At 40.9% G+C, this 144,179-nt stretch overlaps 1 protein-coding gene across 1 annotated transcript; it reads right to left on the bottom strand.

Annotated features, from left to right (window-relative positions):
* Positions 1-24,519: 24,519 nt before the first annotated feature.
* On the bottom strand, positions 24,520-107,061 carry LOC140197078 (uncharacterized). The gene is made up of 10 exons (XM_072256995.1): positions 106,901-107,061; positions 106,133-106,539; positions 83,758-83,828; positions 49,369-49,431; positions 44,093-44,235; positions 39,478-39,574; positions 32,383-32,535; positions 29,491-29,663; positions 25,955-26,120; positions 24,520-24,717 (listed from the first exon to the last, which is right to left on the bottom strand). The coding sequence occupies exons 1-10, from the start codon at positions 107,059-107,061 to the stop codon at positions 24,520-24,522; spliced, it is 1,632 nt and encodes a 543-aa protein (XP_072113096.1).
* Between the last annotated feature and the right edge of the window lie 37,118 nt (positions 107,062-144,179).

Genomic DNA, 144,179 nt, shown 5'->3' with positions numbered 1-144,179 from the left:
CATAATGCATTGCTGATTATCTCTAAAGGTACATAAGTGGCATAAATCATCTTGCTACAACATGATACGTGTGTACCTCATGTAAAAGTGAGACTCAATTTCCTAGCTTTCTTGTTTTCCTTTCAATTAGTTTTTATGTTTTGGAGTTACAAAACATAACACTAGTTAATTATTATTGCTAATTTTTTTGAGAGGAATGTGGGTCGAGAAGTACTACTTCCTTCCAGAAATCATGCCATGCCATCCATTCTGCATCTGGCTAGGCAAGTAAGAAAGAAAGACTTCATTTCATTTGACATGGCAGAATGTGCTCTGAATGCCGAAAAGTGCCAAATTACATACTTTACTCTTTAATACTGGTTTGACAACACTAACATCCCACAGACTGGGGCTTAAACTTGGTTATGATATTATAATTGCTGAAACAGCCAAGCTAAGACAAAATTAATTTATGAAATCTGGTTAATCAACACAAGGAGTATGATTTTTCTTGAAACACCATGTTCACCCCATCATCCATTATTAAAATAAAACAATTTATTTCTAATTTGTCTTTCCATTTTACTTGGACTTGAATGGATACAATGAGCTGCAAAATCAGTTGATGAAATAATCACCTTATACACAAGAATTCTAGTGTTTTAATATTAATAAATATGCAAAACAGACAGGTAGAAGGGTGTGTAGGTCAAAGCATGGTTGTAGGAGTATGGTGAGAAAGGAGTGTCTGAATTTATTATAATTACTGTTATCTGAATCTGTATTTATGGGGGGGAAAGGAAAAGTCATCCTAAATCAGAGACCTTTTAATTTAGTTTTTAAAAAGTGGACATCAAAACAGTCTTTTACGGTATATGGACTTATACTGATATAAAATATTGTATATTGTTTATTAAAGAAGATGATATATTTTCCCTGAGTTTAGTTGTTCCCTACCAAACATTATTTTATGGCCTTTTAATATATTTGTAAAAACTGACAGCTGCACGTGATTCAAATGGGATTACAAGATTAAAGATTTAAATATTAATTTAAAGAATTCTTACCCCAACTCCAAGGAAGGCAGAATGAATTTAAACGTTTGGTCTAAAGAAAATAAGTAGTCAAGCACCAATATTCACAACCCCAAAGATCCATGCACTTCTGAAAATGAGATGATTACATTATACATCTAAATTCATTGTCACTTCTCTGTTCCTAATTCATCCTAATTTTGAGATCGATTTAGTATACATAAAATATATATTTATAATAGTTTCTATAATGCTTGGCAGCATATCAAGTTCATATTCAAAATAATTTTCATTTAAAGGATTAAACTAGATTATCACAAGTAACCACTTGCTTTTACATTTATTGAGGGAAACTGGTATGAAAATTTCTTTTGAGGGCCCAAATCGCTCTCTGTGCCTATTCTAAGGCACAATAAAAAGTGAAGAGAATGGGACACATGGGACCTCCCGAAATCTCAGACAGAATTTTTTTTAATTGATTGGCCTTCCGTTGGTGGGGTTCGACCGCAAACCATAGCTGTTTACGTGATACACAAGCCAAAGGAATGGCAGAAACCAATACAGTTTGGCACCAGCGGCGTCGTAGGAGATGCCAGTCTGCCTTGAACTCAACATTGGACTGCCCTGGGGAATCCAGCTCCGGATACTTCCTCGGGTTTTACTCCCGAAGCCTTCCCCATGAATGGAAGGCAGCAGAAGTTTGAAATGAGAGTTTTCCGCCTCCTCGATGAGCTGCCAACCACGGCTGACGAGCCCCATCTGCCCGAAGCGACTGGTTTTAAGGCGCCAGTAACCCGCCTTTGCCTCTACTGTCAATAGAAACGGTTCCGCCCAGTTTAGTAGTGTAGCTACACATGAACGCCAGTGGATGGACTTGGTCGTCAGAGCCTATTTGAGACGCACGCCATTGGGAGCATTTAATAGGTAGTGGGATCTTATCCTCACTACGTCCCTCGGCTATGACAACCTTAAGGAACCATTGTTTAACTAGATGCTTTATAAATGATAAGTTGTTCAGACCATAAAAGTCAAAATACCTAAATATCACTTATTAGATATCGCACAGCATGATAAAAATGCCGTGATCGAAATCTAAATTTCTCAAAGCAAATGTTTTAATTGGAGTTATGATGTTTATATCTAAACACAAACACTTTCTTCGAGTAGACGATAACAAATTATGTATCATTTTGTTGACCGTTTTGAGTATAAAATTTATCTCGAAAATATCGAGTGCTATTGAATAAGTATAACGCAGCAAATTTAACATTTCAAATCATTCTTTGTCCGCATCTGGCTATTAATTCTATTTTTATTATACCATCTATTTTGTCATTCCACCCTTGGCTTTATTCTTAGGCAGCTAAATGCCGTTACATTAAATTCTGAGTTGCGCCGGCAGCGAAGCTCACTGCAACAATGCAACACTATTTAAAGAAAACAAGCATATATACCCATTTCGCGAATTTCATCTTCATTGTATGATTACCCCAAATAAGTAGTACATTTTAATAGCTGTTTAAAATCAATAAGCTTCATTAATCCTGTTATAGTCATACTTTGGGAGACGAGTAATATATTTCGGATTATTGCGGAATTTAAAATGCGACCCAAATTGCAGGCTGTCAGTCACATGAAACCCATCAAATAGAGCTATGAGAATTTTAATGAGCTGTAAGGTTTTACTGTCCATGTTTCCATACATATTTTAAGCCTAAGATTTCTGCGCATTTTGAAACATAATAAATTCATAAATCATTTATTTTCTGATCATTATAATGCAACAATGATTCCAAGACTAACGACAAAAATAAATTCACTCCATATCTTTTGCTCAGATGACTTAACATTCCACGAGAAAGCCCAAACAGGTTTAAAACTGCCGTTATAGGCCATCGGGCACTCACCTGTGAACAAGTATACTTTGCAATGAATCCAGCTCATCCAGATTTCTTTTTTCAGGTCGCGTAATGCCGTATTTTCCAACATTAAACATTATTCACTTCAGCTCATGTTCCAGTCGAGCGCATACAACCCGCGGTCATGTCGGACTGTTTATTTTCGCATGCAGCGCAAGCAAAATGCTAGATATGCAAATTAATGAGTTTGTAGCTTTACCTCCTTCTGGGATCCGAGCCTTTATTGCCTCATGTTTCCGAGGACTGCAGTGCTATTATCCCTCCTTCGAAAGGATGTCAAGGAGCATTTCCAGACTGCTTCGCCTATTCGAGCAAATAAAGCTTGCTCTCGTCTGAATGAGGTTAGAATTCAGCTGCCAATCATCGCGGGACAATGCGCCTTTCGATCCTCGCTCTGAAGAATAGAGCCTGATATAGATCTGATCCCTGAAAACAGAGCTTTAAAAAACTCGCCAGACACGGCGGGGTAAAAAAAAATCCCCTAGACTTGTTGCCTCCACCGAAGCAGGTGGGTTCATCAACAACTTTTCAAAACTCGCCATATTCAATCCTCACAGATCCTAATACCCAACTAGCTCCTCCCACCCCCACCGCTACAGCGTTCGTGTGGGATTTGCTGTTGGAAGGAGAGGTATGATCTCTGAACTTTCGCCTTTAACGTAATGACTCTTCTCCTTGCTGCACATTGAAAGCCAATTCCCCCAAAAGATTTGGAAAAAAAAACAATATACGCAATTCGAGAGTTAATCTCCTCAGCATTCACCTCTTTTGTTTAAAAAAAGGACACCATCCAAGATTGCTATGTCATTTCTATCCAGAATTGTGGTTTTGAGTCTGTTAAGAAGACTACATTTCTGTCGTGTAATGAACATTTCAGATGCAAAAATTGTAGAATATATTCACCTAGCATGTTGGAATTTGCAAAATATTGTAAAGCTAATACAAACAAGAAAATTAAACATCAATTTAAACATGAATTAAAATTATTTCTACTTTCATAAACATTACACAAAATTAATTGCAATTTTAAATATAAAGTTAATGTGCTTAACTTTAAGGACAATCTATGTCATTGCCGGTCCATGAAAACCGCATTCCGGTTCACGGGTCGGTCCATCGATCCCTATTCCAGGTTTTCCAGTTTTCCCTTGTTCTGTTGGGTGCTTAGACTGAAGCACATGATTCTCATTTTGGGCTGGCTACATAAATAGCTCCTGGGTTCAGCTTCAGTTGCTGGACTGTTCCCTCCCCTTCCCCTTCCTTCTGAAACCTTGCCTGCTGCCTTCGCCTGTGTCCGCACCTATTCTTGCCATCAAGTTCTACTGCTAGAGCAAGACCAGAGGCTTGCTGTGTCTAGATAAGGAACTGTCTCTGTGTCCATGCCTTCACTAGGTAGGTCTGGCTGTTTGCTGCTACTTAGTGTTGGGAACTGTCTCTGTGTCCGCACCTTTGCTAGGTAAGTCTGGCCGTTTGCCGCTACCTTGTGTTGGGAACCATCTGTGTCCACGCCTTTGCTAGGTAGGTCCGGCCATTTGCTGCTACCTAGTGTTGGGAACCATCTCTGTGTCCATGCCTTCGCTAGGTAGATCTGCCCGTTTTCTGCTACCTTGTGTGGAGATCTGTCTGTCAGTGTACTGTGTATGAGTCCTGGCCCTATATCCTGCTCCCTAAGAGGGGTCCTGACTCTGTGTAGAGTCCTGGTTCCAAGGAGGGGTCCCGGCTCTGTGTTCCTGTCTCCCTCGTCCACCAAGGCTCTGCATTCCTGTCTCCCTCGTCCAAGTTTTGGCTTCGTGTCCTCATTCAGTTCTGGTCTCACGTCCTGCCCAGGGGTCCCGTGTCCTGCCACCACGTCCAGTCCTGTTGCCTTGCCATGTCTTGTCCTCGCCTAGATCCGGAGTCCAAGCCCGAGTCAAGACCCAGGTTCTGGGCCCCTGTCCAGTCTCTGGCTCGGAGTCCTTGTCCAAGTTCCTACTTCCTCGTCCAGGTCTCACTTTCCTCATCTTGTCCTAGCCCAGGGCCTTTATCCTAGCCTCGTGTCTTGTCCAGTGTCGTTTCTTCCCCACTTCCCTTGCTTGCTTAACACACCTAGTCCTGTTCCTGGTACTTCAGTGTCTGTGTCTTGCATTTGGGTCCGCTCCCAGTGCACCCCTCATATGACAATCTAACAGTTAAATTCAGGATGTTTTGTCTCACATTTGAAAAAATACTCTTAATGCTCATCCAGAATACATATGAATTTAATTTAACAGTATCAGCCCTTAGATCATAGAACCCATGCACCTGTAAAATGTATTTCTCAGTGTATCTAATGACAATGGGACTCATTGTGTCAATGCCTTTATTGTACCTTTTTATCCCTAAAAGTTGACATAAAGCATGTATGAATGTTAAAATATTACCTGAATTAACATAAAATTATCAAAACAAATTCAAGTGGCCTGACTTATAACTTTATATTGTACTGAGCATTTGATGGTGAAATTCCCAGCACAGCCAATTTTCTAATAGAGTCATAGAACACTACAGCACAGAAACAGGACCTTCTCCCCATCGAGTCTGTGCTGAACTATTAATCTACCTATTCCCATTGACCTGTGCTCAGACCATTGCCTATCCGCCTATCCATACATCCATTCAAATTTCTCTTAAGTGTTGAAATCAAATCTACCACTTCCACTGGCAGCTCATTCCACACTCTTACCATGTTCTGAGAGAAGTTCCCCCTCCTGTTCCCCTTAAACATTTCACCTTTAACCTATGACCTCTAGTTCTATTCTCACCCAACCTCAGTCGAAAAATCCTTCTTGCATGTACCCTATCTATACATCTCATAATTCTGTATACTGTACCTCTAACAAATCTCCCCTCATTCTCCTACACACAAGGGAATGAAGTCCTACTCTATTCAACTATATCCTATAACTCAGATCCTCAACTCCTGGCAACATCCTTGTAAATTTTCTCTACACTTCTTCAATATTAATGATAACTTTCCTGTAGGTAGGAGACCGGAACGGCACACAATATTCCAAATTAGTTGTCACCAATGTCTTCTATATAACAGGCCCACTCCTGTACTCAATAATTTGGTTTATGAAGGCCAATATAGCTGAAGCTCTCTTTATAATCCTATCTACCTGTGATGCCATTATGGATCTGTACTCCCAGATCCCTCTGTTCTACCACACTCCTCGGTGCTCTACCGCTCACTATCTAAGTCTTACCCCTTTTTGTCCTCCCAAAGTGAAGCACCTCACACTTGTCTGCATTAAATTCCATCTGCCATTTTTCAGCTGATTCATATCCTGCTGCAAGTTTTGATAGCCGTCCTTGCTATCTACTATGCCTCCCCCCCCCCAAGTTTGGTGTCATCTGCAAATTTGCTGATCCAGTTTACTACATGTCATCCATATCATTGATATAGAATCAGAATCAGGTTTATTATCACTGGCATGTGACATGAAATTTGTTAACTTAGCAGCAGCAGTTCAATGCAATACATAATCTAGCAAAGAGAAAAACTAAATTAAATAAACAGGTAAATCAATTACATATATTGAATAGATTTTAAAAAGTGCAAAAACAGAAATACTGTATATTAAAAAAAGTAAGGTAGTGTCCAAAGCTTCAATGTCCATTTAGGAATCGGATGGCAGAGAGGAAGAAGCTGTTCCTGAATTGTTGAGTGTGTGCCTTCAGGCTTCTGTATCTCCTACCTGATGGTAACACTGAAGAAAGGGCATTCCTTGGGTGCTGGAGGTCCTTAATAATGGACTCTGTCTTTCTGAGACACCGCTCCGTAAAGATGTCCTGGTACTTTGTAGGCTAGTACCCAAGATGAAGCTGACTAGATTTACAATCTTCTGTAGCTTCTTTCGGTCCTATGCAGTAGCCCCTCCATACCAGACAGTGATGCAGCCTGTCAGAATGCTCTCCACGGTACAACTATAGAAGTTTTTGAGTGTATTTGTTGACATGCTAAATCTCTTCAAACTCCTAATAAAGTATAGCCGCTGTCTTGCCTTCTTTATAACTAAATCGATATGTTGGGACCAGGTTAGATCCTCAGAGATCTTGACACCCAGGAACTTGAAGCTGCCCACTCTCTCTGTTTGTCATATAGATGACAAACAACAACAGACACAACACTAATCCTTGTGGCACACCACAAGTCACAGACCTCCTGTCACAGAGGCAATGATCTATAACCACTCTTTGGCAAAGCCAATGCCTAATCCAGATTACTTTTTCATCCAAATGCCAAGCAAGTGAACTTTCTTGACGAATCTCCCATGCACGACCTTGTCAAAGGTCTTGCTAAAATCCATGTCCACTGCCTTGCCTTCATTATCTTTCCTGGTAACTTCCTTGAAAAACTCTATAAAATTGGTTAGGCAGAACCAACCACACACAAATCCAATTTGAATATTCCTAATCTGTCCCTGTCTATCCAAATACTGATATATCCAGTCCTTTAGAAGTCTTTGGAGTTGGTGTGTGGAGGCAGTGTGCAGAGTGAGTGATTGTCTTGGACATTTTTCTTGTGATCACAAGACCATGTTGGACATTCATAACGTAGAATACTGTAAGTCCGGTTCACTGGTTCATTGATGAGACTGATGGTGGGGGAGCATAGCCTTGGTTCTAGCCGCCCAGGGGAATGACGTGCTGTGGCACTATGGGAGACAGCAGAGGCATGCAGGCACACCGGAGTCCATGCAGGGTTGGGCGCTGGCCCCTCCCATCGGTGCAGCTCTCCAATGTTTGCTCGGTGGAAGACAAGCTGGATTGTGTTCATCTGAACCTGTAGTAGTGCACAATGATTGGATTGCTGCAGGCTTGTTCTTGACGACATCATCCTACACCATCAATTTATAAGATATGACACTCAGAGACTTAAGCTATATTATATTTTTGTGTGACTGTATGTTTACCGTTATCTTATATGTGCAATGTGTGCTTTGTGCTGTCGATGACTGTTGTAACTGTGTTCTGCCCCCTGACCTTGGATGAATGCTGTTTTGTTGGCTGCTTTCATGGGTTATTCATATAAGATTGAATGACAATTAAGCTTGTACTTCAACTAGTTACATCCCTTTCCAGACTCTTTGGATCCTCCTCACAAGTTGTAACTCAAGTTTGTATCTTCAGCAAATTTGGCTACAATTGTGTATAGCCAAACTATTGGCTAATCCAAATTATTAAAATACATTGTAAGAAGTTAAAATTCTAGCAGTGACACCCCACTGGATACCGATTATCAATTTGAACATACCCATGTATTCTAACACTGCTTTCTTGGTTTTCTTGGGTCTCTATCCACACTACTTATTACCCAGAATCCCCTGTACACTTGCACTGTAATCTTTCTTTGTCATTAGTTACCTTATGAAGTAGCTTCTGAAAATCCAAATATACTACATCTTTATGGTTTCTCCCTTTGCCGTTTGTAACAAAGCCAAAGTGCTCTTACAAACTTGTCAAACACGATTTCCCTTCAATGAAAACATGCTGACTCTGCTTGATTGTCTTATTTTCTAAATGTTCTGCTATTACCTTCTTGATAATGGACTTCAACAATTTCCCAATAGCAATTGTTATGCTATCAGCACAATAGTTTTCTGCTTTCTCTCTCCCTTCATGAATGGATGGCTGTGTTTGATGTTTTTCGATCCTCTAGGGAGTTTGGTAGATTATAAACAGTACATCAACTATCTCTGTACCCACTTCCTTTAAAACCTTAGATGCAGACAATGAAGGGTCTTATTAGCCTTTAGCTCCATTACTTTGCATTTATTTTAATGATAGGGATTGCTTTAAGTTTTTCTTTTCTTATAGACCCCTGATTATCTTTAGTTTTGGGGATTTTTTAGTGATTTCCACAATGACTGATGCAACATAATTGCTTAGGATTTCTGCAGATTTTCTATTCCCCTTGTTAGTTCCCCTATCTCATTCTCGAAGGGATTAATGTTTACGGTAGTCACTATCTACATTGTTCTATACCTGTAGAGTCTCTTATGTTATTTCATAGTCATCTCCCTCTTTCTATTTTTTACACTTATGCTTTGCAAGTTTCTGAAAGAATATTTCAATCCTCCAGCATACTATGAGTGTTCCCAACATTGTAAGCTTTTTCTTCAATTTGATAGAATCTTAATTTTCCTTAATTAACCACGGATATTGTATCGTTATTGCAGAACCTTTTGTTCACATGGGAATATGCCCTTGAGATTTATGAAATATCCCTTTAAATGTTTGCCACTGTGATCTGTTGTTTTGTTTGTTAACCTATTTTTATGGTCCACTTTAATCAACTTGGTGCTGACACCATTGTTGTTGCCATTATTTAAGTTTAGGACACTGGTTTCTCATCCTAGATTGCTGACACTCAAACTGAATTTTAAGTTCTACATGCTATGATCACTCTTCCTGAGAATCTTTTCCTGTGAGATCATTAAATAATTTGTCTTATCACAAAATGCCAGATCTCACTGTATTGATCTACGAAACCATCTATGAATTCTTCCTCAAAAAACAACAGGAATTCTGCAGATGCTGGAAATTCAAGCAACACACATAAAAGTTGCTGGTGAACGCAGCAGGCCAGGCAGCATCTCTAGGAAGAGGTACAGTCGACATTTCAGGCCGAGACCCTTCGTCAGGACTAACTGAAGGAAGAGTGAGTTAGGGATTTGAAAGTTGGAGGGGGAGAGGGAGATCCAAAATGATAGGAGAAGACAGGAGGGGGAGGGATGGAGCCAAGAGCTGGACAGGTGATAGGCAAAAGGGATAAGAGAGGATCATGGGACAGGAGGTCCGGGAAGAAAGACAAGGGGGGGGGGACCCAGAGGATGGGCAAGGGGTATAGTCAGAGGGACAGAGGGAGAAAAAGGAGAGTGAGAAAAAGAATGTGCGTATAAAAATAAGTAACAGCTGGGGTACGAGGGGGAGGTGGGGCATTAGCGGAAGTTAGAGAAGTCGATGTTCATGCCATCAGGTTGGAGGCTACCCAGACGGAATATAAGGTGTTGTTCCTCCAACCTGAGTGTGGCTTCATCTTTACAGTAGAGGAGGCCGTGGGTAGACATGTCAGAATGGGAATGGGATGTGGAATTAAAATGTGTGGCCACTGGGAGATCCTGCTTTCTCTGGCGGACAGAGCGTAGATGTTCAAAGCATGTTCGTAGATGTTCTGAGATGCCAAGAGGCAATAGCAGTGCAAAGCTGAGTCCCAGGTCAGCTGTCAGTTGTGGCAAGGCTTGCATGCTGTAATGGACTACAACTGATCATGAGAGAGAACCTGAAGAAAGTACGTCTGGCTCAGCTGGAGTCCTACTGTACGTCCTGCATGAATCAGCTCGTGGAAGTAGTTGTGGATAGTTTTAACCTCTCCCTTTTCTAATCTGAGGTTCCCACCAGCTTTAAGATCACTGCCACCCTAGTGCCAACAAAAATGGTGACATACCTTCGAGTCCTGACGAAGGGTCTCGGCCTGAAACGTCGACTGCACCTCTTCCTAGAGATGCTGCCTGGCCTGCTGCATTCACCAGCAACTTTTATGTGTGTTGCATGATTTCTTCCTGATGACTTCCTTTGTCAATTGATTTGTCCAATCTATTTGATTAAAATCATTCAGAATATGATTAGAACTTAGTGGAAGCACACAGATAGGACAGAAAATAGAAGCTAGAAAAATATTGATGGTGATATTATATGGAGCTGAGAATCAGAGCTGAAAAGCAGATGATATTTTGTTAATAGTAGCTAAAATACTTAAATGGTTAAATATTACAGTGTAATCTTAATTAAAAGGCCAATAAATGAATTAATACAGCACCACAAACAATGTAGAAACTTGTGAAAATGTGTTTGTAAAATATGCTGGAACATTAAAACATACAGAGTATATTATTGAACTAATGGAATACAGGGATTGAAGAACGTGCGAGGAAATAAGGGAGCAGGCTGTTAGGCTGGCAGTTGACTGAAAGAGCCGTCATTTACTTTGGTCATCTGGGTCATTGTGCCTGAGTTGTGCTGGAAGTTTTGATGTACAATATAAATGAAACCCCTCTTTACTGGGCATGTCTGGGAATGCGGTTTGTTAGCCCCTCGCTAACGGCTATTGGACTCTGCAGCGAGGAACCCACCTTTCTCGGGCTCCGTATGTCTTGACTGTATTTGACTTTGGTCCTGCCAAACCTGTGAGGTTGGGATGTCTTGCCCACCCAAACCCCAGTTTGTGTGAATGCTGTGTGACTTACTGCCCCTGCAAATGCCCACTGGGAAGAAATAACAAATCGTACACTGCATATAATTATAAAGAAAGTATATGTAAGAATGCTAACTTAACCTTTTCTTATAGAAAAGAAAGGGAAAAAACAAAAGGGCTCATCATAACTAAACAGTCAAATGTGCACTTCAAGTTACGTCATTATGAAGTTTTCTTTAATTCACGCGTAGGACTCTCGGTCTGCATGAAAGCACACACCAACTTCTGAAAGTCACTTAGAATCCATCTCAAACAAATGGGCTCTCCCACGGAGTATTGGTCCTTCCTCCTTGAAGCCATTCATCTGCACAAAGCACGTTGTCCAACAGGGGCGGCATCCTCAGCCATCTTCCTTCCTTTCTTCTCCAGCTCCTGCCAACAAGACCTCAACCCACACCAGTGTCCCTCACAAAAACTTCTTTACCCAGCATTCTCTACACCTCCCAATTCCAGCACCCTGACTGGCTGACACCACATTCTTAAATTGAACAACAAAGCCCCCTATCTCAGATCAAACCCAAATAGGCTGAAAACAGAACAGACTGCTCTTATAGAATGGCTAAAATGAAATATCTATACCATAGAAGTAAAAATCTTAACTAGGTTGTTATATAAAGATATTGTAAGGCTCTAATGCAGAGGTTCCCAACCTGATGCCCAAGGAACCATCAGTTAATGGTAGGGGTCCATGGCATAAATAAGGTTGGGAACTCTTGCCCTAATGGGAAAGTATTTGAGTACTAAGGTTGAAAAAAAAATTGACAGGATATTTTGCTTGCAATATGCATTAGTGCATCTGAAACTATGTTGTATTTCAGATAATGAAAAGTTGTTATTTTCTTATAATGAATCATATTTTCATCATGCTCCAGAATAGTTGGATACTCTGAACGAGATGCTTTTCTGTCTTTGCACTTTATTACTTTTCCATGGTCTATTATGTGGAGAGCCTGCTGATGCACAATGTGCAATGGAGCCTCAGGTTATGCATTGGAAACAGGAGTGGAAGAATGTCTCATGTCCACTTATCCCTTTTCCCAAGTGTTCAGGGAGCCATGCTCTTATCTTCAGCTGTCTTACACAGAGACTAAGATATTCCCATTTCATGGGGACAGAGATCAGAGAACTCCACGAGTGAAGTTCCAGCCGTACACCTAAGACTGCATTGTTAGAAAAATTAATGATTTTTAATTTAAGAAAAAAGTTATATATGTTCAATGTAATGTGAGCAACTATTCTGTCTTACTTGTCCGATTGCTTTGACTCTGAACACAACTGAAACTATTTTGCCTACTGATCACCAGGAAGAAGGAATGAAATCTAGGTAGTTTTCTTTGACTGAGGAGCTTTAATAATTTCCTTCATGCAAAAGTGGAGAGAAAAATGAATATAAAGTTAGGCCAATCAACAATGGGTTTAATTTTCCTTTATTCCCGCAGCAAGTATCTTCAGCTCTAACAAGGGAAGTGTCAGACCAAGAATGTTCATTGTTACATCTACAAAGGCACCTTAACTGTTTCCAGGTTTATAATCCATGCCCTAATATAAGGCAATGAAGGTGCCTTCTTGAATTGTAGACCCCATTTCATATGTTGATTTTGCTGAGATTCATGTTGAAGAATTGCTCAGTAAACATCTAGGATGGATATTGCGCCCCCCCTTTCCCTATTCCTTACAAGCTCTGCATGCTCACAATTCATTTCTATTACAAAGAAATGGTTACCAACAAGCCATGTTTTGAGCAACTGATTTAAACAAAGGTATTTGTTAGCAAAATGTCCTTTAGTGCTTGCCATATCACACTAATCTGTAAGAAGTGATAATTCCTTTAAATAGTACAAGTATGGGTCCTACCTTACTGCTTAATGAATGTTCTGATGTGTAAGGTTAAGAAGTACTAGTTGAAGTGTAGAGCTGCACAACATGTAGAGAGTCTAAAGAGATTTCCAGTATTAGAAACATAGAAAACCTACAGCACAATACAGACCTTTTGGCCCATAATGCTGCTGAACATATACACAACAGGTTAACAATTTGAACTTCGCACTTAGGAAGTGTACAGGGACAGAATGCATATATTAAATGGAAGGATTTTGAAAAATGGAAAATGCTAATTTTCTTCTGCTGGCAGTGTTGCAAAACCTAATAATAGGCTATTTAATGTATTGTTTACCTTGCAGAGGCTCTATTGATAATAGATGCACATTTCTATCCAGCACAAATATATGATTTCTGGCATTTTAATGGATTGGAGACTCTAGGTTATTGTAACTATAAAGTACTGCCCTAGTTTTGAACTGATTTAAGCTTGGACCCAACTGCATTGTTTTGTAGTAATATTTTTGCATACAAGATGGTTTTCTTTTTAATTCTAAATGTAGTTTAGAACTTATGAAATTTCTTTAGAACATCTACTTACAGGAATAAAGTCTATATTAATTCCTCAGTTCACCCTAAATGATTTTTGATTATTTTAATTGTATCTTTGCTATCTAGCTTGCTATTAAGGGCTGCCAACTTACTTATTTTACTAATTTACTTAAGCTATTTTAAATATTTCTAAGGTGCAGAGATGTGATGATCTTGCTTTCCTGTTCTTTCCTATTTGTACATTTGCAGTTTCTGAGTTTTAGTCTAAAATCAAGCGAGTATTTCCAGCATATGAAAGTCATCTGTTGAGTGTAGCAGATATCTTGATGGATTCATCTGGAGTGGGTTTGGGAATTATGTAATCAGAAACAGAGATACTGAAGCCCTTAATGCCATTTATGTGGGTAAATACTGTCAGTTGTAGAATCTCCTGCAAAGTACAGATGGAATGTCTTTGATCAGAAGCATTAACTCTGTTTCTCTTTCCATAATTGCTGCCTGACCTGCTGAACTTGTGTCCAGAACTTTTTGCTTTTATTTCTCAAATCCAGGCCATTCTGATTGTAGATGTTCTTAATTTCAGTCCTTCTATGTCTCCTTACCTCCACATTTCTTCTGTAATTGCATTTAAGATAAAGTGTGAAAGCTTCCAACTTCATGCCAGTGCCATGCCTAAACCAATGTCTGGATTTCCCCTCGTTTTTCACAGTAAAACCCAGCTTCCAAAAAGATATGGACCTTAGGTAGCACAGTAGCCTATCTAAGCATCAGCGGCAGCCGAGAACCACCAAACATGGTGACACGAGGAATTCTGCAGATGCTGGAAATTCAAGCAACACACATCAAAGTTGTAGTGATGGCATGAACATTGATTTCTCTAACTTCCGCTAATGCCCCACCTCCCCCTCATACCCCATCGGTTATTTATTTATATACACATATTCTTTCTCTCTCTCCCCCTTTTCTCCCTCTGTCCCTCTGACTATACCCCTTTTCCATCCTCTGGGGTTTTCCCCCCTCCCCCTTTTCCTTCTCCCTGGGCCTCCTGTCCCATGATCCTCTCATATCCCTTTTACCAATCACCTGTCCAGCTCTTGGCTCCATTCCTCGGCCTCCTGTCTACTCCTATCATTTTGGATCTCCCCCTCCCCCTCCCACTTTCAAATCTCTTACTAGCTCTTCCTTCAGTTAGTCCTGACAAAGGGTCTCGGCCCGAAACATCGACTGTACCTCTTCCTAGAGAGGCTGCCTGGCCTGCTGCGTTCACCAGCAACTTTGATGTGTGTTGACCAAACACGGTGAGTTCTTTCTCCTTGCATAGGGGTTTTTCTTATTTTTTAAGCCATAAAAGAGAGACAGGGTCTAGTGGAGCGGCCACCGTTAGGATGGGGGTTGGAGCCAGAGTGGGAACTTAAAGGCTTCGATGAGAAGAGGCTGAAGCCAAAGAAACAGGTAAGAAGGGTGAGTTTTTCCTTTTGTTATTGCTGACTTGGTCTTGGTTGTACGTAGTACAGTGCAGGCAGGATGGCAGATATGGTAGTGGAATGCTCCTTCTGTAGGATGTGAGAATTTATAGAACCTAATGGGCTCCCTGATGACTTCACCGCCAGGAAATGCAGCCAAATCCAGCTCCTGAAAGACTGCATTCAGGAATTGGAGCTGGAGTTGGATGAACTAAGGTTCATCTGGGAAGCAGCGCAATTGATAGATAAGACTCTTGAGCAGGTGGTTAAACACAGAGTGCAGAATTCAGGGAGTAGATGGGTGAACACCGAGATAAAGAAGTCAGTGCAGGATCCCCTGTGACCATTTCCCTTTGGATATTACTGATGTCATGGTCCGGTCCGTGAAGTCCGTGTTCCAGTTCACGGTCCAGTCCGCGGTCTACAGACTCCGGGTCTTCCAGCTGTCCCTTGTTTCAGTTGGGCTTAATCATAGGCACCTGATGCTTATCTTGGGGCTGGGAATATAAGTGGCCCTCGGTTTGAGTGTGGTTGCTGGTTTGTCTTGTCAGTGTCCTGTCCTTGCCTTTGTGGGGTAAGTCAGGCTGTCTTTGCTGTTACCCTGTGGTTGGATCTGTCCCTTCCTGTCCTTGCCTCTGTTGGGTAAGCCAGGCTGTACTTGCTGTTACCCTGAGGCTGGACTGTTCCCTTCCCTTCCCCTTCCTTCTGGAGCCTTGCCCTGCAGCCCGTGTCTGGAGCCATCACTGGAGTGAGACCAGAGCCTTGCCCTGTCAAGATAAGGAACTGTCTATTGTTGAGTTGGAACTGTCTCTGTGTCCATGCCTTTGCTAGGTAGGTCTGGCTGTTTGCTGCTACCTTGTGTTGGGAACTGTCTCATCAGGTTCAGCTTTCTGTGTACTTGTGTTGGGAACTGTCTCATCAGGTTCAGCTTTCTGTGTAGAGCCCTGGCCCCAAGTCCTGTTCCCAAGGAGGGGTCCTGGCTCTGTGTTCCATGTCCCTGTGTTCCTGTCTCTCAAGTCCAAGGTTCTGTGTTCCTGTGCTCTAGACCAAGGCTCTGTGTTCCTGTCCTCCCCAAGACCAAGGCTCCATTCTGCGTTCCTGTCGTCCCAAGTCCAAGGTTCCGAGGTTGTCCTGTCCACGGCTTGGCTGTTCCTGAGTACCAAGTCTAGGCTTCGTGTTCTTGTACTATGCTGGAGTTCCCTCGTCCTGCCCAGGAGTCTCTCGTTCTGTCCTGTAGCCTCGCCTAGTCCTGTCTCCCAAGACCATGTATGTCTTCGCCTAGTTCTGGAGTCTGAGCCCGAGTCAAGACCCAGGTTCTGGGTCCTTGTCCAGTCTCTGGCTCGGAGTCCGAGCCCAAGCCTCGTCATGTCCTTGCCTTGAAGAGCCCAAGCCTCGTCATGTCCTCGCCTCGAAGAGCCCAAGCCATGTCCAGTGCTGTAGCCACGTCATGTCCTCGCCTCGTTCTGGAGTCCGAACCAGAGTCAAGACCCAGATTCTGGGTGTTTGTCCAGTCTCTGGCTCGGAGTCCAAGCCCAAGCTCCTAGTTCCCAGTTCCTTGTCCTGGTCCCGCTTGCCTAGCCCAAGTCTGTGTTCTTGTCCCAACTCTCTAGTCAAGTTCTGTTCCTGGTACTTCAGTGTCTGTGTCTTGCATTTGGGTCCGCTCCCAGGGCCCCCCTTATGACAGCTGAGGGGGATGACCTATCAGGGGAAAGCAGCAGCAACCAGACCAATAGCACTGTGGTCAGCTCTGAGCCTCAGGTGAAGTCAGGTGGATCAATGGTGATAGGGACTCAATAGTTAGGGAGACAGATAGGCGACTCTGCAGCAGCAAAAGAGACGCTGGATAGTGTGTTGCATCCAGAATGCTAGGGTCCAAGATGTCTCTGAGCGTTTGCAGAATATTCTTGAAGCGGAGGGTGAGCAGCCAGAGGTCTTGGTATATATTGGTACCAATAACATAGGCAGGAGGGGGCAGAGATCCTGCACAGTAAGTTTAGGGAGTTAGAAGGGAGGCTGAAGAGCAGGACCTTCAAGGTGGTAATCTCCAGATTACTCCTGGTGCAACGAACTACGGAAGGTCAGAAGGGGAATGAGTGGCTGAGGAGATGGTGTAGGGGGCAGTGTTTCAAGATGTTGGATCATTAGAACCTTTTCTGGGGAAGGGGTGAACTGACCAAGTGGGATGGGTTGTACCTGAACTGGAGGTGATCCAATATCCTGGGAGAGAGGTTTGCTAATGCTTTTGGGGAGGGTTTAAATTAGATTTGCAGTGGGGAGGCAACCAAAGTGAACAGGCAAGGGATGATTTTAACTTTCCCAATATTGACTGGCATCTCCTTAGAGCAAGGGTTTGGATGGGTTGGAGTTTGTTAGGTGTGTTCAGGAAGATAAGCCAACTGGAGGAGAGGCTGTACTTGATCTGGTGTTGGGAAATGAACCTGGTCAGGTGTCAGATCTTTCGGTGGGAGAACACTTTGGAGATAGTGATCACAACTCTATCTCCTTTAGCGTAGCACTGGAGAGGGATAGGAGCAGACAATTTGGAAAAACATTTGACTGATGTAGGGGAAAATATGATGCTATTAGACAGAAACTTGTGAGCATTATTGGGGATCAGATGTTCTTGGGGAAGTGCATGGCAGAAATGTGGCAAATATTCAGGGAACATTTGCATCGCGTTTTGCGTAGATATGTTCCATTGAGACAGGGATAGGATAGTAGGGTAAAAGAACCATGGTGTGCAAAGGATGTAGAAAATCTAGTTAAGAAGAAAAGAAAAACTTACGAAAGGTTCAAGAAACTAGGTACTGTTAGAGCTCTAGAAAATTATAAGGTTTGCAGGAAGGAGCTTAAGAATGTCATATGGCGGTGGATGGGAACGGACCCAAGTGCAAGACACAGACACTGAAGTACTAGGGACAGGACTAGGATACAGGGCGATGGCAAGGACATGGACACGAAAACCAGGAACCCGGAACAGGACTGGACAAGAGAGCTAGGAGCCCGGGCTTGGACTCCGAGCCAGAGACTGGACAAGGACCCAGAACCTGAGTCTTGCCTCTGGCTCGGACCCCAGAACCAGGCAAGGATGTGACTTGGCTGGCAGGCAGGGCGAGGTTGGAGACCAGAGACTTGAGGCGAGGCTGGAGACTAGAGGCTCGAGGCTTGGGGTCTTGAAGCTTGGCTTGAGGCTTGGCTCAGCTCGGCTAGAGGCTTGAGGCGAGGCTTGGCTAGAGGCTTGGGGTCTTGAAGCTCCTCCTGGGCAGGGCGTAGTACTCCTAGGCGGGGCGCAGATCTCCACCCAACGGAGGCAAGGGACAGGAAGGGACAGAACCCACTGCAGGTTAACGACAATATGGCCTGGTTTACCCGATGGAGGCAAGGGACAGGAAGGGACAGAACCAACCGTAGGTAATGGCAAGACAGTCAGGCTTACCCGACGGAGGCAAGGGACAGGAAGGGACAGAACCAACGCAGGGTAATGGCAAGAAGGCCTGACTTACCCGGCGGAGGCAAGGGACAGGAAGGGAGCTAGGTACAGGGTGGCTCCAAGACAAGACCTCAGGTAAGAGTTACCAGCAAGACAAGGCAAGGCTTCAGGCAATGCAAGGCGAGACAAGAACTTCAGGCGAGGCGAGAGTTACCGGCAAGACAAGACAAGACAAGGCAAGGCTTCAGGCAAGGAAACAGAAGGCAGGGGAAGGGATACAAGGAATAAGGACAAGAACAATCCAGCAGCCATGCCCTGGTCTGGAGGTATTTATGCAGCCAGCCCCAATGAGAATCAGCTGCCTCAATTTGTGCTCAACAGGAACAGAAACAGGGTAGACAGGAAAACCTGGAGCAAGGGTCGATGGACCGGACCGTGAACCAGAATGTGGACTTCACAGACCGGACCATGACAAAGAATGAATTTAGAAGTGCCAGAAGGGGCCATGAGAAGGCCTTGGCAAGCAGGATTAAGGAAAACCCAAGGCATTCTACAAGTATGTGAAGAGTAAGAGGATGTGCTGTGTGAGAATAGCTCCAATCAGGAGCGATAGTGGAAACGTGTGCATGGAGTCAGAGGAGCCAGTGGAGGTACTTAAAGAATACTTTGCTTTAGTATTCACCAGGGTAAGGGACCTTGGCAATTGTGGGGATGGCTTACAGGGGACTGAAACACATGAGCATATAGACGTTAAGAAAAAGTATGTTCTGGAGCTTTTGAAAGGCATTAAGTTAGATAAATTGGTGGGACCGGATGAGATATACCCCAGGATACTGTGGGAAGTGAGGGAGGAGATTGCTGAGCCTCTGGCAATGATCTTTGCATCATCAATAGGGATGGGAGAAGTACCAGAGGATTGGAGGGTTGCAAATGTTGTTCCCTTGTTCAGAAAAGGGAGTACAGATAACCCATGCTCAAGAAAGGGAGTAGAGATAACCCATTATAGACCAGTGAGTCTTACCAGTAGTGGGTTAGTTATTGGAGAAGATCCTGAGAGACAGGATTTATGAGCATTTGGAGAGATATAATCTGATTAGGGGTAGTCAGCATGGATTTGTCAAGGGCGGGTCATGCCTTACAAGCTTGTTTGAATCCTTTAAGGATGTAACAAAACAGTGATGAAGGTAGAGCAGTGGGTATAGTGTATATGGATTTCAGTAAGGCATTTGATTAGGTTCCCCATGTCAAGCTCATTCAGAAAGTAAGGAGGCACGGGATCCAAACAGACCTTGCTTTGTGGATCCAGAATTGGCTTGCCCACAGAAGCCAAAGTGTGGTTGTAGATGGTTCATAATCTGCATGGAGGTCAGGGACCAGTGTGTGCCTGAGAGATTTGTTCTGGGATCCTTCCTCTTTGTCATTTTTTTAAATAAATGATCTGGATGAGGAAGTAGAAGGGTGGGTTAGTAAATTTGCTGATGACACAAAAGTTGGGGACAGTATGGATAGTCTGGAGGGTTGTTGGAGGTTACAGCCTGACATTGATAGGATGCAGAACTGGGTTGAGAAGTAGTGGATGGTGTTCAACCCAGATAAGTGTGAAGTGGTTCATTTTCGTAGGTCAAATTTGAAGACAGATTATAATATTAATGGTAAGACTCTTGGCAGTGTGAAGGATCAGAGAGATCTTGAGGTCTGTGTCCATAGGACACTCAAAGGTGCTGTGCAGGTTGATAGTGTTGTTAAGAAGTGTATGGTGCGTTGGCCTTCATCAACTGTGGGATTGAGTTCAAGAGCCGTGAGGTAACGTTACAGGTATATAAGACCTTAGTTAGACCCCACTTGGAGTACTGTGTTCAGTTCTGGTCACCTCACTATAGGAAGGATGTGGATACTATAGAGAGTGCAGAGGAGATTTACAAGGATGTTGCCTGGATTGGAGAGTGTGTCTTGTGAGAATAGGTTTAGTGAACTTGGCCTTTTCTCCTTGGAGTGATAGAGGATGAGAGATGTCCTGATAGAGGTATATAAGATGATGAGAGGCATTGATTATGTGGATAGTCAGGGGCTTTTACTCGGTGCTGGAAATAGCTAACACAAAGGGGCATAGTTTTAAGGTGCTTGGAAATGGGTACTGAGGGGATGTCAGGGGTAAGTTTTTCAGAGCGGTAGGTGCATGAAATGCACTGCCAGCGACGGTGGTAAAGGCAGATACAATAGGGTCTTTTAAGAGCTTTTTAGTTATGTACATGGAGCTTAGAAAAATAGAGGGCTGTGTGCTAGGGAAATTCTAGGGAGTTTCTGGAGCAGGTTACATGGTCGGCACAACATTGTGGGCCGAAGGGCCTGTAATGTGCAGTAGATTTCTATGTTCTATGTTCTATACACTATCCACTATGCCAGAACTAATTGTGCCTGTCCCTGTGCTGCACTGATAGACTCCTCGTGAGGTCTGACAGGCAGGAAGACCCAGCTGCTGAGCCTGTGACGGGATAACCACGGGGCAAGCACTGCATGAAAAGGGAACATCGGCTACTAGGTGAAATGTGGGTAGTATACAGTATTTTTGATTGTCACCTGAGTTCTGCATTCAAGTGAAAAAGGGGGATTCTTGTCCTGGTTTCACTAACTTCATTTTCCCTTGGTAAATGACTCTTAACACTGGAGCAGTTCTCCAGTAGAATAGAATTGTTTTCCTTTTACTGTGGAGTAGTGGGGGTGGGACTGTGTATTGAGGTTTGGTGGGGTGATGGGTGGTAGGGAGTTGTTGCTAGTGGACTTACATGGGAAGGTAGGGTGGAGGAAGGAGTATAAAGTAAACAATTATCTAAATTGTTAAGAAAAAATCCATATTATTTATTGGATCCTTTTCAACTCCCCAAATGGACATCAGAGGGAAGGAAAGGCGTCGTCTAGTTCAGGAGGAGGTGAGAGCAGTAGCGGAGGAGATGAGAGCCTGCAAGGCAGTGGGAATGAAGCAACATGGAGCTTGGACAAGATGGGAGAATGCGGTTGAGAGGAAAGTGACCTGGGCTGATCTTTGGAAAGCCGAACCACACTGCATCCAATTTCTCATCCAGGCAGTGTACGATGTGCTTCCAAGCCCATCAAACCTGCACACATGGGGCAAGGCAGAGTCATCTGCATGCCCACTGTGCTCCAAGCGAGGAACCCTGGAGCACATCCTCAGCGGCTGTGCAAGGGCACTTGGTGAGGGACGGTACAGGTGGAGGCATGATCAGGTCCTGAAGACCATCGCTGAAGCCGTCAGCGCAGGAGTTGAGTGGGCGAAGCGATCTAGACCCTCCAAGCAGACCATTGCCTTTGTCAGAGCTGGGGAGCAGCCAATACCTGCCAAAAGAACATCTGCAGGCATTCTGACCTCTGCAAAGGACTGGCAGCTGTTGGTGGACCTCGAAGGGCAGCTGAAGTTCCCCAACCATATTGCAGCCACCACCCTGCGACCGGACATTGTCCTAGTGTCTGAGTCTACTAAGCAAGTGGTGCTGCTGGAGCTGACAGTCCCATGGGAAGATAGCTTGGAGGAGGCCTTCGAAAAGAAGCTCTTTAAGTACGCAGGACTGGTCAGCAACTGTCAGCAGGCTGGATGGAGAGCGAGGTGTCTCCCAGTGGAGGTTGGTTGTAGGGGATTCATAGCCCGTTCTTTAGTTAGAGCCTTCAGCATTTTAGGGCATCGAGGGAGAGAGGAAGAGGAGAGCCATCCGCAGTACCACTGATGCGGCAGAGAGGGCCTTAATATGGCTGTGGCTCAAAAGAGGGGAGCCATGGAGTCATAAGTAGCCATCTGGACACAAGCTGGGGTCTGATCAGCCCCGGCTGGGTCACCTGGAGGAGGTTGTATGATGTTGAAAGACCCGAAACACCCAATGATTCCAGGAACATCACTGAAGATGTGTCCAGAAGCATCAATAGATGTATGTACACAATGTGTGTGTGTATGTATATGTGTGTGTGTATATATATATTTAATTACACAGATAGAAGGTGAATGCACATCAAATGCTATAGTGGAACAGCCAGGGAAATAGATGCTGCTATCCAGACAAATACCTAAAGCCAATGTAATTCATGTAGGCTTTAAAATCTTCTAATTGGCACACACATCCTTGAAAGTCTGCATAAACGCTTTCTAAAAATCAGAATGGTTGATCGAAAATCCAAAGGCAAAAGCATACATATAAAATGTAATCTTTAATATTTTGTGAATAAAATCTACTGCAGTTATTTTGCATAGTGGTAATTTTGATATAAAACTACTGAACATTGCATAATTGTTTAATAAATGTCAGAACAATATCATTTCCAGTAGCACTGTATAATACATAAATTTTGTAAAATGAAGCTGCTTATGAAATTTTATGGATTATGTTACAAATGGAACTACTTATTAAATTACACATTCTGTTTATGATATAATCACAGTAAGATTTACAATTAATAATAAAGATAATTTTATCAGCTATGTGCTTTTGTAAAACTGAAGTAATTTATTGGGCATTTTCTCCTTTATTATGCATATAGATTGTAAAAATCACTAAGGCACAAGTCATATTAAGAATTTGTGAAACATTTATATTAATACTGCAGTATGACATGATATAGCCTTTAGGCCTGAAGTTTTGATAGCAGGTCTACTTGATATGGGGCTTGTGGAAAGTTAATGCTCCAATGTCTTTGCCATCAGTTTGGTAATCATTCTGGGCTACAATGCCAATATGCTCATGAGTGGGTTTAATGCTCATGAGTGAAACCTACAAAACTGATCTGATGATAATCTAAATCAATACAAAGTTCTTGTGTTTTGTTTGCTTCACCATGAAGGAATGAGTATTATATGCAGTTGATAGGATATGTGACTAGTGAAGGTGGAGCCTAACTCACGTACAGTACATTGATAAATTACATATTCAATAAACACCTTCATAAATTCAGTTTCAGACATTTACAAGCTGAAAACAGTTCAAAAATATTTAAACAAAAATTAGCAATTTGCAATAACATACAGTGATTACAGTGATCAAGGTTATTAGATCTTATAAAGAAGGGAAAAATAACTTCAGCCCGTCAATAAAAGAAAACATCAATGGTTTTGCGGAATAAATTGAAAACGTGTTCAGAACCACATAACATTATGGCTTGCCCTAATATTCCGTCTGTAATCTAGAAAATGTTAAGTTTTTCCATATGCAACTGTTCATCCTTGAACTCTGTCAAATATTTGAAGCAGATTTGAAAAAAGTAAGCACAATTTCCATTTGGATATACGTTTTTAAGTCAAGTTTTCCAGATAACAAAAATAGCTCCTAGGGAAAAAGTACATAATAGTTCAGTCAAATAACTCCCTGAGTAATCAGAATTTTACCAACCCGTCTTCATAGTTGAAGCCACTTCCGCTCTCTGTTTTGTCGTGGATATCCTTAGCCCTTTACTTCTACATCTGGCTATTTGGAACAAGCAATAGGCACAGTCTGATTTTAATTACATAATTTTGCAAGACTGTTTGCTCTGGAATCATTCTTGGATAACCTATTTTCTCTGAGTAATTTAACCAAATATCACTTGCTCTGAATAACAGGGTAATACTTTCATCTGGAGTGCACTAAAATAAGTAATTTCAATGATAATAACTTGAATATTTACAGGCATATACTGTTGGCAACATCTTGTGTGATAAAATATATGCAAGAATGTCTTGCATTGAATATCATAAACTTTCAACTTTTTTAACATTTGCATTCTTGATTCCTGAATATAGCAGCAAATGCATCATAGTCCCAAAATCAACAATATTGAGAAATATACGCATTTGTGTAGTTTGATTGATGAACTTTACTTGACCCCTTAATCTTTTATGCATTAAAAGTAAAATTCTCCTTTCTTTGATACATAATTAGCTGTTTTTATCTTATGTAGTACATCTTCACATTCCTTCTCAAAACAGAAGTTTATAAGGATGCATAAAGAAAAATGCTTGTGCTGTAATTTTGAGTGAAGAGAGTCATATATGTTGTCATGGTTTTTACATTGTTCAAATGATGTGCAACCCATCCACTGTATTGAACACTTCCTCCCTCTGTGGATCGATTAGGTGAAAGAATTCCATTAGGTTCAGTCTAATGCCTCTGTTGAATGGGTTATGAAAGTGTCCATCCTTGGTATGAAGATAACTGTATCTCTTCTGATTCATATGTTCATTTATTGTTAAATTAAGTGCAGCCATATAGAACTGTAAATGACAGAAAAAAATTCATCAGCAGTATTTCAAATGCAAAAAAAACTTGTTAAATTTACAAAGTTTTAATCTTTAGACTGTTGGTCATAAATCATAGTTAGAATTCATTTTCTACTTCAGCAAGTAATTCTTTTAAAATTAAAATGTTCATATTATTAAAGCCATAATTTGAACCACTGTAGTCCTTGTATAAATAGTGCATCATTGTATGATTATGTTGTTCAGTATCCAGTGATAAGCAAGCTGACATTTGCAATATGTATCCCAGAGTCATATTTATTGTAATCAGATGCACTCAAGTTATCCACTGAACTGCAGAGTCTCAAACAATATGGCAGCATTTTATTGTTGTGCTTTTCCTTTATAACCTTTAAAGTATGAGATTAATACAGAGGCAGAATTGGCAAGAAGCAAACAACAAGAGTAAAAGGAAAACAGCAAGAGTTAAGCAGAATGAAAGGAAATGTTGAAAAAGTAAATAGAAGAGTTTAACTGTGGTAGAAGTAGCATGTTGTCCTTTACTTCCATTGAGATTCCCAACTTGGGGTCCATGGACACCTTGCTTAATGGTGTTGGTCCATGGCATAAATCAGATTGGGAACCCCCGAAATCTTAGAAGGAGAGTACAATGCGATGCAGCTACCATCTGCAGCACTATTGACAACTGATGAATTTCTTGGTCCAAGTAACTCTTTTGGAACAAATTAATGCTTGATGTAGAAATAACATATAAATCTCCTCATATCTAGTACATATTGTATCTGGTGTGGAGCAAACACTATTTAAAGCTATCTTTGTGGTACATATAATTGAATTGAGAGTATAAATGTAAAAAAAATGCATTGGAGGTAGACCTAAACAGGCATATCACTTAAACCTGAAAATTTTGAATTTGCCCTAGTGCTAGTTGCTTAAACCAAAGGAAAACACTAGAGGGCAACAAAGTCAGCATAAAATGAAAATAGTTATTTATCTTGTGTTTGTTACAACTCATAATTTAATTATCTTGACTCAAGCAAAATGTTTACTTTGTGAAGAATATAGAGCAGATACAGTATTTTTTTTTAATCCTGTGATCCCTCTGGAAGCTGCTTAAGGAGGGTGAATGAGGGCCCAATTCAGCTCAGATATTTTACATGGAATGATCTGCCAGAGAAAGTGGGGAAGCACAAGAATGAAAAGGAACTGGTGAAATAAAAACTGCAATGTTAAAGACCAGAATATCACTTACATATATGCCAGTCATTATTGCTGATGTGACTGCAATAACAGACAGGAATATGAAGCCGATTCCAATGACAATGCTGCGTCCCATCTCATTAAACCAATCCCAAGCAAGATAGATTCCCATCACACTATTAAGGCACATTGTTGCTAGGAAACCCAAAAAATAATTCCTGTAAAATATACAAAAAGTTTATAAAGAATATTTAGTAGTGGTAAGTAATACATGTATTCCTTTCGTAGATTGTATTTTATTGCGCACAGTTCCAGCTCACATGGTACTGAGCTTGTGTATCCCAGAATCTGAAATTCCTGACTGAGCCTATCTTGGATCAAAGCAGTGAGGCCCTGCATGTGTGCTTCAAAAAGTGCCTAAACTACACATCTTGACATTTAAAACTTGTTATCTTTTTAAATGCAGGTACAACATTGGCATCTTCCATAAGAGAGTAGAAACTTTTCAGTCCACAGTAGGCAAGACAAATCCAATCCTGTCAATTACAATCATATGAATCAGCTCTCAATCATCAGCAAGGTTACTGACAATGTGATCAAACAGCACCTACTCTCCAATATTCTGATCCCTGATACTAATCTTCAGCACTTTGAAGAAACTAGGCTCTAGAATTCAATCAAACATTGGTCCAAGCCTATTCAGTCCAATCAAGCATTGGTCCAAACCTACTTAATACGACTATCCAAGTTTTTGGACCATTTGTCTTTCAACTGGTTTAGTCACTACATCAACATAAAATAGATCATTCTACAACCACAACTTGCCCTCTTGTATTAATACCAGATTTCTTCAGAATTCAGAATGCTCAGGTAAATGCCATGAACTGTGCATCCTCTGAATACAAGGATTTTAACATTTGGGGTTAGCTAGCAGAAAGTATCAACTGACTGTTTAATGCAAATGACAGACAGAATGTGGGATTCCTGGCAAAATCAACACTTATCACTCAGTTCTAATTGGCCATGACAAGGGAATAATGAACTGCTACTCCATGAAATAATTACTCTGAGATTGCAGTAAGGAGCGAGATTCCACATAAGACATAGGAGCAAATTAGTCCATTTGGCCACTGAGTCTGCTTTGTCATTCAATCATGGCTGATTTATTTTTCCTCTCAACCCCATTCTCCTGCCCTCATAACCTTTCCCACATAAGCTGGATGAGAACTTGCATATGGTGACAATCCCATGTCTCAGCTCCTTTTCTTTTTGGTAGAGGCAGCATCAAAGAGGTTTGGTGAGCATTCTATTCTTCATATATTTGCACCAACAGTGCACCTCGATCGATAAAATAAATGTTTAAGGTATCTAAGTACCTTTCTCAATTCATTAATCTGAATGACATTGAACTTCTGGACTTGTTGGAAATGCACCTTATGCAAGGTCAGAGTATTTCACCATTTTTCTGTCTTCTACTTTGTAAATGGAAGGTGAGCTTTGGGAAATTAGGAAGTGACTCCAGTATGCTATATGCCTCAGTATTTCTACTCTTGTACCAATGAAGTTTCTGGTCAAAAGTCAAGTCAAGTTTATTGCCATTTAACTATATACATGTATATAACATATATAATCATATAATCTGTATAGAAATGAGATAATGTTTCTCTGAACCAGGGTGTAAAGCACAGTAGTATACATCACACAGAAAACACACAATAACTTATGAAGGTAAGAATAAAATCTACAGATGAACCACATATTAATAACAAATTAAAGTGCATAATTAAATATTGTAAGGTATGGAACAAGTTAACTGGTGACACTTAAAATGCGATGCAGCAGGGAGCTCTGAAGCCTCATGGTCTGAGGGTAGAAACTGTTTCCCATCCTGATCGTTCTTATCTTAATGAATCAGAGTCTCCTGCCTGATGGGAGAAAGTCAGAGGACACTGGATGGGTGGATGGGATCCATAATAATACTAGGGGCCCTGCGAATGCAGCACTCCTGATAAATAACCCTAACGCATTTCCAGTGATGAAATAAATGATAATACTAACATTGGATTTCAGGGTCTGGTCATCAGTTGTTTTCCTATCGGAAACAATCATTTCCAGATATGTGTAATATGTCGATTTTTAGTTCCAGCCTAACTGTTGTCATGTCTCACCACCAGAAACAGTACAGACTATTTCATTACCTGAGAAGTTGCAAAGAGAACTGAATACATTGCAATCAGCAGTGGCCATCTCCACTTCTGACCTTTGACTGACAAAGTATCACGACAGAAGCAGTTGAAGATAGTTAGACCTTAGACTGTGCTTTCTTGCAGCATTATTAGTTGAGCTGTCAAGTCGTTGGTGTTAACGTACTTGATTAAGGCAATTGTGATACTACTTTTAACATATTAATTACTCTGCTCAGGGAAAGGTTGCTCCAGAGTCTCAAAATAAAATGTGTTGGATAGCACCTTTACAAGGTCACTGATAACCTGACATTTTGTCTCTGACATTCCCTTCCAACAGACAAGAGGCTGAACCTATAATTACACCTTCAATGTTACGCTCCGGCTTGTAATGCTTGCACAGCCTGTACTGATCAAAGCAACTGGACTGAATGGAGAAACTAAATCAAAATGACCCTAAAGGGATCTAGGACTTGACTCTCTCCAGATGCTGGGCAGCAGGAGCATTTAGAGACAGAGGGAAATGGTTGGGATGAGTAAGCACTAAGAAGAGGGGAGAGACAAGGATGTGGTGGTGTGATGGTGGACAGAAAGATAGATGGGAGAGAGAGAGAGAGAGAGAGAGAAAGGCAAAGGAAGAGTGGTGAGAGAGTGAGAAGGAGAATCAGGAAGAAAGAGGGGAATGTATTGAGGGGCAGGGGGATACCAGAAAGTCTCAACCTTTCTCATGCATGAAATCCAAGCCTGCCTGAATTGAGAAACACTTGGGCTCAGTTTGATTCATTGCCTACTCTCCGACTGTTGGCTCAGAACTGCAGTCCCTCCACCTTCCTCTTATTCTCTCCCTCTTTCCGATCTTTTTCTTTTCCACCAATCCACATCCATCACCACCCCTTTCTTCCTGCTCCACTCCCTCCTTCCTCTATCATCACTCCATCACTTACCCTCATTTCTCTCCTACGTGAGTTCTCCTTGTTGTACAATGCAAAAATATTGCTATTCCAGTACTGTTTACGATGGGATTAGGAGCATAGTTAACGTTTGATCACTCTATTATCATTAGCCTCAGGCTGTCTGTCGGCAAAGCACTCTCATCAGTTAGCTCTGAGCCTGAATATGGGTGGAGTACACGATAATGACAATGGACTGGCTTTTTTTTAACTCTGTACAAACACTAAGATGGAAAAGGAAGTTGTGGAAGAAAGAGGAAGGAGATGAGGGAAAATGAGATAGCAAACCGGGCACAGATGAGGGAAAGGCAGAAAGTCAGGATGAGAAGGCACATAATATTGTTCTGCTTGCATTCAAATCCAAGAGTAAAACATAAACTATGAGTAATCAAATGGTATCATAGAGTAACAACATAACAATGAAAGTTAAGAAGTGTGATTCAACATTACTGTACCGGTTTCTGTAGCCTACGTCGTTATAGATGTAAGGACAGTAATGATCAAAGTACTCCACACAGCGGTTAGTTACATGGCAATGCTTGGACCGGAGAGGCTTCACAATGTGGCAAGTATGACAAAGCCTCCTCAGTGGGTTCTTTCCCTGTTTCCATTCATCAAAATAAACTGCCTAAAAATAGAAAGTCAGTGATCAAAGCAAAATGTTTATAGAAGATAGCAACAAAATCAGAGAATGCTGTAAATAATTATAGCCCATCAGCTTCCATATCAGGGAAGGTATCACATTTACCTGTGGGGCTCTACATTTGTCACACGTTGGTATATTTACTTAATCTGTTAGTATTCTTTTGGAACATCCTGGCCTCTTCTGCTCAATTTACTACAACTCTGAAGTGTCATCTGGACACTTGAATATATAACTCTCTATTGCTTTATCCAAATCACATATACGGCAAAAGGCCAAGAACCAGCATAGATCTCTGGGAAATGCACCTTGAGTGTACAATTAGAATTTTAACTTTGCTTTGAATTCACCTTTATCAATTACTGCTCCATGCCACAAGGTTGGTTCTGTTCCTTCTGGTTTTATTTTTAGTTACAGTTGCTTGAGAGAAAGTTAATTAAAAGAATTATCAAAAATTCAAATGACATAGAGCATTTCTGAATTCTTCACACAAGTTAATTTACGATTGTCTTATGTAGCCAATTTCTCACGCTTTACTGTAATGTCATGAGGGTGTGTTAAGTAAATTCCTCTCACCATGCTTTTGGCATCCTCAAGAATCCAGCTGAATTATTCAGCCATGACCTTCTTTCAGAAGGTGAAATAAGTGAAATAATTATTCACTAACAGAAAGTTAATGCTTCTTTGGACATCGGAAGAGAGTAATCATATGTATGTATCCTGCAAAAATAGAGTCAGAAAGTTTGAACCTAGTCTTGTTGTGAGGAAGTTTGAACTCAGTCTGAGTCATAAGCTCTCAAGAGAATATCTGAAACGATTATTGGCACAAGTGTTAGGATATGCCTGCAGAGGCATTGCTGCTGGCAAGCAACTTGAAGGACAGTAACTCCTTAACATGGAAACAGCAATGATAAACAGAAAAAACAATTAAAAAATTGTAAACATACACGATCATTAGGGTTTAAACCTACAGATTATTCATAATGTCATCAAAGTTAGAAGTAGTGGAGTGTTGTGACAAATATTATATAAGATATAAAAAAAATTGTATAAACCTTGCACTGAATTACAGTATGTATGTGCTTAAATGGGGGGAGAGATTTTGGAAATAGCATATTCTCAAGGAGCATTTATACTATGGTTCATAGCTTCTGGTTTCCAGTGTGATTCAGTTAATAGAAGCCAAATACATTTAAGATTTATGTGCCTTGCCTCAGAGCCGTGCCTGATTTTTTTTTCCCATTGTCTGATGGATCTAGATCATTTGTGAAGTTTTACTTGGTTTTGTGCAAGGGAGGAAAATCAGTTATTACTTGAAAATGATTAACTGCAGCTTGCCACAGAGGAAAGATACAACATAAATGATGAATACTGAAAAGGAATTGGAGTTGCAGCCCCAGGGTAAGGACTAAGGGAAAGTTGTAGTGACAGATAAGTAGCAAAGTTCATCTAGGCAGATTCTTAGTGCTCGAGCATATCCCCCTTAACTTACAATGAAGCAAGTCTCACAACTATTTCAGCATGAATGGCTTATGCCAGTCCTGAAGTGTAATTAAGGAAAGCATTATCAATTATTGTTAAGTAATTACAGGCTCAAATCAGACTTTAATTATATTTAGCTAGGCATTTACAATGTGCAAATAGCTTGTAATATATTAAACATATCCAGCATTATATGTTTGACATCTTTTTAATTTAAAAATGTGGGTGAATAGTCAGCTTTTTCTCACTATCATTTATCACATTCAGGAGTATCAACTATCAGTTGTACTCACCAGCATACCTTTGGTTCTAATGAAACTAATTCCATCAGTGTTGACTTCAATCAGACTGAACATGTTGGAAACATAAAGGGTGATTGTTACTGCTGCATGAATTTAGCTCTAGAAAATAATGCTGCATTTTTCTCCTATTATACTTAAGATGAATCAGAAGGTTCGTTAATGAACTATAAGTTCCAGTGGACTTCTCAGAGAACTGCTCTTGGTAACTCACTGTAAGGGTAGTTTTCTGTACGTACTATTAAGTACTGTAAGCATTACCCAAACCTATTCTTCCTTTTGTGCTGAATTAGTCTGCTTCTCAATAACTAGAGAGTTTTAATGCAATAACTAATCATAGTCCAAATACACTGATAATTATTAGTTCTTTGACCAGAATTTTAAAAACTGTTTTGTGTTTGTTAGCAAACAACAGGAATTCTGCAGATGCTGGAAATTCAAGCAACACACATCAAAGTTGCTGGTGAACGCAGCAGGCCAGGCAGTCCTGAAGGTTAGTCCTGACGAAGGGTCTCGGCCTGAAACGTCGACTGCACCTCTTCCTAGAGATGCTGCCTGGCCTGCTGCGTTCACCAGCAACTTTGATGTGTGTTGCTTGTGTTTGTTAGTCTCAGTTTGCAGCACAGAGCCAATTAGCATCTTATGATTGTGAGTGTGAGATTCATTTTACATATCAAGTAAAAAATGGTATTTTAATTCAGCTCTCTCCATTACTATAATATTGACCAGAGTCAGTGATTTCAAAAATAGATTAACATTTATAATTCTTTAAAACACTTATTTTTACCTTACCGTTGATGAAAACACTTGCTTAGAATTAGAAGCTGTGACAGACTTGGCTACAAGCATTTGGTGAGGAAACAAGTCTTGCAATTTACTGAATGAGCAACTTCCTCAGTGCACAAGAAAGCTGATTATTATACCTTTCTGAGAGCATGATCATATTCTTCACAGTCTCTGTGAAGAAAACCAGGATTCATTAGGGAAGCATTTAGGAATAGATACCACATCAGTACATTGGAGATCAAGAAGGTGATATGGAAGCCCATTAGCCTGGAGAACGAGATTGAGACAATCTGTGCAATAAAATAGATAACAACTCCAGTTATTCATGGCAGATTAATGAACTTGGTTTTAAAACACACAGTATGTAACTTAATATTTACTACATCTTCTTAAACACACTGAGTCAATAGAGCAATAAAAAGCGAGTAAATTCTGTGGTTTGTATTTTCATATGTATTGGTAACCTAGTATTCAAGCAAACTTACTACCATTCACTTATCTCTCTGCTCATTTTGTTTAATTATAAAAAAATCAATTATTTGTGGTTCAGTTTAAATGTATATAAATTTGTCAGTAAACCATTGGTCAAAACTCAGTTGGATCTTCAATTTTTGTTAATGACAGGAAATCATCGAACTACAAACAAGCAGTTTCAAAAACATTTTTAGTGACTACAATATTCTGTAATAGAAGGTGTTCAGAATCAGAATCAGGTCTAATATCACTGGCATATGTTGTGAAATTTGCTGCTTTGCAGCAGGAAGGCTACTGGCCATGATGGGGCTGGCTAAGTTTGCACCTTTCTTCAGCTTTTTCTGATCCTGTGCAGTGGCCTCTCCATACCAAATAGTGATGCAAACTGTTTAGAATGCTTTCCACAGTAATCTGTAGACATTTGCTAGAGTCCTTGGTGACTTACCAAGTCTCCTCAATCTCCGAATGAAATACAGCCACAGTCATGCCTCCTTTGTAACTGCATCAGTATGTTGGGCCTGGGAGAGATCTTCGGAGATGTTGACATCCATTTCCACTGCTGATCCTTCAGTGAGGACTGATGTGTGTTTCCTTGACTTCCCCTTCCTGAAGTCTCCAATCAATTCCTTGGCCTTACTGATGTTGAGTGAAAAGTTGTTGTTGTGGCACCCCTCAACCAGCTGAGCTATCTTACTCCTGTACACTCCTTCATCACCAGCTGAACTTCTGCGAACAATAATTGTGTCACTGGCAAACTTATAAATGGATTTTGAGCTGTGCCTAACCACTCAGTCATAGGTGCAGAGAGTGTAGAACAGTGGGCTAAGCACGCATCCTTGCGGTGCACCAGTGTTGATTGTCAGCGAGGAGGAGATGTTATTTTCGATCCACGATGACTGTGGTCTCCCAATGAGGAAGTCAGGGATCCAGTTTCAGAGGGAGGTACAGAGTCCCAAGTTTTGGAGCTTATTGAATAGTACTGAGGGTACAGTCACAGTCATAGAAGCACAGCACAGAAACAGGCCCTTTGGCCCATCCAGTTTGTACTTGATCATTTGAACTACCTAGTCCCATCAACCTGCACTCAGACCATAGCTCTCCATACTCCTCCTATCTGAGTACCTACCCAAACTTCTCTTAAATGTTGAAATCGAAATCATATCCATCACTTGCACAGGCAGTTTGTTCCATATACTTACCACCCTCTGAATGAAGAAGTTTCCCCATATATTTCCCTTACACATTTCACCTTTCATCCTTAACCCATGACCTCTAGTTCTAGTTTCACCCAACCTCAGTGGAAAAAGCCTGCTTGCATTTAGCATATCTATACCCCTCATAATTTTGTATACCTCTATCAAATTTCCCCTCAGTCTTCTATGCTCTAGGGAATAAAGTTCTAACCTCATCTTTTCTTATAACTCCCGGCAACATGCATGTAAATTTTCCCTGTACTCTTTCGATCATACTTAGATCTTCAAGTAGGTGTGGAAATATATCTGTAACTCCATGGCAACGTGAGAGTGACCTGAATACAGCAGTTCAATCACTGCATATTTAACTTTTGTGAAAAGTAATGTAATGAAATGGGGTCTATGAAATCCTAAGGTGCTTTGCTGGTTTGGGTGAGAAAACTTACAAATGAGTTTTGTGTTATAAGCGAAAAAACTATTTTTTTTTGATGCTGTTGTCCATGTGGTCCAAAGCTATGTTTTGTCTTCAAAGTGGAGAGCTCCATTCTCAGATGCAGAGTTCGCCAAAATAACCCAATATTATGTGTAGTCAGCTGTATTTCTTTAAATTTAGAGTGAGTTGACTGAATTAATGAGAACCGTTTGTTACTATATACTTTTTTTTAGGTTATACAGTGATTTTATTTTTTTTCCCCTCAGGGTCCAGACTTAACTAGAAATAAGTTTTCTGTAATATTTGTGACTCGTCATTTTTGATTCTCATCAAAAGTCTATCAGACAAAAAAGATGGAACAATTGCATATTTTTCACAGAAGCTTAGGGTCCAAACTGTAACAAAATTCAGCAAAACTCAAAAATCCTGCCAAAGGCTTAAACCTGGAACGTGACATTCATTCTGAAGGAGTGAAAATTTTAATCGAGATGAAACAATGGAAGCTAATTTTTTGGCATAATTTTGGAACACCATTTTTCAATCGATTGCCATGGCAACGTGACAGTGACCTGAATGTAGCAGTTCAATCACTGCAATTATTTGAATAATGGTGTGAAAACTCTTGCATAAATTTGAAAAAGATGCAGAAACAAATTCATGCAAGACTGTTTCACAAAATTATCGAACAGTTTCCAGTTACCAAGCTTTAGGGAAGCTAAAAGTTTCCCATTGAAGTCATTTATGTTTGTTGCATCAGTTCCCGTTTAACTGCTATCAGAGGCAAGGCATTCAGATACCTTTGATGCAACTTTTTATCTTTGCTATCAGGAAAGTTTAAGGTGTAAGCTGATTATTGACTGAGTGCGGAACAGTTGTTTCTGGGTTGTTTTTGAATATATCTTGTTGGACATTGTTGTGCAACTGAACTTGCTGTACTTTACATTAACATAACTTTCATGACAAATTCATACAATTGAAATTCTTATGTAAGAGGACAAACCGGACAATTTTTTAAAATTTGCACAAAGTTTAATGCAAAATGACCTTTAGTCAACATTCTCTAAATTCTACATCATTTTTTAAAACTTTCCTGATCATGCCAATGACAGACTATGAAAAAGAATGTAGTGTTTTTTTTATAATTTTGATGATAGCAAGATTTAAATAAAATGCATCTGAGTAATCTGAATGTCTTGTCTTCAATAGCAGCTAAAACTGAAACTGATCCAACAAATTGACCTTTGTACTTTATTCTTTGAAAGCTTGAGACAAGTGTTTATATAAAAGGGAGGATGCCCATTCTCATGAAATTTTACATGCGTGTAATTTTTTTGATATTTTGGTTATGTAGCAACTAAAACACAATTTGAAAGAGAGATTAGTAACATGTTTAGTATTTCAGGAATGATAAAAAATTTGAAATATTATGTAGACCACCTGATCTGTGTAAATCAGTGGAAATCTAGATCCATGTTTGAGGCCATCAAGGCCTCCATATTTTGGAGTAGTTTGTTATACTGTTGATATGATGCAGAATGGGTTTCATAAAAAAGGTCATTCACCTGACATTTACCCAAAGCAGCTGTCTTATTCAGCTATGTAAAATTGGGCAACTAATTTGTACATTTGCTATTTGAGTTTCTTGCATTACTTAATTCCATGAAATGATGTTTTTTGATACATTTGTCTTCTAAATGGAGTGTGAGAAGATCCTCCAATATTTTGTTCTCCCGTACATTCAATTAGTCCTTATCTGACTCTGACTTGATTTTATCTGGACTTCTCAGCCACCCCAGCCCTGATTCCACATTGGTTGCAAGATACTATACATAAACTTGGAGTGATATGTTGGCCAATTGTTCTTCTTGGAAGCAGAGCAAGATATACATTAGATACCATCAAAGAAAGAACTGACCACTGACCACACACCCCTCAGTATTAAATGCCATGAAATTATATATTAATATGCAACAACCTTCATAATATTCCTCTATGATACTTCCTTCTCCAATCCAAATCATAATCTTAATAATCATATTAGTGCAGTTATGCATACCATAAGACTTGGGATGCAAAGGAATGGGAAATTATCCTGTATCATAGTTATCAGTAATACTTAGGCCTGGACTTTCTGCTTGGAATGGCATTGAAACTAACACTATCAATTATGTCATGGGAAGTTTGCACATGGGAAGTTAAATATCGACATGTGAAATTACTGTTAGTGACATCCTGTTCAACCACGAGATGTGTTGTTACAGTTATTGCAAATTAAATCAGCATAGAATCAATTATGCACTATGAACTTTTAATATTTATGCATTGCTGTTAAGTCAAGTACAATGAAAAGGTTGAACTGATTTACTCAGGAATAACTGATTTTTTAAGAGGCATTCTGAATCACATTTAATTCTAGCACTGAAAAGCCTATTTTTCTTGATGCCGTAATGACGCTAAATTCAGTATCATATCAGAACAGAGAAAATACGCACTCCTGATTCCTAAAAATTTGTAAGCTGCTTTTTTAATCATCGAGTGTAGAGGAATGCAGCACTGACATAGGGCCCTGAGCTCAACAAGTCCATGCCAAATAGGGTGTCCACCCTGCTAGTCGATTTCTTCGATTTCTAAGCCCTGCCTCTGCATGTACCTATCCAAGATCCTCTTAAATGATACTTTCATACCTGCCTTAACCATCTACTCCGGCAGCTCGTTCCATACACTCACCACACTCTCCATGAAAAATTTGTCCTCAGGTTCCTTTTAAATTTTTTGCCTCTCCCCTAAATCTACAGTATGCACCCTAGTTTGCATCTCCACTCCACACCCCCAACACCCCCTCCCGTACCCCAGTGAAAAGACTGTTACCATCCACCCTTTCTATGTCTCTCATAATTTTGTATACTTCCTCAGTCTCCCATGTTACGAGGAATGGAAGCATGGCGACACTTGTAGGCTGCCCCCAGAATATCCTCCGACTGTAGAAAGATGAGAAAATCTGCAGATACTGGAACTCCAGGCAACATCCACAAAATGCTGGAGGAACTCAGCGGGCCTAGCAGTGTTTATGGAAAAGAATAAACAGTAGACATTTTGGGCCAAGATTCTTAATCAGATCCTGATGACTCCTCATTCTTTGGTTACTACCCAACTGGCTCTTCTTGGACTCCAGACCTAACCTTCCAGACCAACCTTGTCAAAGGCCTTGCTGAAGTCCAAATAGACAATATCCACTGTTCTCCCCTCATCTTCCTTTTAATTTATCTCGTCAAAGAGCTAAAAGATTCATCAAGCATGACTTTCCATGCATAGAGTCATGCTGACTCTTAATCAGACTCTGTCTATCCAAATGCTGGTAGATGCTGTCCCTCAGAATTTCCTGCCGTAACCTCAGCTTACTAATGTCAGTCTGACTGGCCTGAAGTTCCCAGCACAACCTTGATACCCTTCATAAACAATGGAACACCATTAGCCACCTCCTGGTCTTTGGAAACTTCACCAGCAGATATCAATGAAGTAAATATCTCCGTAAGGGCCTTTGCAATTCCTTCTGTAAGCTCCTACAAAGTCTAAGGATACACTCGACCAGGCTCTGGGGATTTATTCACCTTAATACATTGTAAGGCTGAAAATACCTCTCTTTGGTAATATGAATGTCTTCCAAATCATCTCTACTTCTTTCCTCTATCTGTTGAGCAAACATGATTTTCTGCTCAGTTAACACCAAAGAGAATATTCTTAAAAGTCCTGCACATCCCTGCAATACAAGACGTAGTCATCCTGCTAATCTCTGAGGACCTACTCTCTCTCAAGCTACCCTTTTAGTTAAGCTAAAGCTACTTTTAACATAACCTCTTGGGATTTTTCTTAACTTATCTGCCAAGTTGAACCTGACCAGGGGGCTTAAAAAGAGGATTTTCATGGCAGTCATAGAGTCCATTCTCACGTACGGATGCGAGATGTGGACACTCACCAAGACTATGCGAAAGTCTCTAGATGGTTGCTATACACGAATGTTCCGGATGGCTCTTGACGTGTGTTGGCAACAGCACATGACGAACGTCGGGCTCTATAACGACCTACCGATGCTCACCACTAAAATCGAGGCGAGAAGACTGCAACTAGCGGGGCACTGTCTACACCACCCCGAGCTACCTGCCAGCCTAGTCATCATATGGGAGCCCAAGCATGGGAGGACGAACCCTGGGCGCCCTCCCAAGACTATGGTCAACATGCTCCTAGAAGACAGCGGTGCGGCTAATGTAGATGAACTGAACACACTGATGAGGGAGAAGGAGAAGTGGAGAGTCTGTCATTGCGCCCGACGCTGGCCCCCTAGGCCTGAGTCGATGTAGTAGTAGTAGTAGTAGTACCTGCCAAATCTATCTCATACTCTCTCTTTGCTCTCCTGGTTTCCCTCTTTAGCATACACTTAATCTTTTAATAGTCATCAAGGGATTCACTCATCCTTGATCTTCGAAATCCTCCATATATTTCCTTCATTTCCTTGACCAAATCCAAAATATCACTCATCAGCCAAGATTCCCTAAGCTTTCCTTCACCCTAACAGGAATATACTGCTTCTGGACATTTGCCATCACACTGTTAAAAGCCTCCTACTTGCCAATTGTTCCTTTCTCTTCGAACAGGCTCAGCCAATCAACCTGTCTGGTTCCTCTAAAAGTAGCCCTGTTCCAGTTTAGGTCCTTACCTGTGGACCTGACCTATCTTTTTCCGCCTCTATCTTAAAACTAATAGAATTAGTTCCTATCAGGGAACACTTCAATTACTTGCACTACCCCATTCCCTAAGAGGAGGTCCAGCATTGCACGTTCCTGAGTAGGGGCCTCTATACTGTATAATAGCTCAGGAAACTTCCCTAGGCACATTTCAGAAACTATACCCTATACAGGCCCAGACAATACTGGGGAAATCAAAATCACCCAGTAATACAGCCTTACAAGATAATTGATAACACACTGCTTCATAATATTAGAAAAGTATAGGCTACGGTGTTGGAAAAAGGAAATCATATAATGATATATTGAATGGCAATTTCTAGTAATATATTGTACATTTTGCTGGGTATCAGTTGACTATACAGTAACTTTAGCATGTCTTAATTTACTGACCTGGGTAAAATAAGTAGGGTAACCCCACAACAGCAAACAGCCATAAAAGAAAAATAGCGGTCCTTTTGATTTTCCTGGTGGGCCAAAGACCAATGCACTGTAATCAATTAGAAAATATAGATGAGATCTCTGGCACTCAGTGTTGTAAAATGTATTGTGGCTACATTTGATAAATTAATTGAATTCAAGAACCCTAGTAAGCAATAATAACAAAGTTCATATTTTATTTTGTTCAGTAAACTATCCTCCAAAGAAAATAAAGAAAATTGCTAATATTTTTGCCATTATAAACTCTTCTTTGAGTACTATTTTCACTACAGTTATAGTAAATCTAGACTATTAATTTATGTATAATACAACCAATATGGGGAGCAAAAAGATTCATGTAAATGTTAAATAAAATTATTGCTAATGCTTATGCCAAAGGGAATTTGGAAACAGAAGATTTTATGGGATTAATAGAAATACAGAACAAACCCTCAGCTGCCAGCAAGAATACTAACAGCCATAAATGTTCTTGTACAATTTAGGCACACAGTATATGAGATAAACCCCCTGAGATAGATGGTCAACGTTTATGCAAGTGTGGCAAGGTCAAGTACAACATGAAAGCTAATGTAGAGAAACACATAAGATTCAGACTTATGCTTTTACAACCTGTGTCTGATGCTCTTGAAAATGACAATAAACATATAAGCAAACAAACAACTCCATATAAAAGTAATTTCAAGTTATTGTTAGAAAAGTTTGCATGATTACAGTTTCACATAGTTTGCAAACCATCTTTCAAAATGCGCCCTACTTCAGAACATTCAAAACACCATTGGCTACCAGTGAATCTAAAATAAATACCGAATGCTGGATACTGAAAAATGATGTGATACTGAACACTGAGATAGAGTGGATGCCTCAGTATAAAGAGACATCCCTTTGAAAGTGAGATGGAGATAAATTGCTTCAACTAAAGGGGGTGAATTTGTGGAATTACTTGCCACTGGAGACTGGAGCATCGTCGTTGGTGTATTTAAGGGAGAGATTGATAAGTTTTTGATTGTTAAGGGGGCTAAGGGTTAAGGATAGAAGGTGGAAGAAAGGGATTTTAAAAAAATCAGCGATGATTGAATGATGGAGCAGACTTGATGGGTTGAATAGTCTATTTCTGCTTCTATAGGTTATAGTCTAAATAATAAAAAAATGAAGAAAAATCTGAGCAACCTCAGTTGATGCAGCACCAAGGCACTTGAATTTAAAAATCATTATATGCCATCTATTATTTGAGTATACCTGAAGACCTCTGTAATAAAGTGTTACCAAGGCAGGAATGGTTTTCTTAAATAAATATTGGGTAGAATATCGTGTTGTTTTATATCAGAACATTTCCTTTTTATAAACAATCCTGTTAATACTTTCTTTTTAAGACAGTACTTAGTTTTGAGTATGGTTAATATCTTGGGTGCGATAATAAAGAAAATAGACAATTGCTTTAATTAATCAACTATATTAAGGCTTTACTGGTCATCATTCAGGCCAAAGCAGTTACTTGACTGACATCTTATTCATCACCTGAAGCTCAGTATTCTGTGGCTGAAGTGAGTACCTTTTACAAAATGCATTATAGTGACTCACCAACCTGTGATTTTCACCATTCAGAAGGATTAGGATGGCAGGTGCATTGAAACACCACTACCTGGAAATTCCTCACCATACCGACTTGTAAGTTTTATCCAGGAACTTACCACACAGCACAGTATGTCATTACCAGAATGACTGGAAGGCATCAATAAGATGGCTCCTACTACTTTCTCAAAGTTTTTTAAGAATGGACATATCCCATTGATGAATTCGAAAAAAAACTCTAAGTTCACTGACTTATTAATGAAATTATGATGGAAACACAGGAGGATTTCCATAGAAAGCTGCATCCAATGTGTGAGAATGTGAGAAATTCAATCACTAAGCTGAGATGTATTATCTTCCCTTGTAACCAACAGTCAGTGAATGATGCTCACCCAGACTACAAAACTATGTGGTAAATGCATTGTTCTTATTTTGCTGCTTTGTCCTTATTGATAATATTAGGTTCACAGACCCATGAATCACTTCCCATACCTTCAAGATTAACCACTCTTGACAATTTGACCAATATCCTTACTGCTTTCAAAATTATAGTTCACCCATTTTCATGAGCATGCCCCCTGCTAAAACAATTTGGCTTGTCACTTCATGGAAAATCCAAAGCATGGAAGTACAAGAGGCAACAAAGAGTAGTGGACTCAGCCATTTACATGATGGGTATAACTCTCCCCGTCACTGAGGATATCTATAAGAGATAATGTCTTAGGAAGGTGAAATCCATTACTGGGGACCCCTGCCATCCAGACCATGCTCTCTTGTCAAGATGGCCATCAGGCAGGAAGGAGGTAAAGGGGTGTGAAGAACCACACTTAAAATTAAACAGCAGATTCTTCCCCACTGCTGTTACGTTCTTGAACTGACCTTAAAAAACTCTTAACACTACCTCAGACTGTATTTGTTTTTCTCTCAGCTTTTACTAATGTTATTATGTTTATTTTGACATGTAAATTAGGTATAATTTATGTTGCTTTAGGTTTTTGTTAACTTATGTTTGGCACATTTGTAATGTACTATGCTATAATGTACTATTCTGATGACTCTGCCATAGTTGAGGCTGCGTACAGGGCTACGGTAGGAAACTTCGTCACATGGTGTGAGCAGAATTATCTGCAGCTTAATGTGAAAAAGACTAAGGAGCTGGTGGTAGACCTGAGGAGAGCTAAGGTACCGGTGACCCCTGTTTCCACCCAGGGGGTCAGTGTGGACATGGTGGAGGATTACAAATACCTGGGGATACGTATTGACAATAAACTGGACTGGTCAAAGAACACTGAGGCTGTCTACAAGAAGGGTCAGAGCCGTCCCTATTTCCTGAGGAGACTGAGGTCCTTTAATATCTGCCGGACGATGCTGAGGATGTTCTACGAGTCTATGGTGGCCAATGCTATCATGTTTGCTGTTGTGTGCTGGGGCAGCAGGCTGAGGGTAGCAGACACCAACAGAATCAACAAACTCATTCGTAAGGCCAGTGATGTTGTGGGGATGGAACTGGACTCTCTGACGGTGGTGTCTGAAAAGAGGATGCTGTCTAAGTTGCATGCCATCTTGGACAATGTCTCCCATCCACTACATAATGTACTGGGTGGGCACAGGAGTACCTTCAGCCAGAGACTCATTCCACCAAGATGCAACACTGAGCATCATAGGAAGTCATTCCTGCCTGTGGCCATCAAACTTTACAACTCCTCCCTTGGAGGGTCAGACACCCTGAGCCAATGGGCAGGTCCTGGACTTATTTCATAATTTACTGGCATAATTTACATATTACTATTTAACTATTTATGGTTCTATTACTATTTATTATTTATGGAGCAACTGTGACGAAAACCAATTTCCCCCGGGATCAATAAAGTATGACTATGACTATGACTATGTTGCTTTAAAAAGTGAATTTTCACGGCATTTGTATCTGGATATGTTTGTCAATGACAATAAACCTGAACCTAAACTTGAACTTGATCCTCAACCCAACTTCTGTTGCCTTGATAAAAAATGACCACAACTGAAAGCTCCTACTATCAGATAGGAATTCTGAAATTGAAGTTGGATCTCTGCCCATTTGAACATTTGTTCTCAGTTGTCCAGTTCCTATCTTTAAAGATCCTATCTGAAAGTGTAATTTTCAGGTTTCAGATATTCTTTCCCCTGTTCCTGTAAATTCCTGTGTAAAGGTCCTTGTGTCTAAACAAGTTATTTTAAAATGACTGTTAAAAACATAGTCAGAGTAAGCTATATCAGAATTACTAAATGAACAATAATTAAGAATTACTTGTGATGGAAAAGAATCACCTTTTGCATTATCAGAACATGCTTGCAAACCAAGCATCCTCTGGATCAATAACTTTATGTCGTGCGTATCTTATTCTATCTTTGGCTCATTTTAATAAAACATTAACCTGACTCTGCTTTCCTGGCTGTAAAGGTCACAGCAGCATCAAACACAATTCCTACAGCATGCAAACACAGGAAAATAGGAAGGACACATGACTGTGCTGCAGTCGGTGAGACCTGCAAAGCAGCAAAATCAGGCACAGGATTCTCAATAGCCTGTGTAAGCATTCCCTCCCCCACCTTCCATTATTTTATGAATAGGGAATTCGACACCCCAAACAAATTGCTAACCTTCACACCTTGTTCAATAAAAGGGATGATTGATCTAAACCAACTACCTAACTTGCATTAAGAAACCACAGATAATTAAAAATTACCAAACCTGAGAGTAATTCCCAAGACATTTGGCGTTCTTTACTGATAATGTCATCCTCTCACACATACACAAATTACTAGAACAATTGCATACATTTCTTTATACTCCTATTGAACACCAGAGATGGTAATTCTTCTATGTAGTAGTTACACATATTGTCAATTTGGCAAATACTTTTAAAACAGTTTCTTTACTTTAAGGCTCAAGTATAAAACTTCCACAAATTGTTGTCATTATATTTTATTAGAAAATAAACCAAACAACTGAATTTACCTCCAATCAAATTTCAGAGCCTGACTTTTTGATAGACTGATGATGTTTTCTAAATATACAATGATATCTTTATATTGATGACCTCTTGCAAGCTTTAGAGGTGTGTTCCCACTTTTATCCTCAGTTTCCAATCCCACTCCATTCTACAACAAGAAAGAAAAGTGAGTGAAAAGTTTATTGGCAATAGTATTTTGCCAATATTTTTAAATAGTGCAGTAAAAACAAGAATCATTTTTGGAAAAGATTTGACTATGATTAAAGTTCATAATTTTTTTGACTTATTATCTTTTTCATTTTCCCGTTTGTGCAGGCTCTTGTTTGTAATAATTCTGTTGCAATTTTAGTTCAGGCTGCGTGCTCATGAGTTCTCTTCAAGAAATAAAATTGTGCACATAACGATTTGTGTGAATACTTTATAATTTGAAACAAGATATAAATGTGTTTACATTTATAACTGTTATGCAAAACTTAAATTATATTCAGTACTAAGTACTGGTAATAAGTGCTAATCTGCTGCAGGTAGTTAGCTGTAGCAGTGCAGCCGGGGAGAGCACAAAACCTTATATTCTTGGATTTAGTTTATTAGATTATGAAGACACACAGTCCTCTTTTATTGTCATTTAGTAATGCATGCATTAAGAAATGATACAATATTTCCTCTGGTGTGATATCACAAAACACAAGACAGACCAAGACTGAAAAAAACTAACCAAACCACATAATTATAACATATAGTTACAACAGTGCAACAGTACCATAACTTGATGAAGAACAGTCCATAAGCACAGTAAAAAGTTCAAAGTCTCTCAATTGTCCCACATCTCACGCAGACGGGAGAAGGAAGAAAAACTCTCCCTGCCATGCCCGACCACAGTCTGAAAACTTCGAGCCTCCGATCAGCCCTCCGACACCGAGTACCGAGCACCATCTCTATCCGAGCGATTCGACCTCAATCTCGGTCACCAACTGCAGGCAAAGCCGGGGATTTTGAGGCCTTCCCTCCGGAAGATTAACGATCGTGCAGTAACGACAGCAGCAAACAGGCGTTTCAGAAATTTCTCCAGATGTTCCTCTGTGCTTTCATGTCTGTCTCCATCAAATCAGAATTGTCCACGGCCCCTATTTGACAGATTAAGTTTGTGGCATCCACTGAAATTGATAAAAATTAAGTGTACTATTTGCTATGAGGTTCGGGTGACCATTGATCAGAATGAAAGATGAAGCAGGCTGAGGTACCTACTGTAGATAGTTCTGCGAAGTTTCAAGAGATGAGGATTATGTATTGGTAATAGTACATATTTGCAGCCCGTATTAGAATATAAGAAACCAAAGGAAGATTATTCCTTTCAAACCCTCACACCTGCCCTGCTATTCAATAAGACCATGCCTGATCTATTATCTCAGTGTCCCTTTCCTGCACTAGGTATTCTTTGAATACTTCCAGTTTCCAAAAAGTTATGTCTTGAATACACCCAATGACTAAGCATCCACAGCCATATTGAGTAGAGGATGTTGTGAGTGTGAATTGAGTTACTGGAGAGATACTGAAGCTAGATGATATAAATGGGCTTTATTCAACATGACAAGCAGGGATTCTCCTAGAGGCACTCTCCAGAGAGTCTCCCAAACTCAAAGTACCTCATAGTTCTTGTGGGAATGCTCAATAAATCCAATAACCATAATAGAATCAATGAAGAGGGCAGACAACCAGTATGCAAAAGACAACAAACTGTGCAAATACAAAAGTAAAGAAAAAAAAAAGAAATAGTAATAAAAGTACTACTAATAAATAAATAGGCAATAATATTGAAAACTTGAGATGAAGAGTCCTTGAATGCGAGTCCATAGGTTGTGGGAAAATTTCAGTGACTGGGCAAGTGAAGTTGAGTGAAGTTATCCTCACTGGTTCAAGAACCTGATGGTTGAGGGTTAATAATTGGTGGTGTGAGTCCTGAGGCTCCCACACCTTCTTCCTGATGGCAGTAGTGAGAAGGGAGCATGACCTGGGTGGTGGGGTCCCTGATGATGGATGCTGCTTTCCTGAACAATGCTTCATATAGAAGTGCTCAATGGTGTGAAGGGTTTCACCCATGATGGACTGGACTGTATCCACTATCTTTTGTAGGAATTTCCATTGAAGGGCATTGGTGTTTCCATACTAGGCTGTGATCCATCCAGTCAATATACTCTCCACTACACATCTATCGAAGTTTGTCAACATTTTAGATGTCATGCTGAATCTTTGCAAACTTCTAAGGAAGTAGATGTGCTGCTGTTCTTTCTTCATAATTACACTTATGTGCTGGGCCCAGGCCAGGTTCTCTGAAACGATAGCACTGAGGAATTTCAAGTTGCTGACCCTCTCTTCCTCTGATTCCCCCAATGAGGACTGGCTCATGGACTGCTGGTTTCTACCTCCTGAAGTCAATAACCAGCTCCTTGGTCTTGCTAACATTGAGTAAGAGGTTGTTGTTGTGGCACCACTCAGCCAGATTTTCAATCTCCCTCCTTTATGCTGATTTGTCACCTCCTTTGATCCAGCCTACAGCACTGCTGTCATCAGCAAACTTGAATATGGCATTGGTGCTGTGTCAGCCACTCATTCATCAGTAAAAAAACAAGTAGAGCAGGGATCTGAGCACACAGTCTTGTGGTGCATTTGTGCTGATGGAGATATTGTTGCCAATCTGATTTGACTGGGGTTGGCAAGTGAGAAAATCGAGGACCCAATTGTACAAGGAGGTATTGAGACCAATTATCACACAAAGGTAACAGCAAGCAATTTAATACGATTTCAATAGCTACAGTGGAATCACTTACTTGAACATTTTGAGTCTGACAATGCTAACACTGATTTACGTATCTGCAATAGGAGATGTCTCTATACCTTCAAACACTTCAATGCTGGGACAAAGCAATGCACAAAGATTGTCTATAAACTTCTGAGGACAGAGAAGCCACACACCCAACATTAATGTTGTGAGGATTGGCTCTCTGAGTGCAGAAATATCCCAACTATTCATAGAGCAAATATGCCTGTTATCATGATTGATATGTCTGGGGCAATACCAGACTGGTCTGCAAGCTTCCTTGAACACAACCACAATGGTGCAAAGATAACTTAGCCGTAGTTGCCTGGTTTGAAGTCGGTCAATTAACGTAGCTCAATTGCTTTAGGTTTAGCAGATGCATGTGAGAACATTCCACACTGTGCAAACCATATTTGTGAGCTGCCAGTCTCCTGTTGTGCACCAAGAACCAGTTTTCTTCAAACAGTTCTACTTGTTTACAAAGCCGCCCTTCAAATTGACTACTGCATGCAATTACATTATGAACTGAAGACTGGTTCCCATTTGAATTAATGCCTGGCATATTCACATACCACTGGCTGGTGGCGTAGTGGCATCAGCACTGAAATTCAAGGCAGATGGTCCTGAGTTCAAACCCAGCTGGGTCCCAACCTGGGCAGCAGCATCTACACGGAAGAAAAGCCTGGCAATCTATTTCCATATCTTGCCATGAAAACCCTGTGGACCCTATGGTCCATGAGGTCACGAAGAGTCGGACTTGACTAAAATGACTGAACAACAACAACAAAAATATTTACATACATCCATAAATCCTGAATACTTGACAGAGGCTTTCAAAGATTAACTATTTTTTGAGTGAAGAAATATCTTGCTTCTGAATGGCAAACTCATTACTTTGATACTGTAACATGATTATACCATCCCTGAGGTCACCAGTGGACATCTAAATATGTAATAACAGGGCACTTAAGAAGATAAGAATAGAATTGAGAAAAGTTGTGGAATTATGAAAAGGAAGTCAAGAGTGGACTATATTAGATCAGAAAAGAAACTGGGGCAGAATGAAGAAAAATGTTTAGAATATTGCAATCCAGCTTGTCACAGTGCTGTCCAAGAATCCATTGGCCTGCTGTGATGTTTTATATGGAAAACAATTGGACCACTAACTTTTAAAAACATTCCTATATTAGTAGGCTTTATATATCTCTTATGAAATTGTAAATATATTTTCACTGTTATATCAGGTATTGAATGAAATCTGTGGGGTCTGATCAGGAAGTGAATTCTTGACTCTTCATGTCAGATTTGAAGTTCCATCACCTGTTTTTTTCACCTAACATTACTTACAGTGAAGCTCCATACTTGAAGTGTTATGATACATAATTTTGCAGTTATAAGTGATAGGCTTTTAAACAAGAAATTAAAGTGCAATTAATAATAATTTGTATCAGCTTCCCTCAGGGATAAAGCAGGACCATAAATCCAACACAGGCTTCAACATTATAACTAGTATAACTGCAACACTGAATTCCCCAGTTTGAGAAAGATTTTCTTTTGCTGTCATAAACTGTTACATCATTGAGCAACTTTATGTTACACATAATGACTCTTCTTCTTCTCCTTCATGCGCCTTGCGCGTTATAACACTTGGGCGATCATGGCTCTCCACATCGAACAATCCCTCGCAGCGTCAATGATATCTTGCACATTTAGATTTGTTAGTTTTTTCACAATGTCTATATATTTTCTTCTTTGCCTTCCTCTTCTGTGTTTCCCAGGCATACGGCCTTGTAATGTAAGACATTCTATTTCTTCCTTTCTGATGACATGGCCCAGGAAATTAAGTTTCCTCTCATTTAATGTTCTCATTAAAGATCTTTTTGTATGGGCACATTGGAGTACTGTCTCATTAATTACCGTATCTCTATATGATATTTTCAGCATTCTTCTAAAAAAACCACATTTCTGTTGCTTCTAAGTTTCTTTGGAGTTCTGATGTTATAGTCCATGTTTTGGAAGCATGCAGGAAGATTGATCGGATGTAACATTTTACTAGCCTAAGCCTTGTCGTCATAGAAATGGGTTTCATTTTTTGGAAGTTGGTTTTGGCAATGGCAATCATTCTTTTTATTTCTACTTTACTTCTAACATCTTGCGATATAAAGCTACCAAGGTAATTAAAGCCAGTCTTTTGTTTAATCTCTTGGTTACCAATGTACAATTGGCAGTTGGGAGTATCCTGCTGTTTTGATGTTACCAGACATTTGGTTTTTTTACAGCTGATGGTTAGACCAAAATCTGCACTTGTTTGTGCTACTTTGTCTAGGAGGATTTGTAGGTCTTCTGCAGCACTTGTCTATTGGGGTATCGTGGTATCATCTGCATATCTTATATTGTTGGTGTTAACAGCTCTCTAACTTCTCTAAATTGTTGAATGTGGAATTTGTTTTCTATCCTTTAACTTACCTGCTCACACAGCAGCTGGACGGTGGGGAGATTGCCACTAAGGACCGCTAAATGCAATGGTGTCTAGAAAAAAGCAAACAGCAGCCTTATTTATCTGACCATTAAAGTAAAATATTTATTGAAACGTAAACCATTTTTTAAAGTATTTTTTGTCTACCCTTTGACTTTTAATAAAGTCATACAACTCCAGAGCTATCTAGTTTAAAGGAACTGTTGCCGAATGAATTTCTGTATTATTGGAGGACAAACATGTCATCACATACAAACCTGAGGTTCTTTTTCTGCGGGCATATTCAATAGAAGAGTATCTGTAAACAGGATCAATAGACAACAAACTGTGCAAGTGCAGATATAAATAAATAACAATAAATAATGAGTGTGATATTACAAGATAAAGAGTCCTTAAAATGAGAGCTAAAATAGGTCCTGCCTTGGAAAGCCATTTACACTTCCCTCATGTCCGAAAATACTAAAAAGGTTTAAAAACAATAAGAGAAATTGCGTCCACAATCCAAACCATTTAGTAGCTGATTAAAACATGTTGAAAATAACATTCAGTGAAAGATTGGGAGACCATTGACGGGTCATATAACTGGGAAACTTAATATGATATTTAAGCTGTATAGGAAATGGATTTGAAACAAGAACCTCAAAATTAATCAGATTGGTTTGTGAAGAGAGAAATCATAAAAGAGCGATGTTAGGTTGTAAGGTGTTAAACTGGAAATTAATTCCATATAATAGTGTGCTCATTAACCTGACTTTTTATGTACGTCCAGAGGGTGGCATCACCTAACAAAGATAAGTTAAAGTTTGCTCATTCTCACAATGTCTTGAAGCCTATGCAGACAGAAGGTATGCTTTTAGTTAAACTTTACCTTTAACACGATAATGGGCAAAACCAGTTTATTCATATACAGTGCCTTCCCATTAATTGGAACACATTGGGACCAGTACACTTAGGCCCATTTAAGCGGCTGCCACAATTAGCTGAAGTTTCACGGAAGTAGTTAAAAGGTATAAGAGAGACAAACTACCATTTAACTAAGTATTTATGAATTTAAATGAAATACAGAACAAATTAGAACACTACTAATACTGCTACAGTACTATAAAAATGTGTATTAATTCCTGTTGGTTATTAACAGAGGAATTCATCTGCCTTCTTCTTTCGATTGACTATAAATGATCAAAATCAGTGCAGTCACCTGATGCAGATAATTGACTGCCTTCATACAATGCTTTGGATGATTGCATCCTCCAAATCTTCATTTTCATTGTAACAATGAAGATGATTGTTAATACCTTGAGATTCTTCATAATTCCTGACTTGTTGAAGTAGTGAAATTGTTTCATTTTCACTTTTGGCCATTTCTGGCATCTCCAAGCCTGAATGCTTGAAACCACGGTGAGAAGAATAGTTCTGAATTGTTTTACTGCCTATTTCTCCCCAACTCCCAGTAACACCGATCACTGCTCTTTGAACGAAAACAGCATAGTATAGTGTTTAACAGCTATGCAAGTGCATGCGACAGACACGAGTTAGAAACTGTTCGGCAACAGCCTCTTGCCTCATGTAAGCGACAAGTGTCCCAAATAAACTAAGGGAATCCCACCTATTTTCTTGATTTAGATTTTGTTCTTTAAGTGTTGTCCCAAATAAAATGCTGCCCCAATTAACTATTGGCCCAATTATTCGGAATCCACTGTATTTTATGCCTCAAGTGATTATCCTCAATTATGCTAGGTGTTAAATTAGGCACTACTCCAGTCCTTCAGTTCTTTACATTGTGATCTGATACTTAGTGATATTATTATCAGTATTCAACCTAGTTAGATGAAATTCAGTTTTGTTTGAGCAAATCTGTTCATGTCTTCACTGAGAATATAAAAGAATTTCATAACGAAGCATGAATTACGTGAGACAGTAATTTCAGGACTGTGATTGTCTTCTTGTTTCCTTACAATACTTTGTAGATAGTTAGACCCTTTATTGATGATTGAAAATAATGGTTAAATTAATAGAACTGGAGCAGAAAACAAGAAAAACAAAGTTGGGAAAATAAGCCTTGAATTGAATCGCACTGCTTTATAAGTTATTTTTAAGATAACTTAAGATAAGTTACTTTAAGATAAACACAACATGAATTGAACCTTGAAAACATAAAATAACTGTCTAATTCAGAGTGCCTGTCATTTTCCTATATGGTTGAAGGTTTAGCTATGTCTTGGTTTTTGTTACAGTTGCACCATAAATAATAAATAGTAATAAAACCATAAATAGTTAAATAGTAATATGTAAATTATGCCAGGAAATAAGTCCAGGACCAGCCTATTGGCTCAGGGTGTCTGACCCTCCAAGGGAGGAGTTGTAAAGTTTGATGGCCACAGGCAGGAATGACTTCCTATGACGCTCTGTGTTGCATCTCGGTGGAATGAGTCTCTGGCTAAATGTACTCCTGTGTCCAACCAGTACATTATGTAGTGGATGGGAGACATTGTCCAAGATGGCATGCAGCTTGAACAGCATCCTCTTTTCAGACACCACCGTCAGAGAGACCAGTTCCATCCCCACAACGTCACTGGCCTTACGAATGAGTTTGTTGATTCTGTTGGTGTCTGCCACCCTCAGCCTGCTGCTACAGCACACAACAGCAAACATGATAGCATTGGCCACCACAGACTCGTAGAACATCCTCAGCATCGTCCGGCAGATGTTAAAGGACCTCAGTCTCCTCAGGAAATACAGACGGCTCTGACCCTTCTTGTAGACAGCCTCAGTGTTCCTTGACCAGTCCAGTTTATTGTCAATTCGAATCCCCAGGTATTTGTAATCCTCCACCATGTCCACACTGACCCCCTGGTTGGAAACAGGGGTCACCGGTACCTTAGCTCTCCTCAGGTCTACCACCAGCTCCTTAGTCTTTTTCACATTAAGCTGCAGATAATTCTGCTCACACCATGTGACGAAGTTTCCTACCGTAGCCCTGTACTCAGCCTCATCTCCCTTGCTGATGCATCCAACTATGGTGCAACTGAAAAAAATTACATATGCTTCAGCCATGAAATCAGGTTCCACTTTTAATGAGGACACAAGAGAGTCTGCATATGCTAGAAATTTGGAGTAATATGAAACGCTGGAGGAACTCAGCAAGTCAGATAGCATCTATAGAGGGAAATGAACAATTGATGTTTCACACTAAGATTCTTCACCAGGACTTTCTTTAATGAGTCTTGGATCTGTATGCCAATGGTTAACAACTGTGTGCACAAGCTCTTCAGTTGAATTAACTGCTCAGAGCCTTCCAAGGAGGAGAACCTGAATAACTAGCGGCATCATTCTCAGCCAGTCTTTCCAGACTGCATCGCTTCCAACTTGAACAAAGCTGGGACAGGTGCAGTCAAAAAGTAGGCAAGAGGTTATCATTATATGTTTCCATAATCACTGAGAAATGATAATCTCCTAGAAATCTAGAAACAGCTGAAGGACAACATGGAACCAGGACCATGAAGCTGAGAAAGAGGCAGCACCAGGGCTTGAGATTATCAATATTGAAATAAGTTTCTTTTAGACGTTCTAATTTTTTGTCTAAATTCAAAGGGATTTTCTGTTGACATTTGTCATTTTGCTTTCATTCATAATGCTGATTTTTTTAGCTTGCTATTCTATGCAAAATGATGGAATTTTACAGATCATGTTTAGATGCGATGGACAAATAAATAGTGCAGCAATTCCTCACTGTAAACAGCCAGAACCATCCCAAACATGGAGTAATATTTTAAATTGTTTTGAGTCAGGTGCTGAGGTACCAGCATTCATAATTAGGAGGTAAAGCAGTATCTCAGCTTTGAAACTGGTTCTGTGGCCTGTATCTTCACAAGACCCATTGATGGGCCTCATTGTCTCCTATTGTTTGAAGACATTGTTTGACCAGGACCTTTGGACTCCGTCTCTGCGATTTTCATCTGTAATGTTGACTAATTGCTTGCATTGAGATTTCAGTGAAGGAACATTAAAGCCAGCTGAGTCCTCTCTACAAATTAAGCAACAGATGCTTGAAGGGTGACATTTGACATTCTATTCACTTAAAAAAAAATCTATGTGATGTCCCAGTTTTCACTTGTCAAGAGAAAGGAGTTTGTTTTTCTCCCCACGACTGCATGTGGTTCCTCCAGGTGCTCCAGTTTCCTCCAACATTCCAAGGTTCTGTTTAGTGAGTTGTGGGTAAGTTATGTTTGCGCTGAAAGCGTGGTGACATTTGAGGTCTGCCCGCAACATGATCATTGGATTGTGATTGTTGATGCAAAATGACTCAATTCATTGTATGTTTCGATATTTTGATGTACATGTGACAAATAAAAATAACTATAAACTTTAGACTATTTAATGAAATAGCATCAACTGTTGTAAAGTGATCACTTTAAAGCTATGTCATTCCTCTTCAAGAAATCAAGTATCAGGGGGACGTCATGTGATGACGTGGGATTGAGGTGTGTAAATCCAGCTCTCCCGTAAAAAATCAGCAAAGTACCGTTTAAACAAAGCAAAGTTAATAAATACTTTCCGAAAACTACTTATAAGCTTCTCAAGACTATTTTACGATATGCCTTGTAAACCGCAACAGAAGAAATTTGTTGTTGAGAAGTCGCTGCGAGATGGGAAGAAAAAAGGGCCTACTGCAGCGATGGAGCCTCGGAGTCAGGTTGGATATCCTTCGAAGGAGACGCATTTTATCTCTGGCGTAGAAGAACAGGGAGCAATGGCGGCGGTAGCGGTCCCTGGGAAGAAGATGCCGGAATTGCGCATGCGCAAGGAAGTTGGCATGCGTAAATCGATACAACTCAAACTACAAGAACCGACGGCCACTGCAAGTGAAAGTGACTCTGAGTCAGAATTGGATTCCGCAGAGAACACAGATGAAGAAGAGGAGGAAGAACTGGAAGAGACTGGAGTAAAGGATGTGATGGAGACATAAGAGAGGCTTTATTGCAAGTAACGGCTGAACTAAGAAAATTAAGAACAGAGCTTAGAGACATGAAGATGTGTTATGATAAAGCTATGAAAAGACAGGACAAAACGGATAAGAAACTTCAAAAGTTGGAAAGAACAATGGAGCATATTAACGATAGAGTGGAAAAAACAGAAAATGATATGTTTGTCTGGAAAACGGAAAGAAATCGACTGTTGGAGAAAGTGGACATGTTGGAAAATTTTATTAGAAGAAATAATATTAAGATTGTTGGTCTCAAAGAAGGTAAAGAGGGAGGCAATCCAATAGAATTTTTTCAAAGATGGATCCCGGAAACTTTGCAAATGAAAGAGGAAAACCGATCAATTGAAATTGAACGGGCACATAGAGCTCTAAGACCAAACCCACAAGATGACCAATATTCATGATCAATTTTAATAAAATTCTTAATATTTCAAGACAAAGAAAGGATTCTACAGGTGGCTGCCCAAGCTGCCAAGAATAGAAAAGGGCCATTGATGATAGAAGGGAAGAAAATTTTTTTCTACCCTGACATAAGTTATGAGCTTTTGAAGAGAAGGAAGAAACTTAATCTGGTGAAAAAAGTCCTATGGGATCACGGTTATCAATTTATATTGCGTTATCCTGCAACCTTGAAGATTTTTTTGGCTGGTGGAGAAAAAAGATTTTTTGACGATTACCAGAAAGTGGAGGAGTTTGTGCGAGATTCTTTGAATATTCACCAGATACAAGAACAAACCCAGGGAAGCGAGATGGATTGAAGATGAAGACTGGGTCAAGGAATAGACCTGCTGGATTTTTAAAGGCGGATGAATATATAAATATATTATTAAGTATATGAGGGGGGGAAGAAAGGTTAAAATTTTAGGAATATTAGCTGGGAATAGTGACATTAATTTTATATATATATATATATATACACGGGGGAGCTGGAAGAAATACTGACCAATCGCTACGCTATTCATGTGCGCAAGCGTGGCAATAGCCACGACCCGCAAAATGGAGGGGGATAGTGTTGTGTATCTTTTCATTCACAACATTATTAGGGGGGTATTTTGTTATTTCTCTTTTTGTATCATATCTATCTTTTATTTCTTTCTTTTTGCCTGGATGATTGGGAGGGAAACACATAGCAACATGATGAAGTTCAAAGAGATTCCCCAAGGAACTATGAGAGTTGAGAAGCTAAGTAATGTTTTAGATTGGAGTAACTTTGTTAAGAATAATGACTAATTTATTGCATTTTTTGAGTTTTAATGTTAATGGGCTTAATGGACCGGTGAAAAGAAAAAGAATCTTAACACATATTAAGAAAATGAAGGTAGATTTAGCCTTCTTACAGGAAACGCATTTAACAGAAACAGAACATCAGAAATTAAAGAGTGATTGGGTGGGTAGTGTTGTTGCAGCTTCATTTAATTCAAAAGCGAGGGGAGTAGCAATTTTGACCAATAAAACGTTACCAATTAGAATACAAAATGTAATAACCGATTCTGCGGGGAGATATGTGATTATACACTGTCAACTTTTTTCTGAATTATGGACTTTCATGAATATTTATGCACCAAATGAAAATGATGCAAAATTCATACAAGAAGCTTTTTTGAATTTGGCTGATGCACATGAAAAAATATTAATAGGAGGAAATTTTAATTTTTGCCTAGACCCAGTCTTAGATAGATCAACTAAGGCTGTCACAAAATCGAAGGTAGTAAAACTAACTTTATCATTGATGAAAGATTTAAATTTGATTGATATATGGAGAAGAATTCATCCTAAGGAAAGAGACTATTCGTTCTATTCTAATAGACACAAAACTTATTCAAGGATAGATCTTTTCCTATTATCAATGCATATTCAACACAGAGTGAAAAATATGGAATATAAAGCAAGAATATTGTCAGATCATTCTCCTCTATTAATGACAATAATAATGACTGATAAGGAAGAAGTGGCTTATAGATGGAGATTTAATTCAACATTATTAAAACATTAAGATTTTTGTGATTTTATGAAAAAGCAGATCCAATTTTTTTTTGGATACAAACTCTCATTCAATGGATGATAATTTTATACTATGGGATGCGATGATAGCATATCTGAAGGGTCAGATAATAAGTTATACATCTAAAATTAAGAAAGAATATATGGCAGAACTAGATTAATTGGAAAAAGAGATTACAAAATTAGAAAAAGAATCTCAAAGACATATGACAGAAGAAAAACGAAGGCAACTTGTCAATAAGAAGTTACAATATAATACGCTTCAGACATACAGAATGGAAAAAGCAAGCATAAGAACTAAGCAAAGGTATTATGAGTTAGGTGAGAGAGCACATAAAATTCTTGCTTGGCAGTTGAAAACAGAACAAGCTTTCAAAACGATAAAGGCAATTAGAACAAGTGCAAATAAAATTACTTATAAACCTTTAGAATTTAATGAGACCTTCAAAAGTTTCTATTCTGAATTATATCAATCAGAATCACAAATGATGTTAATGAGATAGAAAGGTTCTTATCAAAAGTAACTCTTCCAAAATTGAATTCGGAAGAACAGAAGGGATTAGATATGCCTTTTACATTAAAAGAGGTTGAAGAAGCTTTAGGATCACTCCAAAGTAATAAACCTCCAGGAGAAGATGCTTTTCCACCTGAATTTTATAAAAAGTTTAAAGATTTATTATTTCCTCCCTTTATGGAGTTAATACGTCAAGCAGAAAAAATACATAAGCTCCCAGAATCTTTTTCAACAGAGATTGTAATAGTATTGCCAAAAAAAGACAGAGATCCTTTAAAACCAGCATCATACAGGCCTATTTCTTTGTTGAACACGGATTATAAAATGATAGCAAAATTTTTTATTGAATAGATTATCTAAATATTTACCAAAATTAATACATATGGATCAAACAGGATTTATTAAAAATAGACAATTGGCAGATAATGTAACTCAGCTACTCAGTATAATTCATTTGGCACAAAAAAGGGAGGAGATGAGTATAGTAGTAGCCTTGGATGCAGAAAAAGCATTTGATAGATTGGAATGGGATTTTTTATTTAAAGTATTAGAAAAATATAGGTTAGGAACATCTTTTATGAACTGGATTAAAACTGTAAATACTAACCCTAATGCTAAAGTAGTGACAAATAGTCAAATTTCAACACCATTCCAGTTAAAAAGGTCAACTAGACAAGGTTGTCCATTATCACCTGCTTTATTTGTACTGGCGATAGAGCCATTAGCAGAACTAATTAGAATTGATCCAGATATTATGGGTTTTAGAGTTAATCAGGAGGAATATAAAATTAATCTTTTTGCTGATTATGTTTCGATTTACTTAACAAACCACAGCATTCGTTACATAAATTATCTTCTAGATTGGATGAATATGGGAAAGTATCAGGGTATAAAATAAATCGGGATAAAAGTGAAATTTTACCTCTTACTAAAGGAGACTATAGCCAATGTCGATTAGCAACCCAACTTAGATGGCTGGTAAATGGTATAAAGTATTTAGGTATAAGGCTTGATAATGATGTAAAGAATTTATATAAATTTAATTATTTACCACTATTGAAAAAAATTCAAGAAGATCTGGACAAATGGATGATACTACCAATAACATTAGTGGGTAGAGTCAATGTTGTAAAAATGAATATATTTCCTAGATTACAGTATTTGTTTCAAACATTACCAATACAATTGCCACAGAAATTTTTTCAAGAGTTAAATAAATGTGTGAGAAAATTTCTTTGGAAAGGTAAGATGTCAAGAATATCACTGGAAAAATTGACATGTAAATTTGAGTTAGGAGGGTTACAACTTCCAAACTTTAAGAATTATTATAAAGCAAATCAACTTAGATTTATTGCATCTTTCTTTGATGATCGAAAACTGGCATGGATTAGAATAGAATTAGATAAGATAGGAGAAAGTATACCTGAAGATTTTATATATAAATGGGAATCTAAATGGATACGGGAAAAGAAAGAATCTCCTATATTAAAACATTTGATTGATCTATGGAATAAGATAAATGTTGATAATGAAATAAAGAAATCTTTATTAGCAAGGAGACCTTTGCTCCAAAACAGACTTATTCCTTTTACAATGGATAATCAACTTCTATATAATTGGTACCAAAAAGGGATTAGATCTATAGGAGACTGTTATGAACGAGGTATATTGATGTCATTTGAAAAACTAAAGAATAACTATAAAATATCAAATAACACTTTCTTTTGTTACCTTCAATTAAGGGCTTACATAAAGGCAAACTGGGTCAAACAATGCTTTTGCCAAAACCCAATGAAATTGAAATTTTAATTCAAAAAGGAAAAATTAAAAAAATTATTTCTTGCATGTATAATTTGATTCAAAAACAGACAATTAAACAAGGAATCAACAAGTCAAAACAAAAATGGGAAACGGATCTGAATATTAATATTGATGAAACAAATTGGTCGAGACTGTGTCTTGACAGTATGACAAATAAACGTTCGACTTAGATTAGTACAATATAATTTTTTACACCAATTATATATTACACCACAAAAAATAAATAGTTTAAATTCAAATTTATCTGATCAATGCTTTTGGTGTAATCAAAAAATCGGTACTTTCTTACATTCTACTTGGTCTGGTTCTAAAATTCAACCTTTTTGGATAAATTTAAGAGTCTTATTGGAACAAATTACTGGAACTCAGCTTCCACGTAACCCTGTATTATTTCTATTAGGTCATATTGAAGGGATAAAACCGAAACTTAAATTGAATAAATATCAGACAGAATTCATAAAAATTGCATTGGCGGTAGCTAAGAAGGCTATAGCAGTTACTTGGAAATCCGATTCGTATTTATGTATGAATCGTTGGAACAAGGAAATGGCTAGTTCTATTCCACTCGAAAAAATTACTTATAATTTAAGAGATAAATATGAAACATTTTTGAATATTTGGCACCCTTATTTACAAAAGATAGGATGGCATATTTAGTTGCTCCGATAATAAAGATCTTGGTCCCTTGGGGAAAGTAATAAATAAATATACTAAATTTATTTTGAATCCCATGGAGCATGTGGAAACCTTCCAATATCCAGGCAGTTCTTCTTTTTTTTCTTCTTTCTTTTTTTTTCAGGTAGGAGTATATATCGGGGGGAAGGGTTAAGGGGAGGGGGGGAGGGTAGACATTATCTTTTCATGTATTCACTTTGAAAACAATTTAAAAAAAAGAAATCAAATGACATTAATGGTTTTGCTGCCACATTAGCAAACCTATTGATAAATCACCTATATGATTGCAGAATCCAGCTTTCATCCCTCGACAACTTTGGAACACGTCGCTCTCCATTGCGAGGAGACAAATTACAAATCTGGAAAGGAAGGCCAGCCTTGTGTTTTGCCTTTGGAATTAACTGATCCCATGCCGATAATGAAAGTGTGCATTTCAAATGAACAAGATCAGCATTTGCCTGTTATGGTTCACCCTGACATTCATTTTAACAGAGAATTGATAGTAAAGTTGTTACACATTTATTGGCTGACACTTTAGTGTTGAAATTGATTCTGGCCGCACTTCTATTGAGCCAGCTGACTATAAGACTTTTTAAGCATCACAAATGATTGAGATATACAAGGATTCTTAATGGAAGGAGCTCTTTGTTTTGAAGGTATTGGCATTGTCTGGAGAATAAAATCAATCACGACAGGTGCAAAGTCCCCGGTTGATGTCAATCAAGCCTTGCTAATTTAATAAGCCATTACAGAAGAAACCATGGTAGAATGATGGTAAATGCTAAAATGTCCTTTTAGCATATCTTAGTTTGGCCTTATCCTCAGATGACTGCTACAATGATTTTTATGTCTATGTCCAGAGACACAAATTAAGGACGATAGACCTTGCTGAAAATGAGCAGTTTTGGAGTTAGAATATTCTTCTTTGCTCTGCAATTGTGTGGTCATCTAGAGCAGAGCGTGAGTCCTTGAGATGACACCAAGTGCTCTTTCGAAATGCTAAAAACTGGTTTAGTGCTTGTAGAAATTAAACTAATGCTGCCAGATATCTGTGAATGGGATGGAAACTACAGTTCATTTAAAGTTAATATTATTATGTAGGCTCTGACAGCATATGCAGACAGTGCTGTTTCTATTCCTGTGGATAATCTAAGGCTCAGTCCTTTCGCTAAATTATAAAGGAACAGCTGTAGATGACGAGGGAATGCTGCCACCCAAGAAGCAATAGAGAGTGACCCTGGGTGGCGTATACAGTAGAAACTTACTTCAGTGAGGTAACACTAGTTTTAACAAAGCTCCTAATGCTGTGGTGGCCTTGATTTTAGTGTCACTCAGCTTCAGTGAATCGGAATCAGGTTTAATATCACTGGGATATGTTGTGAAATCTGTTGTTTTGCAGCAGCAGTATAATGCAATAATAAGAATAAAAGCTATAAATTACAATAAGTATATATAAAATATTAAATTAAATAGGTAGTACACAAAGAAAGGAAAGATAGTTTGGTAGTGTTCATGGGCTTATTGTCTGTTCAGAAGTCTGATGGCAGACGGGAAGAAGCTGTTCCTGGAACATTGTGTGTGTGTATTCAGGCTCCTGTACCTCCTCAGTGATGGTAGCAATGAGAAGAGAGCATGCCCTGGGTGATGGGGATCCTTCATGATGGATACCAGTTTTTGAGGCATCGCATTTTGAAGGTGTCCTGGATTCTGGGAAGGCGAGGGCTGGCAGAGTTTACAGTTTCCGCAGCTTTTTCCAATCGTTGCAGTGGCCACACCATACCAGATGGCGATGCAGCCAGGTAGATTGCTCTGTACAGAATATCTGTAGAAACTTGCGAATGTCTTTGGTGACATGCCAATTCTCCTCAAACTCCTAATGAAATATAGCCATTGTCATGTGTTCTTTGTAATTGCATCAATATGTTGGGCCAAGGATAGATCCTCAGGGATATTGACACTTGGGAACCTGAAACCGCATACTGTTTCCACTTCTGATCCCTTGAATTGAATTGACTTTATTTCTTACATCCTTCACATACATGAGTAAAAATCATTTCATCTCTGTCTGAATGTGCAAATTATAGTAATTTGCAATAAATAGTATGTACAGTAAGATGTACAACAGAACAGTCAATATAGCTTAGAATTACAATTGTATCAGCGTGAATTAATCAGTCTGATGGCCTGGTGGAAGAAGCTATCCTGGATCCTGTTGGTTCTGGCTTTTATGCTGCAGTGCTGTTTCCTTGATGGTAGCAGCTGGAACAGTTTGTGGTTGGGGTGACTCAGGTCCCCAATGATCCTTCAGGGCCTTTTTACCCACCTGTTGCTGTAAATGTCCTGAATAGTGGCAAGTTCACATCCACAGATGCGCTGGGCTGTCCGCACCACTCTCTGCAGGGTCCTGCGATTGAGGGAGGTACAGTTCCCATACCAGGCATTAAAACAGCCAGTCAGGATGCACTCAGTTGTGCCCCTGTAGAAAGTTCTTAGGACATTCTTCAACCGTCTGAGGTGAAAGAGGTGCTGTTGTGCTTTTTTCACCACACAGCCAGTATGTAGAGACCAAGTGAGGGTCCTCTGTGCTGTGTATACTGAGGAACTTAAAGCTGTTCACCCTCTCAACCCCAGATCCATTGATGTCAATAGCGGTGAGCCTGTCTCCATTCCTCCTGTAGTCCAGAACCAGCTCCTTTGTTTTTGCGACATTGGGGGAGAGGTTGTTTTCTTGATACCATTATGTCAGGGTGATGACTTCTCTGTAGGCTGCCACATTATTATTTGAGATAAGGCCAATCAATGTAGTATCATCTGCAAATTTAATTAGCAGATTGGAGCTGTGGGTGGCGACACAATCATGGGTGTATAGAGAGTAAAGGAGGGGGCTTAGGACACAGCCCTGGGGGGCTCCTATGTTGAGGGTCAGATGGGCAGAGGTGAGGGAGCCCACACTTACCACCTGCTGGTGATCTGACAGGAAGTCCAGGATCCACAAGGCAGCTGAGATGAGAACTGATGTATGTTTCCCTTGACTTCCCCTTCCTGAAGTCCACAATCAATTCCTTGGTCTTACTGACATTGACTGCAAGATTGTTGCCGCAAGACCACTCAACCAGCTGATCTATCTTGCTCTGGTACACCTGCTCATCGCTGTCTGAAACTCTGCCAACAATAGTTGTGTCGTCAGCAAATTTAAAGATAGCATTTGAACTGTGCCAAGCTGTACAATCGTGAGCGTAGACAGAGTAGAGCAGTGGGCTAAGCACACATCCTTGAAGTGTGCCAGTATTGATGGTCAGCGAGGAGGAGGTGTTACTTTTGATCTGCACAGATTATGGTCTTCCAGTGAGGAAGTCAAGGATCCAGTTGTGGAGGGAGGTACAGAGCCCAGGATCTGGAGCTTGTTGATTAGAACTGAGAGTACGATTTTGTTGAACACTGAGCTGTGGTCGATAAATAGCAGTCTAACGTAGGTATTGTAATTGTCCAAGGGATCAAAGTCCGAGAAGACAGCCAGTAAGACTGCATCCGCTATAGACATATTGTGGCGATGGGCAAATTGCTGCGCATCTGGGTCCTTGTTTAGGTTCTAGCCATGATCACACTCTCAAACTACAGTAGATATGAGCGGCACTGGGCAATAGTTGCTGAGGCAGCACCCTACTCTTCTTGGGCACTGGTACGATTGTTGCTCCTTTGAAGCAGGTGGGACGTCTGACTGCAGCAGTGAATGATTGAAGATGTACTTGAGTGGGAATAAACGGGACCTTTTCAGAATGGCAGGCGGTGACTAGTGGGGTACCGCAAGGCTCAGTGCTGGGACCCCAGTTGTTTACAATATATATTAATGACTTGGATGAGGGAATTAAATGCAGCATCTCCAAGCTTGCAGATGACACGAAGCTGGGTGGCGGTGTTAGCTGTGAGGAGGATGCTAAGAGGATGCAGGGTGACTAGGATAGGTTGGGTGAGTGGGCAAATTCATGGCAGATGCAATTTAATGTGGATAAATGTGAAGTTATCCACTTTGGTGGCAAAAATAGGAAAACAGATTATTATCTGAATGGTGGCCGATTAGGAAAAGGGGAGTTGCAACGAGACCTGGGTGTCATTATACACCAGTCATTGAAAGTGGGCATGCAGGTACAGCAGGCGGTGAAAAAGGCGAATGGTATGCTGGCACTTATAGCGAGAGGATTCGAGTACAGGAGCAGGGAGGTACTACTGCAGTTGTACAAGGCCTTGGTGAGACCACACCTGGAGTATTGTGTGCAGTTTTGGTCCCCTAATCTGAGGAAAGACATCCTTGCCATAGAGGGAGTACAGAGAAGGTTCACCAGATTGATTCCTGGGATGGCAGGACTTTCATATGAAGAAAGACTGGACGAACTGGGCTTGTACTCGTTGGAATTTAGAAGATTGAGGGGGAATCTGATTGAAACGTATAAGATCCTAAAGGGATTGGACAGGCTAGATGCAGAAAGATTGTTCCCGATGTTGGGGAAGTCCAGAACGAGGGGTCACAGTTTGAGGATAGAGGGGAAGCCTTTTAGGACCGAGATTAGGAAAAACTTCTTCACACAGAGAGTGGTGAATCTGTGGAATTCTCTGCCACAGGAAACAGTTGAGGCCAGTTCATTGGCTATATTTAAGAGGGAGTTAGATATGGCCCTTGTGGCTACGGGGGTCAGGGGGTATGGAGGGAAGGCTGGGGCGGTGTTCTGAGTTGGATGATCAGCCATGATCATAATAAATGGCGGTGCAGGCTCGAAGGGCCGAATGGCCTACTCCTGCACCTATTTTCTATATGTCTCTATATGAACTCCCACCAGTTGGTTAGCACAGGTTTTCAGAGCCCCATCAGGTACACCATCAGGCCCTGATGCCTTGTTCTGACATTGGACTCCGAGACAGAGATCACATTGTCACCAGATGCTCAAGGGATTTGCACAGGTGTGGTTTTATTTTCCTTTTCAAAATGTGCATAAAGGGCGTTGTGCTCATCTGGGAGTGAAGCATCCCAAATGATCTACAATTCCCGCTAGAACTGACGTGCATCTGATTCTATCTCTAACCTCAATCAGAATTGTTTCCTCAACCTTAAAGTAGCCTTCTGTAGGTTGTACATGGACTTCTCGTACACATCCATGCAAGTCTTGATGAAGTTGGTGACATCTGTGGTGTGTTCATTCAAACTTGAAAATGAATCCCTGGATCTTGTCCGGTGCACCAGCTCAAATCAGTTCTGTAAACTCACCTCCACCTCCCTTGACCATACCTTCCTGGCTCTCACCACTAACACTGTGGTCTTTGGTCTTGCCTATATGCTGGGAGTAGAACTACAGCCAGATGATCGGATTTTCCAGAGTGTGGGCGTGGGGTGGCATGGTGAGTGTTCTTCATGGTGGTATAACAGTGGTCATGTGTATTGCTCCTCTGGTTCTACATGTGATACGTTGGTGGTAGTTGTTCAGAGACTTCCTCAAGCTGGTCTGGTTGCAATCTCCCACAATGATAGGAAAAGCATCAGGGTGCTCAGTTTTGTGCCTGCAGGTTATGTTGCTCAGCTCCTCCAACGCCTGCCTGATGTTAGTCTGAGGTGGAATGTACACTGCTAGCAGGGTGATGGCGGAAAGCATTGTGATGGCACAGTGGCCGCAGACCATACTGCAGTCAAGTGACAAGTATGGAGGAATTAGCACTGACCTCCCAACATCTGACCCTTGAACTATGATTTGCATCTGTGATGGCTTTAGAAGGAAGGAGTCAGACAAGCTCCTCAGACCCCTGGTACTGATTATGGCAAAGCTCTTTCAACAGAATATTGAATCATTGGAAGTCCTCATAATTTATTAAGAGCTCTAGGCTTTGTAGGAGAGCTTCACACCTCACAAACTGCTCTATATAGCAGCTTGAAACATGGGAATCTGGTAATGCTGGAAAATACTTGGACACATCCTCTACATCTACTGGTCCGGAGAAACGTGTACAGTGCAATTGATCCTTGGTCAATACCCAGACTAACAGAGGAATGCACCACAGCAGTAAATGCAACAACATGCATAATGCAAATAGAGTCCCATACCATACGCAGTGTCTGGCAATGACTACTGTATGCTAGAATTTGACAACTTGGCCTTGCTGTGGCTTCATTTGAGCATTATTTTTGTGGACAAAACTTTCAGGTCCTTGCTTACTAGAACTGTCCGAAGGCTATCTTTTCCTTCTCCAACAGAAAAGTTAGTGGCTGTGCAGGGGAACACAAATTGGAGGAGAAGCATTACCTGGCCTTTTGGTTCACGTTTCTTATTTGATCTTTGCCCAGATATGCCCAATGATATCAACTTTGTTTGCCTTCAGTGCTGCAACAGTGTCTGGTGTGGTGGTGATTAGAATGGGGAGGAGAGGTCATGGTGAAGTGACTGCCAAGAACAACAATACTATCATTTGTCCACATGTTCTAATCTGCAGGATGATGTTCCAAAGAATTAAAGAGTTCCTGTCTTATGTGAAGTTGGAGACCAAGCAAGCCACAGGCCGTCCATTCTGATGTGACCTCTGGAGAGCAACTGCCACCATACCCCTCTCCTGGCCCGTGCCAGTCTAGTGTTGCTCATGCACATGGTCCACGCCACTCAAATTACATGCGTTTCTGCCAGCCTTGCTATTTTAATATCAGCAGCTGGATTCAGATGCACAGGAGCATAAGGAGCTGCAGGAAATAGTGGGCTCTGCCCAGTCCATCACAGGCATGTCCCTCCCCACCATCGAGGTGCTACCTCAAGAAGGCAACATTGATCATCAAAGACCCCCAGCATCCAGGCCAGGCCATCTTTTCACAGATATCAATCAGGAGGTGCAGAAGCCTGAAGTTCTATGACACCAGGTTCAAGAACAGCTGTTCCTCTTCGACCATTCTGTTCATGAACCAAACAGTAAACCCTGATCAACTACAGTTTAGTAACACTATGAGAACCCTGCATGACAATGAACATTTATTTTGTTCTAATTGTGTTTTCTTGTAAAATTGTGTATAATTTACATGCATGGCCTCCTATATCTAATAAAGTGGCCACTGTATATATGTTTGTGATCTTCTGCTGCTGTAGCCCATCCACATGTTATGAATTCAGAGATGCTCTTCTGCACACCACTGTTGTACCACATGATGATTTGAGTTACTGTCACATTCCTGTCAGCTGGAACCAGTTTGGCCTTTCTCCTCAAACCTTTCTCATAAACAAGGTGTTTTTGCTCACAGGCATGCCACTCACTAGATGTTTTTTGTTTCTTGCACCATTCTCTGTAAACTATAGAGACTGTTGTGCATCAATATGCCAGGAGATCAGCAGTTTCTGAGGTACGCAAACCACCCTGTCTGGCACCAGCAAATATTCTATGGTCAAAGTCAAAGGGATTACATTTCTTTCCCATACTGATATTTGGTCTGAACAACAATTGAACCTCTTTACCACGTAAGCATATTTTTAAGCATTGAGTTGCTGCTACATGATTGGCTGATTAGATATTTGTATTAATATCAGGTGTATGTAATAAAGTAGCCACCTAGTATATGTTTATTTTTCTTGTTTATGTTTCTTATCTAACACTACATTTCTGTAAGTTTATTGCACCTGTGGATACATGCACTTGTGCATATGACAATAAACTTGATTTTGACTTTGATATCTGAAAGTTAACCGTGAGTTTCTTCTTAGAGTTTGGAGTGTCTTTAAATTCCATGGAGTTCTGGTCAGCATCTGTATGGATCAGCTACAGCTGGCTAGAATGATCTTGAGATGAAGAAGTTGAATGTGGCAATGGCCTTGATCTTAAATGTCAGCTTGTACTTGACATCTCAGAATGGCACAGATCTCAGTGACAATTATTTAGAGAAAGGTTGACCTCCATTATCATTGCTCGTCTGAAAAATTGAGGCATGAGCATTGAACACAGTTTTCTCTACAGGGAAAAGCTCTGCCATCTTTTTATGATTCCTCCCTTGGAGTCTCTATTCATGCCCATGCTCCAGTTCCAGACCTTTGAGAAAAGCAACCAGAGCATTGCATGAACTTGAAGCAAGGATGTTTTGGTTTTTAAAATGGCAGTAGACTTCAGTGGAAATCTCAGTGGTGACTTGGATTAGGGTTTCCTCATCAGCAGACGGTGCCCAGAGAATGCATAAGATGAAGCTGAAGTTTGTGACTGCCTATTTAATTTGCACAGTTGCTAGCACGCATAATTGGAGGTGATGAATAGCATTTGTATTTGGAATAACAATTGTGAATTTCACATAGCTACACTTAAAAATGGGCTTGTATGTTGGTTGATGCCACTCAATGTATGTCCAGCAACTGAAATGTGCCCTTCCCTGCACTAACACAAATTACTTGAAGTCCCAAGACAAATTCCCAGAACAATGCAAAATGACCCATAAATCAAAGTGTCACATTTTGGTCTCCTGGGTAAAATTAATTCTCATTTACCTGATGCCAAAAGAATTATATATACAATTGAATTCTGAGGTCAGTGTTTCAAGAGGTTTAGTGTGGGGTTAAATATACAGTGGCATGCAAAAGTTTGGGCACCCCTGGTCAAAATTCCTGTTACTGTGAATAGCTAAGCAAGTAAAAGATGACCTGATTTCCAAAAGGTATAAAGTTAAAGATGACACATTTCCTTAATATTCTGAGCAAGATTACTTTTTTTATTGCCATCTTTTACAGTTTCAAAATAACAAGAAAAGAAAAGGGTCTGAAGCAAAAGTTTGGGCACTCTGCATGGTCAGTACTTAGTAATACCCCCTTTGTCAAATATCACAGCTTGTAAATGCCTTCTGTAGCCAGCTAAGAGTCTTTCAAGAGGTACAGTCAAGGTTTCAGGCCGAGACCCTTCGCCAGGACTAACTGAAGAAAGAGCTAGTAAGAAATTTAAAAGTGGGAGGGGGAGGGGGAGATCCAAAATGATAGGAGAAGACAGGAGGGAGAGGGATGGAGCCAAGAGCCGGACAGGTGATTGGCAAAAGGGATATGAGAGGATCATGGGACAGGAGGCCCAGAGAGAAAGACGCAGGGGGGGAACCCAGAGGATGGGCAAGGGGTATAGTCAGAGGGACAGAGGGAGAAAAAGGAGAGAGAGAGAAAGAATGTGTGTATATAAATAACGGATGGGGTACGAGGGGAAGGTGGGGCATAAGCGGAAGTTAGAGAAGTCAATATTCATGCCATCAGGTTGGAGGCTACCCAGATGGAATATAAGGTGTTGTTCCTCCAACCTGAGTGTGGCTTCATCTTTACAGTAGAGGAGGCCGTGGATAGACATGTCAGAATGGGAATGGGATGTGGAATTAAAATGTGTGGCCACTGGGAGATCCTGCTTTCTCTGGCGGACAGAACGTAGGTGTTCAGCAAAACGATCTCCCAGTCTGCGTCGGGTCTCACCAATATATAGAAGGCCACATCGGGAGCACCGGACGCTGTATATCACCCCAGCCGACTCACAGGTGAAGTGTCGCCTCACCTGGAAGGACTGTCTGGGGCCCTGAATGGTGGTAAGGGAGGAAGTGTAAGGGCATGTGTAGCACTTGTTCCGCTTACAAGGATAAGTGCCAGAAGAGAGATCAGTGGGGAGGGATGGGGGGGAACGAATGGACAAGAGAGTTGTGTAGGGAGCGATCCCTGCGGAAAGCAGAGAGAGCGGGGGAGGGAAAGATGTGCTTAGTGGTGGGATCCTGTTGGAGGTGGCGGAAGTTGCGGAGAATAATATGTTGGATCCGGAGGCTGGTGGGGTGGTAGGTGAGGACCAGGGGAACCCTATTCCTAGTGGGGTGGCGGGAGGATGGAGTGAGAGCAGATGTACGTGAAATGGGGGAGATGCATTTGAGAGCAGAGTTGATGGTGGAGTAAGGGAAGCCCCTTTCTTTAAAAAAGGAGGACATCTCCCTTGTCCTGGAATGAAAAGCCTCATCCTGAGAGCAGATGGATGGTGGAGGAAGGGAAGCCCCTTTCCCCCTCATCCCTCCCCACTGATCTCCCTCCTGACACTTATCCTTGTAAGCAGAACAAGTGCTACACATGCCCTTACACTTCCTCCCTTACCACCATTCAGGGCCCCAGACAGTCCCTCCAGGTGAGGCGATACTTCACCTGTGAGTCGGCTGGGGTGATATACTGAGTCCAGTGCTTCCGATGTGGCCTTCTATATATTGGCGAGACCCGACGCAGACTGGGAGATCGTTTTGCTGAACACCTATGCTCTGTCCGCCAGAGAAAGCAGGATCTCCCAGTGGCCACACATTTTAATTCCGCATCCCATTCCCATTCTGACGTGTCTATCCACAGCCTCCTCTACTGTAAAGGTGAAGCCACACTCAGGTTGGAGGAACGACACCTTATATTCCTTCTGGGTAGGCTCCAACCTGATGGCATGAACATTGACTTCTCTAACTTCCGCTAATGCCCCACCTCCCCTCGTACCCCATCCGTTATTTATATACACACATTCTTTCTCTCTCTCTCTCCTTTTTGTCCCTCTGACTATACCCCTTGCCCATCCTCTGGGCTTTTCCCCCCTCCCCCTTTTCCTTCTCCCTGGGCCTCCTGTCCCATGATCCTCTCATACCCCTTTTGCCAATCACCTGTCCAGCTCTTGGCTCCATCCCTCCCCCTCCTGTCTTCTCCTATCATTTTGGATCTCCCCTCCCCCTCCCACTTTTAAATCTCTTACTAGCTCTTTCTTCAGTTAGTCCTGACGAAGGGTCTTGGCCTGAAACTTCGACTGTACCTCTTCCTAGAGATGCTGCCTGGCCTGCTGCTTTCACCAGCAACTTTGATGTGTGTTGCTTGAATTTCCAGCATCTGCAGAATTCCTCGCGTAAGAGTCTTTCATTTCTTGTTTGGGGGATTTTCGCCCAATCTTCCTTGCAAAAGGCTTCTAGTTCTGTGAGATTCTTGGGCCGTCTTGTATGCACTGCTCTTTGGAGGTCTATCCACAGATTTTCGATGATGTTTAGGTCGGGGGACTGTGAGGGCCATGGCAAAACCTTCAGCTTGCACCTCTTGAGGTAGTCCATTGTGGATTTTGAGGTGTGTTTAGGATCATTATCCTGTTGTAGAAGCCATCCTCTTTTCACCTTCAGCTTTTTTACAGACAGTGTGATGTTTGCTTCCAGAATTTGCTGGTACTTAATTGAATTCATTCTTCCCTCTACCGGTGAAAAGTTCCCTATGCCACTGGCTGCAACACAAGCCCAAAGCATGATCGATCCACCTCCGTGCTTAACAGTTGGAGAGGGGTTCTTTTCATGAAATTCTGCACCCTTTTTTCTCCAAACATACCTTTGCTCATTGTGGCCAAAAAGTTCTATTTTAACTTCATCAGTCCACAGGACTTGTTTCCAAAATGCATCAGGCTTATTTAGATGTTCCTTTGCAAACTTCTGACACTGAATTTTGTGGTGAGGATGCAGGAAAGGTTTTCTTCTGATGACTCTTCCATGAAGGTCGTATTTGTGCAGGTGTTGCTGCACAGTAGAACAGTGCACCACCACTCCAGAGTCTGCTAAATCTTCCTGAAGGTCTTTTGCAGTCAAATGGGGGTTTTGATTTGCCTTTCTAGCAATCCTACAGGCAGTTCTCTCGGAAAGTTTTCTTGGTCTTTCAGACCTCAACTTGACCCCCAACGTTCCTGTTAACTGCCATTTCTTAATTACATTACGAACTGATGAAACGGCTACCTGAAAACGCTTTGCTATCTTCTTATAGCCTTCTCCTGCTTTGTGGGCATCATTTATTTTAATTTTCAGAGTGCTAGGCAGCTGCTTAGAGGAGCCCATGGCTGCTGATTGTTGGGACAAGGTTTGAGGAGTCAGGGTATTTATAAAGCTTTGAAATTTGCATCACCTGGCCTTTCCAAACAATGACTGTGAACAAGCCATAGCCCTAACAAGCTAATTAAGGTCTGAGACCTTGGTAAAAGTTATCTGAGAGCTCAAATCTCTTGGGGTGCCCGAACTTTTTCATGGTGCTCCTTTCCTTTCTTTTCACTCTAAAATTGTACAAAACAAAAATAATACACTAATCTTGCTTAAAATGTTGAAAAGAACATTTCACCTTTAACTTTATGACTTTTGGAGATCAGTTCATCTTCTACTGACTCAAATATTCACAGTAACAGAAATTTTGACTGGGGTGCCCAAATTTTTGCATGCCACTGTATTTATTGAGCAAAGTTCAATTAAACGATTGAACATTTGATATCTTTATATCACATAATCTAATCATCCATTCTCCTCGGCTCGAAGGGCCGAATGTCCTACTCCTGCACCTATTTTCTATGTTTTCTATTGAAACATTCCATCATAATCACTGAATTGCAAAACCATCCACAACCTTTTACCTATGACCTCTTTGAATGTCATTACTTAGGATCTTTAAATCATAGGTACACCACAGCCTATTTAGATTTCCATTTGCATCATGTCAACAGGCATGTTTGAAAAACGGCGGCCCCTGTGCCATCTTTTTTGACTTGCTCTATGCAACAAATTCATCCTCCTATGCTGTCCCTGCAGCAGCACCAACCTTTTGCAGCTGTGTGGATCCAATCAAGATCGAGACCTTGCCTCTACAGTCGTCCACTGAAGTGGGGAAATCTCCAATGGCACCTAAGCAGCAGAACCATAGGTCTTTGTCTGCTAACAGGCTTTATAATATTTTGTGTTGTCAAAGGTATTTTCAACTTTTTTAAAATATCATTGATCAGTAGAGATATTTAAAAATGGTTGAAATTAATTTAAATAACTAAAATACACTCAGTGGCCTCATGTACATCTGCTTGTTAATACAAATATTTAATCAGCCAATCATGCAGCAGCAGCTCAATGCACAAAAACTTGAAGATATGATCAAGAGGTTCAAATGCTGTTCAGACTAAACATCAGAATGGGGAAGAAATATGACTCTGTTTGGCACCAACAATCATTCCACGTTCAGAGATACTGCCTGGGATTTTTATGCACAACAATCTCTAGAGTTTACGGAGAAATGTACAAAAAACAAAACCATCCTGTCGGTACCTTTAATGAGAGAGGTCAGAGGAGAATGGCCAGATTGCATCAAGCTGACAGGAAGGCAACAGCAACTCAAATAACCATGCGCTACCACAGTGGTGTGCGGGAGAGCATCTCCGAATGCACAACATGTCAAACCTACAGCAGCAAAAGAGCTCAAACGTACACCCAGTGGTCACTTATCAGGTGTAGGAGATACCTAATAAAGTAGCAACTGAGTGTACGTAAAAGCACGTTAAAATACTAATTTGCTTTTAAATCAGATACTTTTCCTTCACATATTCAATATAAAATTCAGGGACCATTTACAAAGCTTATCCAGTGCCTTGGCTCAGGAGAATAGGAGCTACTCTGGAAGGCAGTGATGAGTTCAGAGGCAGAAGAAGGGGTCCAAAGTGCTGGCATCTGAACTCCAGGAGATCCTTGACCACCCTGATTCTCTACAGAACCGCCTATTAGATACCTGCATGATCTGGCTCCCTATGTATCAAAGACTGTAACTCAATCTGTTCAACGTCTGGTGTGAACTGTAAAAACAATAAAAACAATCTTGGCCTTACTAAGCAAAGAACCACAAGCAGACTAGGCGGTCTAAATTTATCTGCAGTGTAAGGTGAGAAAAAGGACATAACGTCCGCTAAACTTAAATTAGCACAGCTGAAAGACAGACTGTCATATTACAGTTTATTCAGTCATAACTTATCCAGAACCATATTAGCTACTAGGCAGCCATTTATTAAGCTTAATAGCATCTAACTAACACATTAAGAAGCACACTAAACTGATAAATTATTGCTCATAACATGTTAAAATAATAACAAACTATAAACGTGAATCAAATGGATTTTCAGTTCAATATGGAAAATAGGTATCAGCAAAGGTTTAGCATGATGCATGCTGCGTTAAGCGAAAAATTTTATTTTCATTCTAATGCCAAGGTCCCCAGATTATGTATAAGAAACCTGAGAAGATGATAAGGATTGTCTAACAATTAAAGCACACAAGGCAGTTTATGAGTTACCATGCTGAATCTCAGACCTCAGGCAGGGCTATATGGTAGATGATGCGGGGACTGATCTATGAGGATCTAGTCGATTACGTGGGGACTGATCCATGAGGATCTAGTAGATGACGTGGGGACTGATTTATGAGGATCTGTGGTGGTGTACATTACACTTCAGCATATTCCTTTTTTTACATAAATCCTACTTTCATTAAAATGTTTGCTTCAAAGCCTTTCCTAATTTAAGTCAGATTTTAAACTCTCTGTTTGAATGTTATATAGAATTGCCTTTTACCATTATGAAATGAATTTTCCTACTTAAACAAGTCTATTTTCAAAAAGGGGACACACAGCTTGTACCTTGAGCTCCTAATTTTTTGATCTCAAAATGATTTCCCCTTTCAGATTTTTCTGTCCTTGACTGTGTTCTTTGAGACATTGACTTCTTTCAAAGGCACTCCTTTCTTTCTGGCAATTGGCCCAAGAAGTCACAATATAGATGTGACTCTTGATTGATTTGGGCATTATGTTCATCAATTCTTTAAGTGTATTTTACATATTGTAATCAATATTGCTGAGGCTCAAAAAAATTTCAAAGAAACTAACAGCAGGTGGGCAATCATTAATCACAGCTTGGAGGGAAAGCTTTGGGCATCATCCAATGTCAATGAGAGAGTTCTGTCCTGTGTCACTTCTATCCAATCTACTTCACACAGTTTGTCTAAAAAGCATATCTCAATCTTAATATGCTTCAAAAGTTTCTTTTTAAGAGGTACCTTTGTAAAAGATGGCAAACTGTATAAATACATATTTTCTAAATTTCCTCAATTATTTTACTCACGACCCATTCAGCTGTTCGGAAGTCAGAGCAGTGAAATGTTTGTACTGTTAATAAAGTGCCCTACTTATTGACCACACAGAATAGAAAATTGTGGAAGACTATTTTGTGCCCATAATTTTATACCATATGCAGCTGTTAAGTGAGGCTCCCAGTGATAGCAACAATTTGGTAAACAATCTCCACAGGTAAAGAAACACAATCATTAATTTGTTCCATTAGGATATAAAGTCTTGATATCTGTTACTGTTTAGTTTAGTACATAACTTTGGAAAGACTCAGTATAATTGTTTAACAATTTTAATCAGTTCACCAAAATGTAGTCTTGTTGATATATGGTAATTTTAGATAATGAAGACTGATTACTTTTATTCCGTTGCTTTGTGCAGTACTGTATATCGCTCCAATGCAGATTTTCTGTCATTTCAGATACCATCAGTTGCATAGGTGCTCTTGTCCATTGTTACCTCAGCTATTTCTCAATTCCAAGCCTTGAGAAAGAAATGCTAACAGCCTCCTGCCAAAAGGGACATCACAGCTGAGCCTGAAACCTAACCATTCAGTCACACTCCGAGGAATCAGTGCCATCAGTTCAAAATGTTCTCCTGTAAGTAGGAGACTTAGCACAACACTTACACTTAATCAGCCATTTGTGCCATCTGTCACAGATGACCCAACTATGATGCCTTTCCAAATATTAATCCATTGTAGAACCCATATCAACGAGCAGCAAGCAGAAAGGGCTAAGGCTCGGCAAACTGTTGTTCCTATTGAACTGGACAGGTGAAGACGAAAACATTATTTGTGTCATCATTCTGATGTCACTTGGCTCAGTAGACATCTTGGTCAAACTAATTACGACACATCTGGATAGTAGTAACAGGATTGGTCCGAGTCAGCATGGATTTACGAAGGGGAAATCGTGCTTGACTAATCTTCTGGAATTTTTTGAGGATGTAACTATGAAAATGGACAAGGGAGAGCCAGTGGATGTGGTGTACCTGGACTTTCAGAAAGCCTTTGATAAAGTCCCACATAGGAGATTAGTGGGCAATATTAGGGCACATGGTATTGGGAGCAGAGTACTGACATGGATTGAAAATTGGCTGGCTGACAGAAAACAAAGAGTAGCGATTAACAGGTCCCTTTCGGCAAGGCAGGTGGTGACCAGTGGGGTACCGCAGGGTTCAGTGCTGGGACCGCAGCTGTCTACAATATATATTAATGATTTAGATGAGGGAATTAAAAGTAACATTAGCAAATTTGCCGATGACCCAAAGCTGGGTGGCAGTGTGAAATGTGAGGAGGATGTTATGAGAATGCAGGGTGACTTGGACAGGCTGTGTGATTGGGCAGATGCATGGCAGATGCAGTTTAATGTGGATAAATGTGAGGTTATCCACTTTGGTGGTAAGAACAGGAAGGCAGATAATTATCTAAATGGAGTCAAGTTAGAAAAAGGGGAAGCACAACGAGATCTAGGTGTTCTTGTACATCAGTCACTGAAAAGAAGCATGTAAGTACAGCAGGCAGTGAAGAAAGCTAATGGCATGCTGGCCTTCATAACAAGGGGAATTGAGTATAAGAGCAAAGAGGTCCTTCTGCAGCTGTACAGGGCCCTGGTGAGACCACACCTGGAGTACTGTGTGCAGTTTTGGTCTCCAAATTTGAGGAAGGACATTCTTGCTATTGAGGGAGTGCAGCGTAGGTTCACAAGGTTAATTCCCGGGATGGCGGGACTGTCATATGTTGAAATATTGGAGCGACTGGGCTTGTATTCTCTGGAATTTAGAAGGCTGAGAGGGGATCTTATTGAAACATATAAGATTATTAAGGGATTGGACATGCTGCAGGCAGGAAGCATGTTCCCGCTGATGGGTGAGTCCAGAACCAGAGGCCACGGTTTAAGAATTAGGGGTAGGCCATTTAGAACGGAGTTGAGGAAAAACTTTTTCACCCAGAGAGTGGTGGATATATGGAATGCTCTGCCCCAGAAGGCTGTGGAGGCCAAGTCTCTGGATGCTTTCAAAAAAGAAATGGATAGAGCTCTTAAAGATAGCGGAATCAAAGGTTATGGGGATAGGGCAGGAACTGGATACTGATAGTGGATGATCAGCCATGATCACAGTGAATGGCGGTGCTGCCTCGAAGGGCTGAATGGCCTACACCTGCACCTATTGTCTATTGTCTATAATGTTTTTCCTTTCTATGTCAGCTTTATTTGGGAAGGTCAACTTGGTTTCTATGTTGATGAGGAGGAATATTGTGGACCTCAGGTAGATACTGTGAATTGTGTATTCATTGTATACGTAACACTTCTGTCATTGTTCTGTTTCTGATAATGCAGCAATGAAGCAATTAATCACATAGAGAAATCCCCAATGTAGTAAGACATCTGAGTCTCTCCCCAAAACTGCCAACAATAAATTAGTTTTGTTGCCATGTTTGTCTTTTGAGACTGGACCATCTTGTTATCAAACAGTTCTTGACCTTAGAATCTGATTAGAATGCACAACCATAATATGTAATGTAAAAGCAGCTTACACTGGGAAGTTTTCAAATGGAGCATTTGGTCAATAGCATTTGATCAATTGAATGTAAGGGTATTTGAAGATCAAGACCTCAGACATGGCACAAATTCACATTCTCCTGTACAACAATGATCTTTGACCTCCTACATTCTTCTGCAACCTGGATTATCCAGAGGAGGCGCTCAAGGCTTTGGAAAATTTTTATCAACACTGTGTCTGCAAAATCCCAAAATTTTACTGAAAGAACAGGCAAACCAATTTCAGCATCCCACTCCCGTATCAATATCTCCAGCACTGAGATCCTAGTTACCTTTACTCAGCCCTGTTGGATAATTTGTGATCTTCAGATGCCAGACATCAGACTCTTAGATTGCACTTAAAACATCCTTTAAGAAGTGTAGGATTTCTACTGACTTTGGTAACTTCTGGCACATGACTACTCAAAATGGAGAAGGAGCATTCAGGATGGTATGTGGCAGCAACAGAAGCCCTATGTAAGTGGCAGAAGAAGTGTGCCACCTCCTAAACCACCCACCCATTTGTCCCATCAGGTACTTCTTGTCATACCTCTGATTTTTCCTTAGATATCAAGCCCCCAATGCCAGCTGTCAGAAGATATCGGGACTCAGTTTTCCTTCACTGAAAAGGATCGCAAATTGGAAGGAACTTCTTGTAAATGTTCAGCCCCTAGTTCATAAGTAATACAAGCACAGGTCTGGTGAATGACTAACTGCTCGGCTGCCATCTTGAAAGGGAGGTTTAGTGAGAACACTAAATTGAATCCTGGAAGAGCACTAAAACAAATAAATGAATACTGAGAACATCTTGTTTTACAGGTAGGATGGAGCTCATTGTTGGTAGAAACATACTTTACCAGTCTTTATGTAAATGACATCAACAACAGTTTTCATTTATGTAGTGACTTCAACTCTACTAGAAACATCCCGAAATGCTTCAAGAAATATTTATCAAGGGAATTAAATTGATGTTAGACCTCATTAGGAGACATTAGGTCAGATGACTAAAATTTGTTTATTGAGGTTCCTTAAAGTTGTTATAGCTGGGGGTGGTGGTAATGGGGACAAGCTCCCATTACCTATTAAATGCTCTCAAATAGCCTCTGACAAACAAGTCCAGCTTCTGGCCTTCACATGTGGCTTAGCTATAAAGGCTGATTTATACTTGTGCATCAAGCTTGCGCTGTAGCTTACGCAAGTGGGCAATGCCGTTGTGAGCATTTATACTTGTGCATTGGTGTGTCTGCGTCGCTCTGCAATTCACGCACATCACACATGCGCACATACATGACCATGCAAGGCTTCATGGTCATGGTAGTCTTTCTCAGGGTAAACAAGTTTGAAGCGAGCGTCTTTTTTCGTAAAAGCGAAATGTGTCCTCCATAATTTCGGAGGTCTGTAAAGCTTTATGGAAAGCATTGCAGCCAGAGTTCCTTCCCTACCCTTCAGTCGCCCAATGGGAAGCTATTGCAGCGTAGGAGGAAATGCAATGCTACCAAGCGGACCAATCACAGCTGTTGCAGTCTGTGTTGCTGTGACGCGTAGTTACATTTTGGGAGAGGTGCGTGTCAGGCTACGGTGTAGGGATCCACGTAGGCACTGCGTAGGGTTCGCGGCTACGCCGTACCTACGGCATCGATTTGACGCAGAAGTATAAATCAGCCTTAAGCCTGACGGAACCGTTTCTACTGACAGGAGAAGGTTCAAAGGTGGTTACTGGTGACTTAAAACCAGTCACTTCAGGCAGATGGGGCTGTGCCAGCCATGGCTGGCAGTTCATCTAGGAGAAGGCAAACTCTGATCTCAAACCTCCGCTGCCTTGTGGCTAAACCCAGTCATGGGGAGGTCTTCAAAAGTAAATCACCAAGGGAAAATTCTGGAGCTGAAGTCCCAAAGGCAGTCCTACGCTGAGTTAAATGCTGACTGGCAACTCCTGCAATGCTACTGGTACCAAACGGTATTGGTCTCTGCAGTTCCTTTGGGTTCATCAGATGTGTAGAGAGGGGGAGCTTGCTACAGTACATGGGCAAAAGCTTGCTCTCCATATCGTACTGCCCAGGCTTACATATCTAGGATTCTGACTGACGGAGGCCTCACTCACTCATTTATTGAGATACAGTGTGGAATAGGCCCCTCCGGGTCTTCAAGTCGAGAGTTACGGGATCTGTGGGAGGCAAGTGTTAGGCTGATCATGGTGTAGGTTTGGTTTATATAGGTTAGCGCAACATTGTGGGCCAAAGGGTACATATTATGCTGTACTGTTCTTTCTTTATACAGACTTTCTGAGTATCATTTTCCTTGAACTGTACCCTCAAAGTGACTACATGGATAATAATTCACCTTGATGTTGTGACTGATCAAATTTTACTTCAGTATATTCCAAAGGGGTCAGGTGCAATTGTTCACCTTCTTTTCAAATATTTTTTATTATTATCCAAAATTAACAAGAGTACATCGAAGTAGTCAACACTTACAATGTTTCAAGAAAAAAAACATTGTTTTAAAGATTGAAATTTTTTTTTCTCACTTTGCTTTAGTAGGTTTTTTTTCTCTTTTTTTGTTAATTGTTCACCTTCTATCTGATATCAACCCTGCAAAAATTCTCAGCAATCATATTTCCCACATTTGTCTTTACTTTTGCCATAAATTTTCTTCAAGATTTATTTTACTTATCAGCATAAACTGAATTGGTAAATTGTATTTTAATTCACATTGGATCACTGTATAACATTACCAAGAATCTGTTGTGAAAAATTGAAATTAATTGGTGAAAAATTAGTATTTGTTCACTTAGTTATGTAAAAGAGTGATATCCTGCAGAGTAACAAAGGCAGTTCAACCGAATAAGGGTCAAGTCAAGACAAATTTGAGGTAATACACTTTGAGACATTGGATATGAGCAGGACATATGCTGTAAATGACAGGGACCACTGATGTACAGTGGGACAAGTTCATAGCTCCCTGAAAAAGGTAACACAAGTAGGTAGGATAGTTAAAAGGGCATTTGGCTTCATTGGCTGAGACACCGAGTATGACCTGGGATGTTATGATGCAGCAACTATTAGCCAGGCTGCACTCGGAGTATCATGTACAGTTCTAGTTGCCATACTACAGGAGGGATGTGCCAATAGTAGAAAGAGCGCAGAAGTGATTCAATAAGATGTTAACTGGAGTGGACGGCTTTACTTTCAAGGAGAGACTGAAATGACTGGGTGTAATCTCACTGGAACATAGGAGGCTAAGGGATGACCATATTGAAGTTGGTAAAATGATGAGAAGCAAAGATAAGGTAGATGCTAAGAGTTTTTTATTGTTGGTTGGGGGGAGTCTAAAAGAAGAGGATATGGATTTAAGAAGAGAGGGGAGAAATTTAAAGACGATTTAATAGGCAGGTTTTACACCCAGATGGTGTGCTTATATGGAATGAACTGCAGAGGAAGTGATAGTGTTGTGACCAGAGGATTTGGACAGGTGCTTGGATAGGAAATGAGTAGAAGGATACGGGACTACTGTGGGAAAATGGATTAAATGTCAATAGGCATCATGGTCGCCATGGAAGAGTTGGGTTAAACGGACTATTTCTGCGCCTCTAATAATAAAAACCACAATATTACATATTAGTTTTGGATGCATATCTTCATATAATGTTGCAGATGTTTTCCCTCAGCTTCTTTTCCAGTTGTAGCAATAAAGTTGTAGCACCACTTTATACACTGCATTTGGAATCTGGTTCTGTTGAAGTGAACTTGCTGGATTGTTCTAGAGTTTATTTATGGAGGGTACGGCAGATGCAGACAGAATGCAAACACCATCATGGTTTCCTGGATATTAGAGAATAACTATTATGATGCCCTGAATGTATCTTGACCTGGTTTTGCATTTATAGAGCAGAAAACTGCTGTCACAATACATCGTGGAATTTACATGTTGTTTCTCAGAATGAAGGCCAGTGACTAGTGGTGTGCTACAGGGACTGGTTTTGGGACTCTTAATTTATTATGTATATAGATGATTTTGAACACGAATGCAAAAGGTTTCATCAGTAAGTTTACAGATGATACAAAATTGATAGGTGTTGTTGATAGTGTAGATTACAGGGGAACCGTGATCAGTTTGGGAAGTGGGCCAAGGTACAGCAATGGATTTCAATACACATAAGTGTGAGATGATAGACCTTGGGAAGTCAAACCAGCGTAGGACTTGTGCTATTAATTGTCGGGCACTAGGGAGTGTGCGGATCAGAGGGGCCCAGGACTACAGGTGCATAGTTAATTGAAAACACGTATAGGTCGACCTTCACTAATCCGGCACCATTGGGACCTGAGGAGTGCCGGATTAGTGAAAATGCCGAATTACAGAAGGATCACATTAAACATAATCAGTGCCGGATTATCGAAGGAACCGGATTACAGGTAGTCAGATGAGTGAAGGTCGACCTCTAGTGACAGGTAGGCAGAGCGGTGAAAAAGGCACTTAGCACACCGGCCTTTATTGGTCAGGAGTTGAGTGTATGATTTGGAAGATTATATTACAGTTGCATAAGTCCTTGGTTAAGCTGCTCTTGCGGTGGATAACAAATTTAAGTTAACAAATTTCACAGCATGTGCTGGTTTCAGATTCTGATAACGATTCTGAGCACTGTGTTCAGTTTAAGTCACCCTGTAACAGGAAAGATGTGGTTGAACTTGGAAGAGTATAGAAAAGATTTTTGAGCATGTTTGTAGTCCTGAGTTACAGGGCAAGGTTGGTCAGGATGGGTCTTTATTCCTTGAAACATATAACGAGGAGCAATCGTAAAGAAAAGTTTAAAATTAGATAAGGTGGATGGTAACGGTCTTTCCCCAGGGTAGTGGAATCTAGAACTCGGGGGCATAAATTTAGGCTGAGAGGGGAAAGATCTAAAAGGAAGATGAGGGCAAATTTTTCACACAGTGGATGGTAAGTATACACAACAAGTGGTTGGGATAGCTACAAAAGTATCATTTAAGAAGCACTTGAATAGGTTATTGAGGGGTGTGGCTTAGATGTATATGAGGGCCAATTGCAGGAGATTGGGACTAACTGGGTGGGTAGCACAGACTCATTAGGCTGAAGGGTCTGTACCTAAGCTGTATTGCTTTATGATTTCATGGTGTCCTTACACTGATGTGAGTACAATAAATAGCACTCTGTACCATCAGAGTGCATGCAACACTGTTTGATCTGCATGCTTGCACTTACTGCTGTTCTCTGCCAAGGGATGGATAAGATGAACTCTTGTCTCCTCAAGTACAAACACTTGTCACATCCCTAACGTAAGAGTGCACACAAACTGCAAAATGTTGATTCTGCTCGACATGAGCCAATAATATAAAAAGTAATGATTATTGTGATCTTAGTAGTCCAGTGGGCCTAGGTGTGGTCTACTCCTAATGTTGTTGCTAATAGCACCTGATATATTTCAGCTAGGACCTAACTACTGAACTGGAGTCTCTTGTGCCTTATCGTTCACTGAAATGCATACTGTAGGAATGTTCCTTGAAGAACCCTTAGTGTACATTGCCTCTTTCAGGAGATCTTCCCCTCTACCTCCTTCAGCAAGTTATCTTGCTCTGCATGCTCTCCTCATCCTCAAAGTCAAAGTCAAGGTCAAGCTTATCATCATTCTTCCTGTCATCCTGCATTCCATAATAAGCAGGATATGCATGTCAGCTGGGTTATTCTTAAACCTTGTGAAGACACACAGTCTTTTGGGGTTGCCTTTGTTATTCTATAGGCCTCAAAGTCATAGAGTTACTGAGCAATACAGCACAGAAACAGACTATTCAGCCCATCTAGGCCATGGTAAACTGTTACTCTGCCTAGTCCCATTGACCTGCACCTGGACAATAGCCCTTCATACTCCTTCTATCTATGTATTTATCCGAATTCTAGAAATATCAAAAAAAAGTTATCCTAATCCAACTATCATCTTGTCATCAACAGCAATCAAATGAAAGAAATTAATCTGATATAAATCGCATTTTGGGATAGTTTTCATTTGCTAAGTATTGAATGCAGCATGCCAATTGGTTAAATGGAATTAGCTGCATTATTAAGAGAGGGCAATGTGGCATTGATGGCATTAAGGCAGCATTCCATTTTGATTGGCATCAGAAGCTGCCTTCATTATGTCTTCGTCTGCATCTTGAGGTCATGCTAATTCCCTTCTCAGTACGATTCATAGGATGCCATACTAGAAGTAAACTGCATGCTTGGCAATCAACTGATGGTCTTTCTGCACCCAAATTCTACTGCCTGTACTTCCAGCAAAGTAACACTTCTGCAGCACTACACTGAAATGTTTGCATAAATGATGTTATTATGTCCTTGGAGTGGAACTTGAACCCATCTCCTTTTGACTTGAAGGTGTTAATTCTGAAAATTAATTGATTATATCCATGAATTCAATACAATTAATTGGACGTCTGTATTCTACATTTAATATAACTACGTCAAATTTCAGTGGTCAAAATCCTTAACCCTATTACACTAGGAATTGATATTGTGGCCTACCTCCTCTACTAAACAAATGTTTATTTGCAATGCCAGCTATTTTGTATTTATTTGCATCAAAGCAAGATTCTGTAAAGCTGGATATCTGAAATAAATACGGAACATATTGCAAATATTCAGCTGCTCAAGCAGCATCTGAAGGAAGAGAAAATGCTGTGGGACACAGATGGGAGAAATATTAATCAGTATTCCTGCAGAAGATTATATGCACGTACACTTATAAACAAAAGGCCAAAGGTGAACAGAATCAGCTTTAGCTGTAACTTTCCACATTTGTGTAGTTAATGGATGAAAGCAAGCCTTCTGGCTGAGATAGCCAAAGACAGTTAGGCATTCCAACAATGGACTAAATTTAGGTGACGGAAGGTTATGGAAGATTAAAAGCCTCTTACCTGGCCAAAGTCATCCTGTTGCCTGGGATTAAAGCCAGAACATATCAGTAGGCGAGTTAACTCACAGTGTCCTGAAGTATGTGGGGGAGAAAGATACAAAAGATTGGTTCAAGTTATTTGCTATTTGCATGTAGTCACTGATACTTTTTTTACACCAGATTCCATGCAATAAGTCTAATTGGGTGTTAATTATAACTGGAAACATATCAACTTTTGAAGGTCACAGCATTGTGCTCTGAAGCATTAAGGTGGTAAAGTAACATATTTACATTAGTAGTTAGTCACCATAGTGCCGAGTGTGAACTCAAATCCCAACAAATTATTTTATACAAAACAATGGAGTAGGCTTGCATGTTAGTCAGTCTTTGTTCAGATCCACTAAAACGCTGGCTTTATAAGTTTGGAGAGATTAAACATAGGATAGAAAGGGTCAGTAGGCAGGACACAGATTTAGTATAATCAACATAACATCCAGTTGGTAACTGAGCTGTGGAATGCCTCAGGGCACACACAGATACACTATAAAATGAAAGTTGCTTTTGAAGTGCATAAATAAGTGATGACCAAAAGCATTGTCATAGAATGGACTTTAAGGAGCAGCATAAAGGAGGAAAGGGGAGAAAGATAAAAGCAGGGTGTGTTTCAGAGTTTTAAGTTCTTTCAGATGAAGGCATTAACAACAAAGACCAAGCAGTTAAATTTGAGAAGATTAGTACACCAGATTTGGAGGAATACAGATGTCCCATGGAAATGTGATGCTGGAGCATTTTAGATAAACAGGACACCGATTACAGAAGGATTTGAAAACACAAAAATTTTAAAATTGAGATGTTCATTAAATGGGAATTAATGTGTTCTAGGAGTCAAACACAGGTGTAAATGGATCGAATAGAAGCTAGGCAAGAGAGTTTTGAATAACTTAATTACTAAATAAATTAGGGAATTTGGCCAGGAAAGCATCGGAATAGTTAAGGCCAGATGTAATAAATGCAAGGATGAACAGAGGTAGTGGCAAACTTGTGTGATACTGGTTATGGTGTAGACATGTGGTCAGCTGCACATCCTGGGGTCAAATATGATATTATGTTCTGATTCAGTTTAATTCAATTTTCTTGAAAAGAGATGGAACCAATGCCTAGGAACAGGAACTAAGGACTGAATATTGAATGGAACAAGAGTTAATGGTATGAGAGGGGAAGCCATTTCAAATAACTGGATAGAATATAGTCAACAAGTGCAGGACAACAACGGAGAAAAATGCATTGCCAACTGTCAATCTGTACAGGAAAGCAGAGAGGATAAGGAAAGTGATATATTTGTCACAATCACTACGGTAATCTTCAGTTGATATTGTGGTTCAGAACATTTGGAACTGAGGTTCACTTATTTTTCCCTGCACGTTGGGTATTTGACAATCTTTTCTTAATGGGTTCTATTGGGTTTATTTGTTTTGTTGTTGTCTGTAAGAAGACAAATCTCAAGGCTGGAGATCATATAATAAATGTACTTTGAACATTGAACTTTGAATTTTCATGAGAAAACATGCATAGTACTGGTGCTGTGTGGCAGGCCCACATCAGTGAGTCAGGGCGCTGTTGGAGAGGGATTTACATCACCACCATGCAGTAAAAGACCACGCACAATACTGGAACGGTTCTGCTGTGTTTCCATGGTTGTTCCTATTAACTGTGCGGAATTTTGAAAGACGCATGCATGTGCCCTTCGGAATGAAACCCGGCTATGTGTTGAAATAGTGGGTCCATTTAAAGAGGTGGCCCTTAACTGCAACAGCTACTGAATTTTGCTGTATGGCTTGAGGTGAACGAACTGCTTGAAAGTGTGCTGGAACAGACATGGGAGAAGGCATAGAGGTGGACAGCTTGAGGTGAATGAACTGCTTGAAAGTGTGCTGGAATGGACACGGGAGAAGACGTAGAGGTGGACAGCTTGATAGTAGTGGAAGGCAGCAGTTACCAAGCCCTTGCTGCACTAAGACTGACTGATCCGGATTTTGCCAAATATCGTTGACGATTCCATATATATCATGCACAATATAAAATTGTCTTTGTATTTGCTGATTGATTTTACATCCAAAACATCCTATTAATTTTAACATTCAAGGACCCATCCAGCAAGTTGGCTGCACGTTAGGAAAGTGCTTATCAAGGCTGCTCTGCTAACACTTGCCTCTTGGAGCAATTGAAAAGATTAATCAGGGTATCTTTGTTCTTACATAGCAGGTGTACTCCTATGGTCCAACATAGTCTTCATGTAGAGTATGAAGCTTCTGTTGCACCAAATTTGGGATATCCCGTATAATAACTCCATCAGTGAAACAACTGTTTCACACAGTGGTTAGTTTTCTGTAAGCAGTGTGGACATGTAGAGACAGAATCAATGGGTTAGCATTCCTTTAAGCCAAGGCTTGTATGGTCAAGGTGCCCTTGAATGGCACCTATTATATTTCAATTATTTAGCGTGGAGAAGCAAAGATTCTGAGTGTTACCATCTTACACTGTGCTGCACAAATAAAAACCCAAAACTAAACATAAAGAACACTCACAAAATTGAAGCAAAGTACCATAATTGCTGGAAAACTGAAACAAAAAAATTATACATACGCAGATCAACCAGCACCTGAACAGAGTCAAAAATATTTAACATTTTAAGTCAGTCATCTTTAATCAGAACTGTAAATTGAAATTAAGGGTTTATAAAGCAATGGCTGAATCAGGGAGAAGTTGGCATAGGTGGCTGAAGGAATGGTGGGGGGAAGGGGGTGGGAGAAGGGTGGTGTTTAGTTGTTGGGGCATAAAGGGTAGGGTGAATTTCAGTGAGAGAGCTGAAGGCTCTACTGATTAATAGACAAATAGGACCACAATGCAAGACCAAATGGGGTGCTTATGAGGGAGATAAAGCAATAAAGGAAGGGTACAGAAAAGTGTAAATAAATAAACAGAACATTGAGGGAGAGTGTCATAGAGAACATGGTACAGAATTGAAAAAGCATATGGTTTTGATTGTGGTAAGATTCTTTGTTGTGGATAATCTCAACTGTACACCTCCAAACTCCATTGCCAGCACCTATCGTCTGAGGATTCAGATTCAACAATTACCGTACAAGGTGAGTAAAAGGAAATAGGTGTCTTATTCATCAAATTATTTAAAAAATGAAAAATCCATATCTTGAATTATAGAACATAGAATAGTATGGCACAGTACAGGTCCTTCGGCCCACAATGTTGTGCCGACCCTTAAACCCTGCCTCCCATATAACCCCCCCACCTTAAATTCCTGCATATACCTGTCTAGTAGTCTCTTAAAACACAGACTAAATAGTTGTCATTCCATACCATATGATGCAATGTTCAATTCATAAAAACAGATGTAAAATTAAGTCATCACAACAAACCTCACTCTTATCTGGCAGATCCTACCATTTGTTATTGTCCACAGTAAGAAATGACACTAGTAAAACACTTAAAACATTTCTAACTTATCAGATTCCTTTTTCTTCAGCTCTTTTCCTTTCCCACCCACCTAGCTTCACCTATCATCCTCGAGCTATCCTCTTTCCCCTCCCCCCCACCTTTTCATTCTGGGATCTTCCCCCTTCCTTTCCAGTCCTGAAGAAGGGTCTCGACCCAGAACGCCGACAGCTTATTCATTTCCATAGATGCTGCCTGACCTGATGAGCTCCGGCATTTTGAGAGCATTGCTTTGGATTTCCAGCATCTACAGTCTTACTCATGTTAAAAAATTCTTCTTTATTATTTTGTTCTTATTTTAGATCCTAACATGGGCTCAGTAGGATCACTTGGTCTATCAAGTCATTCCTTGTTTAAATATGAGCCTTCGATACACTTTCAGATGATAATGCAAACTTTAGGGAGTGGTTGGAAGCGTCTGATTGTAGAAAATTATATGGAATATATGGACAAATCATTGCACTACCTTCACGAGTGAAAATACCTATAACTAAATCAAAGTTCAAAAGATAAAGGTTCGCAGATTTGAATTAATTACCATCAGCATAAATAGAAGCCCTAGGAGGAACAAATTTTACCTTTTATTTTGCAGGTGAATATTTTCCACCAAAATCATTAAAAATATTAAAGCATGAAGTGAAGAATTGCACTAATTCAGTAATAATTAAATAACAATTATTTAGCAAAACCAAGAATAGTAAAAAACTTGAATAGGTTATTGCTTGAGAGGATACAGTGAGAATGATGTTCTCTCCAACAGAATTAAACAGAGATTTATGCAATAGCTTTATTCCTCACTAAAGAAGATGCTGAGTCCTTCTGCAAATTTGTTGAAACGTTTGAAACATTATGAGTTCCTTCTTTTAAAATCAATCTCTAGACTGGGTACTTTAAGACTGCCTCATTTTTTTTCTGTCCTAATTTGATCAATAATTACTAAGTTTCTGAAAGCAAATTGCCAATGTATGTAAAGTCTTAGCGAAAATTTACGGGCTATTCCACTCAAAACATTCTCCTAGTCCCATATCATTCCTTCAAAGGTATCAAAGAACTTCATACTCATCATCTCATTCTGTAGCTCCTTCTATTAAAGTATTTCCTAATAAGACTGATCAAGCTTCCTTATGTTAGTATATATTGGGTTAGATTCTGATAGAAATGGATCAGGATACTGGGCAAGAGTGAAAAAACAACCCGGGAATGAAGTAATTTGCTCCCTCAGTGGCTCAGATTTCTTAGCACTATTACTTCCTACCCTAAGCAAACAAATAGAGCAGGATGGTAATAAATCCTTTCAGGGATAGCATTTAAACTGGGTGACTTAAGCACATTTTGGGAATGTTAGCAAGGAGGAATATCTCTAAAGTGGTATTAGTAGTTGATGTGAGAGATATTTTGGTATTAACTTGTTAAACTAGGTGAAGGGGAGGATTAAAGTTCTAGAAACAAATAGTATGTACAAAGTGTTTATTCTTGTGCATTGAAATTAATAGTTTGTTATGCAACTATTAATTTTATGTTAGAACTGGATTATTACCCTGCGAATAAAAGGGATAATAGCTGGAGTTTACTTGTCTACCCTTGTTGGGTCATTAAACGTGCTGCTGCACAGGTTTGTAAATCTAAAATTAAGAGAATTGACAATCGGTGCTACGACCACTTTGAAGTTTATGGGAAATCACACATGTGCATGTTCTTCTAGTAGTATGCACATTTCTGAAGTTTCAAACTTGATTCAGAGTTCTCAAGGTTCTATGATTGGCAATACTTCTGTTCATCTCACAGGAACAAAATTCCTGAGGTAGTGAGTAGCGGTTGGCATGATGCTTGCAGGGAAATCAGCAATTACTACACACAGAAGACATTGGATATATAGCTCCAATGCCATATTTAAGTTTCCTGATGACGCCATTGTCGTTGGCTGAATCAAAGGTGGTGATACATCAGCATATGGGAGGGAGGTTGAAAATCAGGCTGAGATGTGTCACAACAACAACCTCTCACTCAATGTCAGCAAGACCCAGGAGCTGGTTATTGACTTCAGGAGGAAGAAATTAGCAATCTATGAGCCAATACTCTTTGGGGGATCAAAAGTGGAGAGAGTCAGCAACTTTAAATTTCCCTGTGTTACCATTCCGGAGGACCTGTCCTGGGCCCAGCACGTAAGTGCAATTATGAGGAAAGCATGGCCACACTTCTACTTCCTTGGCAGTTTGTGAAGATTCAGCATGGCATCTAAAATACTGACAAACTCCTATAAATGTGTAGTGGAGAGTATAGTGACTGGCTGCATCACACCCTGGTATGGAAACGTCAATGCCCTTGAATGGAAAATCCTACAAAAGGTAGTGGATATGGCCCAGTCCATCACGGATAAAGCCCTCCCCATCATTGAGCACATCTACATGGAAAGCAGCATTCATCATCAAGGACCCCCACCACACAGATCATTCTCTCTTCTCGTTGCTGCCATCAGGAAGAAGGTACAGTTCTTACCCCTCAACCATCAGGCTCTTGAACCAGAGGAGATAATTCACTCAACTTCAATTGTCTATCACTGAACTGCTTCCATAACCTATGGACTCAATCTAAAGGACTCTTCATCTCATGTTCCTGATATTTATTGTTTATTTATTTATTATTATTCCTTTTTTGTTTTGTATTTGCATAGTTTGTTGTCTTTTGCACTCTGGCTGTCTGCCTGTTGGGTGCGGTCTTTCATTGATTCTATTATGGTTATAGGATTTATTAAGTATGCCCACAAGAAAATGAATCTCAGGGTTGAATATGATGACATATACATACTTCGATAACACATTTATTTTAAATTTGGAGGAAGGAGAAGGTTTCCTATGTGCTGTTTCAGGAAGTTTGTGTTTAATGGTATTTTTCTCGAAAACATCTGTTACATTCAAACATTTATACTTACTAATTATGAAACTAAGCCAAGACTTTTATTTCTATGGAAATTAAAGCATACTTATAATGGAAAATGTATTAGAATCAATAGACCAAATATGTAGAGGTGAGCACAACTGGCAAATAACATTATTCCTCATGTTTACTGTTGTTGATCTATGCTGAATTTCCCTTTCATTATCTCTTAGCAGTAAAATTTCATGAAGGAACAGAAAGATCACCAAACATTGTCCAGAAGGAGTGAAATCACAGCTTTTGGCTGTGAAAGATCAGCAACCTGAAATGTTAACTCTACAGATGCTGCCTGCCATGCTGTGTATTTTCAGCATTTTCTCTTTTCATATCCCACCTGTATGCTTTTGCTCACAATAGCCATACCTGGCAATTTTTGTGGTCACTCTGAGTAAAGGCAGCATATAAATTGAAACTGTTGTTTCAGCTGGAGTCTGTGACTTTAAGGACTTAATGTACATTTAATTATATTAGTTGCACAAAGCAGCAGTATCACTTTCTTGTGCTCAATCTCTTTGAAGAGGGTTTTGAAGCTAAGTTCCACTCAATTGGTTTCTTGTTTTTGACCTTCTGCAGTGCCCTTGTTCTTTTTCTTTGCTATTTCTACTGGATTTTCCAGTATGTGTTTGAAAAATGGGACAACAGTTATAAAAGCCATCTATTACTGTTCTATGACGGTTAACCACTTTTCCACTAGGTTGATGCTTGCTCAGCTAGATCTTGCTTTATAGAGCAAAAACAGATTGCTGGAGGAGCTCAGTGGAAACAGAAGAATGGTGGACTTTTTGGGACTCATGCAGAGGCTCAACCAGAAATGCCATCCATCCCTCTGCCTTCACAGATGCTGCCTGATCAGCTGCGATCTCCACCAGTTTGCTTTTTACTCCAAATTTCAGCAACTGATGTTTCTTGCATTTAATCCTTTCTAGAAGTTGGTCTAAAAATTTGCTTTGCATTCAAAAGCTACCAATTCAAAGGGCTTCTTTTGTCAGTTGTGGCACCACAAACAATGTAGAGTATTTGATGAGCATGTTCCAATTGGCATAAATCAACTGCATGGAATTTCAGGGGAACAGGTTTTTTAAAATCCTGCATTTTCCAAATAAATGTTCGCTGTGTGGGCACACCAGTGCTGTCTGAAGTTCTCTAGTCTCTGTCTGTAAAGGAACTACTGACATTTGTCCTTTCTAGTCTTTTCTTTTTGCACACCCAGAGATGCTCTTCCAGCCAGATATTTACTTATTTTTGGGATCTGGTTATTTATTGACCGCCCCTAACTGTCCCCAGAAAGGCAGAGGTCAGCCACTTCTTCAGATACTGCATTTTCTGGTGAAGTGCTCCCACAGTAATATTGGGAAGGAAACCTCAGCAACACTGAGGTGCTATTGATAAATTTCATGATGTGTGATTTGGAGAGGAAACTTCCGGACATTTTTAAAGCACTTTTCAAGCTAGTAAAAATAATAATGTTACATGGTATTCATTTATAACTGTATACTGTATATATTCCATTAGATTAATTATAGAAACATAGAAACATAGAAAATAGGTGCAGGAATAGGCCATTCGGCCCTTCGAGCCTGCACCGCCATTTATTATGATCATGGCTGATCATCCAACTCAGAACCCCGCCCCAGCCTTCCCTCCATACCCCCTGACCCCCGTAGCCACAAGGGCCATATCTAACTCCCTCTTAAATATAGCCAATGAACTGGCCTCAACTGTTTCCTGTGGCAGAGAATTCCACAGACTCACCACTCTCTGTATGGATAGTGTTAGGTTAATTATTCAACAAAGTGAAAGGATTATTACAATTGTATATAGAGTGATATACAAAATGGGTTATCATAGTAAATGGACGTTCCTGACTTATGAAGAAATCAGCTTATGCACAGTTCTCAGGGATGGAATCCTTATGCAATCTAGGGACTGCCTATAGTCGATCATGCTCCTTGAATGGCAGATAATAGAAAGGCCTTAGGTTGTCAGAAGATGAACAACTTACTGCAGGATACACAGTCTTTGAATTATTTTTGTAGCTATGATACTAATGTGGCCAGTCCAGTTGAGTTTCTACCACATGGTGAAGGTAGAAAATTGTCAAATTTTGACCAGTTAATGATGAAGAAACAGCAATCTGTTACCAAGTCAGGATGCCGTGTGACTTGGAAGGCAACTTACAATGAGTGTTGTTTCCAAGCACTTGTTCTGATGGCTCCAGTCCATCATAACTTCTTTGTAAATAAGGAAGACATTTCTTTGAATCAGTGGTCATGATAGCTGGCAAAAACTTCTTTTAAGGAGAAGTCCCTAGTATTTTGCATGCAGATTACTGCTGGGCAGCTGTCATTTCCTGCAGCAGCAGGGTCCACTGTAGGTACTTTCTGACATGTTTCAGATACACGTGGAGGAGCGTGCAAACATAGCAAAGGTCAGATGAATTAGGCACCATTGCATATGGAACCGATGTCCCTCCCAAATCCCAAAGGAACAACCACACATTCTTCTTTACAAGCTGTGATGTCAAAGCCATGACATATTCTATTAAGCTTCACGGGCAGTGGACACATCTGCTTGTTATATTTGGAAGTATCTGATGTCCCAGCAGGTGATTTGAGGTCTGCATAGGAAGTTATGTTTCCGGTAACCATAGCCTTGTCAAAGTTGGATAAGCTTAAATAAGATGGACAGGACCCCATTCTGAATTTAATATGCTTGAGCTTTGCCTAAAAATAACCAGTGTCAGGCCTGTCAGGAAATGTAGAGGAGGCTTGACTCAAAAGCAGTGCAACGGAGATGATTTCGCCGTGAGTGAGCACTAACTTTAATAATCAACTGCAAAATAACAGGCCACTGGGGCCACAAAACAAGAGAGAGTAGTTAATAAAATTACAGGCAACAAGGTAACTGAAGGCTGACTAGTTGGCTCGAAAGCTGAACAAGGAGTATGGATGAGAACTGGGTTTAAATAAGCTGCAGATGATGAGTGAGAAATGAGTGGTCAGTGACTCCTGTTAGCTGGGTGGAGACAGGGAACTGTCTGCCTGTGCAGGCCTGGCACCCAGTTACAGGAAGCCAAGGAGTATTGCTACTGAGGCAGGCTGTTTAAAGAAATAGTCATTTGATTTTTTTTTCTGTCCCTTTCTGATTATTGCACAATATGCTACCTACTTTGAGGGTTTCCCCTCAATATGTTTTCTTTCCCCACCAAGACCTCACAAGCTGAATATTTCCACATTTGAAATGGGATAATAACTTGATTTACATTTCAGAAACCCTGATAGGCATCCCTTTGCTTTCATTTTACATTGAGGTTTTAGGCCCCCACAATAGAAGTGCTGCAGTTGTTGTTGGATATCAAAGACTTCAAAAGAGGAATAGTTTTTTGATGCCTTTGATACCCAAAGAAACTTTTGATGGCCATAGTGATTCATATAGATGGAATAGGAATGTTACGTTAAAGCACATGAAATGTGTCTGGAACTGTAAAAATCGCATTAGTAAATGTGTAATCGATTTTCCTGATATCAGTAATAATTGAAGGGAAAGAGCACTGCACAGGAAGAAAAGTGTAAAGTACTGCATAGCCTATGTTGCTTTAGTTGGGTTTGAATTTATTTGAAGGTGTCTGAAGATTGGAAATGATATTCCTTGTTTACACGATAGTATCCCATAATAGGAATTTGACATTTCAAAAAGTGAATGTTCTCAAAAGATCCTCGTTTTACATCACCCTTGACCCTGAAAGCATCTATTCAGTAACATCAGCATACTTTTTTCTTGAATTCTGATACAAATTAGCTAGTTGTTAAATAACTTGATATCAGTCAAGTACAAATAATGAATGAGTGAGGTAGAAGGTTACAGGAAAGCAATTTATATCATCTGAAACATGAACATGTGGATCTCAAGTGTATCATTTGAGAAACTAGAGAAGAATAAATAGCATTGCAAATGTTATATGTCAATGCCTTGGACTATACTAGCATTTGATTAAATATTATCTGCTTTATTTGCTAAAATTTTATTTGCAGTTAGGCACAATAAGTGTTTGTTTTTATAAAAGAACTGAATTTGGGAAATACTTGTGGGCAGAAAGAGTAATATTGTAGAATAATTTTAGAAAATGATTAATCCTTCTGAACTACTTTCATTATTTAAATATTGCTTAGTTACTAATTCATTAAGATTATTTTGTTTCAGCGCATTCAAAGATCATTTTAAACAAAGGACATTAAGACCAGGATAAGCAATAGGATTAACTGTGCATCAGACGTGCAGATCTATCATTTCAAACTAAACTATCAAGAAATTACTCTAGGTAAAGTATCTATTTGCCTGATTATGGGATGTACTCTCTCACACAAAACAAATACATTTAACTTATTCAAGTCCAGTTGTGAAGACATATCTTGACAAAAACCAAGCTGAGGGATCGCAAAGTATGTGGTGGCAATGGTAGAGTTGGTGGACAGTGGTGCACAGAAATCTACCAAGTTCCTGTAGTATGGCCAGCCAGGAACATGCCAGTTATCAGGGCTTGCAGCTGCATGATCTCCAGAAGCCTTGTGGAGAAAACATCAAACCATTTGACAAATCTGCATATCCTATATTCTGTTGAAGAGTCAGTCTGACTGGTCAATCATCAGTGGACTCTCAGATCTGTTCTGCCTGTCTCTTTCAAGCATTGGATTATTTAGGCTGCCATGGAAGTCTGATAGGTCTCTAATTTTGTTTTGCCAGGAACATCACATTAGAATTAACCTGATCTCAAATGGATACTTTTTTACTTACTCTCCTAAAAGAGCCAATTTAGTCGCTGCTCAAATAACCAATAACCCAATTTCAGACAAAAGTTATCAACCGGAACTATTAATCCATCTCTTTCACTTATATAATTCTAGAAAATAAAGACAAGCATTCAGTTTTAGGAATCAAGAACTAGAGAGCATAAGCTTAAGGTGAGAGAGGAAAGATTTAATAGGAACTTGAGGGGCAAGTTCCTATGAAATCTTTTTTTCATATATACAGAGGATGGTACATATATGGAATGATCTGCCAGAAGAAATGGTTGAGGCAGCTACAATAATAACTTTTAAAAGACAGTTGGACATGTACATAGATAACAAATTGTTAGAAGAATATGGGCCAAACACTGGCAAATGGTACTAGCATGGGAAGACATCTTGGTTGACTTGGACCATTTGGGCTGAAAGGCCTGCTTCCATATTGAATCATTATTATTCTATGAGTTGGCTATTCAGCCCTCAATACAACTAAAGCTTAATGTCTATGTACAATATGACCCGTTTGTACTCTGATAATAAGTTTTACTTTGAACTTTGAGTACCACTTTCTAGCTCTTACCCTATGCCTCTTAGTCTTTTGCCTACCACCTTGCTAAATACACTCAACATATTCACATCTACAGCCATCCATGGTAGTGAAGTTCAAAGGCTCCTTACCACCTGAATGTAGTAATTTCTCCTCGTCTCATTCCTAAAGGACTTGCTCTGTATTCTGAGACCAGCAACTCCCATTCTGAAAATCCCAGCCAGGAGAAATATTATCTCTCATCCAGTTTGTCTAGGGCTGTCAGAATTTTATACATTTCTGTTTGATCCCCTCCCATTCTTTTGAACTCGAGTGAATGCAAACCTAATTGATGTAATTTCACTTCATATATCAGTCAATACCAGTCAACAGCCTGGCAAATCTTTGTTGCATTATCTCTATCACAAATATATCCTTTCTTAGATAAACAAGCTAAAACCACACACAGTGCTGCAAGTGTGGTCACACTAAGGCCCTGCAAAGTCGTAGCAAGACATCCTTGCTCCTGTACTCAAACATTCTTGCATGAATGTCAGCATACCGTTTCTCCTCGTATCTCCATGCCTGAATTCAGTAAGAGGTGTACAAGAATACCAAGCTCCTTTTTAACATCAATGGTGTCCAATCTAGCACTATTTAATTAATACACCACCTTTCGGTATTTCCAACCCATCAGGCCAACTTCACATTTATCCTCATTGCACTGCATCTGCTGTGTTATTGTCCACTCACTCATCCGGGTACCTTAAAACCTTTATCAATAGACAAAGTAAATTTATTACTCAAGTACATATACATCACCAAATACAACCCTGATATTCATTTTCTTGCAGGTATACTCAATAAACCTACAATAGAATAATAACCATAACAGAATCAATGAAAAACCACACCAACTTGGGCATTCAAACAGTGTGTAAAAGATAACAAACTGTGCAGTACACTCTCTTCACAGTTCGCAATTCCACCAGTTTATTGTCATTGGTGAACTTTGAAATATTACATTCTATTCCCACGTCCAAATCATTGATACACTATACATCTTATGAATTGCTGAGACCTCAGGCATTGAACACTGCTGCATCTTACTAGTTACTGTTAGAGAGTGTTCTGGAATTAGATTGTATAGCAAAACATTACTTCAGCAACCAATCTTTAGAAATGAACATGGACTACAGATTCAATTTAAAATGCAGCTTTGGACGATAGGTCCCAAGAGCTGAACTGTGAACTGCAGTTAATTGAAAAACCAGACGAAGTGATATGTAATTCAAAGGAAGCATTGTAGATACATCGTAAGTATAGAATCTTTGATCTTTAGCATAGAAAATATCATGCAATATTGGGTGGGTGGGGCTGTTTGTGTGTGTGTGTGTGTGTGTGTGTGTGTGTGTGTGTGTGTGTGTGTGCTTATGTAAGAGACTAAACTTTGTGTGTTAATTTGGCAAAACGGGACCACCAGTTATTGAAGGTTCAGGACACCAGTGGGATAGACAATAGACAATAGGTGCAGGAGTAGGCCATTCAGCCCTTCGAGCCAGCACCGCCATTCACTAAGATCATGGCTGATCATCCACAATCAGTATCCAGTTCCTGCCCTATCCCCATAACCTTTGATTCGGCTATCTTTAAGAGCTCTACCCATCTCTTTTTTGAAAGCATCCAGAGACTTGGCCTCCACAGCCTTCTGGAGCAGAGTATTCCATATATCCACCACTCTCTGGGTGAAAAAGTTTTCCCTCAACTCCGTTCTAAATGGCCTACCCCTTATTCTTAAACTGTGGCCTCTGGTTCTGGACTCACCTATCAGCGGGAACATACTTCCTGCCTCCAGCGTGTCCAATCCCTTAATAATCTTATATGTTTCAATAAGATCCCCTCTCAGCCTTCTAAATTCCAGAGTATACAAGCCCAGCCGCTCCAATCTTTCGACATATGACAGTCCCGCCATCCCGGGAATTAATCTTGTGAACCTACGCTGCACTCCCTCAATAGCAAGAATGTCCTTCCTCAAATTTGGAGACCAAAACTGAACACAGTACTCCAGGTGTGGTGCTCCAGGATGTGTATACTCGTTCCAGGAACTGTATTTTAGCATACGCATTTGTGAGTGCGTGCGTGTTTTAACAATACATCTGTAACCTTGGAGTAACAGTTAGGTGTAAAGAAGTACAACTGGCATTATGAGTTCAGAAGTGGCAGATTGAAGAATACATACTCTGTGATTGTAAGTATGAACTGTTTAACTTTTGCCTGTTATTTACATTTTGCATAGTGTGGGAATTAGTGTGGAGATATTTCAAGGAGAGGTTTTACGCAGATACAGGATGGCACCTATTGAGGTCAGGCAGCATCAGGTCGAGAACTCTGATGACCCGAGCCACCCCTTGATCTTGATTATGATAATTCATTAGCCCTTCACCCCCGGATAGAAGCAGAGCATTTTGTCAGAGATATCCTCACTTAAAATCGCATGTGGGAATTCAGAATCTGGCGCAGGCTTGAGGAAATGGTTGAAATTCAACCAGATGCACCCCAAAGCTATACTCGTGCAGGTAAAAATGAAATCTCCAAGGAATATGTGGTACAGTATGGCCCAGGGAGTGCAGGATGGAATGTGGGCAACTACAGGGAATACCAGCTTTGAAGAGAGCCATTGCTTCTTTAAGGAGGAAGTGAGGCAGCAATTGGGGGGAGGTGAGAGTAACTGGGGAACAATAATATCCGATGAGCCAGCCATGGTTTATGCAGAACGTAAATATTGAGTGTATGAGGAGTATTCAGGGATGGATAATCTAAGGAGGGATGCTGAAAATGCTGAAGGAAGGCCTGAGCTCAGCCCACCAGGAAGTTTTAGATAGTGGTGGGATCAGCCTACTTCACGATAGTATCATGGGCCGGTGGCGGTGAGATAGACTAGAGGAGGGGGAAGAGAAGTTGTAAAGTGGCTGTAGTGAATGTAGCTGCCATGACATCACAGAGAACTTGCTTTGTGTTCCCACAGCAGGGGCACATAGCAAGGAACTGCTGGAATAGAGGTGGAAGGGCAAAGGAGGTGATTGTTACAACAACACACATTAAAGTTGCTGGTGAATGCAGCAGGTCAGGCAGCATCTCTAGGAAGAGGTACAGTCGACGTTTCGGGCCGAGACCCTTCGTCAGGACTAACTGAAGAAAGCTAGAAAGAGATTTGAAAGTGGGAGGGGGAGGGGGAGATACAAAATGATAGTAGAAGACAGGAGGGGGAGGGATGGAGCCAAGAGCTGGACAGGTGATTGGCAAAAGGGATATGAGAGGATCATTGGACAGGAGGCCCAGGGAGAAGGAAAAGGGGGAGGGGGGGAGGAAAAACCCAGAGGATGGGCAAGTGGTATAGTCAGAGGGACAGAGGGAGAAAACGGAGAGAGAGAGAAAGAATGTGTGTGTATAAATAACGGATGGGGTACGAGGGGGAGGTGGGGCATTAGCAGAAGTTAGAGAAGTCAATGTTCATCAGGTTGGAGGCTACCCAGACGGAATATAAGGTGTTGTTCCTCCAACCTGAGTGTGGCTTCATCTTTACAGTAGAGGAGGCCGTGGATAGACATGTCAGAATGGGAATGGGATGTGGAATTAAAATGTGTGGCCACTGGGAGATCCTGCTTTCTCTGGCGGACAGAGCGTAGGTGCTCAGCGAAACGATCTCCCAGTCTGCGTCAGGTCTCGCCAATATATAGAAGGCCACATCGGGAGCACCGGACGCAGTGTATCACCCCAGCCGACTCACAGGTGAAGTGTTGCCTCACCTGGAAGGACTGTTTGGGGCCCTGAATGGTAGTAAGGGAGGAAGTGTAAGGGCATGTGTAGCACTTGTTCCGCTTACAAGGATAAGTGCCAGGAGGGAGATCAGTGGGGAGGGATGGGGGGGACGAATGGACAAGGGAGTCGCGTAGGGAGTGATCCCTACAGAAAGCAGAGGGGGGGAGGGAAAGATGTGCTTAATGGTGGGATCCTGTTGGAGGTGGCGGAAGTTACGGAGAATAATATGTTGGACCCGGAGGCTGGTGGGGTGGTAGGTGAGGACCAGGGGAACCCTATTCCTAGTGGGGTGGCGGGAGGATGGAGTGAGAGCAGATGTGCTGCACAGCAGAGAACGAGAAGCAACAGAGATTACAAGTGTACAGAAAGAAACTACAACTGGCAAGATTACATGGAGATGTGAGGGACCACTGTAACACATTGAGGGACCAAGCAAAACAACAGCAGCACATTGCTGATCAGAGAGAGCCGGAGGGAAAGGAGATCATCTTCCCACAGCTGAGTGACCAAGACACAGTGTGGGTGCTGCCTGAAAAGGCAGGGTTAGCTCCCGGATGGATGGGACCACAGATGGTACTTCTGACAAATGACACTTGTGTCTGGGTGCAGACTCAGAGAGGTAGACAGTGGGGATGATAGCATAGATATAGATACACAGAGTAATTGGGAGGGTTTCAAAACGGGGCATTTCTGCCACCCTATTTAAGTAGATCCTCCTTAAGATTGCAAACACAAGAAAATCTGCAGATGCTGGAAATTCAAGCAACACACATCAAAGTTGTTGGTCCTGACGAAGGGTCTCGGCTCAAAACGTCGACTGTACCTCTTCCTAGAGATGCTGCCTGGCCTGCTGCGTTCATCAGCAACTTTGATGTGTGTTCCTCCTTAAGGTTGACCACTCCAGGAACAAATTTATTTTTGTCCAGGAGGGCCAAGAGGAGGACCGTTGGAGAGTACTCTAGAGTTTGCTAGATAACTTAAGCATTAACTTCAGCAACCAAGCTTTAGACCTGAACATGGACTGTAGATTCAATTTAAAATGCAGCTCTGGACAACAGGTCCTGAGAGCTGAGCTGTGAACTACAGTTAATTGAAAAACCAAACAATGTTGATTAACATTTATTTTGGGTGCCTGGAGTGTAGGTGCGAAGAGGGAGGTATGAAAGTTATATGAAATTCAAAGCAAGCTTTGTAGATACATTATAAGTATAGAATTGTCGCTTGATCTTTAGCATATAAAATGTTATGCAATATTGGGTCAAATAGGCCTCTTCCTCTGAAAGGCTCTCAATAGGATGCCTGCGATGTCTTATTTTATTGAATAAAAGACTACTTCATGTTCACCTGCTGTGTCTCTCCGGTGACTTTGTTTACTTTACAAGAGTTACTACCAGGTATCTGAGAAAGAGTCATTTATTCCTATGTTCCACTTCCTGCCCATCAATCAATTTCACAAATATTGTTTGATCTTCTGAGTGTTTCCAACATTTTCCATTGTTATTTCTCTGCAAACACTGGAAATCTATCTTACTCTTTATTTGACATGGCCATCTCTGCCCGAAGGTTTCACAAGTGTCATTGTCAGTAGACATTTCACCATTGAGTGTGAGAGTGCATTGCCACAGTCTTTCTAATGACTGTTTGGACAGATACCATACTTTGCTAATTGATTGTTCTATTAACTGGATGTGAAAACTTCCGCAAAGACTCTTTGTCTGAGATAACCCATGCATTTTGGACACTGAACCACTGATTTGTGCTCACAAAATGGTACCTTTGAAACTCAGACACTTGCACCAGTGTAAGATCTATGCAGGCAAATTTAATATGTTCTGCACCTTGATCTTCTTTGCAAAATAAAACAGTTTTTTAAATATATAAAAACACAATTGCAAAGAACAGTCACTGAAGTAATTTCTTTTCCCTACGTCTGGCTTAAGAACCATAGTCCAGATTTATAAAAAAGAAATGTATGTGTGAAGAGTTTTGCACTATGATAATATGCATGGTGTAGGCAAAACAAAAGATTTGTTAGTAAGGTGTATACCAACCTAACAAGAAAGTTTCTGACATATTCAAGACAGTTTACCCAATTTCAGGAAAACTGAAACAATTGCCTTAATAAATAGTGTTTGATCTTCCTTGTCTTCTATTTGATCTTCCATTTCTATAAGAAATAGAAACTGGAATCATCCATTTAACCTCTTGAGCTTGTTCTGTCCATCAGCAAGATCATGACTGATTTTTTTAAAACAGGACTTTCCTGCCCTATCCACATATCTCTTGAGTCATTTAATATTCAGAAATCTTTGCTTTGAATGCTATCAATAACTGAGCCTCCATAGACCTCCAGTGCAGTGTATGCAGAAAAAAATCCTTGCGTTTTGGTCTACCTGTAATTTTGAAACAATTTCTACACTCCTTGAACAGAGGAAACACCTTTCCCACAATTATCCTTTTCAGCCCTCAAAGAACTTCCTACATTTCAATTAGGACAGCTCCCATGCTTCTCAGCTTTAGAGAATATAATAGATTTAACAACTTCAATTGCTCCTCATTCAACAGACTGACATTCCTAAGAATCATTCTGTTGAATCATTGCTGTGCTACATTGATATTAAGTATATCCATTTATTAGGCAAGGAGACCAAAACTGTATAGAATTCCACAGGTGAGTTCTCACCAAACCTTATGTAATTGTACTATGTCTACTATACGATACTTACATGTCTACTATATTAATTGTACTTATGTCTACTATAACCCTACGGACTCTCACGGCTACCTGGACTATTCCTCTTCCCACCCTGTCTCTTGCAAAACTGCCACCCCCTTCTCGGAATTCCTCTGTCTCTGCCGCATCTGCTCTCAGGATGAGGCTTTTCATTCCAAGACGAAGGAGATGTCTTTCTTTTTTAAAGAAAGGGGCTTCCCTTCCTCCACCATCTACTCTGCTCTCAAACGCATCTCTCCCATTTCACGCACATCTGCTCTCACCCCATCCTCTCGCCACCCCACTAGGGATAGGGTTCCCCTTGTCCTCACCTACCACCCTACCAGCCTCCGGGTCCAACATATAATTCTCTGTAACTTCCGCCACCTCCAACAGGATCCCACCACCAAGCACATCTTTCCCTCGCCCCATTTCTGGTATGGTATCTGTCCCTCTGTCCCTCTCACTATAACTCCTTGCCTGCTCTCAATCTTCCTCTGGTGTTCCCCTTCCCCTTTCTTTCTCCCTAGACCTCCCGTCCCATGATCCTCTCCCTTCTCCAGCCTTGTATCCCTTTTGCCAATCAACTTTCCAGCTCTCAGCTTTGTTCCTCCCCCTCCTGTCTTCTCCTATCACTTCAGATCTCCCCCTTCCCCTCCCACTTTCAAATCTCTTACTATCTCTTCTTTCAGGTAGTCCTGATGAAGGGTCCTGGCCCGAAACATCGACCATACTTTTTCCTATAGATGCTGCCTGGCCTGCTGCATTCCACCAGCATTTTGTGTCTGTTGTTATGTAATTGTAATAAGGCCTCTTTACTCTTGCAGTCAATTCCTCAAGCAATGAAGCCTAATGTTCCATTTGCCTACCCAACAGCCTGCTGTGCTTGCATGTTCATTGCTAGTAACCTTGTGAACAAGGACAGCCAAGTTCCTTTTAACATTAATTGGTGAAAGATTATGAAATGTTGAAAAATACTCAGCGTTTCCAGTATTTTAATAAAGTGAGCAATTTCACATTTTTCTACACAGTACTTGAGCAGCTATGCCTGCCTTTTTATTGGCTACGTAGAATAGTCCACGTTCCAAGCCTTCCCTGGTAATGCTTCTCAACTCTTCCCGTGCTACATTGAAGACTGCATTGGTGTTGCTCCGTGCATCCATGCTAGGCTCGTCAATTTCATCAACTTTGCCTCTAACCCTGTCCTTAAATTCCCTTGGTCCATTTCTGACAACTGTCTCTTCTTCCTCAATCTCACTGTCTCCATCTCTGGAGACAAGTTGTTTACTGACATCTTTTATACATCTACTGATTCCCAAGGCTATCTTGACTATACTTCTTGACACTCTATGTCTTGTAAGAATGCTATTCCCTTTTCTCAGTTCCTTCATCTCTGCTGCATCTGTTCCCAGGATTAGGCTTTCCTATCCAGGACATCAGGGATACCATCCTTCTTTAAAAAACAAGGTCTCCCTTCCTCCAACATGGATGCTGCTGTCACCCGCATCTCCTCCATCTCCCGGACAAACGCACTCACCCCAAATTCCCGCCACCTTAACAGGGATAGAGATCCTCTTGTCTTCACCTACCATCCCATGAGCCTTAACATCCAACACATCATTTTCCACAACTTCCACTACCTTCAACAGGATCCTACCATCAAACACATCTTTACCTCCCCCAACTCTCCATTTTCTGTAGTGATCACACCTTCCATAATTCCTTTGACCATTCATCCCTCCCCACTAATATACTCCTGCAAGTGACAGAAATGCTACACATACCCATTCACCTTCTTCCTTACCTCCATTCAGGGCTCCAAGCAGTCCTTCCTGGTGGATCTGTTGCAGTTCATATTGTATCTAGTGCTCCTGATGTGGCCTCCTCTACACTGGTGAGACCTGACATAAATTGGGGAACTGCTTTATTGATCATTTCCATTCCATTCACCAAAAACAAAATGTCCCCACGGCCGACCATTTTAATTCCTATCCTCTATACCATTTTGACGTGTTTGTCCATGAGCTCTTCTTTTCCCATGATGAGACCACTCTCAGGGTGGAAGAACGTCACCTCATATTCTGCCTGGGTAGCTTCCAACCTGATGGCATGAACATCAATTTCTCCTTCTGGTAATTTTTTCCTTCCCTTTCCCTCTTCTTCTGTTCCCTATTCTGGTCTCTTACCTCTTCTTCTCACCCGCTTATCACCTCCCCCTGGTGCCTCTCTTTCTCCCTTTCTCCATTATCCACTCTCCTCTCTTGATTCCCTTTTCTCCAGCCCTTTATCTTTCCCACCCATCACCTTCTAGCTAATCCCTTTTCTCCTTCCCCACCTTTTTATTTTGACATCATCCCCCTTTATTTCCTCTACTGAAGAAGGGTGTTGGCCTGAAATGTTAGCTGTTTATTCATTTCCATAGACCTGCTGAGTTCCTCCAGCACTTTCTGGGTGTTGTGCTTGATCAGCCATGTTTTTGCCCACTCCCCATGAAGCTTTGTGTAATCAGCAAAGTTGGAAATATTACATTTGGTTCCTCAGCCAATATAAATTGCAAGTATTTGTTCCCCGAAAGGGATCACTGCAGTACCTCACCAGTCACAGCTGTCAACCTGACAAGGAACTGTTAATTCCCACTTTGTACCCCATTATTAAATAAGCTATGTCAGTAGATTGTTGGTGTGTGGCCAAGTGGTTAAGGCATTCATCTAGTGATTTGAAGGTTGCTAGTTCAATCCTTGGCTGAGGCAGCGTGTGTGTTCTTGAGCAAGGCACTTAACCACACATTGCTCTGCGACGGCACCAGTGCCGAGCTGTATGGTTCCTAATGCCCTTCCCTTGGACAACATCAGTGGCATGGAGAGGGGAGACTTGCAGCATGGGCAACTACTGGTCTTCCATACAACCTTGTCCAGGCCTGCACCCTGGAAACCTTCCAAGGCGCAAATCCATGGTCTCATGAGACTAACTGATCCCTATATATATATATACTAGTAGATTACCCCAGCTCCATGAGCTCTAACATTATTGACCAACCCCTTGCATGGGCCTTATCAAAAACCTTTTGAAAAGCCAAGTTCATCACATCCAATAATTCTAACTTGTCTAATTTACTAGATACATTCTCAACAAATTCCAAAATTAGTCAAAAATCATACCCCTTTTATAATCCATGTTCACTCCACTCAATGATATTATTATTATTTCTGTCCAGGTGAGCTGCATCATATAACTGTGTGATATGATGACATTGATCGCAGGAGTCTGTGTCTCGACCTGGCAGTTATAATGTCCATGTGTAATCTAATGATCATGTTCTTCTGCTTTGAGAGGAAGCAGTAAGAACAAATTTATAAGCATATTGTAACTCTTGGCCTCCCAAAAGGCCATAAAAATGAACTTATTATGTTTGTTTTTAAATAATTTCTGTTTTTATTTCTTTTTTTCTCCAACATGCTTCCTGCTCTCACTGTTTACTATCCAAGTGCTCTGCGCAGCAAACAAAACCACTTGCCTTTCTGTATCTGACATCACCCATGCCCTGGGAAGCTCAACGCTGAATGTATCAAAAAATTACAGTCCCAAACCAGCTTTTCTAGACCTTGCAACGGAGAACAAAATACTCCATGCCGTCATGTTTTTTTAAGTGTTCTTAAGTTATATGAGGGGTATGGTTTAGGGGCAGACATGCGTTAATAATCCTTTGTAAGGAACACCAGACGGGAAGAACATCAGCTCAAACGATACATACAGATCTCATCAAATCTATTTCCTACTTTAACATTAAGTACTATACACACACACACACACACACACACACACACACACACACACACACACACACACACACATATATATAAACTGCTTTTCCGTGGGGTAGAAAATGTAGCTCAATATCTCTGATTGCATTGAAAAGTTATCCGATCAACGCTACATCCCTCATAACAGTTGTTTTAAAAATATTATTAGTAGTCACTTTAGCTGTAAATCATCAAAACTTCACTGGATTTTCCCCCCGGAGTCCAGCACGAGCTTTACAAAAGGAAAAAGCCGTGATATATATGTAACTTTTTAGCTATGTGTATATTGCAGATTAAAGCTGTTACCTCACCTTGAGAGGCTGCCCAATGCAATGCGTTGTCACCTTGGCTGTCACAGGTTTGGAGACTGGCTCCCTTCCCCATTAGGTAACAACAGAGGGCAACGTGTCCGTACTGCGAAGCTAATATCAGGGGAGTGCATCCTTTCTGGTCCCTCTCATCCAACGAAACGCCGGCTTGCAGCAATATGTCTATGACAGTGATGTGTCCTTTCACAGCAGCCCAATGAATAGGTCGCTGCGCCGGTTCCGAGCGGCTGGGGAGATTCAAAGGAAGCCTCAAGTCAACTAAGTAACTCAGGAGAGATATGGACCCTGTCAGGGCTGCCCAGTGCACAAGCGTGTGCCCCTTCTCATCGTACTCACTCAGAACTTGCAGGTCTTCTAGTTCTACCAATTTCTGCAGTTCTCTCGGATTTCTACGGAAAAAAACATTTCCTTCAACATTTTAAAAAATAATCTCTGCAATTAATAACTATTCATCAATAATTGCAGGAAAAGTAATTTTAATTCTGGGCATTTAAGTCATTTTCACTGAACACAGCGTATTATCCTGTCTTATTTTATACGGAAACTTTCTGAATGCCCGACTTTTCTCCAAGATCAACGGTACCTCGTTAGCATTACGTTGATGAAGGACACATCCTGGTGGCCATGCAGAGGGCGAACGAAAGTGAATCACGAGAAAGGAAAAGAGCCGAATTGGTAAATGAAGAGGGCCAAACGAGGGAAAAGGAAATAAGTTTTAAACAAGGAAATGCAACGAGCTGTGGGACTCACCCCTTTAGCAGCGCAGGGACAGTGTTCTGCCAGGAGTATCCGGCTCCCAGTTCTTGAGCGCCGTCAGCGACCTGTGCGTTGCTGCCGCTCTGGGCTTTCCGGCACTGTTGCAGCTCAGCTTTGAGACTGTACTGAAAGGCAGGACGGGGAGCCATCACCATGTCTGGAACTGAACTTGTCCTAGGTGTGCTCCTACTGACTACCCAGGCCGGCTCCGCCTCTTTTTGCTCTCACGGCACCGCTCCATGTATTCAGTGTCCCGGAGTGTCATCGCTCTGACATCACACGTCGCCAGTTCAGTTGCACCATGAAACTTCAGAATAAGTGGATGCTAGCGGCCCGAAACCACTGTATAAAGTATACCAAGAGAGCTGATTTAAGTTTTTGAAAGCAATGTGCTTTGTGACACCGTGTTTAGATTAATATTGACAGGTACTGGAGTAGATAATTGTTCCTTCATTTTCGGCAGCATAAGCCTGGAGAGGGCAACCGGAGCCGCCCTCTCCCGGTGATGGGAGGTTCCACAATCGGCAATGCGATGGACTCAACTCTTCAGCCCCAAGTATATAAGTAGGTTGCATGCATCAACAAAAGAAATTGGGACATTGAAACCGACGGTGCATTTTTATGCATATGAATTATCCAGTCTACGTCTATCTCTCTCAGTATTGCTCTTTTTATATCAGGGGGTTTTGTGTTCACTAAAATAAGGCTTGCAGGGGTTCCCAACCTTTCTTTTTATGACATGGACCAGTAGCAGGGAACCCCTGGAAGGAAACAAGATGACTTTGAAGATTGGATATTATCATTATAAAAGGGGACCATAGAATTATACAGCAAAGAAAATGAACCTTTTTGTCCAGCTCATCCATGCCCACCAAGATGACTTTCTAGGCTAATTCTATTGACCTGCATTAGGCCCATAAGATAGAGGGCAAGTGGAGCAAATTTGTCCAATTGTGAGAGAGTCTAGGACAAGAGGGGACAGTTTCAGAGTCCAATGATGTCCCATTAGAACAGATTAAAGATTAAAGTCTGTCACGAGCCTTGTGTCCCATCAGGCCTGTGCTTATGTCAGTTTCCTTGGCGAGAAGCGACTGAGAGTACGAGACTCCCCCCCGGATAGGACGCCAGTCTATCATGAGGTTAACCTGCAGCATTTTTGCCGGTACCCCTTCTCAGCTGGGTAGACTGAAGCATTGTGTGGTTAAGTGCCTTGCTCAAGGACACACACGCTGCCTCGGGCGAGGCTCGAACTCACGACCTTCAGATCGCTAGTCCAATGCCCTAACCACTTGGCCACGTGCCACAATTAGAACAGAGATGAGGAGGAATTTCTTCAGCCAGAAGGTAGTGAATCTGGGGAATTCATTCTGTGGATGACTGTGGAGGCCAAGTTTTTGGAAATATTTAATATTGAAGAAGAGTTAAGGAAATGAAGAAGACGATGATTAGGACACATGCTGCGTAAGCTTCGTACCAACATCACCAGGAAAGTGCTAAAGTAGAATCCCCAGGGAAAGCAGAAGAGAGGCCTGTCAAAGAACACCTGGCAACGCCATACTGAAGCTGATACCAAGATGATGGGTTACACCAAGGGGTAACTTAAAAGACTGGTCCAGGACAGAGGACTCTGATGACTTGCTGTCATCGGCCTAAGCCCTGGTAGGAGTGATGGGCTTAACTAAAAAACTAATTTGATAGGTTCTTGATCTGTAAGGGTATCAAAAGTTACAGGGATAAGGCAGGAGAATGGGGTTGAAGGGGATAATAAATCAACCATAATGGAATGGCAGAACAGACTTGATGGACTGAATGGCCTAATTCTGCTCCTGTGTCATAAAGTCTTATGAATTTTCTATCCAACTACCTGTCCAAGTGCCTTTGAAACATTGTAATCGTATCCACTCCACTACCTCCTCTGGTAGCTGGTTCCAGACATTCACCGCCTTCTGTGTGGAGATTCAAAGGGGACTTGACAGGCAAGTTGTCACACAGAGGGCGGCAGGTATATGGAAAGAGCCGCTAGAGGAAATCATAGAGACAGGGACAATTACAACATTTAAAGGACATATAAGCAGGTAAATCACTCTGGTGATAATTTCTGAATGAAATTGCGTCAATCGTGAAATTGGTCTAGGCACCTTTAGGTATTATTCACATTCAGATGTCTGACATTTTCCTGATATCTGGCACACACTCAAATGTGCAGTCTATGTTTTTGCTCATACTAACATGAAATGGAACTTAAGACTTGAAGAAGTGCACTTGAAGAGCTTTTAGAAGGGCCCATGACTGTGCAGAAAGCCCATTCATTATTTTAGGTCATATGGAGGAGGTGGAGGACATTGAGTTGACTTTTCATTGCCTTGGAGACCTATGGAAGATGCAAGAGAGAGGTCACTTTGGCAGGGAAGTGATGAGGTATGAAAATGGGCTACATACATTGTATATGGTGTGGATAGAATAATAGTTTGTGTGTGTGTGTGTGTGTGTGTGTGTGAGATGTACAGTATTTGTATTAGTGTGCTTTTATAAGGTAGCTGTGTTTTTAGTGGGATGCTCTTGGAAGCTGTATAAGTTTCTCTTTAGCATTTTTTTTTCTGGGTGTAAACTATCCTAACATGATTTTCCACTGGATTTTGACCAATTTTGTGTAATTTTGGAGGGGATCTTGTTCAGCACTTGCACCCAAGCGATGATATTTTAGCACATTTATTCCAGAGATGAGGGGAGTGTCTTATGAAAAGTGACTAAGTAATCTTGGTCTAGACTCACTTTAATTGAATCCCTTTGGGTATACAACATTCTGAAATCGATTGACAGAGTGAATGCTTGAGAGACTGTTTTCTCACATGGAGAATCTGGTGCTGAGGAGCGGTCAATAAGTGTCTGGCATTTAGGACAGGGAAAAGGAGATTATTTTTAATGAGGAGAGTTGAGCATCTTTGGAATTCTTTAATGGATTTTCAGCCATTGAACATAGTCAACATTGGAATATAGAAGCAAGAGTCATAACCTCAAGACAAGGAGAGTCTTCAGGACATGGATGAAAATAAATCTCTTCATCCACTGGGTACTAAATCCTTGGAATTCTCCACTGGTCAAGGCTATGAAGGCTCAGTTGCTAAGTGTAAATTCAATTCAGCAATTTATATATTTTTGATTTTAAAAGAATCAGGTAACACATGGCTAGTGTAGCAAAGTAGGCGGAAGCAAAAGATTGCTATGAGTGGTGAACCAGGCACGAGGACCAATTGACCTATTGTAAGTGATCAATGAATATTGTGGTTAGGCAGGACAGTGGATTTGTGGCACAGGGATATCCATGACCTAACTGAATGACAAAGCAGACCTGAGGAACCCAATGACCTATTGTGTTTAAAAGATTGAGTGTTGAATTGATAGAGATGCTTTAAAATTGTCAAGGAATGAACAGAACAAACAGAAATACATAGTTTCTAGTCAAAGCAGTACTGAGAACAAGGAGATATAAACACAAATGATTTAGAATGGATTGGAGATTATGGAATAGGCAGCAGGGATCAATGATCAAAGCTGCAACCACATTTAACCTTTCAGATATGGCTAGCTAGATGGTCAATGGGAAGGCCAATGAAAGGATATAGAAATAGAGCAAGCACATGGAATTAGAGCCGTTGCCTGAGTAAAAGATAAAAGGCACAATAATTTGGAAGGAAGGGCTTCTTTTCAAGCTGTAAATCTATGTAACTGTATTTTGTTAGGGATGCAAGAACAGAACAGTCATGTTTTATAGGATGTTGCAGAAAATACTTTGCTGATCATGTCATAACAATGGAACTGACAAGTTAGGTCCATGATCTTACATCAGAGATGGGAGAGGTTTATTATTTAATAACTTATGATGAACTATAAAGTGGGAAGGAAAGGAAGAGGAAGGGGAAGGAGTAGAGGAAGGTCATTGGGCAGAGCTAAAGAAGGTGCCCGGGAGTGCCTTCTCCCAGCTCATCAGCGAAACAGTTGAATTCTTCCTATTCTAATGTCTCTATTTTCTTTCTCAAGGTGGCTGTGGTCTTATCAGGGTCTTTGATCCACAGTGGCACTCAAAATTGTGGTTCTGCATGGCGGAGCGTTTCCGTTCTTGGAGCTCGCCAATCAGCCGCATTTCGGTATGCCTGGTTTGGCATGAAATCGGGTGGCCCTGTGGACATGAATTCTCACCAGTGTCGCGAACTAAGTGTAGCGGAAGCCAGAACAGTGAGAGTGGTGAGGGAGAGTTTGCTGCCGATTCTCGAGTCGGGGAACTTGAAATAAAAAGCAACGTCTCAGACTGATTAAGATTGAAATCACAACTGTTTGCCTCCCCTTTGCTGTGGAAGGAGCAGTATCTGTCTCTCGCTTGTCTGTGAGAGAGAACGCATGTGGGATGTTGAAGTGTTGGAGTGAACAGTTAGTTTTTGATGGGCTGTAGACCACGGTCTCTCTTTGGGGGCTTTGCCGTTGCTTGTATGGTGGGTGGTGGGAATGTTGATGCTTTGTGCTAGAATAAGTGGGTGGGGGGGGTTGATGTTGCTTGCAGCTGCTGGTGCGTGGGAGGGGGTAGGGGGCTTTGGGGTTCCTGTGTTCTTTCTGTCATTCATTCTTTGGGGGATTTCCTTCTGTTTTGTGGATTTATGTAGAGTGTGAGAATTTCAGGTTATATATTTAATATATCCTCTGACATCAAGACCATAAGAATTAGGTCATCTGGCCCATCGAGTCTGCTCTATCATTTCATCATGGCTGATCCGATTTTCCTTTCAGCCCCAATCTCCTGCCTTCTCCCAGTAATCCTTCAAGCCCTGACCAATCAAGAATCTATCCACCTTAAGTATATATATACTGTATATACATACGAGGGGTGATTGATAAGTTTGTGGCCTAAGGTAGAAGGAGTCCATTTTAGAAAACCTAGCACATTTATTTCTCAACATCGTCCCCTCCTACATTTACATACTCATCACTCATCAGTTAATAACTCATTAGGGGTGATTGATAAGCTTGTAGCCTAAGGTAGAAAGAGATGAGTTATTAACTTCAAACTTTCTGCATAATCACCCAAAGCATTGAACTGCAGGCACACGTGCATGTAACGAGAGCTGTATAACTCATCTCCTTCTACCTTAGGCCACGAACTTATCCATCACCCCTGTTGTGGACAATGTCTGGAGGTCCAAGATCTATATGCTCCACGACCGCTGGACTAAGTGTGTAAATGCAGGAGGGGACTATGTTGAAAAATAAGTGTGCTAGGTTTTCTAAAATTGACTCCTTTTACCTTAGGCCACAAATTTTTTAATCACCCCTCGTACTTGTCCTCCACAATTCCACAGATTCACCATTCTCTAGCTGAAGAAATTCCTCCTCATCTCCATTCTCAGAGGATGCCCCTCTATTCTGAGGCTGTGTCCTCTGGTCTCAGACTCTCCCACCACAGAAACCATCTTCTCCACATTCACTCTACCAAGGTCTTTCACCATTCGATAGGTTTCAATGAGTTCACCCCTCATTCTTCTGAATTCCAGTGAATACAGACCTGAAGCCATCAAATGCTGATCATATGACAAGCTGTTCAAACCTGGAATCTTTTTCGTGAACCTCCTTTGAACCCTCTCCAGTTTCAGCACATCCTTTCTAACACAAGGGGCCCAAAACTCATCTGAATACTCCAAGTGTGGCCTCACCAGTGCTTTATAAAGTTTCAACATTACATTCTTGCTTTTATATTCTAATCCTCTTGAAATAAATGCTAACATTGCATTTGCCTTCCTCACCGCAGACTTGACCTGCAAACTAACCTTTAGGGAATCCTGCACAAGGACTCCCAAATCCCTTTGCGCCTCTGTTTTTTAAAATTCTTTCTTTCCATTTAGAAAATAGTCAACACTTTCATTTCTTCTACCAAAGTGCATGACATTGTATTCCACCTGCCACTTCTTTGCCATTCTCCTAATATGCCCAAGTCTTGTACTACTTTTTTTAAAACTACCTGACCCTCCAACTTTCTTCATATTGTCTTCAAACTTTAACATATAACATAAAAAGAATCACAAAATAGACCATTGTGGAACACCACTATTCACTGACAACCAACCAGAAAATCTCCCTTTACTCCCTTTACGTGGTTGCCAACGGACAAGAGTAGCAGTCAAATACGTTGAGTTTACCCCGAGAAAGACTACAATGACCATGAAGCCTTGCGCGGGCACCAGTGCGCACGCGTGACCTACCGATCTCTCTCCCCCCTCCTTTCTACAAATCGTTTTCGGCGATTCTGTTCGGGGGGGGGGTTTAATCACGACCGGAATATAGGTGATAAGTGGCTAATACGCTCTATTTCATTTCTAAAAGGGTTTATCTAACGAATTTAATATTAAACACACAGCGCATATTTTCCTCACATGAATATAGAGATAAGTCAATTATCAGGGGAGGACAGGGGAGCTTCAAGTAAGTGTTGAACAAACTTCCAGTAGAAGTGGCAGAAGCAGGTTCGATATTATCATTTACAGAAAAATTGGATAAGTATATGAACAGGAAAGGAATGGAGGGTTATGGGCGGAGTGCAGGTTGGTGGGACTAGGTGAGAGTAGCATTTGGCACGGACTAGAAGGGCAGAGATGGCCTGTTTCTGTGCTGTAATTGTTATATGGTTATATAAGTAAGTCAATAGCATCATAACATTTTAAGTAGCCTTTGGATATTAAACACACAGCACATATTTTCTCTGTATGAACATATAAAATCATTGCAACACACCAATATCGCTGAATCAGTGGGAGCCCTGGGCTGCATACTTGTTCCCTGCAACAAGACGGTCCTATCGAGGGGTGATGGGAGACAGCGATTCTCGAAGGGGGTTCCTTATGTCCAGTCTATTCCAAAATTTAGTTTTCGTTGCATTCAATGCAGAAAACTCCGCTTCGCAGAAAAATGTTGGAAATGGAAGCAGCGTTTTCAGTGCTTTTGTGGCTATCTCAGGATATTTAGCCTTGACTTTGATCCAGAATGCCGGCAGAGATGTTATGTCAAACATGCTTCTCAGCCGGCCATCATTTGCAAGCTCGAGGAGTTGATCTTCTTCCCGCGCTGCCATGAATGACGCATGCGTAATAACCTCGCGTGTGTTCAAGCTCAATAGTGCATGACAGGGAATGAGGAAAGGTGCAGCTGACTTATATCGCCAAATCATATCGTTTCCTTGTGGCCCGGTAGCACATGCTTTGCGGCCCGGCACCGGTCTGCGGCCCGGTGGTTGGGGACCGCTGCCTTAACTCATTCTCTCAGGAGCGGCAACTCTGTGCGCCTGGTGCAGGTATGTTTATCTTGGAGACTGGCGGTCTCCCGACTTCCCACATCCCACATAGAGTACAGAACACTGATCCTGGAGCAATTCTTACTAATCTACTATGCCCTAACAGATGAAAAATGAACAAATAAGGAGAGATAGAGAGATAGAGAGAGATAGAGAAAGAAAGGGAGAGAGAGAGAGAGAGATTGAGAGAGAGAGAGAGAGAGAGAGAGAAATTTACATGACAATGTACCTCACCCAAACCTGATGCCCGAAAGCCACCCTAAACACTGGCACACTCCAAAAGAGTGGCTTCTCCACTTGCACCTGAGCGATTTTTATTGGCCCTTTCTAATGAATCCCTCTTGCTGATTGGTCGCTCCTCAACTCAGAAAAATCTGCAGAGAAACTCTGCCTTCAAAATCTCGATCACTCTCCTGCTTAAAAAGTAGCTCTTTTCACTCACCCCTGGTGTGGATTGTTCAGTTCAGAGAAAACTGGCTTGAAGTTCTGCTTTTTAAATCTTGAATGCAGACTTGACTGAAAGATAGCTCTTTTTACGCACTGCGTTTAATAATTCCACATTAAATGGAACTATTGAACTATTATAGGAGAGATTAAACAGTGAGATGTCTGACAGTAAAAGGCAAAAGTGGTTGATAAAGGGATGGATAAAGAAACTAAAGATGAGTATAGAAGAGGTCTAAATGGGAATGACATCTACAGCAGTCCATGAAAATGGGAACAGTGTTATTAAATACTTGCTCTGGAAACCTGTGAAATGCTAAATTAAGAGATGCATTGTTGCTTTGTGAAGTTTATAACAGATTAGGTATCAAGAACAGAGAGGTCAGAGTGAGATAGAAATTTAAACAAAGGGCAAGCTAGCTCAGGCTCATAACCACCCATAGAGTGATGAGGCCCTGCACATTGGAATGTCTGGTGGTGAAATTGCATGGGATGATGCTATAGAAAAGGGAGGAAGTACTGGGAGTGATGGAATGGAGAAATGATACCATTTGAGTGTTAAAAGGGGAAGAGAAGACAAGATATATTTGGTGACGGCGTTGTATTAAATATGGTGAAAATGTTAAAAACAAATTTTGTTTTCTTGCTTGAAGGAAAAGTGCCCCATTGTTGGTGACTTCAGAATGGCAAAAAGTAAGCCCTTCATGAACTGATTTTGATGAGCGGCTGTATGAGGCACAGTAAAAAACCATAATAAACCAATTTATCACACATCCTGTTCTGCGTTCACATCAGGGTTATCTCACCAATGATGACCGGAGTGGAGCTCATGTAAGCTCTGGCCCTCTGTGGAAAGGCCACCCTGGCTGTCTTTTCCTTCTGACCTATCTGCCCAGTGACACTGCTCTGGCTCTGTAGGTTGCAAAGTGTCTATAGCTCCCAGTTTCAAATAAAAATAATCTCTTACTCAGTAACCACCTGCTTTCTAGGTGGAAAGTTGTAGATTAACAGTTGTACAATGGCAAGCAACATGATGAGTCAGGCTTGTGCCTTACTCAGTGCTTTGTACATAGCCTGGACACCATCCTTTCCAGGATGGTAAAAATATGTTAGTCATATTAGCATGTGAAACCAATCATTATGTAACAATTGCTGGCTGATGTCTCAGTTAAGAACTCTCTCAAAATTTGAGAGACTTGGTGTAACACACTTCCATCATCATGGCCCTGGACTTCACTGAACTTCCCAGCAATCCATCTGATGACAGGGTATCAGTTTGATAAGACACAGCAATGTTCAATGGAGCACAAATTGGCTGTCCTTTCTCTGGGTGACAGCATTCCTATTCTCACACTGCTACTGAACCAATGGCCTTGATGTTGCCTGCCAGTTGTTTCACACAGACTGCTGCCACTAATAACAAGGTAGTATAGTTCAAAGGCAACATTTCCCACAGAGTGGTTGGACATTTATGAATGAAGCTGCTTGATATTCCAGTACAGCTCTGGGCTCTGCAGTGGAGCTCTCCAGTTGAAGTGTGTGCAGTCTACCACAACAGGAAGCAGACAATGAGACAATGTTGGTGAAGCTTTGCAAATTCGATGCTGGCTTCTTTCAGAGTTTAATCCATCTCTTCCTGAGTATTCATCTGTCACCTTCCTAATGTAGTATTTGCAGCAAATTGGGACATATTGTTAGAATTACATCTCAGAATTAGGGACAATCAGGAATTTAAATTTGACTGTTTTTTTGGAGGCAGGATGCAGACAGAATTTGTACAAATCTAAAATGTAAATAGATGCTTATGCAAGGTTCCTTAATGTGCTCAATGATTATGTGCAGAGACAGGAAATGTTATTTGCCCCTACTCACCCAAACTCATATCCAGAGCTTTGAGTGACCCAAAATTGAACTCTCTGCTTTGTTGGTGCACACAAACACCTACTCCTTTGGCTCGCTTGCTGGACATTACCTTCTGGCCGGTGCCCTTCTGCAGTCATTGTCCCTTCTGGCAGGTTGTTGTGATTGGTAGTACCACTCCCCCCCAACTCCCTCTCACCCCACTCCCTCTGTAACATATTGAGGGCCCAGAAGAACTACTGACTACTCAGGCACAGGAATGAAATGATGAGTAAAGGTGTAAGTAGGAGCCATAATCCAAATCCAGCCACTTTCTGTGGCTTTGACGGAATATTACTCCTTTTGAAGCTCGATGCTATGCAGTTGATACAAGGTATTAGCTGGATCATCTTTGACAAGTTTTGCAGAGGTGAGATCACATCAGTGTTATATGAAGATGGACAGCGTTAGGTGCATAATTTACAAGGACCTCTGCTGTTTTATGAAGCTGGAGCCAAATTGAGCATCAGGAAATTGAGTCCAATTTTGCTGCTAATGTCTTTCCAATTAGGACAATATAATTTTAGCCCTATCTTTTGATTTTTATCTCAACTATTTCTTTATGGCTATGGCTATTCTTAATTACTGGACCTCTTGTCTCTGCCAGAACCTCTTCCAAGCCATCCATGGCTTGTTTTAATAAAATAAATGAAAAATTATTCCAGCAATAAATTCATTAAAGACAAGAATCACTTATCTTGAATGCAATCATCATGAAATTTAAGAATGAATTATTTTGGCTCCCTTAATGCTAACAGACTTCCCCTTATAGATCAGTGGTCCCCAACTACCGGGCCGCAAAGCATGTGCTACCGGGCTGTGAGGAATCGATATGATTTGGCGATAGGAGTCAGCTGCACTTTTCCTCATTCCCTGTCACGCCCACTGTTGAGCTTGAACGCAGGCAAGGTCATTACCCGTGCGTCATCCATGTCAGTGCGAGAAGAAGATCAACTCCTCGAGATTGCAAATGACGGCGGGCTGAAAATTATGTTTGACATCTCTGCTGGCATTCCGGATCAAAGTCATGGCTAAATATCCTGAGATAGCCACAAAAGCACTGAAAACGTTGCTTCCGTTTCCAACATATCTCTGCAATGAATGTAACGAAAACTAAATTGCGGAATAGACTGGACATAAGGAACCCCCTTCGAGTATCGCTGTCTCCCATCGCCCCTCGATGGCACCGTCTTGTTGCAGGGAACAAGTATGCAGCCCAGGGCTCCCACTGATTCAGCGATATTGGTGTGTTGAAATGATTTTATATGTTCATAAGAGGAAAATATGCGCTGTGTGTTTAATATCCAAACGTTACTTAAAATGTTATGATGCTACTGACTTATAAATGACTTATATAACAATATAACAATTACAGCATGGAAACAGGCCACCTCTGCCCTTCTAGTCCGTGCCGAACGCTACTCTCATCTAGTCCCACCGACCTGCACTCAGCCCATAACCCTCCATTCCTTTCCTGTCTATATACCTACCCAATTTTTCTTTAAATGATCATATCGAACCTGCCTCTACCACTTCTACTGGAAGTTCGTTCAACACTTACTTCAAGTTCCCCTGATAATTGACTTATCACTATATTCATGCGAGGAAAATATGCGCTGTGTGTATAATATTAAATTCGTTAGATAAACCCTTTTAGAAACGAAATTGAGTGTATTAGCCACTTATCACCCATATTCCGGGTGTGATTAACATCCCCACCCCAAACAGAATCGCCAAGAACAGTTTGTAGAAAAAAAATCGGCATGTACACGCATGTGCACTGGTGCCCGCGCAAGGCTTCATGGTCATTGTAGTCTTTCTTGGGGTAAACACGACGTATTTGACTGCTACTCTTGTCCGTTAGCAACCCTACCCCCCTCCCCTCCGGTCGGCCGGTCCGCAAGAATGTTGTTAATAATAAACCGGTCCGCGTTGCAAAAAAGGTTGGGGACCCCTGTTATAGATAGATAGATACTTTATTGATCCCATAGGAAATTACCGTGTCACAGTAGCATTACAAGTGTACAAGTGTAAACATTAGAAGAGAAGTAGAAGGAATAAAATATGTTACCACAAACAATCCACAAAGGAATAAAATATGTTACCACAGGAGGGGCTCATTACTTCCCTGGCTATAGGTAGATTCATTATAGAGCCTAATGACTGCGGGTTAGAATGACCTCAGATAGCACTCTTTGGAGCTGTGCAGTTGTCTTAGTTTATTACTAAAAGTGTTCCTCTGTTCATCCAAGGTGGCATGCAGAGGGTGAGAAATATTGTCCAGAAATGCCTGGATTTTCCATAGGGTCCGTTGTTCTACCGCAGCCTCCAGTGTGTCCAGTTTGACACCCATAACAGAGTCAGCCTTTCTAATCAGTTTATTGAGGATTTTGGCATCTCTTGTATTGATGCCATTGCCCCAGCACACCACCGCATCAAAATCAGAATCAGGTTTATTATCTCGGGTATGTGACATGAAATTTTTTAACTTAGTGGCAGCAGTTCAATGTAATACATCAGGGGTCCCCAACCTTGTTTGCACCGCGGACCGGTTTAATATTGACAATATTCTTGCGGACCGGCTGACCAGGGGGGGCGGGTGGTGGTGTTCAAGTCGGGATAAACTCACCTCGACATGTCTTTTACAGTTAGGGTTGCCAACTTTCTCACTCCCAAATAAGGGACAAAAGTAGCAGTCAAATCCCGGGACACTTTACCCCAGGAAAGACTACCATGACCATGAAGCCTTGCACGGGCACCTGTGTGCGCATGCATGACGTGCGCATCTAATGTGCGCATGCGCGTATGTGCTGATTTTCTTGGTTTTGCCTTCATCTTCCTGACTATTCTGTACATACATTATTTCTACTTTATATAGGCTGTGTATTTATCATAGCATTCCTGCTTTTACTATATGTTAATATTATTTACTTTTGGTTTTATGTGTTATTTGGTATGATTTGGTAGGTTATTTTTTGGGTCTGGGAACGCTCAAAAAATTTTCCCATATCAATTAATGGTAATTGCTTCTTCGCTTCACGCCATTTCGGCACAAAAGGTTTCATAGGAACGCTCTACCTTCGTGGGGGAAATATGGGACAAACCAATTTAGCCCAATATATGGGATGTCCTGGCAAATACGGGACAGTTGGCAACCCTATGTTCAAGTTCAACAGTGCATGACAGGGAATGAGGAAAGGTGCAGCTGACCCATTTCGTTTCCTCCTGGACCAGTAGCAGGTGCTTTGTGGCCTGGTACCGGTCCGCGGCCCGGTGGTTGGGGACCGCTGCATAACCTAGCAGGGAAAGAAAAAAATATAATAATAAATAAACAAGTAAATCAATTACATATATTAAATAGATTATTAAAAATGTGCAAAAATGGAAATATTGTATATTAAAAAAGTGAGGTAGTGTCCAAAGCTTCAAAGTCCATTTAGGAATTGGATGGCAGAGGAGAAGAAGCTGTTCCCAAATTGCTGAGTGTGTGCCTTCAGGCTTCTGTACCTCTTACCTGATGATAATGGTGAGAAAAGGGCATGCCTTAGGTGCTGGATGTCTTTAATAATGGACGCTGCCTTTCTGAGTCACCACTCCCTAAAGATGTCCTGGGTACTTTGTAGACTAGTACCCAAGATGGAGCTGACTAGATTTACAATCTTCTGTAGCTTCTTTCAGTCCTGTGCAGTAGCCCCTCCATACCAGACAGTGATGCAGCCTGTCAGAATGCTCTCCACTGTACATCTTTAGAAGTTTCTGAGTGTATTTGTTGACATGCCAAATTGCTTCAAACTCCTAATAAAGTATAACCGCTATCTTGCCTTCTTTATGACTAGATCAGTGTGTTAGGACCAGGTTAGATCCTCAGCAATTTTGACACCCAGGAACTTGAAGCTACTCACTCTCTCCACTTCTGATCCCTCTATGAGGATAGAAGAGTCTATGCTCTATGCTATGAGCATAGAAGATTTTATTCGAGAAATTCTTTGAGAGATCTCACTCCCAATGATAGATTTCATACAAAATTGAATTACAAAAGCAAATGGTTAATATTTACATGGTGATCGCAAAATGTATTTCAGGACTTGCTTGTTAATATTCTCAACATTCTGTTGGATATATTGATGTCTTGTATCTATGGGTGCACATGCATTTTATTATATATTCATATAAATAAAATGCTGTCAATAGCTTAGCATTTGCATGCAACTCATTATGTGATAGCTTAAAATTGCCATTCCATTCAAGATAACTAGTTCTCAACATTCAGCGCTAAGCTCTTTGAAGGTTATTACTAATGTGGGCTTTCTATATTCAGTAAGGTCTTATTCAAAAATAAGAAAGACATTCAATTCAATTTATGAAAATAAATCATCACATTGTCACCTATTTTACCTATTTCAATACCATGCTGTGGATAGATATGGCACTCATTACGTTAGGGAATACGTCTTGTTCTGTCAGATACTATGAGTGAGAGCAAGGTCAAGGGTATAAATCTGTTACAGGAATCGCTGGAATTCGCTGGATGAATTACCGCTTTGACAAGGAGCCAATTAAGTTAAAAATTGAGAATAGATATTTGGGTTACAAATGGCCTTGTTATAAGATATATGGAGACCAGTATAATTAATTATACAGTGAGAAATATAGATCTCACCACTTGCTTTAACATTATAATTTTAAATATTTTGCTTATTTTCTATCTGATCAATGATAATAAACAAAAGGTGTACTATTACCTTTACCTAACCTAAAACCGCTGATGAACGGCATAGAAACAGAAAATTACAGACAGTTCTTTGGAAACTGGCGACAAGACTAGAAGTAGCTGTAGCCTGATACTCTATGGCCAAAATATGTAATTCTGTAACAAAGGATCTCTACTCTCTTTGTCTGTCCTTCAGACTGGATTCCAGGAAATGAAAAATGCTGTTGTGATGCCTAATAGGGGAGGAGGTAGATTTTATTACCATACATTTAAAAAGTTGTTTGTGTTTACATACTAATTGGATTCCAAAATTGCCTTTATACAGTTAGTAAATAATAATTCTGAGGTAATATATGTCTAATTTTAACTGTTAAAAGGCAGCATGTTCTATGGAATGACAGTAGCCAGGTTTACAGTTAAGGACCATAGTAAGTTACTGAAAATACATAATATTCTAATATTCTTCCCCATGTTACATTATTAAACACACTTAACAACTTAAAAAACATATTAAATGTATTAAACCTCATGGAAAAGAATGACAAATCAAAGTGTTAAGTATTCATTGATAACTATACTTAGAGGCCTAAAATTTAGTGTCTCAAACTACATCTTGTGAAATTATTGGAAAGAGTTAAAGAAGAACTAGCTTAATTATTCCAATAGCACTAAAAATAATGAAAGGATACCATTGAAATGAGCTGTTACGTTTAATGCACTTGGCTGGCTAATTTGAGGCTGATTTCCCAAATTATTGTAGATTCTAATTCATGTATGATGTGTCTTTAGTTCTTCAGGTTGCTCCTATTTTTGTTGTTAGTTTGGGTGATTTTGAATTGGGGCAGCCTGAAGATAACAAACTCTGATTTGAGCTGAATATGCTGTTTGATTTTGTATTTTATATTCTGTGTTTTTGCTCTTTTTTTGTTGGTTTTTGTTATTTTGTGGTTTATATTTTTTTTACGAGTGGGGGTGGGGTTGATAGTTCTTTCTTTGAATGGGTTCCATGGTTCTTTGTTTCCTGGCAGTCTGTGAGGTAGATGAATGCTGGAGTTGTATGCTGCATACATCTGGTCTGAGGCCTCCATCGGTCAGGGTTGACCATGGATATTGCCCCCTAGCTGTCTAGATACGCAATCCTGGGCAGTATGATATGTCGCCCATGTAGCAAGCTCCCCCCCACCATGTACCTGATGAACCCAAAGGAACGGCAGAGACCGATACAGTTTGGTACCAGCAGCATCGCGGGAATTGCCAGTCAGCGTTGAACTCAATGTAGGACTGCCTTAGGGACTCTAACTCCAGAATTTTTCCCTTGGGATTTACTCTCGAAGCCTTCTGCATGAGTGGGTATAACTGGAAGGCAGTGGAAGTTTGAGGTCAGAGTTTTCCCCCTCCTGGATGAGCTGCCAGCTATGGCTGATGAGCCCTATTTGCCTGAAGTGACTGGTTTTAAGGCATCAGTAACCTGCATACTTACTTTGATAATATACTTTGAATTGTTGAATCTTGAATGGACCAAACCAAAGCCATTTGTAACTCAATTCCTTGATTTGTTTTTATATTGACTTATTGTCAAAAAAAATCACAATAAAGGCCCACTTTTATTTCTTGTTGATCACCATATTTTGTGGTCAAGAAAATGATCTTTCATACATCTTTAGACTGACTGTCTCATTCATCATTTAATCTAACTCTGCCCTGCCATAGATACTGGTATCCTGAAAACTGATTTACCTTGCTCTTCCTGTCCAATAGATATGTTTGTTTAGTCATTTGTGTACTTGTGGCACTTTCTTTTAAGACAAAGAATCAGCTTCCCCATTACTTTCTTCTCCTAAGGATGTCAATTTATATTTGCTGAAGATTCTTCGGCACTTAATTTTGCCTGAGGACCCGGCTGGTGGCGTAGTGGCATCAGTGCTGGACTTCGAGACAAAAGGTCCCGAGTTCGAATCTAGCCAGCTCCCCTGCACTCTTTTCATCCGTGCTGGGTTACGAGCTGGTGATCTCTTTGGAAACGCACCCAGAGAAGGCAATGGCAAACCACTGCTGTAACTTGCCTCGTACGCAGTTCCCCACTACGTCAGAGAGGCATGGAGGGAAATCGTCCACTAACTGGAGAAACTCCGGATGTGACGTACCTTTCCTTTCCTTCCTAGTCCAACTGACTACAAGTTTATGCAGAGAGGCCAAGAAATGGGTGAGTTGCTTGGGGATAGACAAGTGAAGTAATGGAACCAGCTTGAATGTGGCTCCATATGGGAATATCGTTATTAAATATTGTTCCAGGAGTACTCAGTGATGGATGGTCTTTGAGACATTTCTGGTGTTAATTTGCAGTGGATGATGTCACTTGATACAAACTTGTAAAAGAAATCATTTCTGATGAGCAAAGGGCATCATGACTTAGTGCCAGGTCAGTTTTCCAGAGTGTGCCAATTAGACATGGAAATGTCTGCACTCAGGTTCCACTCAAGAAAAGAATCAATTTTGAGGCATGATACACAAATAAAAGCAACACTATGGTTCTGAGCTAGGTATGGTGATAAACTGTGCAACTTGTATGATATTAGTTGTGTACAGGATTGTTTCAGAGGGTGGCTCAGTGGCTGTTCACAGCACCTGAGCCCTGGGTTCAATCCTAACCATGGGTACTATCTGTGTGGAGTTTGCTCCTTCTCCGTGTGACTGTGTGGGTTTCTTTTGGTGCTCCAGTTTCATCCTACATCATAGGCTAATTGGCCACTGTAAATTGCCCCTTGTGTGTAGATGAGTGGTAAAATTTAGGGAGAGCAGATGAGAACATGAGAGAATAAAAATGGGATTAATATTAGATTAGAGTAAATTGGTGGTTGACAGTTGAGTATGCAGGCTAAAAAGCCCGTTTCAGTCTTGTATTTCTCTTTCAATCTATGTAGCTATCTGCTCTGTGTTTTGCACCGGTTTATTGTAAGAAGTCTGGAACCAGTGGGCCTGAAAGATAGCCACAGTAAAAGTACCCAATTTTTTTTTTCAGAATTCCTCTATTTAGAAGTGAGTAGGAATGACTGTAAACTCATATAATCAGCTGTATCAGCAATAAACGAGAATCAAATCTGTAATCATGCTGATCGATGCACTTCAATTTAATTTATCAACTAAACACTCTGAAGTGGTGGTGGAATTTTGATTGCGTCTATATGTTGGAGTTAAAATGTGAATATGCACAAAATTTCTACTTGTAAGGATTTAGCACCCTCTAATGTATATATGGTGAAGAACAAATCTCATCAATGAAGAAGAAGTGGACAGAGGTACATTAGATGATTCAGGACAAACAAAAGTTAGGGACGTGCAACAGCACGTGAAGGCTGAAGAGCAATGACAGAAAAAGTAGAACCATTTTATATTTGAGATTGAGATAGTTAGAAATAAATGATGAAAGCTTAGGATCAGCAATGGAAAGATCAGGGCAAGATCAGGGCAAAAGAAACAGTGGATCATTAGCATCTATGAATTATGTCACAGAAGAAGGTTGTGGATGGAGGTGAAAAGAAAGAAAGCCAGGAAAATCTGCATAATGATTTTACTCTTTTACATATTGGCTCATTGATTAGAATCTGTATTTCCAACTCAAAAAAATTAGCATCCCTGAGCCAAGAAGTTTAATACCGGAGCGTGACTTGTTGTCTGTTGTGAACTGCCTCTGCTCATACTCTCTGCTTGCCATTTCAGTGACATAAGGAAAAGCAATGTATTTTCTTTCTGTAAATCCACCAATTACATTTTTTGTTTATTCCAAATGACAAATTATACCAGGGCTTTGTGTGATGTAATGCTTTCCTGTGGGTGGGCCAGAACTAATCTGGGCACCAAAGGGCTGCAAAGGCCTTTGACAGCCAACAAAAGCAATCCACAATGTTTTCAGGCAAGCAAAGCTTTTAAGCCCTTTGGATATATCCGAAAGTCACTGACTTTCAGAATTTTTTCAAATATCATCAATAAACAATTATACCATAAAATTAAATTCCTTAACATTCAAAGAAGATAAATCATATCATTTAAATACTAAAGTAACTTCAAAATAACGCAAACAAAAAAGAAAAACAGCTGTTTAAAAAAGGTATAAATTACTCACTAGGGAGCACAAGGGGCAGTAAATGCTGGAATCTGGAGCAAAGAGCAATCTGCTGCTGGAACTCAATGGATCAAGAAGCATCTGTGGGTGGTGAATGAAATGGTCAAAGGGTGCCAATTCATTTGGATGATTTCTTCCATATGGTGTCAGCCTTCTTAAGTCTTGCTGACACCATAGTCACTAAGGTGAATGGAGAGTATTTCATCACACTCAAAGGTTCAAAAGTTTATTTTATTAGTAAAGTATGTACACAGAATACAACTCTGATATTCATCTTCTCCAGATAACCATGAAATACCGAAAACCATGGAAGTCATTGAAAGAAAAGTTATCAACCTCCATACTGAATGAAAAAGAAAAAGAAACAAAACTCGCAAACCCCAAACCCTGCAACTTCTCCCTCACACAAAAGCTAACAGATTGCCCACCCAGGCATGGCAGCTAAAGCATCAAACTCCTAACTCCCAAGCCCCTCCCACACAACAAAAAACCCTCCCCTGCCCAAAAAACGTAACATATTGCCTACCTACAACAAGAAAGAAAACACAGAAAAGCTGAAGGAGACCAATATAAACTACAGTCCACAGCAATAATCACTTATGTCTTGGAATTTCGAAAACATCCTCCATCAGCATCTGGGAGAGAGCGATAGCTTGATCTCAGTGCTTTCACGGGGAGTGACCACTGACCCGATGCCTTCATCCACCAACCTGTGACCACCTGAATTCTGGACCGACGCGGCCTCTCAACCCCTGGCCTGACCTGTGAAGAGCAACCATTGACCCAGCCTCCTCTGCGTTTGCCTCGATCTTTCAATCTTCCTTGATGCTTTAATTGGTGAGAAATGGAGTCGATCATGGCTCCCCCTCCCAATCTCTGGTCTCCTGCTCAAGACAACTCGTGTCTGTGGTCCTCTCCTGGAATTTCTTTGGGGACAGCAGAGCGCTAGATCATTGGATTGAACTCCAAACTGTAAGACACAGGCTCCAACAGTTTCCAAAACACAATTAAGATAAAAAGAATAAGTAAGAGGTGTAGAAAAAGTGAAATGATTGACTATCTGGAAGATGTTGCCCAAGGAATCATTGTTTGCTGGTGCCATCTTGACTGGAAGAAACCCTGGACTTGCACCCTGCAGAGGATGGTATTAAGAAGTGAATTATTGATCAAAGGATACCCAGTCTCTGACCTGCTTTTGTAGTCATGGCATTAATGAGTCTGGTCCAGTGGAACTTCTAGCCAATGGTATCACCAAGGATGTGGATGATGGGGAACTCAGTGATGGTAATGCTGTTGAATATCAGGGGCAGGTAGTTAGACTTTCTGTTAGGGATATTTTCTCACTTGGTGATGACTTATCAGTCACTGCATAGTTGTTGTTAAGGTCTTGCTGTATGCACATGGAGACTGCTTCACCTGCTGAGGAGTTATGAATGGAATTGAGCATCACGTAATCTTAAGTGAACATCTTTGTTTCTCACTCATAGGACGGTTTTTACTGAATAGCTGAAGATGTTTGAGCCTTGGGACTCTCCTGTAGAACATCTGCAGTGAAGTCCTGAGGTTGGGATTGTTGACCTGAAACAACAATTATCTTTATGTAAAGTATGGTACCAGCAGCTGGAGTGCTTTTCCCATGTTGCCCATTGCCTTCGGTTTTGCCAAATTTCATTGATGCTTCACATAGTCAAGTGCCGTCTTGATGTCAGCAGCAATGATGTACACCTCACCCCTTGACTTCATTTCCTTAGCCCGTGTTTGGACGGAGGCTGTGGTATGGTGTGGAGATATGTGATGCTGGTGAAACCCAGGCAGGTATTGATGAGCTAGCATGTGGTGAATAAGTTCAAACTCTGCTCATAACACCTTCCATTACTTTATTGATAATTGAGCACAGAATATGGGCTATATTTAGCAGAATTGGATTTATTCTGTATTGACTGGAGTCCTGGCTCTGCGAGTTTACTGGGGTGGTCCGAGGCTCAAAGTCTGCATCTCCGAGTCTGAATTTGAGTCTATTGGAGGCTGACAAGATGGCCTTTCTTGGGGTCAGAGGACTGTGTATGTGTGTGGAGGAACAGGGCTTGTTTTACTGTTGTTGTTTTGTTGCTTGCTGTGTTCAGGTTGATTGTGCTTTGTGATGTTCTGCTGAGGACTATGGGCATGCTATGTCCTGCAGAAGGGTCTCAGCCCAAAACATTGACTGTTTACCCGTTTCCATAGATGCTGCCTGACTGGCTGAGTTCCTCCAGCATTTTGCATGTGACCCTGTGTTGGAGCCGGAATGTGTGGCTACAGGTTGCCCCAGCATACCCTAGGGGATGTTGATTGTTAACGCAAATGATACTGCATGTTTTGACGTGAACTTGAATCTTGAATCTTTAACAGTTGTACTGGGGAAACTTTGTATATGCCAGGTAGATGCCAGGGTGGCAACTGTACTGGAACCTTAGGCTGGAGGTGCAGGTGGTTCTGGAGTGCAGATCTTCAAGGTGTGAGTGCCAATGGAGGGCAGAGATTTGTGCTAGGTTCCTGGCATCCGGATTTCAGGCACAACAGGATTGGGAAGCTTTGGCTGGCATCAGGGCAGGAATGGATTCTCAATATTCCTGGATTCCAGTGCTTTAAAAGGGATAGAGAAGGTGGAAAAAGGGGAGGAGGGGTGGCATTACAGGTCAGGGATACTACAGAAAGGGTGGGTGATGTAGCAGGATCCTCTTTTGAGTCAGTATGGGTGGAAGTCAGGAACAGGAAGGGAGCAGTTACTCTATTGGGGGTATTCTATAGGCCCCCTGGTAGCAGCAGAGATACAGAGGAGCAGATTGGGAGGCAGATTTTGGAAAGGTGCAAAAATAACAGGGTTGTTATCATGGGTGACTTTAACTTCCCTAATATTGATTGGCACCTGATTAGTTCCAATGGTTTAGATAGGGCTGAGTTTGTTAAGTGTGTCCAGGACGGATTCCTGTCACAGTATGTGGACAGGCCGACTAGGGGGAATGCCATACTAGATCTAGTACTTGGTAATGAACTGGGTCAGGTCACAGATCTCTCAGTGTGTGAGCATCTGGGGGACAGTGACCACTGCTCCCTGGCCTTTAGCATTATCATGGAAAAGGACAGAATCAGAGAGAACAGGAACATTTTTAATTGGGGAAGGGCAAATTATGAGACTATAAGGCTAGAACTTGCAGGTGTGAATTGGGATGATGTTTTTGCAGGGAAATGTACTATGGACATGTGGTTGATGTTTAGAGATCTCTTGCAGGATGTTAAGGATAAATTTGTCCCGGTGAGGAAGATAAAGAATGGTAGGTTGAAGGAACCATGGGTGACAAGTGAGCTGGAAAATCTAGTCAGGTGGAAGAAGGCAGCATACATGAAGTTTAGGAGGCAAGGATCAAATGGGTCTATTGAGGAATATAGGGAAGCAAGAAAGGAGCTTAAGCAGGGGCTGAGAAGAGCAAGAAAGGGGCATGAGAAGACCTTGGCGAGTAGGGTAAAGGAAAACCCCAAGACATTCTTCAATTATGTGAAGAAAAAAGGGATGACAGGAGTGAAGGTAGGACCGATTAGAGATAAAGGTGGGAAGATGTGCCTGGAGGCTGTGGAAGTGAGCGAGGTCCTCAATGAATACTTCTCTTTGGTATTCACCAGTGAGAGGGAACTTGATGATGGTGAGGACAATATGAGTGAAGTTGATGTTCTGGAGCATGTTGATATTAAGGGAGAGGAGGTGCTGGAGTTGTTAAAATACATTAGGACGGATAAGTCCCCGGGGCCTGATGGAATATTCCCTAGACTGCTCCACAAGGCGAGGGAAGAGATTGCTGAGCCTCTGGTTAGGATCTTTATGTCCTCGTTGTCCATGGGAATGGTACTGGAGGATTGGAGGGAGGCAAATGTTGTCCCCTTGTTCAAAAAAGGTAGTAGGGATAGTCCGGGTAATTATAGACCAATGAGCCTTACGTCTGTGGTGGGAAAGCTGTTGGAAGAGATTCTTAGAGATAGGATCTCTGGGCATTTAGAAAATCATGGTCTGATCAGGGACAGTCAGCATGGCTTTGTGAAGGGCAGATCGTGTCTAACAAGCCTGATAGAGTTCTTTGAGGAGGTGACCAGGCATATAGATGAGGGTAGTGCAGTGGATGTGATCTATATGGATTTTAGTAAGGCATTTGACAAGGTTCCACATGGTAGGCTTGTTCAGAAATTCAGAAGGCATGGGATCCAGGGAAGTTTGGCCAGGTGGATTCAGAATTGGCTTGCCTGCAGAAGGCAGAGGGTGGTGGTGGAAGGAGTACATTCAGATTGGAGGATTGTGACTAGTGGTGTCCCACAAGGATCTGTTCTGGGACCTCTACTTTATGTGATTTTTATTAACGACCTGGATGTGGGGGTAGAAGGGTGGGTTGGCAAGTTTGCAGACGACACAAAGGTTGGTGGTGTTGTAGATAGTGTAGAGGATTGTCAAAGGTTACAGAGAGACATTGATAGGATACAGAAGTGGGCTGAGAAGTAGCAGATGGAGTTCAACCCGGAGAAGTGTGAGGTGGTACGCTTTGGAAGGACAAACTCCAAGGCAGAGTACAAAGTAAATGGCAGGATACTTGGTAGTGTGGAGGAGTAGAGGGATCTCGGGGTACATGTCCACAGATCCCTGAAAGTTGCCTCACAGGTGGATAGGGTAGTTAAGAAAGCTTATGGGGTGTTAGCTTTCATAAGTCGAGGGATAGAGTTTAAGAGTCGCGATGTAATGATGCAGTTCTATAAAACTCTGGTTAGGCCACACTTGGAGTACTGTGTCCAGTTCTGGTCGCCTCACTATAGGAAGGATGTGGAAGCATTGGAAAGGGTACAGAGGAGACTTACCAGAATGCTGCCTGGTTTAGAGAGTATGCATTATGATCAGAGATTAAGGGAGCTAGGGCTTTACTCTTTGGAGAGAAGGAGGATGAGAGGAGTCATGATAGTGGTGTACAAGATAATAAGAGGAATAGATAGAGTGGATAGCCAGCGCCTCTTCCCCAGGGCACCACTGCTCAATACAAGAGGACATGGCTTTAAGGTAAGGGGTGGGAAGTTCAAGGGGGATATTAGAGGAAGGTTTTTTACTCAGAGAGTGGTTGGTGTGTGGAATGCACTGCCTGAGTCAGTGGTGGAGGCAGATACACTAGTGAAGTTTAAGAGACTACTAGACAGGTATATGGAGGAATTTAAGGTGGGGGCTTATATGGGAGGCAGGGTTTGAGGGTCGGCACAACATTGTGGGCCGAAGGGCCTGTATTGTGCTGTACTATTCTGTGTTCTATGTTCTATGAAATACCAACAGAAGGCAACTAAAAAAGTCATAAAAAAGGTAAAAATGAAATACGATAGTAAGCTAGCCAATAATATTAAAGAGAATCCCAAAAGTTTCTTCAGATACGTAAAATGTAAAAGAGAGGCGAGAGTGGATATCAGACTGCTGGAAAATGATGCTGGAGAAGTAGTAATGGGGGATAAGGGAATGGCGGACAAACTGAATCAGTATTTTGCATTAGTCTTCACTGTGGAAGACACTAACAGTATGGTGGAAGCTCCAGGTGTCAGGGGTCATGAAGTGGGTGAAGTTGCCATTACTAGGGAGAAGGTTCTTGGGAAACTGAAAGGTCTGAAGGTAGGTAAGTTAGCTGGACCAGATGGTGTACACCCCAGGGTTTTAAAAGAGGTGGCTGAAGAGATTGTGGAGGCATTAGACAATAGACAATAGGTGCAGGAGTAGGCCATTCAGCCCTTCAAGACAGCACCGCCATTCACTGTGATCATGGCTGATCATCCACAATCAGTACCCTGTTCCTGCCTTCTCCCCATATCCCTGGACTCCACTATCTTTAAGAGCTCTATCTAACTCTTTCTTGAAAGAATCCAGAGAATTGGCCTCCACTGCCTTCTGAGGCAGAGTATTCCACAGATCCACAACTCTCTGTGTGAAAAAGCTTTTCCTCAACTCCGTTCTAAATAGTCTACCCCTTATTCTTAAACCATGGCCTCTGGTTCTGGACTCCCCCGACATCGGGAACATGTTTCCTGCCTCTAGCCTGTCCAATCCCTTAATAATCTTATATGTTTCAATCAGATCCCCTCTCATCCTTCTAAATTCCAGTGTATACAAGCCCAGTCGCTCCAATCTTTCAACATATGACATTCCTGCCATCCCAGGAATTACGCTGCACTCCCTCCATAGCAAGAATATCCTTCCTTAAATTTGGAGACCAAAACTGCACAGAATACTCCAGGTGGGGTCTCACCAGGGCCTTGTACAACTGCAGAAAGACCTCTTTGCTCCTATACTCAACTCCTCTTGTTATGAAGGCCAACATGCCATTAGCTTTCTTCACTGCCTGCTGTACCTGTATGCTTACTTTCATAGATTGATGAACAAGGGCACCCAGATCTCGTTATACTTCCCCTTTTCCTAACTTGACACCATTCAGATAGTAATCTGCCTTCCTCTTCTTGCCACCAAAGTGGATAACCTCACATTTATCCACATTAAACTGCATCTGCCATGCATCTGCCCACTCACCTAACCTGTCCAAGTCACCCTGCATTCTCATAACATCCTTCTCACATTTCACACTGTCACCCAGCTTTGTGTCATCTGCAAATTTGCTGATGTTACTTTTAAGCCCTTCATCTAAATCATTAATGTATATTGTAAATAGCTGCGGTCCCAGCACTGAGCCTTGCAATACCCCACTAGTCACTGCCTGCCATTCTGAAAAGGACCTGTTAATCCCTACTCTTTGTTTCCTGTCTACCAACCAATTTTCTATCCACGCCAGTACCCTACCCCAATACCATGTGCTCTAATTTTGCCCACTAACCTCCTATGTGGGACCTTATCAAAGGCTTTCTGAAAGTCCAGGTACACTACATCCACTGGCTTTCCCATGTCCATTTTCATAGTTACATCCTGAAAAAATTCCAGAAGATTAGTCAAGCATGATTTCCCCTTCATAAATCCATGTTGACTCGGACCTATCTTGCTACTGCTGTCTAAATATGCTGCTATTTCATCTTTTATAATTGACTCCAGCATCTTCCCCACCACTGATGTCAGACTAACTGGTATATAATTAATTTCCTGTTTTCTCTCTCCCTCCTTTCTTAAAAAGTGGGATAACATTAGCAACCCTCCAATCCGCAGGAACTGATCCTGAATCTATAGAACATTGGAAAATGATTACCAATGCGTCCACAATTTCTAGAGCCACCTCCTTAAGTACCCTGGGATGCAGACCATCAGGCCCTGGGGATTTATCAGCCTTCAGTCCCATCAGTTTACCCAACACCATTTTCTGCCTAATGCGAATTTCCTTCAGTTCCTCGGTTACCCTAGGTCCTCTGGCCACTATTACATCTGGGAGATTGTTTGTGTCTTCCTTTGTGAAGACAGATCCAAAGTTCCTGTTCAGCTTGTCTTGCCATTTCCTTGTTCCCTGTAATAATTCCACCCGTTTCTGTCTTCAAGGGCCCATCTTTGGTCTTAACTTTTTTTTTGTCTTCACATACCTAAAGAAGCTTTAACTATCCTCCTTTATATTCTTGGCTAGTTTACCTTCGTACCTCATCTTTTCCCCCCGTATTGCCTTTTTAGTTATCTTCTGTTGCTCCTTAAAAGTCTCCCAATCCTCTGGCTTCCCACTCATCCTTGCTATGTTATACTTCCTCTCTTTTATTTTTATACTGTTCTTGACTTCCCTTATCATCCACGGTCACCCCTTACTCCCCTTAGAATCTTTCTTCCTCTTTGGAATGAACTGATCCTGCACCTTCTGTATTATTCCCAGAAATACCTGCCATTGTTGTTCTACTGTCTTCCCTACTCGGGTATCTTTCCAGTCAACTTTGGCCAGCTCCTCCCTCATAGGTCCATGGTCCCCTTTGTTCAACTGTAATACTGACACCTCCAATTTTCCCTTCTCTCTCTCAAATTGTAGATTGAAACTTATCATATTATGGTCACTACCTCCTAATGGCTCCTTTACCTCGAGTTCCCTTATCAAATCTGGCTCATTACACAACACTAAATCCAGAATTGCCTTCTCCCTGGTAGGCTCTAATACAAGCTGCTTTAAGAATCCATCTCTGAGGCATTCCACAACTCCCTTTCTTGGGGTCCAGTACCAACCTGATTTTCCCAGTCTACCTGCATGTTGAAATCCCCCATAACAACCGTAGTATTACCTTTGCGACATGCCAATTTTAACTCTTGATTTAACTTGCACCCTATATCCAGGCTACAGTTTGGGGGCCTGTAGATAACTCCCATCAGGGTCTTTTTGCCCTTACAGTTTCTCAGTTCTATCCATACTGATTCTATATCCTCCCTTGCCAGTGACTGAATTTCATTCCTCACCAAAAGAGCCACCCCACCCCCTCTGCCAACCTGTCTGTCCTTTCAATAGGTGTCCTTTCAATATTCCCTGAATATTCATTTCCCAGCCCTGGTCCTCTTGCAGCCATGTCTCTGTTGTTCCCACAACATCATACTTGCCAATTTCCAATTGAGCCTCAAGCTCATCCACTTTATTTCTTATACTCCGTGCATTCAATTATAATACTTTTAATCCATTTAAAGTAATACTTTTACTCCCCTGACCTTCCACATCGATTTCTATTGCACTTGGCCATACTCTCCGAACCCTTCCTGAGCTTTCTGCCCCGTTAATTCTGTTGTCTTTCTTAACTTTTCTTATTCTCTCTTTCCCATTAATTCCATCCTTATATTTCCAGTTCGTCCCCTCCCCCCCACTACTTAGTTTAAACACACCCGTGTAGCAGTGGCAAACCTGCCTGCCAGAACACTGGTCCCCTGTCTGTTAAGATGCAACCTGTTCCTTCTGTGCAATTCATCCTTACCCCAAAACAGATCCCAGTGGTCCAAGAATCGAAATCCCTGCCTCCTGTACCAGCTCGTCAGCCACACTTTCAGATCCCCTATCTCCCTGTTCCTGCCCTCACCAGCACAAGGAACTGGAAGCAAACTGGAGATAACCACCATGGAGGTCCTGCTCTTCAGCCTTCTTCTGAGTTCTCTGAAGTCACGCTGCAGGATTTCTTTCCTCTTCCACCCGACGTCATTTGTGCTGACCTGCACCACCACTTCCGGCTGATCACCTTCTCCCTTGAGGATTCCCTGCAATCAGTCTGTGATGTCCTGGATCCTGGCACCAGGGAGGCAACACACCATCCTTAAATCCCGCCTGTTGCTGCAGAAACCCCTTTCTGTACCTGTTTTCAAGAGGCACATTCCCGGGGTCTCCTGTACTCCAAGCATTCATCCCTTCCTCATCATTGCCCCCCTTCTCTCTTCCGGTATCTTTGGTGGAACGATCTCACTGTAGGTCCTGTCCAGAAAACTCTTGGTTTCCCAAATGAACCTGAGGTCATCCAGTTGCTTCTCCAGTGCCCCTCGCTATGGAGTCCCGTACTACCATGGCTCTGCCTGACTTCTGTCTCCTCAGCTTTGTTTCAGTGCCAATTGTTGACTCGCAGACCTGTCCACCTCTCAGACTGGCAATGTCTTCTGCCCCGACAGCTTCCAAGAGGGTGAACCTGTTTTCAAGAGGCACATCCCCCAGGGTCTCCTGTACTCCAAGCATTCATCCCTTCCTCATCGTCGCCCCCCCCTCTCTCTTCCGGTATCTTTGGTGGAATGATCTCGCTGTAGGTCCTGTCCAGAAAACTCCCAGATGAACCTGAGGTCATCCAGTTGCTTCTCCAGTGCCTCAACAGAGTCTTTCAGAAGCTGAACCTGGACACACTTTCCACATTTGTAGCAGCCAGAGGCACCATCTGTGTCCCTGACCTCCCACATCATGCAAGCAGCACACTGAATCAGTTGACCTGTCATTTCTTCACCACTTCTCACCCTCTCCAACTGTGGCGTAGTCTCCTCCCTCAGCCCCCTCGCCGAAGACTCTCGAGACAAAGACTCGCACTTTTCTCACAAGGCACTTCCCTCAACAAGGCCGCTCCCCTAGAGCAAACCTTGATTATATTGGCTGATATTTTGACTAATTCGATTCACTTGTCGCACCTCGGCCGACCTCGAACGTTTGTGTTGCAGGCTGGTCCCGACCGGTTTTTAAATCAACCGCTCCTTCTCAGCCAATCCCCTCACTCACTCCTTCACTTGTCGCACCTTGGCCGACCTCGAACGTTTGTAAATATCTTTAATAAAGATCTTTCAAGAATTACTGAATTCTGAAATAGTGCTGGGAGACTGGACAATTACAAATGTCACTCCATTCTTCAGGAAGAGAGAGTGAGGCAGAAGAAAGAAAATATAGGCCAGTTATTCTGAACTCAGTGGTTGGGAAGATGTTGGAGTCGATTATTAAGGATGAGGTCTTTGGGTGCTTGAAGGCACATGATAAAATAGGCCATAGTCAGCATGGTTTCCTCAAGGGAAAATCTTGCCTAACAAACCTGTTGGAATTCTTTGAAGAAATAGCAGGCAGGGTAGACAGAGGAGAATCAGTTGATGTTGTGTAATTGGACTTTCAGAAGGCCTTTGACAAGGTGCCACTCATGAGGCTGCTTAACAAGCTACGGGCCCACAGTATTACAGCAAAAGATTCTAGCACGGATAAAGCAGTGGCTGATTGGCAGGAGGCAAAGAGTGGGAATAAAAAGAACCTTTTCTGGATAGCTGCTGGTGACTAGTGGTGTTCCACAGGGGTCTGTGTCTGGATCAATACTTTTAAGGTTGTATGTCAATGATTTAGATGATGGAATTGATGGCTTTGTTGCAAAGTTTGTAGACGATATGAAGATAGAGGGAGGGGCAGGTAGTTTTGAGGAAGTAGAGAGGCTATAGAAGGACTTAGATTAGGAGAATGGACCAAGAAATAGCAGATGGAATGATAATGGCATTTGTCTGTCTCGTAGGATAAGGGATAGTGGCATTGGAGAGACCACTTCAGGGCATAAGCCTGAGCAGAAGATGTGGAGATCTTGGCTGCCCACTGGTTAAGATCCCCCTCTCAGCCTCACCAGTGTAGTCTAGAGGAAAACAAAGCAATATGTTTGGCACCAGCTCGGCTGCAGGAGTTGCTGGAAGGATGTTCAGTGATCTCCAGCTGCCTTACAGGATCCACTGCAGCTTTTTTGTCTGGGTTCATCGCTCCTGAGGCTGCACACAAGATAGTGGGGCTATTTACCCATAGGTGGAACACAGTGTTGTGAAATGTATGGTCATGCACTTTAGTAAAAGAAATGCAAAGGTTGACTATTTTCTAAATGGAGAGAAAATACAAAAAAAAACGGAGATGAAAGGTACTTGGGAGTCCTTGTGCAGGATTCCTTAATGGTTAATTTGCAGGATTAGTCTGTGGTGAGGAAGGCATATGCAATGTTTGCATAAATTTCAAGAGGATTCGAATATAAAAAGCAAGGATGTAATGTTGAGGCTTTATAAAGCAATGGTGAGGCCTCACTTGGAGTATTGTGAACAGCTTTTGGCCCCTTATCTTAGAAAGGCTGTGTTGAAACTAGAAAGGTTTCAAAGGAGATTCATGAAAGTGATTCCAGGATTGAATAGCTTGTCATATGGAGAGCATTTGATGGCCCTGGGCCTGAATTCACTGGAATTCAGAAGAATGAGGAGTGACCTCATTAAAACCTATTGAATGGTGAAAGGCCTTGATAGAGTAGATGTGAAAATGATGTTTCCTATGATGGTAGAGTCAAAGACCAGAGGACACAGCCTCAGTAGAGATGGGCATCCTTTTAGAAAGGAGATGAGAAGGAATTTCTTTAGCCAGAGAATGGTGAATCTGTGGAATTCTTTGCCACAGGCAATGGTGGAGGCCATCTTTATGTATATTTAAGGCAGAGGTTGATAGATTCCTGATTGGTTAGGGCATGATGGATACAGGGAGAAGGCAGGAGATCGGGGCTGAGAGGAAAATTGGATCAGCCATGATGACATGGTGGAGCAGACTCAGTGAGCCAAATGGCTTAATTCTGCTCTTAAATCTTATAGTCTTATGGAACTGCTGTACCAGGAAATGATGCAACAAATCAGGTTTTTTTCAATAATGCATCTGGAAATGTTAATTACAGTACTTGGTGACATTCCAAATGTCCTCAAACATTCATGGAGTTAGAGGCACTGACGTGCCTTCATGATGACTGTGCCTGTGTGCTAGGCTTAGAACAGTTCATGCAAGATATTAAAGCCCAGGTATCTGAAACTGCTTACTCTCTCCATCTAGGACCTCCCAATGAGAACTGGTATGTGGTCTCCCAACTTACCCTTTCTGAAGTCAACCATTAGCTCATTGGTTCTGTTGAAATTGTGTGTATGATTGTTATTGCTGTACCATTCAACCAGGTGTTCTCACTCTTGTGTATTGACTCATCAGCATCTGTGATTCAGCCAACAACAGTGGGGTCGTCACTGAATTTATACATGGTATTGGAGCTGTGCTGAGTCACACTGTCATGGGTGTAAACAGGGTAGAGCAGGGGACTAAGCATGCAGCCTAAAGGTACACCAGTATTGATGACCATTGAGGAGATGTTGTTATGGATCTATATTGATTGAGGTCTCCCAATGAGGGAGTCAGATATATAAATTCATATCCTAAATTTTTTGAGTAAACCTATTACAAGGACTTACTGTCAATATTAGAAAGTACAGCTACTGACCTACATACTGCTAAAGCTTTTCTTTGATTAAAGATGTTTGAAATAGATTTGGATACCTATTTCCCCCTACTATGCTCTGAAAAGTGGTGTGCTGGATATCACATTAGTACATACAGAAGTTACAAGGAAATTAAGTCATGATTGCAAAGCTGATTTATGACTGGAAGTACCTGGTCTAATTTCTGAGGTGATCCTAAAATGCTGACAATAATGTTTCATTCCAGAAAAAATTGATCTACTGCTGCATAATGCAATGCATCTGGATTTCTAGGCTATCATTTATTAGGATATAATTTACTTTTCTATTTTAATGCACATATTAACATCCACCTACGTAGCTAATTTCTTTCAGTTTGGATAGAACATAGGGATGTGATATAAAAGCAATTGAGATTTACCTAGTTAAGTATCTGTTTTTAAATTATTGATTGAATATCAAGGTATTAATATCAAGCAAATATTACTGTTAATGTACATCTGTAAAAGTAATTAAAATGGATAGGAGAATAGCTATTGTATATTAGAACACTGTTACCCTTTGACTCAACAGTTCATACCAACTGCAATGAGTTTCAACTGGATGGTTGCAATATTTGCGTAACTTTGCTTGGTTAATAATGAATGCAGGCTTACAGAACAAGGCTGTTTTTAAATGATGAAAAATGAGCGATCTCACTCTGAGGTCACATTTATGCACTGGTGTAAACAAAATCCAAGAAGGTCTTTCTTAAAGGTGGAATCAATTACTCAGGCAGGGCAGAATAAACCTAGTTCAACATCTGATCTGTGCTATACCTGACCTAGGAGTACTTATTGCTGATGCTGCTATCTACAATTGGAAGAAGGTGCTGATTCCTAGTGCATTTACATACATAAAATTTGGTTAAAAAAGAATACTCTAAGTACTGTATGGCAGAATGCTTCAAATAATTAAAAAGCATAATGTGTCTTTCAACTGAAACAATAGGAATGCATTTTCCCATTAGTTATAAACACATGTACATGAAGCTGCCAAAAGATTTTTTTTTGTCTGGGAATAGTGAAATTTATTGCCAATAAGGACAAGAATGGAGCTTCATTTACTCTTTAAGAACCATGATTTTTTTTCTGAATGCATGTAAAACATGATGGGTCACAGCATGGAGATCATTAAGGTTAGGAAGATGATTTATCATCTTTCATTCTTAAAATTAGTTATTTTATTAAAAACATATGTAAATTCATGAACCCAGGGAGCATGTGTTTATCTGGCACTTGCAACAGGAACAATGAGATTGCCTTCTTAATTTGTTTTAGAATTCTCTGGTTAGGTTGAAACCCACTTCATTTCACTTACGGGCTGCTTATGTTTTGCTCTCAATTATGTTTTCTCTGACATTTAAAATAATAGACAAGACATTGATTTTAGATGACCTCATGTTACTTTAATTATAAAAAATGATCCACATTGATGTTACTGCTATAGAAAGAAAAACATGTGAGAGACTGAATAATTAGAATCAACAGATGGAGCCTGAACTGTGCGTATTTCCTTTGTACAGAATACTATATTATTTCAGCCTGTTACTAGATTCAAGATGTAAGTACATTTATTATCAAAGAATGTATAACTTATACCCTTTGAGATTTGCATGCTCACAGGTAGCCACAAAGCAATAAACCTGAAGGAACCCAATTAAAGACAAAAAAATAAAGGTCCAACACCCAATGTGCAAGAGAAAGAAGAAAAAAACAGAAAACATGCAAACACTTGAAGCGAACAAGATGCTAGGTATCTTAACTTAAAACGTAAGTAACTTCAATTTAGTTGTGTGGTTCCTGTTTACAGAATCAAATCACATATTTTTTTATTCTAAATGATGATCTGAAAAAGGATTTTGACTGCAGTATGCTTGAATACCACTATTATTTGCAGAAAAAATGTTAACACTTCGCAATAATATTTTTTTAGCTGGTCTACTGAAAGGCAATCCCCTAGTCTCTCTCCTTGTACTTTGGTCTGCCGGAACCTTTCCTGTCTTTCCCATTTTTTAACATCACTAAAGTAAACAGCCTTCCATTTCCCTTTCTAGTTAAGGTATAAATTACAGTACATGCTTTCCTTTTGACAGATATTCAAACTTTACTATAATCATATTTTAACTCATTCTCTTCTCAACAATGTGCAATTCTTCCTTTTCTCCTTTTCTATATTTTTCCTTCTTCGCAAAAGACAGTCCATATGACCGTAAGACCGTAAGACATAGGAACAGATTTAGGACTTTCAGCCCACTGAGTCTGTTCCACTAATTTATTTTCCTTTTCAACCCCATTCTCCTGCTTTTTCCCTGTAACATTTGATGTCCTTACTAATCAAGAACCTACCAAGTCTGTTTTAAATATTCCCAATGACTTGGCTTCCATAGCTATTTGTGGCAATGAATTACACAGATTCACCACCCTCTGGCTAAAGAAATTCCTCCTCATCTTTAAAGAGATATTCTGAGACTGTGCCATTTGGTCTTACTCTCCCACTATTGGAATTATCTTCTCCACGCCCTATCTGTGTAGTCCTTTCAATATTCAGCAAATTTCAATAAGATCCCCCCTCATTAGATAAATGAGCAAGTATAGGACCAATGCTCCTCATACATTCATCCTTTCATTCCCAGGATTATTTTCATAACCTCCTCTGGATGGTCTCCAATGCCAGCATATCCTTTCTTAGATATAGGGCTCAAAACTGCTCACAGTACTCCACATGTAGTCTGACTAATGCTTTTTAAGGCTTCAGCATTACATAATTGCTTTTCATATCTTAGCCCTTTTAAAATGAATGCTAACATGACAGTTGCCTTCCTTACTACAAACTCAACCTGCAAGTTAACCTTTAGGGAATCCTGCTCTGGGACCCACAAATCCCTTTGTACCTCCGATTTCCGAATTTACTCCCCGTTTAGAAAACAGTGTGCTCCTTTATTCATTCTACCAAAGTGCAAGGCCATACACTTCCCTATACAGTATTCCATCTGCCACTTTGCCCTTTCTTCAAATCTGACCAGGTCCTTATGCACACTCGCTGCTTCGTCAAAACTGCCTGTCCCTCCATCTATCTTTATATCATCCATAAACTTTGCCACAAAGTCATCCATTCCATCATCCAGATCATTAACATTTAGTAGCAGACCCAACACTGCCACCTGTGGAATATCACTTGTCATTGGCAGCCAAGCATAAAAGGCCCCTTCATTCTCACTCTGCCTTCTGCCAGTCAGCCAGTCTTCTACCCATGTAATACCATTGACTCTTTTCTTGTTTAGCAGCCTCATGTGTGACACCTTGTCAGAGGCCTTCTGAAAATCCAAGTAAATGACATCCACTGTCTCTTCTTTGTCTAACCTGCCTGATATTTCCTCAAAGAAATCCAACAGAAATATCAGGCGATATTTCCCCTTAAAATTCACGTGTATCATTAACTTTTTCAGACTTCAGCTATTCATCTTTTACTAATTTATATTTCCCTGTAGCCTCTTTGCATACAAGTTTTTAACTTTTCTTTCATGTAGCAAACACTCCATAGTTCAAAGTTTTAAGGCCATCCAGTTACAGACTTGAAAGGCTCACTAAATTGCAATTACTGATGAAATTGTTTGACCTTTTCATGTTTCAACTTCATGCCCCTATGATTGTATGGGCGTATGAGGGCATGGTTAAAACCAGGTCTGGGGTGAAAAATCTCCAGGTGAAATTCATCTTTATTTTGAGATACAGCACAGTAACAGGTCCTCCCAGCCTAACGAGCCAGCACCACCCAATTACACCCATGTGATTAATTAACCCACTAATCCTTACATCTTTGGAATGTAGGAGGAAACTGGAGTACCTGGCGCAAACTCATGTGGTCATGAAGAGAATGCACAAACTCCTTACCATGAGAACATAAAACATTGGAGCAGAATTAGGCCATTTGGCCCGTCAGGTCTGCTCTGTCATTTCATCATAGCTGATACATTATTCCTCCAGCCCCAATCTCCTGCCTTCTCTCTGTATCCTTTCATGTCCTGACCAATCAAGAATCTATCAGCCTTAAATATACCCAATGCCTTGGCCTCCACAGCTGCCTGTGGCAAAGAATTCCACAGATTCACCACACTCTGGCTAAAGAAATTCCTCCTCATCTCTAAAAGGACGCCTCTCTGTTCTGAGGTTGTGTCCTCTGGCCTTAGACTTTCCCACCATAGGAGACATCCTTTCCACATCCACTCCATCAAGGCCTTGCACCATTTGATAGGTTACAGAAAGTGACGGGATTGAGACTGGGTTGATGGAGCTGTCATAGCATTATGCTAACCACTACACTACTGTGCTGCTCCACAATGGCTGATTGGTGGAAACCTGCTGGCTCTGTGGAAGTTTACAGCAGTAGCAAAGACAGTGAAGGTGCAAGAAAAAATGTAAAGGAAGTAAAAAGACAGAATTATCGGAAATGAGAAAAGAAAAGCACATCTATGCTAGGAGACTTTTCTTTCAAATACAACTAATCTTTATGGAAAGAAATCCTAACAATATAGAAGGGGTCATTTGACATGTTGGTTCACAGAACAATCTCATTGCTCACTAATTTTTCTCTCCCTACATTCACATCAACTCCCTCTGATTCTACCACCTGTCTACATTAGGGACAACTTACAATGAGCATTTAACCTATCAACCAGTGAGTCTTTTGGGGTGTCAGAAGAATTAAACTCAGAACATCCAGTAGAAATTCACACTGTAGAAGGGAGATTGGGAAAATTCTACACAGAGAACAGCAGTGGTCAGAACCCAAGTTGCAGGAGATAGTGAGGTAATGGATCTAGAAGTTATCCCATTGTATTGATTGGCACTAGTCCTGAATACATACAGTTCTTGTATGTTAAGGAACTGGTCTGTAAGTCAATGTAATTGCTCTGTTATTTTAGGAAGATCCCCAGAGATAGTAGAGGTGTCAATTTAAATTTGGCTGTTGAGCTTTGCAATGGCTATTTTAATGATTACAAGTGGAGCTCTGTCAGGGACAGAAGTGAATGCAATTGCTATTACTGAGGAGAAGGTGAATGGGAAGCTGCAAGATCTGAAGATAGTAAGACACTAAAGCCCAGGGTTCTGCTGAAGAGATTGAGGAGGCATTAATAGTGATCTTTCAAGAATCACTAGATTATGGAATGACTCTGGAGGACTGGAAAATTGGACTTAAGGAGTCACTCCACTCCTTAAGAAAGGAGGAAGGAAAAAGGTAGGAAATTATAGGCCAGTTAGCCTGACATCAGCAGTTGGGAAGATGTTGCAGTCCATTATTAAGGATGAGGTTTTGGGGTACATGGAAGCATATGATGATGTAGGCCAAATCAGCTTGATTTCCTTAAGGGGAAATTATTCCCCGTTGGAATTCTTTGAGGAAATAACAAGCAGGATAGACAAACAAGAGTCAGTGGATGTTGCTTATTTGGATTTTCAGAAGGCCTTTGACAAAGTGGTGCACATGAGGCTGCTAAACAAGATAAGAGCCCATGACATTACAGGAAAAATACTAGCATGGATAGAAGATCCATGGCTGATTTGCTGGAGGCAATGAGTGAAGTAAAGGGGGCCTTTATTAGCTGGCTGCCATTGACTAATGGTATTGTGCAGGAGTCAAAGTATGGTCCTCTACTTGGGAGCCCAAGTGGCAGTAGTAAGGAAGGTAAAGACAATGTTAGAATGTTTGAGAGAAGACAAAAGCAAGGATGCAATGCTGAGGCTTTTTAAGACATTGGCCAGACCATGTTTGGAGTATTGTGAGCAGTTTTGAGACCCATATCTAAGGAATGATGTGTTGCCGTTAGAGAGGGTCCAGAGGAGGTTTACGAGGATGATCCCTGGTATGAGGAGCATTAATTGCTCTGTGCCTGTACTCATTGGAGTTTAGAAGAATGGAGGTGGGATCTCATTGAAACGTATTGAATACTAAAAGGCTTAGATAGAGTGAATATGAAGAGGATGCTTCCAATAGTGGGGTAATTTTGGACCCAGGGGCACAGCGTCAGAATAGAAGGATATCCCTTTA

This window comes from Mobula birostris, chromosome 4 (assembly GCF_030028105.1).
Source record: "Mobula birostris isolate sMobBir1 chromosome 4, sMobBir1.hap1, whole genome shotgun sequence".
NCBI lineage: Eukaryota > Metazoa > Chordata > Chondrichthyes > Myliobatiformes > Myliobatidae > Mobula > Mobula birostris.
Note: the sequence above shows the minus strand (reverse complement) of the source record. Positions and strands in the feature narration are given on the sequence as shown.

Coding starts and splice junctions, on each gene's coding strand:
- LOC140197078 (XM_072256995.1), bottom strand. CDS start 107,061: ATGGTGATGGCTCCCCGTCCTGCCTTTCAGTACAGTCTCAAAGCTGAG. Junction 49,432..83,757: donor AACAGGATGACTTTGGCCAG/GTAAGAGGCTTT, acceptor GCTTTTTTCTAG/ACACCATTGCATTTAGCGGT. Junction 44,236..49,368: donor TCCAGCTGCTGTGTGAGCAG/GTAAGTTAAAGG, acceptor TTCTTGTTGTAG/AATGGAGTGGGATTGGAAAC.